Source organism: Bombina bombina, chromosome 2, assembly GCF_027579735.1.
Source record: "Bombina bombina isolate aBomBom1 chromosome 2, aBomBom1.pri, whole genome shotgun sequence".
NCBI classification, from domain to species: Eukaryota; Metazoa; Chordata; class Amphibia; order Anura; family Bombinatoridae; genus Bombina; species Bombina bombina.
The window spans coordinates 447,868,363-448,012,541 of NC_069500.1; the positions used below are offsets into that span (position 1 = coordinate 447,868,363).

At 36.6% G+C, this 144,179-nt stretch overlaps 1 protein-coding gene across 1 annotated transcript; it reads left to right on the forward strand.

The window, feature by feature from the left end:
- Positions 1-2,267: 2,267 nt before the first annotated feature.
- On the forward strand, positions 2,268-63,446 carry MN1 (MN1 proto-oncogene, transcriptional regulator). The gene is made up of 2 exons (XM_053699804.1): positions 2,268-6,748; positions 57,242-63,446. The coding sequence occupies exons 1-2, from the start codon at positions 3,298-3,300 to the stop codon at positions 57,418-57,420; spliced, it is 3,630 nt and encodes a 1,209-aa protein (XP_053555779.1). The 5' UTR covers positions 2,268-3,297; the 3' UTR covers positions 57,421-63,446.
- The last annotated feature ends 80,733 nt before the right edge of the window (positions 63,447-144,179 follow it).

The window sequence follows — 144,179 nt, forward strand, 5'->3', positions numbered from 1 at the left end:
GTAAATAGATCCAAGGTCCCGTTTCCCCTGTCACTTTGCTAAGTAATAATTTCTATGTCCAATTCCATTTCTTTTCTACTTCTGAAATCTCTAAGCCATCAGAAAGGAGGATAGTTCACATGAAAACTAATTACACAAAATCAATATTTAATCACAGCCCAGCATCCAGATCCTGCAGAAAAATCCTTTTAAAAACCTAGTGCAATATACAAATCGGTTGCCTCCTCCTTTCATTTACAGATGACATGTCTCAGCAGAAGATTATTTTTATTTAACATTTTTTTTTTTTAACCAATTACACTTTTTTTCTTGGATGACGTTCATCTGTTACATTCCCATATATTTTAAAATATCTTATTAAAAATACACAAATAGTACAAAATACATAGAGTATTAATATATTATTCAATAGTGTACTTGATCCCAAAATATTTTTTATTATCAATATACAACTGTTAAATGCTATTTCCTTTCATTTTTTAAAGTATTAACAGTTTTTAATATTTTACAAATATTTTAAACAAATACCTACATTTTAACAAGTATTTGAGGAATTGTGTCATTAATATTATTAATATTTCTTCATAGATATGTTTGGCCTCTTTTGTATCTGATTCTATTCTAATTAAAAATATTTTTTTGGAAAATATGTTAATTATGCCATAAATATTTAAAAAGGGGTCAGTACAGACATTAAATGTACTTATTTATGTTGTTTAATTGTAACAATTCCCCTTTCTGGTATCATCAAACTAACTGATCCTTGAGGTGACTCAATTGATTTGTTGTGAAACTGTGGACCTTAAAAGAAGCTTTTACAGGTTTTCAGATATATATATATTTTTTAAATATTTAATGGTCAAATATACACAGTCACAAAAAAGTAGGACAATAACCCATAAGAAAACACTTCTGAGTGATCAATGAAGAGTAGACTGGTAAAGGTAACACATTCAGTTCACATTTTCCAGCTTGAAAACTGGAATGTAATGGGAAATTACAAATCTTAGTACAGTTTCTATATCTTAGCCCAACTGTAGATCTATGCAGTTTCCGTGAGCAAGAATGTTGCTTTTCTTGCTAGAAAAAAATATATAGTGTGTGTATGTATAAATGTGCACACACACATCATGTATTTATTCAGATAGAAGTGTAAAAAGATTGCATGCTGCACTTGTGTCATAGAGTTGTCTTGCTTTTTTTCACTCATGTTTGTGTATAGATAGATAGATAGATAGATAGATAGATAGATAGATAGATAGATAGATTAGAATAAATAGATAGATGATAGATAGATAGATAGATAGATAGATAGATAGATAGATAGATAGATAGATAGATTAGATAGATTGAAATGAATAGATAGATAGATAGATAGATAGATAGATGATAGATAGATAGATGATAGATAGATTAGAATAGATGATAGATATATAGATATAGATAGATAAATAGATAGATATAGATGGATAGATTAGAATAAATATATAGATAGATGATAGATTAAAATGAATAGAGAGATAGATGATAGATTAGAATAGATGATAGCTAGATTAAAATGAATAGAGAGATAGATTAGAATAGATGGATAGGTGATATAGATAGATAGATAGATAGATAGATAGATAGATGATAGATAGATTAGAATAGATGATAGATATATAGATATAGATAGATAGATAAATAGATAGATATAGATGGATAGATAGATTAGAATAAATATATAGATAGATGATAGATTAAAATGAATAGAGAGATAGATAGATGATAGATTAGAATAGATGATAGCTAGATTAAAATGAATAGAGAGATAGATTAGAATAGATGGATAGGTGATATAGATAGATAGATAGATAGATAGATAGATAGATAGATAGATGATAGATAGATAGATAGACGCTAGATATAGATAATGATTATGAACATCACTACAGTAAATATTGTTCTACATATCAAGAGAATTATTTCATTACACAGCTGCAGCAAAAGTCAAACTTGCACAACTGCGTGAACACTTTAAATCCCATATACATCGCTGATCCATAACAAACAAACCTTCCTGTATGTCCCCCATAAGCACATTGTATTCTCTCTTTGTGCCAGTTCTCTAATTTGAATACCGTGCAAGGCAAGGGGGAGCAACTAACAAAAGGATACTGGTTCCTGGTGGTTAGAGCTGCTCTCCCAGCAAACAGATGCAGTTATAAGTAACAGGACATGGTCATCTAAGTAAAGACAGCGGTCGGTTTCAGCAAGCTATATTGTTATATGAAGGAAATAAATGCTAGCTCTTTATAGGGCTTTAATGGATGTAATACGGCAGGACCACCTTAAGTGTTAGCCTCGCCCCCTGCCTGCGCTGACATTGGCTGAGAGGGACTGCGAGGAATGGATTGCTGAAATGCAAAACTTGTTGCTGCTCTCTGGGGCTGTGTGATCGGCAAGGGGAGAGAGTGAGGGATCTCACACTGAATCCTCCTGCCGGAGGGACGGAGGCAAACACGGGAAGTGGTCACAGGGACAGCTCGGACATTGCCCGCTGGAACACGTTAGGTGCGCTGTGTCTAGGACAAAGGGGGCCGTCCTCTACTAAGCCCGTAGTGCCGGGGACAGCACCTAATCACCAGTGGACAGCAGCAGCAGCCAGCACCCCGGACCAGCAGGCAGTGTGCTCCCTGTATATGCTCAGTAGGGACTGACCCAGGACTTTCCAGCAGTCTATTAGCCAGATGGCTACTAGACACTCCGCAGCGCAGTTACAATGACAACAGTGGCAGAGCCCATGGGCACCAGGAACATTCATTTATCATATAAATAACAGCCAGCTGCTTGTTAACTTCAACAAAACAGCGGAGATTAAACTACATTGTCTGAACTATACTGCAAGTTTATTGTTTGCTCCGATCCAATTGGACTTTCCAAAACTTTTTTTTATTGTTAAATTTCCACACTGGGGACTGTTTTCTTATATTTTGGATCCTTATTTTGCTGTGCGTGGAAAGCAAAGCAAACCTGCAGTTTAAGCGTCCAGCTCTGCATGAGATCCCAAGAAAATGTTTACTTATGATCTCACAGCTCAGGCCCTCTCAGATTACAAAATGTGAGCTCATCTGCAGACAACATTGCTTCTCACACTTGTATTTCTGCTTCCAGAGATTGTGGGGATCTGCATGAGACCTTTTTTCCCCCTTCCCTCATTCTTGCAGAGCGGTTTTGCTTTTCTGGCATTGCAAGGACTGAGTGCAATAGCATTATCAGTGGAAAGAACTGTCATGCCTTATTGATCAGTTTGGAATTATGTTTGGGCTGGAGCAGTTTGAGCCACAGATCAATAGCAGAAGCGCTGGCCAAGGAGAGAGAAGCTTTACTCAGCCCGGGATGAACATGAGCTCTCATTTTAAAAGCTCTGCTTTCCACGCCGGAGGTGCACCCGCGTCTGTGGATCCTGCAATAGGGGCTATGAATGAGCCTTCTATGATGGGAATGAACCTCAACTTAAATGGAGAGCCCTATGGGTATCATGCTAGAGGACACTTAGATGCTCATGCTGGAGGAATGCAGCAGCAGCAGCCAGTGCACGGTTTCTTTAATAACCAGCAACACCACCACGGCCACCATAGCAGCCATCCTCACCAGCATCACCCACACTTCAGCAGCAACTTTGGTGGGCCAGATGCCACAGCTTCTTGCTTGCATGGTGGCAGGCTTATGGGCTATAACAATAATCTTGGAAACCAACAAGCATTTGGGGAGGGCTATGAACAAATGGCAGAGAACCAGTCAGGAGAGGGATTTGGACAGCAAAGGTCAGGTAATATTGCTGAATTTCAACACCCTAACACTAATTCTTCTAACCACGCTGTTCCTGCACCTTGCCTTCCTCTAGACCAGTCTCCAAACCGTGCTGCTTCTTTTCATGGGCTTCCATCCTCCTCCTCCACTGATACACATAACTTGGAACAAAGGAGGATACACAGTCAAGGAAGTGTTGACCCTCTGGAATACAATTATCCCACAGATGGCCCCTCAGGACATTTTGAAGTACCTGTGTTCTCTCCTTCAGACTCAGAGGGCCATTATGGTGCTGGAAGGCAGGCCCCTGGTGGCAGCTTTTCTGGCAGTTCTGTTTTACCCAGACCTCCTGGTATAGTGGGAATGACTAAAGTTCACCCCCAGCAGCAGCATGGTGTATTCTTTGAAAGGTTTGGAGGTGCCCGAAAGATGTCAGTGGGCATGGAGCCTGGAGTGAATTCCAGACATCCCTTAATGCCACAGCAGCAGCAGCAGACAGGTTTACTTGCCAGGCAAAATTCATGCCCGCCAGCAATTACTAGGCAACAACAAACAGAAGCCAATACCTCCAACGCAAATTTACAGGACAATGGACCAGTAATGCAGAACCAGCATACACAGTTTGAATATCCTATTCATAGACTAGAGAATAGGAATATGCATCCATATACAGAATCCATGTTCAATATGCAACAGGCACCTCCACAGCAACCTCCAAATCAAAGATTGCAACACTTTGATACTCCTTATATTAATGTAACAAAAAGGCCTAGGTTTGAATTTCCAAATAATCATGGTGTGGATAACTGTGCTGCATGGAGTAATAATAACATTCACAATGCTGGCATTGAAAGTCACCTGTCTCCCTCCACATACCCTGGTCTTCCAGGTGAATACACACCTCAAGTGCCAGAAGGTTTTCCACCTGGCCCAACTCTTCAACACCCTGGATCAGATCACCAATCACTACAACAGCGTCAGAATGCAGCAATGATGATTAAACAAATGGCTTCCAGGAACCAGCAGCAAAGAATGAGACAGACAAATTTACAGCAACTGGGGCATCATGGGGACGTTAATCAAAGTGGTATTGTTCATGGAGGTCAAGTAGGGAATATGTCTCAGCCTGCCTTTGATCGTGAAGGAGGGAGGATTGGTAATTTTGACCCCCAAAACCCACATGTGGCTCAGGAAAATGCTTGGTTTCCTGGCCCTCATCCACCAGGAGATATTCTACAAAGGAGGATGGGTGGGTCAAATCTTCCTTCTGAACCTACACCTCATGATATTAATTTGCCACAAAATGGGTCAAATATGCTGTTTAGGTCAGGTGTCAATAGAATGGGTATTCAAGATTCTTTGGGGTTACCAGGAGAAGGACATGTTCAGGCCTTACATTCTCCTGGCATACATTCTCAGTTTGGAAACAACATGGCTAACCTTTCCCAAATGCAATCACCAGGGGGAGGAGTGGGCATTACAAGTACTTCTTCAGACAGAAGGATTCCTCCAGAGTTTGCAGCACCCTCTATAGGAGGACAGGCAGGATTTCCATTTGTGGGATCAAATAGGCAGTCTACCCCACACAATCCCCCAGGTGTAAACTCATCACCAAGTTCTTACCCACCACAATCTGATTTTCAAGCTAGTCAGCGATCCACTGCAAGCAAGTTAGGAGCACTTTCCCTAGGGTCTTTTAGTAAGTCAAATGCAAAAGAAAATATTTTTGGACAAAGTTGCTTAGCTGCTCTCTCCACTGCCTGTCAGAACATGATTGCTAGCTTAGGTGCTCCAAACCTCAATGTAACTTTTAATAAGAAAAGCCAAGCTGAGGGAAAGAGAAAGTTGAGTCAGACTGAAACAGACCTAAATAGCACCAGTGGGAATAATGCAAATTCTGATTATTTCACAGGGGGGTCCTCCCAAAGCAGCCAGGTACCTGGTGTGTCCAATGCCAACAGTAAATCTACAGGGCAAAGTAGTACATCTCAGCCCCCTCAAGGTGACACTAGCCTCTCCCCAAACTATAATATTGAAGCTAATCCTGGCAATGATGGAAAACCAGTTACTAGTGGTGGGAGAGGGAGGGGCAGGAGAAAAAGAGACAGTGGGCATGTAAGCCCAGGTACCTACTTTGATAAGTATTCTGCAGATAGTGGGGGTGCAATTGTAAGTCCAGGGCAGCAGAGTCAGCCTGCAAGCTCAGGGGAATCTGGCGGGACTGCACATGACAAGCCTCTCACTTCTCCATCATGGGGAAAGGGGGGTGATCTGCTTCTCAGTGACCAACCTGACCTCATGTCATCTTTGGATAGTGGAATTCAAAGTGTGACTAAATCAGATAGCAGCTCACCTCATGTTGACTTCCCAGAAGATGTTAACACAACTTATGGCAATGAAGATGAAGTGTCCTCTAGTTCAGATAATAACATATCAAAACCCAATAGTTGTCCGTTGGTTACAGGGTCTCCAAAAATTCAGAGGGGGGAACATGGACTTCTAAATGGACAAAAACCCTTGGGACTAAATCTGCTAAATAACACTACCTCTCTCCCGGACAGTTATGGTTTGAGTAGTTCTGGCCACCCTGGCACTCCAGGGATGGAACAGGTTCGCACTCCAACTAGCACATCAACACAGGATGAAATCCACCCTCTAGAGATACTCCAAGCACAGATACAGCTTCAGAGACAACAGTTCAGCATTTCTGAAGATCAGCCCTTGGGAATCAAAAATAAAAAAAATGACTGTACTGCTCAAAATGTGGACAGTGAATTGAACAGTTGTTGCTCTGACAATGTTAAAAATTCTATGAGTACTATAGACCTTGACTCTTTGATGGCAGAACATAATTCTACCTGGTACATGCCTAATGAGAAATCATTGATGGAGGTAGAAGAGGACAAATCTATCACACCTTGGGAGAAATCAAAGAGCCAACAAACCAACAAAGAAGGTATATATATTTAATTATACACATTGAATATACTCAAATTTTTCCATCTTTTAAGCTGTTAAAAATATGACGTTGATATTTTCAGAATTTTTTTTTTATTTTTTGAAGACTGGCTAATATATATTTTTTGTTTTACTGAACTTCTGATCAGCATCAGGTTACCTGAAGATTAAAGGGATTATAATATAAAATTCACAGTGACTTATACTTTAAAAGCTAACCAGATGTGGCTTTACATAAGATAAACAATTTCAAATGCTAGGTAAAGTGTTTTTTGTTTTGTTTTGTTTTTTTGTGCAACTTCATAACAATTCAACTAGTATCCAAATTGACCGTACCAAAACAAAAGTAAATCAGTATTATAATGCAGATTGCAAAAACATTTACATATTTTCTATACTAGGTGAAATATATTAAAAAATATCATTATTTCCATTATTTGCCCCATATTATACCATAACAAAATAGAAACTAGTCTTCTCTATTATACTGATAAAGTACTATCAGTTAATTAATATGAGCTACCCACAGGGCAAAGATAGAAGTTAATCAATGTTTACAGTTCAATTTACAAAACTGGGATGTGAAATATAGCCTTTTACCTTATCATTAAAGGTACCTTGTAAAGAAGCAGCCAGTTCTGCTACAATACTATTCAGTGAAACAAATTATATAAAAATGTATGCATAAAACAAGCAAAATAGATTTATATTAAAATCACAAATGTTATTTTAATATACATATTTTATTTGTTGGAAAAATACTGTTTACATTGTTTTGAATTTAATTACAAAGGACATATTATTTTTTAATAATGAGTTCATTTTTTATTGAATATTTAAAAATGCAAATGTAGTTCAGGTTTCCTAAATTGTTAATAAAGTAGTATAGTAGTGAATGTAAATTGTACAGATTTTTCTGTTCTATATATTTGTTTTATATTTTTATATATAAATATATATCTATAAAGAGACAAGTATTAAAAGAAAAATGCAATTGCTGGTTGGAATGTTTTATTCAATGTTTTATTCATGTTGAATAGCTTCATTATTTTAAGGTTTTTTAAAAAAAAAAAACTTTGTTGTAATTTATTTTTGTTTCTGCTTCGGCATATTATGTATGTTGTTTGATTTTGAATGAATATAACTTTATTTTCACAAATTCAGTTTTTGTCTGATTTCTTGAAAAATGAACTATAAAAATATTAACAATTGATAACCCCTTTTCACTATTAATCATCTACTCATAAGGTATACAAACTAAGGATTTAAACACACACACACACACATACACACACACATACACACACACACACACATTAATGAATAGGAACATTTCTTTTTTTATTTTTGCTATAAAGGTTAGTGCTACTTTTGATTTTAAGTAGCCTAAAAGTGACCTGTACCACTACATAATGTTTAGTATTAATAGGAAGAGAATGTTATAGAGTTGAAGGACTTAAGATATCAGTGAGTAGGTTACATGTAAACTAGATAGAATTTCTATGGTTTTAAAAGTGAATCATTTAATGGCCATGGTTTGGTTGGCTTTTCAGCTTGGGGTTTTGAAGCGTGAATCGTAGCCCCCGCTGTTCGCCTCTTTGTCCCCGTTTAATGCTTAGCTCAGGAGGGCTCTTATTTGAAGAATGAGTCTTTAGCATGCAGAACAGGCTCAAGAAAGCGCATCAGCATTCTGCAAGCTTTGCCTTAGTAGAAACATAAATTGGTGTGTATGGGGCTCTGCATTTCTATATTAAATGGGGTTACTCTAGCATTGCTTTATAGTATTGTTTTGTTTTTTCTTCTTGTTGCAATTTGTTTGACTTTGAGTTTCAAGTCTTATTTTTTAATCAGGTTTTCAGAATGTAGATTTTTTTTTTGCCTTTCATTGAATGTGCTTTCCAGCAGTTTCTAAAATGATGTACCAATTTTTATTGTTAGCATATATCACGACAATTAGATTTAATAATATCAGCTGGCTCAGAAGCAATAAAAGATGCAGAAAAATTAGCAATAACATTTATTTGTTATATTAATATAATTAATATATTTATTACCATTTATAGTGTAGGAGATGCAGTGACATTAGACCATAAGACTGATTTTACTTATATAGAAAAAATATTTTTATGCTATTTTTTGTCATGGCATATGGACATACACTCTAGATCACAAATTCTTCAATTGGGTATTACAACAATTTTATTTCAAGAAAATATACTTTCCAAACAATCGTTCTGCACTTACACTTACAGAGTATTTAGTTTTTGTATATCTACAAGAGTGTCTGCAAACATTTTTTAATCTCTAATATTATCTATTTAAATTTAAAAATACATTCACACTTGTTTTATTTTTCATTCCATTTGAACAATAATAGGTGCTTTTCCATCTTTTATGGCTATATCCTTTATTCAACCATGAGGAACTATTCCTCTATACTGTTTCTTCAGATCAGTAGTTATCAAAATATTACAGGAAATTGTGTGTACTATGGAACAAAATTATTCAGTGATCTCAATTTAACATTGTTGTTTTTTTTTACAATGGGTTAACACATATTTATCAAGTAATCTCTGCTGCTTTTCAGATACATTTTCTGTTTATTAATTGTGGCTACAATCATTTAACCTTACTGGCTAACCTTTGCTCTTCAGTGACACGTTTTAACTCAATGCAAGATAATTCTTCCATATAAAGAAGAAAGGAAAATAAACTTAACTAAATACTGTTCTTTTCAGTAGGCCTTTAAATATATTCTGAAAATGGTATACATGGGAAAATTAGCTACAGAAAATAACAGATATGATTTTCTCGAGTTATATTTTGTGAAGTGAGTTTATGTCTAGAGCACATGTTGACATCTCATAACTAAACGTCATTGTAAAAGAGTTTAATTTTATTTCATACAGTAGTATGCAATGATTTGTCTACTACTCCAGGGCAATGTAGTTTTTATGTTTAGAAAAAAAAAAGCTTTGGGAGTTTAAGAGTTAAGTCTGTGATATGTTGTTTTTTCCCCCCTCAAAATTCCTAAGGTCTCTGCAAATGCCTTCATTTGACATTTACTCTACAGGAACATGTAACTTAAAACCACACAGGTGTTAATCGAGCGCAATGTAATGGATACAGTTGCCCTGAATGTGTATAACATCCTTGTTTTACCTCATAATTTTCACTAGAACCTATTTTACTGCTCTGCATTTCTCTCCTAAAACGATAACCTTCTCTAAACTGTAAACAATACGTATTATTAAAAAATAACAGTATCTTAATCATTAAATATGTTACTTTTATTTTTTTTAAGGCAAGCACCCACAAACTGATAGATTAACTAAAAAACAAAAAAAATATTAAATTATTATATATATATATATGTATATATATATATATATATATATATATATATATATGTACACACATATATATACATACATATACATATTATACATACATTTCTCTCTCTCTCTCTCTCTATATATATATATATATATATATATATATTTATATATATAGCCACATAAGTGGTAAAATACATTTTATTATATTTATTGCTAACAACTGGTTCACCTTTCCAAATGCAGAATTTTATGCAATCAATTTAACATATTTAATAAATGATTTTGATAGCTGATTGTAGTGATATAGAGCAAACACACAATTCTCTTAGTGCAGATTTCAAAGGACTTTAAGCATTTCTTTTTAATGTAATTTTATATGTTATATGCTAAACTTTTTTATTTTCATAATTAGCAATCTTACCCATGGGCAATTAAAGAATATCTAAATTTCAGTAGCGGCAGGGCATGCTCTGTGACAAATTATAGTCATTAGTAAAAATGCTGTTAAATGCAATTTAAATAGCTTTTTATTTATTGACTTTAAAAATGATATCAGCAGCACATTTTACATATTATTCCTTTAAAAATGCTATGCAAAAAAAAAACACCTGTCATTTTAAGATTCACTGATATATATTTTATAAATAAATTAATCATTGCAACTGAACTGCACAAAGATTTAAAAGATTATGTTCACATTTAAAAAGTAACAATGAAAATTATCAGCCTCTGTTTGTTAAAAAAGACCTATACAGATATTATTATAAGTATGTAGAAATACTGGTTTAGCTTTGTAACTGAATTGTGCATTTACTTGTGTTGCAGCGATTATTGGTACGTAAAATCTTACAGGTGTGCACTGAGAAACAATATGTAAGCCACAAAAGTTGTGGAGCTAAACTCTTCAATATATTGTTCCTATCAAAACTATGCATAAAATATGTACTTATACACACACCCACAGTGTGCGGCTAGATGTGTAGATAGATAGATAGACGTATAGAGAGAGATAGAAAGATAGATAGACATATAGACAGATAGATAGATGATAGATAGACAGACATATAGATAGACAGACATATAGACAGAGATAGCTAGATACATACATAGATAGATAGACATATAGCTTGGTGTGAACTGTATGGCTGATTAACCTTATATTTAATTTTAAAAGAGTTTTATGTAATGGATTGAATATATGAAGATTACAGTTTTATTAGATTCCTTTAAAATGTTTACCTAATGCAAGCACATATACATATATATATATATATGTATATATATATATATATATATATATATATATATATATATATATATATATATATATATATATATATATGGGTTAGATAGATAGGTAGATAGATAGTTGGATAGATAGCTTAATGTAAAGCCTTTTGTATTTTAAATATTCTATTAGAAGTAGATATACTTTTGAATGATATGAACATAGATTTCTGTGGTATACACTTATAGTCTTAGGCTCTGAATTAAAGCTTATTTTATCTGCTTGTAATGTCACAACTATATGAAGTGGATTTATCTTACTGCGAAACAGCAAAACCAAACTCTACTAGATAAGTAACAAACTATCCGGTGATTTATTCTCTATTTTCAACATGAATTTTAAATTTCATTTCTACCTGAAGAGGCTAATTTATGAAATTTAAACTAATATTTAGATGTACTGTTTATTTATTTATTAGTTATTTATTTTAAGTAAGAGGCTTGTAAATATGAAATTGAAAGTAATTGTAGTGGTATTATATACATGAATTATTGAAGGCTCTTTTTAATTATTTTTACATTATTTTAGTTTTAAATGAACTATAAATAGTAAACTTGCTTTTAAAGAACACTAATGCATGATATTTTAGATAGAAAGGAGCAGCTGAGATTATATAGAAGGATGCAAGTCTTTTGTGCAAAACTACTTTGCTGTCTTGTTTAGTTTAGATGAGTATACATACCATGTGCGACTGCAGAAATTATTTCTTTTTTAGGGTGGGGGAGGGGTTGAAATTCTTCCTCTTGCCCCTCTTGAACCATGATACATACTTTCCAGAATATAAGTAGTATGAGTAGGTGCTCCAAGAATATAAGTGGAATGTGGTAGATAACAAATTGATTACAAATAGCATTATACATTAAAATAATTTTATTATTATTACTATTTTTATGTGGAGCCAATGATCCTTGTATATTTCTGCTATTTTTATGATGTTTAAATCTATTTATTAATTCGTAAGTTGTGGGGTTTCTTATTGCAATTAAATAAATTGTAAAAAATAATAAAAAATAAATAAAAATACCACTCTATAGAGGGATGTCTTGATTTTCTTTATATCATGGATTTTTAAAATGATGTCGATGGTAGTGGGCGAAATTCCTTTTACACTTTTCTCCACCCACTTCCACCCATCCTAGAGTGAGCTGCAGTGTCTGACATGGAAAGGGTTAACATAACATTGAAAAGGGGGTGAGGTCAAGGATCAATATTTGTGCTCCTATGCAGGCTAGAGAATGAATAGAGAATGAAATTGAGAAAATACCGACAATGCTCTCACAATATGCCTGCAAATTTACTGGTGTGTGTGGACAATGGCAATAGAGGAAAATGACTGAAAAACTATAAACAAAGGCATACATAAATATATAATGCAGCAACTAACACAATAAAAAATGGTTACACAATAATGAAGAAGTTGATCAAACAATTCTTATTGGTATATTCCGTATTTATTCTCCCTGACTCTAATAAAATAAAGAACACATTGTTTACACACTGGAACATATAGAAATAAACCGTTTCACATCATATCAAGTAAGTGGTTAATCATCTAGTTTTCCAAAACTGATATCTGTTTTCTATAATTTCTTCTATATATAGAATAAATCGAAACCAGTTAGTCTTCTTCATGCTGCAGAGCAGTATAACCTCAGAAAAGTTAAAAAAATGAGCATGTGCAAGACTTATTTTTAATTCCAGTAGTAGCAGTATAAACTTGCTTTTAAATAAAATATGTCCTTTTGGTTAACTAACTGCTATTAAAACAAAACTTAAGTTGTTATGTGGTGTTTTTGTTAAATATAAACCAGATGAACTTCATCAGCAGATGTAAAACACAGGACACACAAGCTACATTGTTATTGACTTCATATAAAATGGACATTATAACTGAGGTTGGTGGTAAATCATTTTTAACAACATATACAAAATGTAGCCATTTGCTAGGCAAATCTATATTTTTTAAAAGCACTCACCTATAGGTGATGTAATTCATGCTTGATTTTAATCTATTATGTTTAAATATAGTTTGGGTGTACACAAGGAAGGGGCAAGAAGATACAGATATTGTAATTATATATTGATTTATTGATAATAGCAATACTTTGGGACACGCATTGGGGTTGCATGGCATGTCACTCATCAACTGCCTCTCAATGTCGTAATTCTTTCTGTACGTTCAAGACCTGGTTTTCCTAGCTGCAGGCCACCATGGACCCATTGGGTTGTTGAATTGCCTGGTATGAAGAAAAGTTGGATTTCTTGCTAGTATTTTATACACATCTAAAAATATAATTTGATATTCTACTCAGCTATGCCCACTCAAATAGTTTCCCTTAACCAATTGCAAATCTTCTTTGCACCAGCTTATATATGATACAGCATTCCCTTTAAAGATCATTGATTACTTGGTGGGATATGTATAGCTGATGGAACTTATATTTCATTTTTAAAAACTTTTATATAATGGTATGAAGCTATAAAAATGACAGATTCCTTTAATATGTTTACCTCATTTACACTTTTATTGTAGATATAGACATATATAAATAGGGATAAATAGATAGGGGTTATGGAGATAGATAGAGCGATAGATAGACAGATAGATACAAATTGAAGAAATATATTTGAATAAAGAAATATGACTATTTGAAGCAAGCATATATTTCATTCACATCTTTTTTTAATCTTCTGCCATGTTCCTTTTCCTCTTTCTACAAATTCCTGAGAGAGGAGAGGTATAGCAGAAAAGAGATTACAAGAAAAAATGTGACCTTCAGGTTCTGTGAGTATCATTTCTTTTTTGTATCATCAATTTTCCTCCTTTTCTTAAATTCTATGTTGGTTCCCTTTAGTGTACCAAAGGCTACAATGCACAATACTCTATTTCAGATCAATAGTGTAAATAGCCTCAGAGAGTGTTTGTATGAAGAGGTAATTAGTCTATCATGTTAAATTACATTTTCTTTTTACAAAATGTGAGAAAGTTGAACGGCTATTTTTTATGTCTTTGTAGCTTGGAACAAAACACTATATTATAGTTTTAACCCATTCTGTGAAGAATCTAGCTTTCTATGGTTCAATTCTACTATGAATAGATTTTATTGTAGAATTTGTGTGTGTGTAAATTCACAATACGGACTGCAAATGGGAAGCTAGAAATTGTATTCAACTTTGATACAAGCCCTAACTACTCTGTGAGTCTATTGTGTGTCACTATAAAAACTGCATATATCAAATAATGCGGATTGGATTTGTAGAGCTGCTAAACATACAGTACTTAAAATACTATATATGATGCCACATGCTTGAGTGCTTTTATTGTAAAGTTAATTTCATTTAGGCTTTTAAGAGAAACTAATGCTATAAGGTCACCTCATTAAATAGCACTTGTAGTTTTATTGGTCTAAGAAAGAGTATGTCAACTTTGAAGGTTACTGTGCCTTTTAATTAACTAACGGAGGATGGACACATTTGAGTAGAAAAAAACAAAATTAGGAAAGATATTTTAGAAGTAAGAGTTTTTACAATGGTAGATAGATATACATACATACATACATACATACATACACCTTACTTATATATTGGGTTATCTTATTAACCCTATATCCATACAGGCTGAAATAGGCTTTCAAGTCTGCAGAAAATGAACCTTTGTTTTATATGGGAATGTGTGTGTGTGTGTGTGGCTTGGTAGAAACTAGCAAACAATAATAATGTGCAAGAGTAATAATAATAATATATTAGCTGAAACTGTATATTTTGTAGTTGGTCCTTAAATTATGAAACACAACACAGATTAAAGAAATTGTATGGTGAGAAGTAAATATTTTATTTATTATTTTGTGAATTAGGTAATATTTTTTATTCCTTCCCTATCTATAGATTGAAGTCAGTTTACTAGTAGGAAAACATATATGATGCATATATTGCAGGTATAAGATTATTTAAAGTGCTAGAAACATAAAAAGAAATCTGCCCTGAATATAATAAAGGGTTTAATGTTACTGTATTTTTGTGTTTATACATATATTCTTAGTACGTCAGGTAACACTGAGTTATACATATATAACGCTTTATATATATATATATATATATATATATATATATATATATATATATATATATATATATAGTAAACAATTGTGACTTTTTCAAATAAATTATTCATATTTATTACATTTTATAAACTGTCATGCTGTTAAGAGATAAAATAATATTTAATCTATATAAAAATGAAAAATATTTATAGTTTAGTCCAGAGAATAATTCAGTCATAGTTTTTTGTTTTAATGTCATTTTAACGATATAAGGTTCTCCATTTGTGAAATATAGCCTGTTTTGTCCAGTTGAGCTATTTCTTTGAGACAGTGTAATTCATTTACAGCTTGTGGCTATCTTGTAAATAAATAAGTTTTATTTCAGTAAAATAATATGTCTCTAATACTTTTTGTGGAAAATAATGATCTATCTCACACATTCACAAACACAAACTAACATATCAAGCTAGCTAATGATTTAGTTTGATCACTTGTATAATATAATAGTCAAATTAATAGTTTGCAGATTTCTATTGTATAGATGCATAGTATTGTCTACTGATTTTTCTTTTTTTCTTTATAAAGATAGTATCAGTGGGGATTAACCATAGCAGTGATGGACTATTAGTCTCACCAGTGGGACGTATATGAAGCTCTTGAATTCTCAAAAAGGACATATAGTACTTGGTCCAATAGCAAACATGTTTTAAAGGACCAGAATTGCATAAGTAACAAATGGATAATAAAAAGGCAATGCATTTCAAATGAGTCCTCTATTTCTTCTGACAAATGATGTTTTCCACGCCCCTTGTATCACATGATAGCCATTAGCCAATCACCAAACTCATATACATATAAACTATGAACTCTTACACATGAGCAGTAGGGGCTAGTGCCTCAGTAAGTGTGCATGTAAACAGATTTTGCACATTTTGATATGGGAATCAAAACATTGTGTGCTCCAACTGAATCAAGAAGTTTAATTTTGTCTTTAGTGTCCCTTTAACCTACTTTGTGTAAGATTATGGTTGAATAAGAGTGTTGGTGTTTCGTGGGATAAAATAGAGGAAAGTTTAGGAGCTAAGGGCCGGCATGTTGAATTTCACTTTACACAATGGGTACATTGTCCATTGAGGGGTTATAGCCACCCAATTGAGAATACAGCTCAGCACATGCTCCTTGATGTCACCGGAATCCCTTGATATACAAGTTTTTTTGCTGTGCTTGGATTAACCTATCCACAATCCCATAAATCTTTTTCTAACTGCATTTTATGCAGTGTACAATTACAAATATACTAAAGCATTGGTTTTGCTTTCATTTCCGGATTAATGTTTGCATGTGGAAAATGGGTTTGTGGCTCAGATAGAATAGTTTATTTGGCTGACCAACAGTCCAATAAATCTTTTAATCATACAACGTATTCAGTTGCCTAGCTTCTTTTTAGCATTAGATAAAATATGTTTTTGATATTTATATCATAATAATAAAAATAAATAACATTAACATCTAAGATTTATTGCCTCTTATTGAGTTTAAAACAGACATTGTATTATGTGGTGCTAATCATATTGTGGTCAGTTTATCAGTTTTGAGTATGTATTAGAAAGTGTCAATATGTGGAGTAAACCAATCGTATCAGTATGAAATATTATGTACAGGGCTATTGTATGGCCTCTTGAGACAAAAATATAATCTAGAAATCACAAGTAAATATGTATAACCTGACTAATAAATTATAGCAATTTAAACTCAAAAGCAATGTTTAGTTACACTTTCTATTGCTTTATAAATAAGGATATATATACAGTTAAATTATATTAAAGTAAAAAAAATAAAAATAAAAAAAAGCTGTAGCAATGGTTATATGAACCATAAAAAATTAAAGCTTCCAATCAAAGCAACCTGATTCTGGGGCTCAATGGGCATTAATTACATCAGTGGGAAGCACAGTAGTTTATTTTCTTTATTTTTTTAAATTGAATTTGGGGCAGAATCAAATTTGTAAATCTCTATAAAAAAAATGGAAATTCTCATGTTAGTAAAAACTTTTTTTAAAAAAGGCAAAATGTGAAGGATTATCATTGCATCCAATAACAATTACAGATGCACAATTAAATAAATAAATTCAGAAAAAAATCTAATTTGCATGCTGTTTTCACGTCAAGTGTTCTGTTTGGATTTGATAGAAAATAATCTCCATATTCTATTTATAGTCTGTATTTCTCTTGCATTACAACCATTCCTATCAGTTTATTTAATAAATTTGTGTTAAGATGTATTGAAATTAAAATTATATATGCAAAAATATTCAGCTAATCTATGCACATAAAAACTAGTAATATATACAGTACATATATAATTATTATTTAATTATGTCTCACCATGATTTGAAATGGTTGACACTGTCTCAGCTCAATTGAATAACTAATTACTTGAATAATTTGGTGAGATTTTCTAATTTTCATAAAGACTGTGAATAATGCAGAAAATATTAATTGGCACACAAATGGCAGTTGAAGTTGCAATGATATATTTTTTGGCCATTATTCCAAGCTCAGGTGTGTTTTTTTGCATAACTAAAAATATATGTATATATGTGTACATATCTTTTTAAATACACACACAAAATATACTTACATCAATAAACTACATAATGACTATTTTTCTTAGAGGACTTTTATATAGCCCAGCTACACATTTTTCCATTAAAAAGCTGGAGCAAAGGATTTTGGGTAAGGATATGCAAATGAACACCAGAATGCTCCCTTTTACTTAAAATATTTATCAAGCACAGTTTTCCTTCTTGCTAGTGCACTGCTCTAGGCATATTTTAAGCAGAGTAGAAATTGAAGAGAACAACAAGAATAATCACATGTGGACAACTGTTTTAGCCTTTTTAGACCTCACCAACACATGACAGGTTTCTGCTTTCTGTGTAGTGAAGCTGGTATATGGATTCCAAACCAGCCTCAGTATAAATTATGGTGAATAAGAAAGATGAGGAAAAAAACTGTTCCTCTGTTAGTATAGTGACACACAATAGATCTTTGTATAGCCCATCTGCACATTTTCCACTGGTGCAAAGGTTTCTGGGCAATGATATGCAAATGAGCTGCACAGTGCCTCACCTTTTTGCTTTTGTGTTTAAAACTGATATAAGAAAAGAAAAAAAAAAGATGCATTATGGATTTCATTTGCATATCCTTGCACAGAATCCTCAGATCCAGTGGAAGCACTGATAGTTTTTTTGTAATAAATGTGTAGATGAATTATACAATGATCTATTGCGTATCAGTTTATTCACAGTGCAGGAGGTTTTTTTTCTCATCTTTTTTGCTCTCCGTAACTTACACTGAGACTGATTTATATTGGAAAACAAAATGTACAAGTTTGTCAGAAAATCTGTTATAGTAAAAGTTCAGTTTTAAGGACCGAGGCTAAACTACTGTATATATTTATTTAGAACAGTGGAGAAACTGCTAGAGGAGTAGCTTCTAGTAGAATAGAAGAGAGTAAACACAGGAACGTTATTTTAGAATATCTCTGATGTGCATCCTGTGTGTTAGTGAAGTATAGGTTATATATAAACTTTATAAAGGAATATGCAGTCTAATGTAACCTCTTGTTCTCAACTAATGTCAAAACTCTTTATCTCCTTTATGTTCAATTTTGAATTGATTCATTTGTAATTAATTTCTTCCTAGGATCACATGCTCAAATGCTAGTATAACAAATAGGATGTACGTGACATCTTGAATCTCAAACCATCGGAATATTTTTAAATATTACTTATGCAAAGATTCTATATTGCAAGAGGTATCTAAAGAGGCCAAAGAAAAGGACATTGATTTTGTGTGCATGACATTTCTTCACATGGTCTGTGCAAGGGTTAAAGAAGAAACAAAGAAACACAGTATATCTGTTCATTTTGAATCACTATTAGGAAACTGTATGGTTTACTAATGACATAGTGAAAGAAAATAAGTGACCATTTAAAGGAATAGTCTAGTCAAAATTAAACTTTCATGATTCAGATAAGCAACTTTTTAATTTACTCCTATTATCAATTTTTCTTCATTCTCTTGGTTTGTTTATTTGAAAAAGCAAGAATGTAAGCTTAGGAGCCAGACCATTTTTGGTTCAGAACCTGAGTAGCACTTTCTGATTGGTGTCTAAATGTAGCCACCAATCAGCAAGCACTACCCAGGTACTGAACCAAAAATGGGCCGGCTCCTAAGCTTACATTCAAATAAAGATACCAAGAGAACGAAGGAAAAATAGATTATAGGAGTAAATTAGAAAGTTGCTTAAAATTTCATACTCTAAATCATGAAAGTTTAATTTTGACTAGATTATTCATTTAATACACACATACGTCCCATTAAATGTTAGCAAGGCAGGCTGGTAACTCCCATTGAAGTCACTAAGAGTTACAGCCAAAAAAAGTTAATTTGTAATCTTGTTTGATGAATTACTGTAGTGACTCATACCTTGTATGGATCTACACAGTATTCACTGTTAGTTACTATGCACTTTTTATCTTTTAATGTTATTTTATAGTGACTACATTTCTTACACAAACTGTGATGCTTCCACTGGGGAAAATAACATAATAGCTAACAGCACTCAAAAATAAAATAACACTTTTACCCCAGTTTACTTCTATTATCTATTTAGCTTGGTTCCTTTTGTATCCTTTGTTGAAAAACATTCCTAGATAGACTCAGTTGCAGCAATACACTACTGGGAGCTAGCTGCTGATTAGTGGCTACACATATATGCCTCTTTTCATTGGCTCACCCAGTATGTTCAGCTAGCTCACAGTTGTTCATTGTGGCTCCTATAATAAAGGATACCAAGAGAATACAACAAATGTGGTAGTAGAAGAAAATTAGGAAGTTGTTTAAAGTTGTATGTTCTATTTGGATCATGAAAAAAGTTGGGTTCCGTGTCCTTTAAAAAAAAAAAAAAAAAAAAAAAAAAACACAACAAAAACATTGATATGTTCTAATACCCAGGTGACTGTTTATTTCCAGTAATAAATAATACAGCATTACATTCAAAAACTATACTCTTGATTAAGCCGAACTATAACTAAAAGGTCATTTAAAAAGAAAGTTAACTGTATCAGTATTTTATCATTTTAATTCAGTAATTTATGTTTGATGTTTTTTTTTTTTTTTTTTAAAAACTTTATATATAACATTTTGTTTTTCGTAAGAAAATTTGTTCAATGCTAAAAAAGATGGCAAAATAATGTATACTAGAAGCTTAAAAATGAGAATATTCTTTAGTTATTAGTAAATAGATTCATAAGTTTAGTTGCATGAGATAGTTACAAGGATATAAAGTTATCTAAATCCTGTTGTAATAGTTGTGTGTTCTTTGTGTGCATGAATCTGTTGTTTATCTGTCAAATATTTGTTCTGTTCCAGTGTGATCCAACCTGAATTCTGCTTCTGATTTTAGAAGGAAATTGCAACTAGACGTTTCTTAGCTTTATGTTTAAAGAGACATTTTAAAATAATAATTTAATAATATCATTTCTTAGTCCAATGTATTATTACATACAGAGATGTATTCAAAGCAAAGATTAGCCTTAGAGTAACATGTAGATATATTTTTATAATTAGTTGTTTTAATAATGAAAATATATAGTATATGTTTATAAAGGTTTAGTTTCTACAAGGTACTTTAGTTTCTATAAAATAATAGGCAGTGCCATATTTGAACCAGTTTTCTTTTAATCTCTGTTTTGACAGTGGGGCCCATTTATCAAGCTCCGAATGGAGCTTGTGGGGCCGTGTTTCTGGCGAGTCTTCAGACTCGCCAGAAACAGCAGTTATGAAGCAGCGGTCACAAAGACCGCTGCTCCATAACCCTGTACGCCTGCTCTGATGAGGCGGACAGCTTGGCCGCGAGTCTGCAGGGGGCGGCGTTGCAGCAGCAGCTCTTGTGAGCTGCTGGTGCAATGCTGAATACGGAGAGCATATTGCTCTCCGCATTCAGCGAGGTCTTGCGGACCTGATCCACACTGTCGGATCAGGTCCGCAAGACCTTTGATAAATAGGCCCCAGTGTCTTTTATTGCATGTTTATATATGTCCCTAATTGTCCACAGCAGAAAGGATAAATAAGGGGGGAATTAAGTAAAAATATGGTGATGCCCATTACTTTATAGAAAATCAGTAGGCTTTAGAAAACTAACAATTTAAGTTCACAAAATAAGTAATGAAAGTATGTTGCAAAGTTTAACCACAAAAAATAAAACATTTTTATATTTCAATCTTGTACTGCTTAATATCCCTTTAAAGTATATAGTTATACTTACTCTGGAGCTGAAAACATCAGGTAAGCCAATCAGGATTGCCATACATAGGTAGTGGCATATGACCCGCACAGAGCACTGGCTGTTCTCAAGTCTGCATGTCCGTCCTGGGGGTTAAATGCATAGTTTGCAACAAATAGTTGTTTAATAACAAACTGTGTTATCTCATCAGAATGTCTCTTTAAAGGGATATTGTAGTGCAAAAAGTAGATGCTCTAATTTGTTAGAACATTTCATTTTAGCACTACTGACCCTGCAGGTCTAACCCCTGCTAAGTTAAAGGGATATGAAACCCAAGTTTCTTCTTTCATGATTCAGACAGAGCATGCAATTTTAAGCAACTTTCTAATTTACTCCTATTATCAATTTTTCTTCATTCTCTTTGTATCTTTATTTGAAAAAGCAGGAACGTAGGCTTAGGAGCCGGTACATTTTTGGTTCAATACCCTGGATAGCGCTTGCTGATTGGTGGCTACATTTAGTCACCAATCAGTCAGCGCTACCAAAGTTTTGAGCCGGTTCCTAATCTTAGATTCCTACTTTTCAAATAAAGATACCAAGAGAAGAAAGAAAAATTGATAATACGGGTAAATTATATCGTTGCTTAAGATTGCATGTTCGGTCTGTATGATAAAAGAAAAATGTGGGTTTCATATCCCTTTAAGGTTCTGCTTGTGAGCTGCAGAAAAAAGGCTGGTGGCCCGATCAGCAGTGACAGGCACCTAACCCCACTAATCACCATCCGTGCCTGCTTGGGATCAGAGGTTGTCTGTGGCTCCTGAGAGGCACTTTAACTGTATTTAACCCCTTTTCTGGGGATAAAAAGATAGACAGTGTGGTCAGTAGTGCTAATGTAATTTTGACACTATAATGTCCTTTTAAATTAAGTGCTAAGATATATTTTTCAATTTAAGAACTGAGTGGTTAGTTGTTTAATTGTATACAGGCATTAATGTTGTCTATTTTCTTGTGCAGTATATATATAAACATGTATATTATTTCTTCCTTAGTTAAATATTTGCTTCACATGAGCAGAAGTAATAATTCACTTGTTTTCATTTCCTTTTCATTTGTCTGTCAAAAGATCTGTGTTATACCTTGTTGAATTTGAAAGCTACAACAACATAAAAATAAAGAAGCATATAATCCATTCTACTAGTGAAATGATACTTGTCTGTATTGCTGAGGATCGTCACAGTTTGATGAAGATCACTTTACTGTAGTGTCTGTAAAAAAGCTTACATACTTAATATATATATAGCTGAATTTGGCAAATGGATTTTTCTGAAGTACTCTAAAGCCAGTTTTAGAAAGTCTAAGCATTAAATTGTCAGTGTGTACAATATAATTATTTCAGCACAATGTTGATTTTTTTTGGTAACACAATTTCTAGAACTGTAGGTACCACTGTCATACATGAATCTATAGGCTCATATGGTCTGCCCTTATATCTAATAAGCATATGTAATCCTCTGACTAGCCTTATGCATACTTCAGACATTCTTGACTTTAACTGTATGCATCTTTACTATCCTTAAAGGGACAGTGTACACTAATATTTTCTTCATTTTAATGTCTTCCCAATTATCTAATTATCTATTTTACCTATTGGTGTGTTAAATTCTTCACCTTTTTTTCTATTTGAAATAGCTGGTTTTGACAACTGTTTCCAGACCTATACTGAACAGTTCTGGTTAAAAAAAAAAGCATATAAAGAAGAATGTTTAGATAAAATAATGCTCACAGTGCGGGACAAGAGGAACTAAAATGTAATGTAAATAGTAATAAAGATAAGGGGGCTTTGTGTAAATAATTAGACAGATAACATAATGGAGTATTCTCTCCCTACAAGATCAGCCTACTGTATAGGGTTGTGGTTTCAGTTAGCAGAAACAGCTATTTCATATACACAAATATACCCAAAGGAACAATTCATCATCCATTTTAAGCTCTGTAGCTGGTATAACTAGTATTTGGTAACACATTAAAAAGAACCTAATTTTACAGTACACTATCCCTTTAAAGGGGCTGTAAATACGTAATTAGAAGACATTTCTGTAGTCTTGCTATAGAATAGCATAGCTAACAAAATAGCATCTTGTATACTGCAATTGTTTTTCAGTAGCCAAACTCGACTCACCAATTACCTTATTTGCGATTCATTTAGAATAAAGTGAATTTTTTGCAGTTGTTATCTGTTAAAGACAATTAGGGGAAGATATGTAGCAGGTTTAGTCTTGAAAAGCCACTAGAGTGCCTTTCCAGCACTTTTAGAGCTTAATTACATTAAAAGTGGGCAAAATAAACAATTAAAGTATGTTTGAAAGTTGTTTATAACAATAAATATTTTGTATTTAAATTTCAAGGTGTTTACTGTCCCTTTAATGTAAAGTATTGTTCTGACGTGGCATAAGGATCTTTTCATCTTCTACAGGAGGGCCTGGTGGGCCCCTCTGTGTACCCACCCTTGAAAAATAGGGCTCAGTGTAAGGAAAGTGTGTGGATTTGCCTTTAAAAAAAAGGTGGAAAGGATTTCAAGATGGCCGTCACAGTTTGGCCGTACAGGAAATCCTGCTATCATATTTGAACTGTGCATGGGAAGAACGAGTTACAATCATAGAGAAGTAGCATCTCTTGCTCTTGTGAGGCCACTGGCTCAGCTTCTGCTGATTTCAAGCAGCAATAAAGGGTGCTGTTTTAATGGGGGCAACATCACAGCCTATACCCTGGGGCCCATTGAGGTTTAGTTACGCCCCTGCTACAAGCTGAACAAGTTAAGGCAGTGAAGTCATTTTCAGACTATGCACAATTATGTTTCCACTGTTCTAGGCATGATGTGACTAGTAATCTATGATATAACATTATCTTCTCTTCTGCTGCTACAACCTTTTCTCTTATGCAGTCACATCTTCTTATAATGCTTCCACTGTTTTGTTGTGCTGCTTACCTACTGTCTGTCATCTGAAATAATAATGTCCAATCCCTTAACTCTGATATTAGTGTCAACAAAATATTTAATACATTGTGTTCTAGATGCTTTTGTGGCATGCTTGCATTTAAAGGGCCAAAGGGACATGAGACCCTTATTTTTCCTCAATAATTCAGATAAAGCATGCATTTTTAAACAACTTTCCAAGTTACTTGTATTATGTCATTTGCTTTGTTCTTTTGATACCCTTTGTTGAAAGTATACATAGGAAGGCTCAAGTAGTGTATTGCTGCTTTTTTAATATAGGATGTCAAGAGAATTAAGCAAAAATGATCATATAAGTAAATTGGAAAGTTGTTCAAACATAAATGCTCTGTCTTATTCATGAAAGATAAAAATGGGTTTCATGTCTCTTTAATTTTTATGCTTCCTCACTCTTGACTGTTACTCTTTTCTAGTTTATAATCTATTTCACTGTATTTATACATCTGCTAACAGGGACATAAACCAAATTATATTACCAATGTTCCTAAAGGGACATAAACACCTTGTAATTACAATCAATACATTTATATTTTGTTGCTATAGAATAACATACCAGCCAAGTCTTAACATTTTTAAAATAAATTAACATCCTTTTTTTCTAGAATTATTTTTTCAATAGCAAAACTCTGCCCACCCTTTGCCTTAATTGGAGGAGCCAATCTGTGCTTAGTTAGCAGAAAACAAGGCTAGCCACTGTCATATAGTGAGTATTAAAGGGACAGTCTACACCAGGATTTTTATTGTTTTAAAAGATAGATAATCCCTTTATTACGCATTCCCCAGTTTTGCATAACCAACACAGTTATATTAATACACTTTTTACCTCTGTGATTATCTTGTATCTAAGCCTCTGCAAACTGCCTAAGAAACTGTCTAAGAAATTAGCATATGAACCTCCTAGGTTAAGCTTTCAGCTAAGAATACCAAGAGAACAATGCAAAATTGGTGATAAAAGTAAATTGGAAAATTGTTTAAAATTGCATGCTCTATCTGAATCATAAAAGTTTATTTTGGACTAGACTGTCCCTTTAAATGCATTTATTTCCCCTTGTTATCAGTTAAAGCCAATTAGGGACAGATATCAAGCAGAGTTACCTTGTAAAGTTAGCATGGTGCATTTCAAGTTCTGAGTTTTAGAAATTGCTCAATTTTCAATTACATGAATAGGGTCAAAATAAATAATGAAATAGTAGTTTCCTTATGCATAGCTAAACATTTTATTTAAAAATCGCATGATGTTTATTTTCCCTTTAAGGGTTTAAAGTCCAGTCATCCTGATATTTTAATTTTAATAGCCTCCTGGTTCATGAAGACGAAGTAATGGTTAGTAATGATCCACAGCAAAACTACACTAGTTGTTCTCTATTATACATCCTTTATAGCTTTATCTGAGGGCAATACATTATACATTCCTACATTCAATTTAAAAGGATTAGGATGGGGAAATGGATCAGAAGGGCCCATGCAACGTGTCTGGACAGCATGGAGGCTGAGGATTCCAGAAGCAGGACTGGGCACACTGGTTGGACCTCTGGTGTGGTTGGTTTTCCTGAGGGGATGTCATAGATAGAGTTTTGTAAACATGTCTAGGCGATATGTGTGTGACTGGCCAATGCCAGATCAGCCAGTGGTTGTGGATAAAGAGACAGTTTACTCAAAAATTTTCTCCCCTTTAATTTGTTCCAAATGATTCACTTTACCTGCTGGAGTCTATTACATTTTTTTACAAGTATTTCCATTACCCTTATATTGGCATTTGAATTAATTTATTAAGCCTGTGGTATCCCCACCCATCCTGAATGCTTTTGACCTCAAGGCCAAGCTGTGATATTACACTCCCAGTGGCTCATAGAAGAGATAAGGTAATAAAATGCCCCTATTTCAGACAGTGAAACCTGGATGAGGCAGGATGTAGTGCAGGATTGGGCTCCCAAACAGTAACAATCCTGCAAAATACAGGGAAATTGGAAGCTCTGTTACTAGATTAAAAAAAAGACATTTGAAAAACCTATTTTAAGGTGTAAAACTGAAATATTTGTGTTGTTAACGAATTAAAGTGTTTTGTGTTAACTCTTTGTTTTTCTTTCTTTTTGTTTCATAAATCCAAATCCAAGGACACTGCCATGTAGTGGAAATACTATAGATCTCAAAGCATTGTTTAGTTTATGGAAATATAAAATGTTTTTAATTAAAGAAAGCTTGTACCTGGGTAGACGTTGTCATGTACTCTTTTAATATAATATGTATAGATACAGAATTAATCATTTTATCAACTCTCTTTTCTTTTTGGATATTAGGGATTATTGTTATTGAGATTCCCATTACACTGGAAATAAAAAATGTTTTCTGCGCCCTTTGTAATAAATGGGACACAATTATATATCATATTATAGGAAGGAAATAAAACTACAGAGAGTGGTTGGGAGGTACTATATTTTCTTGGAGGTACTAATTTATTATAGTTAGTGAGTATTATTGGAGGCTGGATCAAGAATGGAATTTGGAAACAACCAAGTATAGAGGACTGCATCATCCAATGAGAGATACAGTCACTAAGAGGAACAGCCAGTCACCTTTTCCGGCTAATCTGTGCAATGCATGGTCTGTGTTATATAAATATATTTTTGCTGAGCTAAAGTTATGTTTTTCAATAATTTAATGTATTGTTGATGTCAGTACACATATTCTTTCGGTTCTATTTGTTAATGTATTACCTGCTCATATGCATATTATAGGCTGGGTATTTCCATATTATTCCATCAATTTCCTTATTTGCAATATGTTTCCTTATTTGCGGAGTTTTTCATGTATTTGTTTTGTAGGGGTCATCATGTACACACAAGGCTCTATATCTATATATTTATCTATCTATCTATCTATATAGAGAAAGAGAGAACAAGAGAGAGCAAATAAGTAGCTAGAGGGCACTCACTTGTTCTTTAAAATCAACTTTTATTCAGGTTTTGTGAAGTCTTGAAAAAGTCTTGAGGAAAAAGCCAAAACGTCAACCTGTTTAATGTAAATATTTTTTATACAACATGTATAAAAGTTGATTTTAAAGAACCTGTGAGTGCCCTCAAGCTACCTATTTGCTCTACATATCTGGATTTGGAGGAAGCACCGGCCATTTAAGTTTATGCAGAAAGTGAGTGCATGGCTATGGGATGTATATATATATATTTTATTTATTTATTTTTTCCACAGAGGAACTTTTAAGTTGCCTTATGTTACCCAGCATTTGTAAGTTTCAAGCTAATGCTATGGGTTAGTTCCTAAAAAATAATACCTATAGATGTGGCCTGAAACCATATTATTATATAGAAAAATAGAAAAAATCATATGTGCGTTTGCATGTGTGTGGTGAGTGAGTGTAGATTTTATTTTAGCTTTACTTAAAGATGCACACACATACACACACATGCATAGATACAAGACACACACACATATTGGCATATTTGTAAAGTAAAGTGGGATGCATGAGTGTGGGTGATGCATTCTATAGGTAACTGGATGTACAAAAAGAAAAGTGAGGTATTGCTAGAGTTATGGTTAGGTCAAAGACAGAGAAAGATGTTGGGCTGCAGGCATATATTTGGGGTCTGGCAGGATATAGAAACCAATCTGGAAAAGAGATCAGGAGGTGTTTATAGTAGCATCTAATGCTTTGTTGACCCTTTAAATCATAAACTCTTCATTTTTAGACAGCAAACATTGGAGAGTCATTATTTCTGTATAATAAGGCAGCTGTTAAATAATTTATTGTCTATATAGGTTTATACTGTTATTTTTTAGATACTGTAATTTATTTTATGTTTTATTGTATGTTTATAAGTAGTTAGATATTTATAAGTTTATATGTACGGGACCACGTGTTTAAAGTGTTATATTTGTACCAAAGTTTAAGTTTTCTGTGTGTGTGTATGTGTGTGCATGTGTGTGTGTGTGTGTTTATGTGTGCGTGTATGTGTGTTTGTGTGTGTATGTGCGTGTGTCTGTATATGTATGTGTGCGTGTGTGTATGTGTATATGTATGTATTTGTGCGTGTGTATGTGTGTGTGCGTGTGTGTATGTGTGTGCGTGTGTGTGTATCTATGTGCGTGTGTATATGTATGTGTGTGTATGTGTTTAAGTGTGTGTATATGTGTGTGTGTGTGTTTGTGTGTGTATGTGCGTGTGTCTGTATATGTATGTGTGCGTATGTATGTATTTGTGCGTGTGTGTATATGTGTGTGTGTGTGTGCATGTATGTGCGTGTGTGTATGTGTGTGTGTGTGTTTGTATGTGTGTGTGTATATGTATGTGTGTGTATGTATGTGTGTGTGCGTGTGTATGTATGTGTGCGTATGTGTGTTTGTGCGTGTGTGTGTATGTATGTGTGTGCATTTATGTGTGTTTGTGTGTGCGTATATGTATGTGTGTGTGCGTGTATGTATGTGTGTGTGTGCACACATTATTCAAGGAAATAAAATAATACACGGTACCACATGGAATCTAATAAGTATAATCATGAATGTTTTGCCTTATTAATTGCCTCTATGGGTGACCTATATGACTGCTATCTACCAGTAGTGCTCTTTATAAAGTTACTGTAGGATTCCCTTGTAAAACAGTTATCAAGTTTCAGCTCTAATGTTGCCTTTGGAAACTATCTGTTTTGTGAAAGCGATAAATATAACCCCTCGGCAATATAATATAAAAGCAGCTTAAGCTTTGCCTTCCTTGTATCCTACAAACTGTTAAGTACTTTGATGCTAAAGTTACATACTAAGCAATTTTTTTACTATGTGTCACATTATCAAAAATAATTTGTTGATTTTAATTCTCAATCTTATTATAAAATGTAAAAGCTTTTATATATTTTGTAGAAGTTCTATTCTACCCAAGGTATTTTTTCACCTTTATTAATAATATGTGATCTTACATGCCGAAAAATTCTAATTTCGGAAAGAAATGGTTATATATTATTTGGTTATATATTTAATAGCTTATATTTTAAAACGTATTCCAGACTGTGCAGCAGAAACAGGAAAAATATTCTGTTTAGTCGGCACAATATATTTTTATTTTCTTAATAAGGTGTATATAGCACCCTTACATATTAATTAATAAAGCAATAATAATAATATTATCTAAAAAGCTAATAAAAAAATAGCAATGTTAACAATAACAGATAATACATTTCCAACAGTGTGATATAACTATGTATTTAGTAAAATGCAAATACAGAGACTGGAAAATACATATGCTTATATTCAGGGACACATAAAACCATTCACCTCCTAAATAAGATACAGTTAGTACCATGACCACACCTTACAAAAATAACCAAAGTTTTTTTTCCATCTGTGACCTTTTTATCTATGGAAAAATAGTATATATATATATATATATATATATATATATATATATTATATATATATATATATATATATATATATATATATATATATATATATATATATATAGTGACAATAACAAGTATACACACCCCTGTTAAAATGTCAGGTTTATGTGATGTAAAAAAATTAGACAAAGATAAATCATTTCAGAACTTTTTCCACCTTTAATGTGACCTATAAACTGTACAACTTGATTGAAAAACAAACTGAAACTTCTAGGTGGAGGGAAGTAAAAATAAAAAAATAAAATAATATGGTTGCATAAGTAGCTGTGTTTAGAATTGAGCAATTACATTCAAAATCATGTTAAATAGGAGTCAGTACACACCTGCCATCATTTAAAGTGCCTCTGATTAACCCCAAATAAAGCAGCTGTTCTAGTAGGTCTTTCCTGACATTTTCTTAGTCACAACCTACAGCAAAAGCCATGGTTCGCAGAGAGCTTCCAAAGCATCAGAGGGATCTCATTGTTAAAAGGTATCAGTCAGGAGAACGGTACAAAAGAATTTCCAAGGCATTAGATATACCATGGAACACAGTGAAGACAGTCATCATCAAGTGGAGAAAATATGGCACAACAGTGACTTTAACAAGAACTGGACGTCCATCCAAAATTGATGAAAAGATGAGAAAAAACTGGTCTGGGAGGCTGCCAAGAGGCCTACAGCACCATTAAAGGAATATCTGGCAAGTACTGGCTGTGTGGTGCATGTGACAACAATCGCCTGTATTCTTCATATGTCTGGGCTATGGGGTAGAGTGGTAAGGGGGAAGCCTTTTCTTACAAAAAAAACCCATCCAAGCCCAGCTAAATTTTGCAAAAACACATCTGAAGTCTCCCAAAAGCATGTCGCAAAAGGTGTTCTGGTTTGATGAAACCAAGATTAAACTTTTTGGCCATAATTCCAAAAGATATGTTCGGCGCAAAAACAACACTGCATATAACCAAAAGAACACCATACCAACAGTGAAGATTTTTGGTGGCAGCATCATGCTTTGGGTCTGTTTTTCTTCAGCTGGAACTGGGGCCTTAGTCAAGGTAGAGGGAATTATGAACAGTTCCAAATACCAGATAATATTGGCACAAAACCTTCAGGCTTCTGCTAGAAAGCTGAACATGAAGAGGAACTTCATCTTTATGCATGACAACGCCCCAAAGCATACATCCAAATCAACAAAGGAATGGCTTCACCAGAAGAAGATTAAAGTTTCGGAATGGCCCAGTCAGAGCCCAGACCTGAATTCAATCGAAAATCTGTGGGGTGATCTTAAGTGGGCTGTGCACAAGAGATACCCGCACAATCTGACAGATTTGGAGTGTTTTTGCAAAGAAGAGTAGGCAAATCTTGCCAAGTCAAGATGTGCCATGCTGAAAAACTCATACCCAAAAAGACTGAGTGCTGTAATAAAATCAAAGGGTGCTTCAACAAAGTATTAGTTTAAGGGTGTGCACACTTATGCAACCATATTATTTTAGTTTTTTCTACTTCGCTCTACCTAAAAGATTTTAGTTTGTTTTGCAATTGAGTTGTACAGTTTATTGGTCACATTCAAGGTGGAAAAAGTTCTGAAATGATTTATCTTTGTTTCATTTTTTTACGTGTGTGTGTGTGTCTGTGTATATATATATATAGAAAAAATATCTCATTGTATAGTTTATTTGCAAATCTAGACAGACCCAGAGGCTTGTTTACCCACAAAAAACCTCTGAATTACATTGTTTCCAATGCAGCAAAGGATTCTGGGTAAGATGTGCAAATTAAGTACACAATGACACACCTTTTTACTTCAGTCTGCTTTTCAGCAGGTTCCCTTTACACCAAAGTATCGCTGTTCACACAGCTTATAAACTTAGCTAGGGTTAGTGCAGTGATTCATAACCATCCCAGGACAGCTGTTTCATGAATTTGCCACTCATCAGTTGGGAGTAGGTTAGAATCACTGTTGGGTGAAGTTGATTCCGGGCAGAAAACAACAACATTTTAAATTAGGGGGAGATAAAAGGTGAGTTTAAAATCCTCCACTACGCACAAAATATAGAAAAAATAACTCATTGTGTAGTTCATTAACAAATCTAGACAGGCCCAGAGGCTTGTTTACCCACAGAAAACCTCTGAATTACATTGTTTCCAATGCAGCAAAGGATTATGGGTAAGATATGCAAATTAAGTACACAATGACACACCTTTTTACTTCAGTCTGCTTTTCAGCAGGTTCCCTTTACGCCAAAGTATCGCTGTTCACACAGCTTATAAACTTAGCTAGGGTTAGTCCAGTGATTCATAACCATCCCAGGACAGCTGTTTCATGGTTTTGCTAACCCTAGCTAAGTTTTTAAGCTGTGTGAACAGCGATACTTTGGCGTAAAGGGAACCTGCTGAAAAGCAGACTGAAGTAAAAAGGTGTGTCATTGTGTACTTAATTTGCATATTGTACCCAGAATCCTTTGCTGCATTGGAAACAATGTAATTCAGAGGTTTTCTGTGGGTAAACAAGCCTCTGGGCCTGTCTAGATTTGTTAATGAACTACACAATGAGTTATTTTTTCTATATTTTGTGCGTAGTGGAGGATTTTAAACTCACCTTTTATCTCCCCCTAATTTAAAATGTTGTTGTTTTCTGCCCGGAATCAACTTCACCCAGCAGTGATTCTAACCTACTCCCAGCTGATGAGTGGCAAAACCATGAAACAGCTGTCCTGGGATGGTTATGAATCACTGCACTAACCTTAGCTAAGTTTATAAGCTGTGTGAACAGCGATACTTTGGCGTAAAGGGAACCTGCTGAAAAGCAGACTGAAGTAAAAAGGTGTGTTTTGTACTTAATTTGCATATCTTACCCAGAATCATTTACTGCATTGGAAACAATGTAATTCAGAGGTTTTCTGTGGGTAAACAAGCCTCTGGGCCTGTCTAGATTTGTTAATGAACTACACAATGAGTTATTTTTTCTATATTTTGTGTGTAGTGGAGGATTTTAAACTCACCTTTTATCTCCCCCTAATTTAAAATGTTGTTTTATATATATATATAAACAGCGTTATAAACCTAATAAAATAATCACACAACACAGAATATATAATTAAACTAAGTTAAATAAACAAAAACAATTGCTAAACAGCATTATAAACCTAATAAAATAATCACTTAACACAGACTTCACTTGCATTTTTCTGCAAACAGTTCTTTCTATGCATTCCAATCTGGACTGATTTATAGAAAGGAAGGTCTTGTTCCTTTGAAATCTGATCGATAGCTCAGGTCTGGTTAAACTGATTAATTTCAGCTTGCTTGGCTTTGCTGCAACACAAGCGGACAGCTCCACCTACTGGCTATTTTAATAAATGCACTGCTTCTCAATGCTTTTCAATAGCAGTCACATGACTGGAAAAAAAGGTTGTTATTCTGAAACGGTGTAAATTGAACCGTTGTAAAACGAGGGCCACCTGTATATATATATATATATACACATACACACACACACACACACACACACAGTATATTAGATTCCATTGTAATTACTATTACAGTTTATTATAGCTATACCAGTTTTTTACGTTAGGATTTATTAAAGAGAACACTGGTCTGTTGGTGTAAACTACTCTTCCATAAAGTTTATTGGATTGTGATACTCTGCCAATAGCTTCTGAATATAACTTCATTGCAAAGATGATGATATTATTTAAGATATCTTGATTAGTATAATGTGGTTCTTCTTTCATTTGGAACTGGGAATCTACGGATAACATAACTGCTGAGATGTAAATGGAAGATGATGACATAATGTTGCTGTATTTCTTCCATCTATCCAAGGCTAGTGCAATAAATCAATGTTAATATCCTACTTGTGGATTACTGAATCATTTCTTTGCTCCATATTGTCTTGGACTGGTAAATTCTCTAAGGGTTCAGGGGACAAATTGTGCTTATTCATTCAAAAGAAAATGCTTTAAAGGGTCAGTAAACATGTTGAAAAATGATCATGCATAAAAAGGTGACATTAGAACTGTTTATTTTGATTTGAAACTCACAGGAAGTACATGTGTTTGTTGTAGTGGCCCTTATCAGCCAATGAGCAATAGGCTCATTGGCTGATAGTGACTTTTTTTTTTTACTAGCACAAGAACATATGTTTTTCAAAACTGTGATATGTTTCAAAATGCTTTAAAGGGATATGAAACCCAAACATGTTCTTTTGTGGTTTTGAAAGAGCATACAATTTAAAAATGAAATTAAATATGGCTTCTATTAGGACATTTGCATAGTTCCCATGATATTCTTTATTGAAGAGATACCTAGGCATCTGAAGCCCTACATGGCAGGAAATAGTGCTGCCCTCTAGTGCTCTTGCACATGGATAACATTCTTGCAAAACTGCTGCTATATAGTGCTCCAGAAATAGGCAGGCTCCTAAGCTTATGTCCCTGCTTTTCAACAAAAGATACAAACAGAACAAAGACAATTGATAATAGAAGTAAATTAGAAAGTTGTTTAAAATCGCATGATCTAAACCATGAAAGAACATTTTTGGGTTTCATGTCCCTTTAAAGGGATAGAAAGGTTGAAAATTAAATGTGCATTTCAATTTGAAATATAAACATTTTTGCAATATAATTTCATTAGCAAAAAATGCTTTTAGTAAATGTTATTACTGTATTTCAGTGGCATACACACATATCCTGTGATGGCCCGTGCACCAGCATTCAAACACCGCACCTTCTTAGAGAGTCAGCAGTGACTTATTTGACACTAATTAAGTCTACAGAAGCAATACACTACCCCCAGCTCTATGAGCAGGCATGGTGTTGGAATTCTGGTGCACCGCCCCTCACAGAATATCTGTGTATGCCGCAAAAAAACAGTAATAACTCTACTAGAAGCATTTTGCTGATGAAAGTGTGTTGCAAAAATGCTTATATTTCAAATTAAATGCACCCATTCAAATTTAATTTGTGACCTTTCTATCCAGGGCCGGCTCAACCATGGGGCCAAGTGGGTCCAATGGACCCAGGCAGCACTTGACAAGTGGCAGAACTTCAGTGACTGAGAGCTCGATGATATATTTGTCGCAAGCTCAAACCTTCTTTTTCTTGCTGACACTCGCAGGGCTGCCCCAGTGAAATGATCGTAAAAAAGGGGCAGTCCCTGCTAGTTGCGAGATGGCTCCTATCAAAAGTAATGAAGCTCGCTGGATAGCGAAACTTCGCTCCTTAGTGCGAAGTTAGCAGGGAGCAGGGGGAGCACTTTAAAATTAAAATCACGCAGCCAATATAACTCACATTACGCTGCTTTCTGCTTATAGCATCTTACATTCGCCTATATTTTAGTATGCATTTGTTTTTCTATTGGGGTTATACGTGTTTGTATTGTTTTTAGAAAAGCTTGCCACCTTTTAGTTGGTGAGAAAAAACTGTGATATCTGCAGTGCGAAAATCTTATATATAATATAGAATTACGCTGGGATTAGAGAGACATTTTCATATACGCCCAAGTTCAGCCCATTTTACAAAAAAACCCCAACAATTACGCTTTGCATTTTGTATTTATAAGTTCAAATTTCTGTGTGATCTTTGCACATCCAGTGTACTACAATTACGATTTACGCTGTGCATATTTAATTTGATTTATTCCTGTGTAAATTACATACTAATTTTACTTTTTTGTTAACATACGATTTTTAGTGAAGAATTTTGTTACGATTTTTGATGCACCTTAACAATTTTCCCTGCTTATTTTTGTGTGAATGTTTCAAATATTTGTTTTGTATAATGTTTAAAATACGAATTTTGTTGTGCACATTTCATAATAAAAATGCAGTATACGCCCCTTAGCGAGACACCCTGTTTTAAGGGTAAAAAATGGCTTTAGATCATTCCACCAGAGAAATAGAAGGACTGGCGAGCATTCATTCATAATCTCTCCAGCCCAGAGAGCTTTCAATCATTGAGCCTTGATTCAGTCACTGTCAGACCCAGAACACTTCTGTGCCACCCTGGGGGAAGTCGCATGCTCCCAGCAGCATAACCTCCTCATGTACAAAGACACAGAACCAGTCAGGGGTGACATTCAATATGGGACAAGTGTATCTCTTCCCTAACTACCTTCCCACTTATTGCGCAATTGTGCATAAGCATTGGTTGCGCGGGAAGTCATTTCATTCTCGGACCCAGGCAGCACAATATCTTGAGCTGGCCCTGTTTGTATCCCTTTAACAAAGAAAATTTAGATCGTCTATTAAACATTTAAATGCAAAATTGTTTATTATGAATTTGTTTTGTTATTTTTTTCATCAAAGAGATGCTGATTTTGGTGCTTACAGTGTTTAATTTAACTTTCTGCAGACGTCCTCTCCTCTTGTTTTATTGGGATTATAATGGAAAATCTGTGCAATTGTTTTCACTAAATGAAAAGTATAAAAATTAAGAGCATTCTGTGACCCCCCCCATATTGGGGGTAGTCAGGTGGGTTTGGTGGGGAGCTGGATGGATGAAAACCTTTTGCTTTTGTAGTACATGGAAGTCAAAATTAAAGTTACATGGTTCAGACAGAGACTTTTCAATTAAGTTCTGTTATCAAATGTACTAATTCTCTTTATTTAATCTTTTGTTGAAAAGCATACTTAGGTAGGCTCAGGAACAGAAATGCACTACTAGTAGCTGGCTGCTGATTGGTGTCTACAAACATAGACTTCTTGTTATTGGCTCACAAGATGTATCTATCTAGGTCCCAATAGTTCATGCATTGCTGCTATGGAGCTGCCTTTAACCATTTCAGGGGTTGAACACATAGTTATAGGCAAGCAATGGTACATTAGTAAAATCATCTGCCACATAAGAACATTTTTATTTTGCACTATTATGTCCCTTTAACATGAAGCTGTCTAATTAGCACTTCATGTTCTAGATTTCTGTTAAAATGCATTTTGTTAATAGATCAATAGGCAAGTAAAAAAATACTAATCAGCTTTTAGCAAAATAAGAGTTTGTGCTTTTGTTGTACGAGGAACACTCTTGTTACTGAACTGGAAGTAATTGTGAATAAATGTAAATTTTTAGAGTACAATTGTTAACATAAATTTATTTAAAGGGATATTAAACAGTCCTCCTTTAGTAAAAAAAAAATAAAGTAAATGGAAAAAAAAAAGATTGTGAAAAAAAAACAACAACAGAAAACAGAAAACATGCTGACATGTTGGCAACTTAGGTTGCATTCTGCCTCTTCTGAACATGGGTAATTCTGACTCCCTGTTTTATGACATCAAGCTACTTCCTGTAGAGACCCCAGCCTCCTTGTAGGGCTGTGGCATGAAGTAATGGACACTGCACAAATGACGTTTAAAAAAAAGAAAGAAAGAAAAGGTAAAATCAATTTAAAATGACGAATAATATATATTGCAATGGCTTCTATTAAGTTTAAGCCACTGCTTAGTGCTCTTTTATTACTAGATTGAAACAGATATTCCTTTAAAGTAATTGAGACACCTAAAGCAAAACATTTTTCCTTTGCTACTATACAAACTTTGTTGAAGACTTGACAGGTGGTCAAAGAGTGTCGTGAACTGCTTATATTGATTTATGTTAGCAATAACATCAATCTGTTACATGTGTAGAATTATCACACCGTGTTTCCATGTGTTTTCGTGTATGGTCTAGTGAATACATTGTGTAATTGTCCATTATAGAGTATTGTTATAACACCTTAAAGTGTTAAAAGTGTATTGAGTAAGATGTTACTATTGCTTTTTCTTATTTTGATTCAAATTTCTGATCTAACTTACCATAGTATTAACATATACTGTATACAAATGCACACATATATACAATAATAGTTAGAGACATTAAAAAGTGAATGAACTGCAATATTAAAAAGATAACACAAAGCCAAAACATATCTAGGAAATTATTTTACTTAGAAGTTCCCCCTTTATAAGATATTGTAAAATTCTTGCACCCCGAGCAGCAACATACTTCTGGGTATGACAATCATTTCTAAGCGATGTGCTCAGCCTCAAGCATATAGTTATATGAAGGCAGATAGGCTGCTGTGCATACAGTAGTATGGTTGTAGTATGCTCTAAGAGTAGGTGGGGTGAAGCTAAGTCTATTATACACGTTAATGGATTAACTCTTTATTAGTGATATTTGGTTCAAATGTTTATCTCCATATTATCTCTGTACTGTCCAACGTTCTTCCATAAATGCTATGTACAGAGTCAATTTTTGCGATATTTGTGTGTGTAACAATCTTAGCTCCGAAGTGGGTATCCTTAAAGTGCGCTCTCTCCACCGCTTGACCATTTTTTTAAAGAAAGAAGTTCCTGTATATATATATATATATATATATATATATATATATATATATATATATATATATATATATATATATATATATATATATATGTTTTATACTTATGAGGGGTGTCACTGTTAACCAGTAAAGCAGTGGGTAATCTTCTTATCAGCCAGTGAGCAATCAAGGCCCACTTGTACACAGACATGTCTGTGTACAAGTGGGCCTTGATTGCTCACTGGCTGATAAGAAGATTACCCACTGCTTTACTGGTTAACAGTGACACCCCTCATAAGTATAAAACATATATATATATATATATATATATATATATATATACAGGAACTTCTTTCTTTAAAAAAATGGTCAAGCGGTGGAGAGAGCGCACTTTAAGGATACCCACTTCGGAGCTAAGATTGTCATAAAATAAATCAATAGCATAACTTTTTCATGCAAAATAAAATATTTTAAGTGTTTAAATAACGCTCTTTGATATACATGATAAAATGTATTAACCCTTTAAGGGACTAACCACCTTTTTTACTTCTTAGGTTAAGAAAACAAAAAAACTAAAGTAATACAAAGATACATTTTTATTTAAAAAATAAAAAAATAAAAAGCTTCTCACACTAATGTAACTATACAGATCTTATTCTTAACTTCTCCTGCAGGCCAAAGGTGTGTTGGCCTTTTTTTTTTTACATTGATCCCTGGTATTATAGCCAGCCCCAGAGAAATGCTTTTTGTTCAACAGACTTTTCTTCCTTCCTCTTGTCTGTAAAAGCTATGGATGTCTGCTAGTGAGAAGCAGAGTGGAAATGTCAAGGGTCAGGCAGGAGGCGGGAGTAGTAGGTCAGAGGGAACTACAACCCTAGTGTGAGAAATCCGAAACCCACTCTGGATCTTAACTGTTTACACTCCAGCTGGATAGGTTAGAGCACTAAAAAGCAATAGATCATTTACACAAGCCGGATAATATGCAGACTTAAATGTTCTCCTTCTGCATAATATTACCAATTGGTTTTACAAGCAGAAGCTATTTTCCTTTTAACAACAAATATAATATCACATTATGGTTCTTTCAAGCTGTTATTAATATTCAAAAGTAATAAAATGAATGCGATAAAACCAAATGCCTGTGACCTCCTTGCAGTTATGAGAGGAATAGCTAAACAGCTCATCTCCCAAGAATAGATACTAAATGATACCGGGAGCATCTTTTTACAGCGTTAAGACAGTTGTGAATATCTTAAATTGGATGAATATTCCATAAAGTATTCAGAAGTAATGTCTGTTTATCTTTTTACAAGGTTCCTTTCCCTGCTCATGCACCCAGTGTTTGATGTTAAAAAACAAAATATTGCATTATGGCTGGTTTTGCAGAATAATTATGGGGAAGAGAATAGAGCTAAATTCACACATAGGACTCATTTTAAATCTTAGGCTAGTCACAGAAATAGCAGCTGAAGGATAATATTAGGCATACAGCAGTAATAGAAATACAGCTGTATTTAGAATTAGAAACATTAGTGATGCAAGGTACCACTGGATCATGTATTAGCATGTATTCTTCTACATATACTCTAAATTCAATCAACCTTAAACTCAAAATGTAACCCACCATAAACAATTCAATTGTGTGACGTATAAACTGTTTTTTAATGTACTTTTACTGTTTGTTTTGCGATACTGAAGGGCATTTTATGGGATTCATAAAGCTGACTTTGCTACACTCTTCCCAGTGATTGTTTGATCCGTGCATAAAATAAACAATAATTGAGGGTTTGACCCTGTACTGGAAAACATGCAAAAACATTTTTTTTTATTATTATTATTTTTTTTTTTCCTCAGATGCTCGTCAGTACCACCTGAGGATTGCACTAACATTCCCTATATTAATCAAAACTTGAAAGGGACATATTTTAACATGGCATTTTATTTTTAAACAAATGCCCTTCACTATGTGTTTAACCCCTGTGCCATTCCTGAGTAGGAGGTGGGTAGTTATTAGTGGATTTATAGATATGCCACTTCTGATTGGTCCACTGGCTGTATACTTCGTAAAGTGACTGCATTGTGCTTAATTAACTGTAGTTGTTAAACACATATTGAATAAAGGGAATATAGCATTTCTATAGGGTCATTTTGCAGTAGTTACTTAAGTCCATAACAAATCTCAGTGAAAGTTATATCAGTACAAATTTGCCATAGTTGTCTATTGTGTACAGATAATTTAATATTTGCAGACTGTCTGCACAATATTAATTCTAACATTGTGATACTACATCTGTTTACTCACAGTGCATATGACATGCCGAGTTGTATTTGTTAAGATTGTCACATGGTTTTACATTTTGTTGTTATTTTAGTTATGCAGGTAGCTGTGTGGTTTATTTTAGTGAGGGTTTGCCCTCTGTGCTGGCTTAGGGCCAGATAAGACTTTGAGTGCAAATATGCCAGAGTTATGGTGCATTAAAATCACTTGTGTGTTAAATAACGTGAATTCTCAAAGCTGCTCTAACGTAAAACTTTCACATACACATTCATCTTTCTTTCCCACCTCCCCTTATCATATACCTTATTCTCCATAACTTTTCCTAAATTCTGAAACCTTTTTTTTGTCTTATTGACCCTTTTTTCACATTTATTAAGTCTTAAAGGGGCATACAACCCAACTTTTTCTTTCATAATTCAGATTGAGCATACAATTTTAAGCAACATTCGAATGTACTAATATTACCAAATTTGCTTCATTGTCTTGATATTCTTTGTTGAAGGAGCAGCATTACACTACTAGGAGCTTGCTGAACGCATTGGGCGAGCCATGACAAGAGGGATATATGAGCAGCCACCAATCAGAAGCTAGCTCCCAGTAGTGCATTGCTTCTCCTGAGCCTACCTAGGTATGTTTTTCAACAAAGGATACCAATATAATAATGCAAATTAGATAATAGAAGTAGAGTGGAAAGTTGTTAAAAATGACTCACCCTGTATGAATCATGAACGTTTAATTTTGACTTTACTCCCTCTTTAATCCATCCTCTATTTATTTCTATAGCATTTCAGGTGTATTTGCACAATAGCAAGTAATAATAGTTAATATCAGTATTTCATAAGTGTTATGAGAAACTGGTATTTTGGGCTGCACACAAGCACTACATTTAACTGTTAACTTGTAATATGTGTGCTCACTACTACCGCTTTCCATTTAAAGCATAGGGTGCACTATATGTGTTAAGCTTTGATTAAACAATTTAAGCAATAAGTGGAATTCTTCTTAGTTATTAATGGCATCATCAGTTTATCTCAGTTTACATCTGACAATATGGTACAAATAAGCAGTTTATTTATCAAAAAGGGCTAATAAATCAACAACACAACCCTACTGTGCAAAAATAGTTTTATTTGTTGTGATTAATTAGCAAATAAGGGAAATGTTAACAGACATTTTTAAATGGACAGTCTACTCTATATTTTTTTTTTTAAGGAGATAGATAATCCCTTTATTACCCATTCCGCAGTTTTACATAACCAACAAAGTTATATTAATTCACTTTTTACCTCTGTGATTACCTTGTATCTAAGCTTCAGCAGACTGCCCCCTTATTTCAGATCTTTTGTTAAACTTGCATTTTAGCCAATCAGTGCTGACTCATAAATAACTCCATATGTTATCTATATGGCACACAAATGTGCCTACCTAGGTTTAGCTTTCAACAAAGAATACCAAGAGTACAAAGCAGATTTGACGATAAAAGTAAATTAGAAAGTTGTTTAAAATTGGATGCCCTATCTAAATCATGAAAGTTTCATTTTGACCAGACTGTCCCTTTAAGAGAAAAACTTACTTGTGGGATAATGGCATCCTACCTTCTTTTTAAAGCCCCAGAGGCGCTGCTGCTTCTATGCACGCACCTCTGTATTATGCCCATATCTGCTCTAGACAGGACGTGAGCCTCTACTAATTTAATTGGTGAGAACTATAAAATCTATTCCTCTAAAAAATAATGCCCCAGAAATGATGTCTCTAAAAAATAGCAATGTTAGAAGAAAAATACTACTGAAAATTCTGGAAAAAAAACAGCATTTTTAATAGGAATGCAAAAAAAAAAAATCTCAATATCTGATTTTTAAAAGCAAATATCTCCAGAATTAAAGGCACTTTTTTAGACACTTAATCAAAATGTGTTTAAAATATTGCAACATCTGTATCTGTATTTTATTTTTAATTAGGGAAGAAATATAATCCATGATACATATACAAGCTTGAGTTTAAGTACAGTGTTATATATTTTTGCTGCTACACTGACTGATAAAATTGATTGAACTCCTTTTAATTTTAGGGAAGAAAATTTGCTAGGTTCTGTATAGCTGCTAGCTGGAGAGTTTGATACTTCTGGGAATACAAATTACAAGGATGCCCTAAAGAGGATTGAGAAATATTTCAAGGTAACATAATGCAAATAGGACTTAAGAGCTGTAGATATTATATGAATCTTAATATAACTCTTCTTAGTGAATATCTTGTGAACTGGGCTATGTGAAGTGATTTTCTCTTTTATGCAGACAGTTCTTTTTTAAAAACTAATAACGTATTTCTCAAACATAATTCAAAGTGATTAGATCATAATGATGCTTTACAATACATATGTATTTTATATAACCTCAAACAGGCAATCATAACCAGTTGTGCAGTCTCACAATACCATCCTTGGGTGTAATTTAGTCACCAAGAAAGTTGTTTTAAAATCATGTTTTTTAAATATGTTTTACACCTGTTGGAATAACCTTATGGTATCAGAATTCTTTGTTTGAAAATGATATAAAGCCACACCTCTCAGCTTTTGAAACTCTTAGCTCTAGAGGCGGGAGTGGAGTTATTTGTGGTCTAGGATGGGACCAAAGGATCCCAGACGAGGTCTGGAGATGAATCCATACAATCCATTGTGTTGTGCGAGCATGGTTGGGTATTGCTGGGTAGAGTGATCTTAGATTTAATTGTGTGAAACCTGGATATTAATAGGGAAAAAAGGGACAGGGCTCCGAAATATGGACACCCTGCAAAGTTGGAACAGTTGGGAATTATGTTGGGCCGTGGCTATTTGCAGAGGAATATGTTCCTTAAGAAATGTAAGGCTACAACAATATTTATTCATTTATTCTGCATAGTTGATTCACCAGTAGGTATAGAAGATTTGCAGAATAACAACACTAGAAGATATTTTGAACCTTTAATCAATAAAGGTCAGTGACCTGTTTATCAGAGTCCTTCTTGTTTTACTTTCCCACTTTGTATTCACCTTTCTTTCCCACAATCTCTCTTAGTGTATGTTATTCCCACTATTTTAAGGTGTTCGCTGCTGCTGTGGAATTCTGTGGATGCCATCGTCTCAATGGGCAGTTTCTTTAATCTGTCTAGGTCTTGCCCACTTACACATGCATTGAGAGAAAGTTGCCATTTGTTACACATGCATTGAGAGAAAGTTGCCATCTGTTCTGGATGACCTTGCTTTGGTAATGTTTGAATAAATGTGTTGTCCTCCATATAAAAATTGCTGGCAAACCATAATGTAATCAATTAAGAATGCAGCTGTAAAACATGCTTTGTATGGACACAATAGAACAGTATAGGCTATATAGGTTTTATCTTGTGGCCAATTAGTAAGGACATTCTGAGCTTTTGAAATAAACCAGTTTTCATACATAGAAACTGTATCAGAGGTCATAGGTATTTGTGATAGTAACATAGTTTTGTCTCACTAGTGCAAAAGGACAAATAAATACAGTAGAAATGCATAATTAACAAGTGCATAATAAAAAAGCAATAATACTCTGAATTTCAAAAAATATTTTTTCTGCCAAACTTATTTTTCTTCTTTCCAACCCTGTGTATCATGTGACAGACATCAGCCAATCACACACTAGTTTACGTATAGCCTGTGAGCTTATGCACATGCTCAGTAGGAGCTGATGCTGTAGAAAGTATGTATATAACAAGATGCAACATTTGATGATGGAACTTAGTGTCCCTGTTCCTGGCATTTTAGAAGTGGAAGAGGTCTGGACAAACAGTTTACATATGCAAACTTATAAAAAATATTGCTGATTGCCTATCTTTCCTAGAAACATCTACAAGAGTGAAATCTAATACCAATTTTAAATGACATAGTTAAAAATTAAAAATGATTATTTAATGCTAAAACCTGGGTAGCCTAGCATTAAATGTAATGCATTTATTAATATAAATCTGCATAAAATATTTAATTAAACTCTTAATAGTAACTTCTATGAATATTTACTTTGCATGCCCTGCTTTTGTTAAGCACAATTTCTCTAATTATTTATATATTTGGATAATGATTCTGTTGAGATTTCTCATTAATGAATATTGATTAAAATTAAATCTTAAAAAATACATACTATAAATTGAAATCTGTTACACTCCTTAAAAAAAAAAAGGAATTCCTTTGAAAAGCTGGAAAATCTGATTTTTGATGTGTATAGACAGAAACATATCTGCCCTAACCAGTGTGTCATACTGTCATATTTAAGATTTGTCAAAAAAATAAAAAAATAATCACCTAGGGCAAAAGAGCACGTGTACTTGCATATGTTTGTATTGAGTATATTCCATACTAGATCTTTTGTTATTTGTACAGTTATTTACTTGACTGAAGAAAACAAAATAAAAAGAGACCAACAAGACTAATTGATATAAAATTGTGTCTTGGTTCCTGATCAGCTATTGTAGATATTTGATCCATACAAAGTGATGTTGTCTTAACAAGATCACTAGCAAACGCAGTGGTTTATGGTTCACTGCTTATTGGGGAATGGCTGCTGTACATGGGGCTCACGCTGTGTGAGGGTGCAGGCAGCCAAGTAGCAGTAGCTGATGATTTGTCAGAGCCTTTGAAGAAGTGTAAGGGATGAGCCCTGGGGCCAGCAGCCTTTCTAGGGATCCTCACCTCCTGTTTGTCACTTTAATCTTATGAGCAAGCTGAAAAAGTGGAGCTGATTCTTCCTCAGACCTTTAAAAAGCCGGACTCTTTTCATAGATGTATCTATTGACTCTGATTTGCAGTGACAAAAACAGTACACTAAGGCTAAAGCAATGTGTATGCAATGCCCAACATATTACATGCACCCTACAAAATAATAGTGGTTTTGTGATCATTATTTTCAGTGTGTGCCATTTATAAATAGCAAAATAAAAGCAAATATCTAGTGTTACTTTTCCTAGGATTTTTTTTTCCATTTTCCTCATTATATGTTAAATACAAAATAACATATTACATATATTTAATACTAAAATTTTTATATGAAAAAGCATTGTTTGCTTTATGGTAGCAATGTAGAAAAATATGGATCAAGAAAAAAAATCATTTGTGATGATACTTAATTGTATTTATTGAGTATTTTTTTTTTAAAGTAGTAATAGCATACTAACATTTGCTTTGGGAGATGCTCACTTCAGCCAACAGTAAATTAAAACAAAATATTAATTATGTGGTTCTAAATTAAACAATATGACTTTGTTTAGTGAGTATTAATTGAGTAACTAAGGAAACTTGACAATGAAAAAAACCTTTTACAACTAGATTTCACAGACATACTGGTATAGATATGAAATAAATATAGGGTGGATTCTATTCTAGATGAAAATTATATCAAATTTAACACCCATAGCCCTTTATGGAAACATTTTTAAAGGAATATTGATAAAATGATATGCTGGGGTTTCTCACTATATAACTACAAATATATATTTTGTCTTCTTGCAAATAATTATGAATTTGACTTTTTTGAAACCATATAATGTATTCAAGCAGAATAAATGTCATACAGCTAGATTATGAGTTTTGCGTTATGAGCGGCTCTGTGCTAACTTGCAAGTTATTGTCACCGCTCACCTCCCTATAGCGCTGCTATTACAGGTTTGCAAAAACCCGATGTTAGCAGGCAATATGTCAGCGTTGAGTAAAATTGAGCTCTATACCGCACTCAAATACCAACGCTACTTTGAGCTGGTTTTACGTGTTTGTGCACGATTTCCCCATAGACATCAATGGGGAGAGCCGGCTAAAAAAAAGCCTAACACCTGCAATAAAGGAGCGTAAAGCTCCGTAACGCAGCCCCATTGATTCCTATGGGGAAAGAAAATTTATGTTTACACCTAACACCCTAACATAAACCCAGAGTCTAAACACCCCTAATCTGCTGCCCCCCGACATTGCCGACACCTACATTACACTTATTAACCCCTAATATGCCGCCCCCAACACAGCCGTCACCTACCTACACTTATTAACCCTTAATCTGCCGCCCCCAATGTCGTCGCCGCCACCTACATTACAGTTATTAACCCCTAATATGCTTCCTCTGACACCGCCGACACCTACCTACACTTATTAAACCCTAATTTGCCGCCCCCAATGTCGCCGCCACCACCTACATTACAGTTATTAACCCTAATCTGCCGCCCCCGACATCGCCGCCACCTACCTACACTTATTAACCCCTAATCTTCCACCTCCAACGTCGCCGCCACTATACTAAAGCTATTAACCCCTAAACTTAACCCTAAGTCTAACCCTAACACCCACTAACTTTAACATAATTAAAATAAATCTAAATAAAAATTACAATTAATACCTAAATAATTCCTATTTAAACTAAATACTTACCTGTAAAATAAACCCTAAGATAACTACAATATAACTAATTGTTACATTGTAGCTATCTTAGGTTTTATTTTTATTTTACAGATAAGTTTGTATTTATTTTAACTAGGTAGAATAGTTAGTAAATAGTTATTAACTAATTACTAACTACCTAGTTAAAATAAATACAAAGTTACCTGTAAAATAAAACCTAACCTGAGTTACACTAAAACCTAACCTTACACTAAAATTAAATAAATTACATTAATTAAATACAATTAACTAAATTGCAAAAAATAAACACTAAATTACACAAAATAAAAAAAGAAATGATCAAATATTTAAACTAATTTCACCTAATCTAATAGCCCTATCAAAATAAAAAAGCCCCCCCCCACCAAATAAAAAAAACCCTAGCCTACACTAAACTGCTAATAGCCCTTAAAAGGGCCTTTTGCGGGGCATTGCCCCAAAGAAATCAGCTCTTATACCTGTAAAAAAAATACAAACAACCCCCCAACAGTAAAACCCACCACCCACACAACCAAACCCCCCAAATAAAATCCTATCTAAAAAAACCTAAGCTCCCCATTGCCCTGAAAAGGGCATTTGGATGGGCATTGCTCATAGTCTACCTAGTTAAAAGAAATACAAACTTAGCTGTGAAATAAAAATAAAACCTAAGCTAGCTACAATGTAACTATTATTTATATTGTAGCTAGCTTAGGGTTTATTTTACAGGTAAGTATTTAGTTTTAAATAGGAATTATTTAGGTATTAATTGTAATTTTTGTTTAAATGTATTTTAATTATGTTAAAGTTAGTGGCTGTTAGGGTTAGACTTAGCGTTAGGTTTAGGGGTTAATAACTTTAGAATAGTGGTGGCGATTTTTGGGGCAGCATACTAGGGTTTAATAACAGTAATGTAGGTTGTGGCGATGTTAGGGACAGCTGATTAGGGGTTAATAACATTTAACTAATGTTTGCGATGCGGGAGTGCGGCGGTTTAGGGGTTAATATGTTTATTATAGTGGTGGCGATGTCGGGAGCGGCAGATTAGGAGTTAATAATTTTATTATAGTGTTTGCGATGTGGGAGGGCCTCGGTTTAGGGGTTAATAGGTAGTTTATGGGTGTTAGTGTACTTTTTAGCACTTTAGTTATGAGTTTTATGTTACGGCTTTGTAGTGTAAAACCCATAACTACTGACTTTCAGTTTACGGTACGGATCTTGACAGTATTGGCTGTACCGCTCACTTTTTGGCCGGACAGGCAAACTCGTAATACCAGCACTATGGGAGTCCCATTGAAAAAGGACTTTTAGAAAGCTGCGGTAGTTATGTTGTGTTACGGCCAAAAAAAATTGTGCGGTACAGATATACCTGCAAGACTCGTAATAGCAGCGGTAGTGAAAAAGCAGCGTTATGCAGCTTTTTCACTCATAACGCAAAACTCGTAATCTAGCCTATAGTTTGCAATTGCTACTCTTATCTGATTTTGCAAAAAATGTCATTCAGTGCCTTTTTTATTTGTTATTCTTATGTTTCTAATTATTTTGCGAAGTTAAAACATTAATTACATTGTTAGAATTAAAACATTTCTTTATATGAAAATAAATGGTGACAAAATCTTTCTTAAAGGAACATTAAATACCTCTTGTTTTTGAAAAAAATATGTGCTTTGTGCCACGTTCCCTAGAGAAGAAAAAAAACAACTAAATCCTTAACCTAGTTTTTCAAAAGACTGCAAATTGCAAACCAGCTATTTGATTTGCAGCATTTGAAGGTTTCAGATTTTACTTTTTGGCCTCTCCAGGGAATGTGGGTCAAGCAAGGGGTGTTTAATGTCCTTTTAACCCTTTAGCTGCAACTCATTGCTACATGATTGGCTCCTTATGGAGCTTGATGCCCCTTGTCTAAAAACCGCTGCTCCATAACTTGTCCGCCTGCACTGAGGCCGCAGACACGATCTAATACGATCGTGTTGATTGACACCCCCTGCTAGCGGCTGATTGGCCTGTGAATCTGCTGGTGCAATGATAAATGCCTACAGAGTACGCTACTTCGTATTATGTCCGCTCGCACAATGATAAATATGCCATATGTGTGAAAGCCAAAGGATAAAGCTTACTCAACCACCTGAAACATGACTTTTAAAATAATAAAAATATATTTTTTTCATTTGTGACCAAACTGAGGTCTTTACAGTACAAGATTTTGTCCTGACTATTCAAAAGTTTTTATGCTAATTACTATCTTTAATTAAAGGGACACGAAACCACATTTCATAATTCAGTGTGTACAGTTTTAAACAACTTGCCATTTCACTTCAGTTATCAAGTTTGCTTCATTTTCTTGTTATGCTTTGTTGAAGGAGCAGAGATGCACTACTGAGAGCTAGCTGATCACATATGGTGACCTACTCCTGAACCTACCTAGGCATGCTTATCAGCAAAGGATACCAAGAGAAGGAAGCAAATTAAAAATATAAGACATTGTAAAGTTGTTTAAAATTGCTCTATCTGAATTATGAAAGAAAAATGCGGATTTATACTCCTTTTAACTGCAAAATTTCACACAAACTCATTCAATGCAGTAAGCATTTACATAAGTGCTAAAATTTATGAACATCTAGTAACATCAAATGTAATCACATTTTTTTTAAAAGTATCCAACTTATGCCTAGTTTCCATTGAGGTGGTAAAGTTTGGAAACTGGTGGTAACAAAAAATATTAATCTTAGACTTTAATAGAGATAAATAGTATTACTACCAGTTTATAAACTTTACCATAACAATGGAAACTAGGCCTTGGTGTTTAATCTGCAGACAAAAAGTTAAATTAATGCAATGTAACAGATGTATTGTTTTGTGGAAGAGCATTGCATTTTGAATGTTTTTTTTTTTAAATCTCTACTGCTGCAATGTATAGGCATGTGTGAGTGTAAAATGCATGCACATGCGGCGTACTGCCATAATTTAAGTGATGGTAAACATTACATGTTTTAAATTTCAGGTCCAGAATCTAATATTTTAGAGTTTTTAATCTAGCTGTGCCATTCTAATACCCTGCGCTCTGAGGTAATTTTTTTTTTTGAGCTACTGGTTTGAACAGTTCTCCAATCAGTGTTCTAGCCGTATGGCACTTTTTTTGTAGCTAGAGTGCTGATTGCAGAACAGTTCAAACTGTTTTGAAGTAGGCAGCTGCATCGCGGAGCATTAGAATGTCACGGCTAGATTAAAAAGTAAGTTAAAGCGCATCTTTATTAGACGTTATTAATTAAACTCCTTGTAAAATATCGCTTAGATTCCAGACCTGATTTTAAACATGTAAAGTTTACCATCACTTTAAATCGGTGATAAGTTTTAAAGGAAGCATTTTTACAAGTACAAGTACTGTATATTGTAAATTTGAAATGCACTGCAGTGCATGTTTATATTTACACTTTATGTCCCTTTAATCTTTCTAGTCACATGGTAGGTAATACAAAAATAAAAACATCTTTGTTTATTAGAGCATTTTATTTTTGTGTTAACTTTTGCTTGCTAACTGTAGTTAAAGTCCTGTTCAGGTGCCACAGCACAATGTTTTGCGTCTTTCAATTGAGATTATAGTTTTATGCTTAACCCCTTTTTGGAGGTTAATCACATAGCTTTTAACATTATTATTATCATCATTATTATTTGTAATCCGCAAACAGACTCCGCAGCGCTATACAAGACGTACAATAAATAAAGACAGTGACAGCAGACTGTGACTAGAGAATAAGGGGGCTCCCTAGAGAGTTCACAATCTAAGTGGTGCAAAAATAACAAATTCTAGCAATTTATTTTTGTATTACCACGTCACTTTAAGCTTGAATTATCACAATATTTTGCATTGTTTATACAAAGCTGAACTGTAAACTATTTTGATTTATATTGTGTGTATCGCAAAAACCAAATACAGTAATCTCAACTTTTATTTTATCCACAACTATTTGTGCATTTAAATACAAAAGTTACCATTTAAATCTTTTTGAAAGAAATCCCCCCCCTCATAGAAACTCTGTGTAGAGTTTTTTTTTTTTTATCTCCTCTATTTTTATTTGATGCTATAATCATCTAGGTTCATCTTGTTAAACAAAATATGACTGGAGTACACTTTGCAAGGTTTCTTTGGAATTGTTATTTCACTGAGTTCATTGGAGCAGAAAAGCAGAAGTACTTATGCTATCTCTCACTGTAAACCTGTTATCTCAGGCTTTCCTTCCCCTTTGCAGTTCCATGCTACGTTACATGCCATGCATATTTAAAAGATGCGGTAAAATGAATTTATCACTACTGGCTCAGAGATAACAAATGTTTTAAACCTTTGTGTGCCTTAAAGGGACAGTTTACTCAAAAATTTTCTCCCCTTTAATTTGTTCACAATGATCCACTTTACCTGCTGGAGTGTATTAAATTGTTTACAAGTAGCTCCTTTACCCTTATATTGGCATTTGAAATTGTTGATTTAGCTTGTGGTATCCCCACCTATTCTGAAAGTTTGTTGCCGTGCGTACCAGCTATAAATAAGCTTTGTAAACACAGCCAGCAGAAGAAATTACACTCCCAGTGGGTTATAGCAGAGATAAGGTAATAAAATGTTGATTTTCCATTGTTCTCTCAAAGTACTGGTGATTGTTTTAAGGACAGATATAAGATAAAGAAGAATATATATGTGCACAATGTGATACAGTAATGAGATCTGATTATACCTACAAGCTCAACCTATTTTATTAGGCTGTGGCTTCAAAACACAAAATCAGAGCTTTAATATACACAAATAAGCCTTAAAGGGACATTATACACTCATTTTTTCTTTGCATAAATGTTTTGTAGATAATCTATTTATATAGCCCATAAAGTTTTTTTTTTAATTAATGTATAGTTTTGCTTATTTTTAAATAACATTGCTCTGATTTTCAGACTCCTAACCAAGCCCCAAAGTTTTATGTGAATACCGTCAGCTACCTTCTCCAGCTTGCTCCTGTTGTGTAAAGGGTCTTTTCATATGCAAAAGAAGGGGGAGGGGGGGAGTGTCTTATTTGCCACTCGCAGTGGGCTTTCCAGCTACCTTTTCAACAGAGCCAAAGTGACAGCTTCTAAGTAAGTTTTTAAACAGTTTTATACTGGATTTTTATATCAGTATCTGTGCATATTATTCTTTATAGTAGTGTCTATTACATGCAGTTATATGAAAATGAGTGTATACTGTCCCTTTAAAAGCTCATTTTCATACATTTTTTACTCTGCAGTTGGTAAAAAAAGCAATTGTAAACACATTCAGGGAAAAACTATTTTACAGTATACTGTCCCTTTAACTATTTAATAGCTGAGTGCATAGCCTTGTTGTGCTTTGACTAAAGAGGCAGTCACACCTAAGATCCAGTACTGGAGAGCTGTTTATAAGGGTTGTGTCTGTATAAATGAAGATGGATAATATTGTGGGGGAGCTTATGTGTACAGCAGGATCAGAGACAGCACAATTCTTATGGGATGATACATTGTATATAGGGTGAGACATTGTATATGGGATGAGACATTGCATAGAAAATATAGAATGGTTACTTGATGCATATTTTGCAGTAACTTGTTTTTCTGCCCCCTTCATCTCATGAGGATCAAATAATTTAACACTAATGAGGGGGGGGGGTAGCTGATAACTCTTCAGCTTGGACATATGTGGAGTCTGATCCTGAGGAGGGATGCTCAAAAACATCCTGTATAATGTGAGCTCCCTTGTAATCTTCAAATGGGTGTCCCTCCCTCTGACAAGGCTGATGTATAAATGTCCTTTTTTAACTCATTAGAAATAAATATAGATAATAAAATGGGGAAGTGTAGAAGTGTTCCTATTTCTAGGAGAAATTAAATCTTCCGACTTAGGAGACCCCTCATTTAAAAGGTGAGCATCTGTTCTTTCACACAAAGGACCATGTGACTCCTTAGATTTCACATGCTCTGTGTAAAATGGTGATTTTCTGACATGACCTCTTTTTAGTAGAGAGAAACAGATTCTATTGAATCTGCTATAGTGGTATGGACACGTTTGCCTTCTCTCTCTTTTCTTCCCACTGAATACATTTCACAAGTACACAGGCTCATTAGGCTGCCAAACTAATGTTGGCTCATTTTATGACAAGGTTAATGAGGGGGAAATCAAAAAATGTAAGGGTGCTTTCAATACATTTAATAAAGAAATAGTATATACTGCATACAAAAACATGTGCATGTAACCTTCTAGACCTCATTTTATCTGTGACAGTGATTTTTCTAGTGTTACATTTCATATAAATGTAAACTATATTTTCTTAAAGGGACATGAAACCCAAAAGTTTTCTTTCATGAATCTGATAGTGCATGAAGTTCTAAACAACTTTTCCTATTACTTCAATAATTTACTTTGCCTAGCTCTCTTTTTATCCTTTTTTTTTAAAAAAAACATAGCTAGGAAGGCTCAGAAGCAGCAATGCACTAATGAGAACTAGCTGCTTATTGGTGGTTGCACATATATATATACCTCTTGTCATTAGCTCACTGTCTAGCTCGCTCCCAGTAGTGCATTACTGCTCCTTTAACAAAGGATACCAAAAAAAGAAGCACATTTGATAAGGAAAGTAATTCGGAGAGTTGTTTAAAATCATACACTCATACTCAATCTGAAGAATAAATAAAAACTCATTCAAAAGAGTTAAACATGTAGTCAACGTTGCACTGCTGGAATAACCCCCACCACCCTTCAGCTCCAGATGAGGATACAGCCAGTGATTGAAACATACACATGTATGCCTGCTTCTTATTTGCTCATCAGCTGCATATTCATCTAAAGTAACACTGAAGAACAAATTTTAAATACAAAATTGAAGATTCACTGGCAAAATATAACATTTTATTTTCTTACCCAAGAGTTTCCCTTTAACAAGTGTAAATAACAGATGCACAAGAAAACTGTGTGTAAAAGGTTTACCTGTAGTTAGATTATTAGTGACTACATGGTAATACTGTGTCTACTGTGTTTCTGCAAAGTAATGTTCCGTTGCTTGCAGCCTTCTAACACATGGTACAATAAATCTAATGTGCACAATACATTACCATGTCACTCCTATTTGCTGTGTATTGTTCAATACTCAGCCATCAGATGGTTAATGTTTGTTTTAATAGTTATACTCCCTTGTTTGCATCATTACAGTGATAATGACTTAATCCTGTGTGTTATAACTATATTTTAGTATGATTAACCAATTCTAGTTATCACTGCAGGCAAGACTCCCATGTAGACTACATTGTAATACAGTTTACAGTGCATATGCTCTCTCAGGCACAAAAGAGTTGAAAAAAAAAATAATAATAAAAAAAATCAAGTTTTCCATTGTTTTCTAAAAAGAGCCATAACTGGCTTATCAATGAAAAGATAACAGGCAGGAGTATTATGCCCAATGAAGCATATAACGGTGTTTAGATATATTGTATTCTACATTTATGTGATTCTAAAAGCGGGCTCGCTGCCATAATTTTTTTATGCTTTGCTAGATCTCTTCAAGGCAATTGGTATTGATTTATGGTAACAGGACGTTTTCCTGTAAAATTATATCTTTAATGTGCTTCCAATTAGCCATTTTACCTGTTGGAGTATAGCAAATGTTTGCAAACGGCTCTTTTACATTTGTTTTGTCATTTGAATTAGCTGTTTTTACCTCTACTGAAAGTTTCTGTACTGCAGTATTGGTGATACAAAGGCTAATCAAACAAGAGGCAACCGTAGAAAAATCAGTCTCCTAGTTTGGCGTGAGAAAGAGTTCCTGCAGGAGCTTTGAATACAATGAACTGACATCAGCTGCTTGCATAAAGACATTGTTCCTTTAATGTGCTCCTGCAGATATATATTAATCAGTTGTAGTTAATACTTTATAACATCAAGGGAATACAACATAATTATTAAATTGGGAAACTGTTTGTTTTTCTCTATATATTACATTTTGTTTTACGCATGTGCTTTTACTGCCATTGATGTAACCATGACAGCACTTCTGGGTGGTAATTAAAAATATTTTCTCTTCTTTTTATGTACTGCTGTGTTTTTGTACAGGCATTTTCATTGTTTAGCAGATGAGAGTCTTTGACAAATGATCCCCAGAGAAGGTACAGATAGAAAGAACGCTGCCTTGTCAAGCTCTGGTCATAGTACCAAAATAGATTACATTGAGATTGCATAAACCTCTCAAGAGCATGGCTGACAAGGCATTTAAAGTTGTGTAGGTGTTTTTTTTGTCTTTTTTTTTAGATAATTGCAACAAGGATAGATTCAAGGATACATCAATACCTAGCAATCAGAAAAAAATATTATTTTCCATTTTTAAGCTTAAAGGGACATTATAGTTTAAAAATAGAATTGTATTGTTTAAGAATCATTTTATATAGTAAACAAATTGCCTTTCCTTAGATAGTTAAAATCCTGTGCTACTCCAGATCTGGGTATGGCCGATGTGAATTTACATTTTTAATATATGTGGAGCCACTGTATTTCAGCTAAAGCAGCTACTTCAAATGACAAAATACAGGAAAAATAACTATTTGAAAACAATTTAATTCACTCCAGCAGGTAAAATGGGAACACTTTAAAGCACTTTTTCCAACTCCAGCCTAGGGTTGCCACTTCGGCCATGTTTTCCTGGACACTTATGAGTTATACATGCTGTAGGGTGTGCAGAGAGGAATATGAATAGTGCTCTCCAGTGTCACTATTTGTGTGCTGTCCAGGTTTGGAATTAATGTTCCCCTCTGCACACCCTGAAACATGTATAACTCATAAGTGTCAGGAAAACATGGCTAAGGGGGAAACCCTACTCCAGCCCTCAGGAACCTTAAAGGGACAGTATACTGTAAAATTGTTTTACCTTAATGTGTTTACAATTGCTTTTTTTTACCAACTGGAGAGTATAAAATGTATGAAAATTCACTTTTTAAGGTTTATTTGTGTATATTAAAGCTCTGAATTTGTGTTTTGAAGCCACAACCTAATAAAATGGGTTGAGGTTGTGGGTATAATCAGATCTCATTACTTTATCACATTGTGTTTATATACCTGCTTCTTTATCTTATATCTGTCCATAAACCAATCACCAATACTTGGAAAGAACAATGTAAAATGAACATTTTATTACCTTATCTCTGCTATATCCAACTGGGAGTGTAATTTCTTTTACAATGCTTATCTATAGCTTGGACCTGTGGCCACAAACCTTCAGCATAGGTGGGAGGCAAAATGGGGTGGAAGTGGGCATGGAGGGGGCAGGAGCGAGCCTGGGGGGTGGGAATGGGTGGAACTACTCAGAGCGGCAGGGAAGGGAAAGGAGGGAGGGAGAGGTGATACAAGTGGATAGGGATTTTGGCACGTGTACATGGGCTTTAGGACTAGTATAGCAATAAAAGAATATATATAAAAAAAAACCTCCATTTTAAATTCAGCTGATAAAAACATAAGCTTTAAAATATATAAAGTTTTTTTCTGTGTAAAATAGAATATGTCTATGGATATTGGAATTAGCTGTTATATTTATTTGATAACGGTTTATCTTCTATACTATGCATCTTGTTAATAGATTGTATAGATGCAGCATGTATTAGAGTGCATGTAAATACAATATGCTTAAAGCATGAGGGGCAAGGACTGAATTAACACTGCAATAGGTTCTTGGGAAAAGAAAGGAGGGGTTAAGGTCCTTTTGTCTTCTGTTAACCTGCCAGCTGGTGCAGTGATGTTTGCAATATAACAACAACAAAAACACACTTGCTGTCTTTAAAGAGTTTCAGATAAATACATGATTTGCGAGTGGTACATCAATACTAAAGGAGTAGTTTAAAAAGTGATAAACATGGGATAAAGTGTAAAAGAAAGGTTTCATATCACATAAATGACTTAACTCTTTGGCTCACGGAGAAGGTGGCAACAGATTCCATTGCAGTGTATTGCAGACTTCACTGAAAGCAAGGGGTTAAATTACTTTAAGGATGTAGTGATAGCCTGTGTCCTGTATTTCTAGCTAATACTATATATAGATACAATAGTTTTATTTAAAATTCATCATCTATAAAATGTATTTTGAATGTATTTTTAATTTCTATTTTACTATTTCTTTCTTTGTAGCCCATGATCTTCCCAGAACAAGACCTCAGCAGCGGCACAAAATGGAAGCCATTTACAATGCCTCTCAGTTCACTGCACAGATGACATTGGAGAGTCAAAGGGTAGGACTTCCGTTCCTACATGGCGATCCCTTCATTCTGACATCTCCAATAGATTTGGGACTTTTGTCGCAGCCCTAACTTGAAAATAGAAAAAAACAAACAAAAAAAACCTTTTTTTTTTCCTTTCATTCCCCCCACCCCCAACAGCCACTATTGATAGGTGGACATATTTTTTTTAGGTTGGTACCTTCTTAGTGGCATATGGAACAGTTAATTTAAAAGAAAACCTCATATTTTTAATCTTTTTTGCCACAGTATGTTACCAGTGTTAACATCTTCATCCAGAACTATTTGCCTTTTGTTGTACTCTAGTTAATCCCTGTTACACTATAAGCTTGGCATATTTTTTTTTTTTTTTTCTGGGTAGAGAAGGGATTGTGTGCGTATTTACTTTTATTGTTTTTTTTTTTATTTGCTTTTGTCACTGCTGTGATTTCTGCAAAGAATGTATGTTTTATCTTTTTATTTAGTCAATGTTCTTATGTTCTCAACTAGATGTCATAAGAAAAAAACATGGTTTTGCATTATGCATTTTTAAAATATATATGTATAAATATCTTCATAAACCAATTAACCCATACAAGACAGAGAAATCATTTTGCTTTTAGTGAATGTGAAACATCTATTTTGATTCCTGAAGTATTTTTGAACAAAGAATCAAGCTCTTAGATTAATATCGTCTTCAGCAATTTTGAACACATGACTTTATTTAGACAAGATATTTAAATGTTTATTGGAAATTAAAAAAGAAGTAGCAAATTAAATATATATTTTGTGCACATAAAGTTATAGTCTATATACAGTTCCAATTTAGGTTTCTACAATTTACAATTCTCCAAATTTGAATTGATGTAAATATCAGGGTTATTTGTAGAGTATTTAATTGAATTAGACCCATTGTCTCATATTAAGGTGAAGTTTCAGCTAGTATTGTTTTGTTTAAAATATAGTTTTCAATATAGTTTCCCTATATTCAAGTCTAAAGTGCAGGAAACAGAAAAATGTTTGGAATATTCATGTTTTTGGGTTAAACTAAATGGTTAAGTGCTTATTTTTTATTTATTTTTTTATTTTACTCCTACACAGATATATTATCAAATCTTGGCTCAGTTATACATTTGAAAATTGTATTGTCTAGCAACTGCTACATTGCCCACACAGAGGTATTTCACCAGTGTAATTAAACATATTTTGCTCATTAAAAAAACAAACCCCCCCCACAAGATTACAGTTAAGTCCTACAGCTTTTTTTGTCTAGATTTATTTTAGTCATATTCTATAATGTCTAATAAACTTCAAATTAATTGATTTTGTTAAAGAAAAATATCTGTAGTACTTTTGCAGATATTCTTAAATAGCCATTATACTGAACAAAATGACATGCTACCATTCATGAGACCATGTCATTGTATCACTATTGACCCTGCAATTTCTATGTGTTTAACCCCCTGCAGAGGGGTTAAACACATAAGTAAAGTATGAATTGGTAGCTGTTGCTGATTCAGTCCTAGTAGCACAACCCAGTTATTTGAAGCTTTATCTATGTTTTACCCCCTTTGCATGGTTAAACACATAGATTTGCAGGGTTGATAGTGACACAATTACAATGAAGAATAAAATCATTATATTTTTTCAGTATAATGGTCTTTAACATTTAATTGACTGCACCTTCTATTGCACACAACAGATTTTCTGGCTATAAACCTATAGTTTGTGAAAGTCTTATAAACTATTAGGATTATATAACTTTAACTTGAATGCATTGTTTTCTATATTTGTAAGCAGAGAAACTGAGCAATAAAGAAATAAACATTGAGTGTATATTTTAGTTATATTATACAAGAAATTTTAAACAAAACAACATGTTTATTATACAGTAAAGTACAGTGCTGTGTTGTTGGTCCAGGGGAAAAAGCAAATTGACTGAAGTCAAGCAGATAATAACTTTTAGATGATCAACTTACATAGTCTTTATAATTTTAATGCATTCACAATTAACCATTTTATCTGCTTGGGTGTATTCAACTATTTACGTATAGCTACTTTAACTGTTTTATTTGAAATGGCTGATTTAGCCTGTTGAAACCACCACACATTCTGAGAATTGTAATACTCTGGTATTGGCTATAGACATGCTTTGTAATTGAGAGGCAGCAGCACAAATTAATATGCCAGTGAGGTGGAAGCAAGAGAGAGACCAGCCCATTCAAATGCAATGATCTGTTATCAGCTACCTTTTCTGTATATTGTCTCTGTAAAGTGTAAATATTAAACCTCATTAAATAATAAGGGTTTTATCTCATTTTAGGACCTTTCTTGTCACCTGACCTAAGACTTTATAGTAGCTTTATCTCCAAACAATCCACAAGGGGTTAGAACTCCAAATATACAGTTGCTTTTGCATCATGTTGGATGCAAGGCAAATTGTATTTTTCATTCATAATATTCTTTTAATATGGATCAATAAATGCTTTCCTAGCCTCACTGTATTGGATGATAAATCAATCAGACACTGTGCATTGGTAAATTTAGCATAGTATATGATAAAACAAATACACCAATGTGTGATCACTGAACAGATTTGCTTTCATTTCTTTCGGTTATTGAGCTTATTAGCATATTAAAAAAATATTAGCTAATTTGAGCCATGTTAAAAATGACAAACGTTAATTGGCCTTAAAATACCTGTATTTGTAAAATATTTTATTAAATGAACATTTAACACTAAAAACATTGTATAACCTTGAATACATTGAGGTTATCCTCTGTCTCTCTCTAGTCATTGGTGGTGCCATTTTGAAATCTAGGTAACAAAATGACAGCACCCATACTTAGAGGAAGGTGCATTAAATGTATTTAGTGTCTCATGTCCCTTTAAATGATGGCCCTAAATATTTTATTTTGCAAATGCTACAGTATTTAAAAATCTTTAGTTTCTAATTGCATATTTACAGGTTTATATGTAAGGTCCAACTTATTTTGCAGTGAAAACAACCAGCATTAGGATTAGTTATGATATATTTTATTCTGCCTCCCTGTATATGCAGCAATTTGATAAAAAGTATCAGGTCAATGTAATAAATTACTGTGCACACCATATATCTATGTAAATCATTATTGACATAATTGTAAATTAATCATGTGTAGCCTTCAGCTGCTTGCATTACTGGATAACTAGACTGGACAATGTGTTTCCCTGCTTGCAAAGAATGTTTTGTTTTACTTTTTTAGATGCACAAAATGATATTTGTAATTTCATCTACTTTAAACCTAAATTAAAGTAAACTGCATAGTTAACGTATTACATCTCACAATAAATCACCTTATACATGTTATATTTTAGTAAGAACAGGGAGTGCTACTTTGGAACCAAAATCCCTTTAATTAGTATTGTTTATTTTGTCGTGTCTTGTGATGCCAAATTATTTGTGCTTTGCACAAAATATTAATTTGTAAATTGGCAACACATTGTGGGAAAACATCATCCTTTTATTTCTCAAGAATGGACTGGCAAACCAAGACCTATATTAATTGGACCACTCATCTGTTTAAACCTACAAAAGACTTCCATACCATTTAACTTTCACCTTAAACAAATTGAAGAACAGTCACCCATAACTACCAGCATTATTTTTGTTCTACCTGTGACCCTGAGTCAGGATGGGTTTATGTTGGTTTTTATGCCAGTAGCTAACATTGCTGGGTAATTCAGATGTTGATTTAATGATTACATAGCTTTACATATAAAACCACACATTTAATGGGCTGATATTTGCTCAATTCTTATTTATAGTTGACATAATTTTCTTACATTATACTTTCTTACTCCCTGTGTATTATATATCAATACGTTAGGTGTAGACAAGGCTATAATATTGCTAAGGAAACCAAAAAGTATCAATAGCAAACCATAAAATGATCTACTATTTCTATATAAAGTGTATTTTTTCTACAGACATTAGTTAACAGAGACAAGAGATAATGGCAGCATGCCAGGCCATATGTAAACTTATGCTGTTCAGTTTCGTAGCAGTGGAGAGGAACATTTGAGTTTACATTAAATGTGCTGCCCCACTTAGCAGTGTAAATTGGACATCCAACATTTAAAAATCACTCCACCATTGATTTTTGTTCAAGCATAACATAGGTTATATTTCATTACAGTGTAGGCCCCATTGCTAAGCAGTGATGAGCACAAATTTTATGGAGTACGCTTTTGGTATCCATATTTCAAAATTTTTAAAAAAAGACAGTAATGTATAGATTTAGTCCCCCCCCCCCCCCAGTGATCCATATGTTTACTGTTGTTTTAGGGAATTTTTTTTATTTATAAAATGTTTCTTGAGAATCTCACAATGATTTTTGTGATGACAATTTTTTTTTTATATATATGGTACACCAAAGTTTCTATATTCTGTTTTTGTGTTGTTTTCTCAAGTTGTACAGCCTTAAAATACATTATTATTTTTGTTTTTAACCCTTAAAGTTCTAAAACAGTATTCAATATTAAGTATACTGCAAGAATGAAAAATGGGTCCATAAGTGATTGTGCATTGATATGCAGCACTTGAACTATTTAATTAAAAAAATAAATACATAAATAAAAAAAAAATGAAAATGCCTTTTCACATGAATTGGTTTATAAACTAAAATAAGAAATGTTTATGTGACCTTTTTTTAATTTGGATACTTGGGGAGAATCTACAGTAATATTTTTTATTTTTATTACATTTTGTCATCTTTTGCTATATTTGTATTGCAAATATTTGCCTGTGAACTATCAGTGAAACTGTGTTAGATTACATCATTTTGTATGAAAATATCCTGACGTGGAAACTAAATTAATAACAGTCATTTTGTCATATCATTTTTTATATATTTTTTCCTCACACAACCAAAAAAAAAAAGTGTTTGCACCTCATAACGTGTACACAGGGTTTTAATGCAGCTGTAAAAAGATTGTATCTTTTCTACAGCCGCTTGTGCAACATAATCTAATGCATACATGGTTTACATACATATATGATTCTGTATATAATAGCTACAGAATTTGTGACAATACAAAAGGTTAATACGTACTTACAGCTGTGTTATATACATTTGTAATGGCATTCCATTTTAAACATATAATTTAATGTGCTTGGAAATTTCCAGACCTAAGTAAATATGCATATTGTTGCATTGGAATTTTTCATAGTAGTAGCTTAGTATTTTAATAAAAGCTATCTCTTAATTTTATTCAAGATGTCCCTTCTCTGATCTCTATACTGCCAAAGGGCGCTGCAGCGTTTTACATCCTAGGTTACTCAAAGTCACTTTTTTATGTGTATATATTTTTTTACATCAGATTGAAGTTCTGTATTAATCAAATGCATTACAGTTCCTTCTCAGAGAGAAGAAAGGATTGAATCACTCTACTGACAGATTTCAAAACTCAGATCTTTTTTTTTTTTTTACTGTATTAAAAAAAAATGTTGCGTGTCTGGACTTCTTGATTTATATGTTGAAAAAAATTGTACAGTTTGTCAGATTAATTCAAAATGTATCTAAAAATAAAAAGTACACAAGTATCAGTTTTAAACATATATATACATTAATTTGTAAAACAACTACACATTCATGTTTTAAAAGTGCAGACAGTTTTATGTTTTTTTATCATATATAAATGATCCAAGAACCAGTTTTTGTACATTTCACCAAAAGATTTAAATAAAATGATTGAAATATAGGCAAGTTCTGCTTCTTACAAATTTATACCTGTGAGAAAACTGATATTTCTCCTATAATTTGGTTTATAATCTAAAAAAATAAAACACTGGTAACATCTACTGCATAGCAAACTCTTCTTAAAATGTTATTGCACATGTAAAATATGGAAACTTTACTCTGCTGTGTGTTAAGCAATCTGTAATCTTTTATTGACTTGTTAAATTCATTTTTAAATGCTTGTTTGGAAGACTGTAACAATAGCTCATGAAACTGAGTGTTATTTTTCTTTTCTTTTTTTAAAAATATGTAAAGTGCAGTCTTCTGTATTCATGCATATTGTATATATCTGTACATGTTTTACTGAACAATTAAATAACAATAAATATGATGTTAATGGTGATCAGTGTGTATGTTTTTTTTATTACATGCTTATATGTCTATATTTTTACTCAGAAAGTTGTGGTTTGTACCTGTGTGTATTTTTTTTTAACTACAAATCATAAAGACATAATTTATGTCTGATAAATTAATTTAAAGGGACAGTCTACAATATTATTTTTATTGTTTTAAAAGATAGATAATCCCTTTATTACCCATTCTCCAGTTTTGCATAACCAACACAGTTATGTTAATATACTTTTTACCTCTGTGATTATCTTGTATCTAAGCATCTTCTGTCAGCCCCCTGATCACATGACTTTTTATTTATCATCTATTGACTTGCATTTAGTACTGTGTTGTGCTAAATCTTAAAGGGACACTCAGGTTTTATTAAATTTTCATGATTCAGATAGAGCATGTAATTTTAAACAACTTTCCAATTTACTTCCATTTAAAAAAATGTGCACAGTCTTTTATATTTACACACTTTTGAGTCACCAGCTCCTACTGAGCATGTGCAAGAAAGATGCATTTGTGATTGGCTGATTGCTATCACATGGTACGGGGGAGTGGAAATATGCTTAACTTTGAAATTTGTTATAAAAAAATATACTACTCATTTGAAATTAAGAGTAAATGCATTGTTATCTTGCATTTGATGATTATGTATTGTCTTGTTATCTTGCATTTGATGATTATGCAAATCTACTGTGTTTACTGGTCCTTTAAATAGCTGCTTGGGCGTGAACACATTAGTATCTTTATGGCCCACATGAACTATCAGCAAATACAAAAGCATGTGATTAAGAGGCTGTCTATAGAGCCTTTGAAACAGGCAGAAATTTAGAGGTTTAAATGTTATAAAGTATATTAATCTAACAATGTTGGTTGTGCAAAGCTAGGGAATGGATAGTGAAGGCATTATCTATCTTTTTAAACAATAACAATTTTAGTGTAGACTGTCCCTTTAATTCATGGTGGTGAGAGTCCATGATCCATTACTCCTGGGAATGACTCTTTCCCAAATCCCAAGTGCTCTATAAAACCCTCCCACCCCACTTTTAAACAAGTCTGATGTATAGCCAAGCACAAAAGGTAGGAAAAAGTAATAAGAGCAAAACAATTGAAGCAGGGAAAAAATAGGTTCGCAAAAATAAACCAACAACAAAAAAACATAACAAAACAGGGTGGGGTCTCATGGATTGTCACCACCATGAAATAAATTAATTTATCAGGTAATCATAAATTATGTTTTCTTTCATACAGGTGGTGAGAGTCCATGATCCATTACTCCTGGGAGCTAATACCCAAGCTGTAAAGTCCACGAGCAATTTGAAATAAGGGTGGGATAAAAAAAAAACAACATATTTTTTCACAAAGAGAACTAAATCCACAGCCCCAATAGAACCCAAAGGAAAAAAAAAACGGGTAAATATTTTCTTCTTTTTATTTCATTTTTTAATGCAATTAAAATGACCGACAAGCAAAATCAAAATTAACCTGAGACAACTGCCTGAAGGACTTTCCTACCAAAGGCTGCCTCAGAAGAAACAAAAACATCAAAATGGTAGAATTTAGTGAAAGTATGCAAAATAAGCCCCCTGCATATAAGATGATGGTTCAGCCACAAATACAGGGAATTACTTGTTCGCCAATCTAGACAGGTCTTTTGAGACAACTGAGTAGGATCCCTGCACCATTACTGAAGCTTACAAACTGAAGAGGCCTCATAAGAAAACAAGCAAATGGAATAGCATCCGAAGCAGCAATCATGAGACCTAATACCTCCATGCAAAGAGCGACTGAGGGAATAGAAAGTGACTGAATGTTTTGACAAGCTGACATCAGCTTCAGTCTTCTTTGATCTTTGAAAGAGAGACTCAAGGAAACGGAATGTATCTGAACTCCGGAGGACTCTATAGAAAATTACTTCCCCAACCATGTTGTTGAAGAAACAACAACACTCTGCATGTGTGAGATTCTGCTAAATGTAAAGATGGAGCTGGAACCAAGACACCATCCAGGTAAGGAAACACTGCAATGCCATGAGTAGAGCAACAAACTGAAAATGCTTCTCTAGAAAGGCAAACCTTAGAAACTGATAATGTTCCCTGTGAATTGGAATTTGAACATGAAGGTAAGCATCCTTTAAATCTATTGTGGACATAAGCAGACCGTGATGAACAAAAGACAGAATAGTCTGGATGGTTTCCATTTTGAAAGGAATTCTGAGAAATTTGTTTAGAGCTTTTAGATCCAAAAACTGGTCAGAAAATTCCTTCCTTCTTTGGCACAATGAAGAGATTTGGATAAAATCCCACCCCTGTTCACTACCATAGATTCTAGATCTGAAAATGACTGAAAAAAATACTTGAGCCTTTACCGGATTCTTTGGAACATTGGACACAAATAAACCTTTGTCTGGGAGGTCTTTTTCTATTCTGTAACCCTGAAAAACTATACTTAGAACCCAGGGATCCTGAACAGACTGAAATAAAGGTTCCTCAAAAATGTGCAGCCTGCCCCTACCAGAGCCTCTGGATTGGGGGGGGGGGGTGCGCACCTTCATGCAGTCTTGGAAGAGGGAGTAGATATTTTGGACTGCTTAAACTTGTTCCAGTTTGAACTGGGCTTCCATGCAGAACCAGAGGAACTTAGTTTCTGAGAGAAGGAATCTGATTTCTGTTCCCTGTTCTGACAAAAGGAGTGAAAATGATTAGAAGCTTTGAAATTACCTTTGGACTTTTTGTCTTGAGGAAGAAAAGCTCCTTTATCTCCAGTAACAGTAGATAATAGAATCCAAGCCAGAACCAAACAACATCTTTCCCTTAAAAGAGAGAGATATAAGCCTGAAACCATTTCAGCAGACCAATACTTTAACCATAAAGACATACTCTTAGAATTAATCTTAATGATGTCAAAAACAGCACTGCAAATTAAAGTATTAGCACTTTTAATCAATTCCAAAAGGTTAAAAAAATCTTCACTAGCAGAATCAGCAGAAAACAGTGCAGAAAGACTATTTAACCAAATGGAAGAAGCAGCAGCCACACCAGCAATAGAAACTGCTGGCATAAAAATATAACCTACTAAATTGGTTAAATTGGTTTTGGGAGAGACCTTGACGTTGTACCTGGTAACTAACTCTTCCAGTTTTGCTTTTAATCATTGCTGAGTACTTGCAAGTGAGTGCTAGACTTCCTCTGTGTGTTGTATTAAATTATTTTGTAATTTTCCCTACGGGCCTTGCATCCAGACTTGTCTGGGGTTAACTGCCTGAGACTCTGGGGATGGTACAGCTACCTGTGCGCTATTGAGCACCTGGGGCTGTGCATGTTGCAGGGTCATAGGATGTGTACCCAGTCCGAGAATGTAGTCCCCTTCTGTGTTTTGTATATGTCTAGGGGGATTACATAAGTCTTTAAACTCTTGTCTTGTACCCAGTTTGTTTGATTGAGAGCTTGCATATGGACCCAGGTTTTGGGAGAGACCTTGACGTGGTACCTGGGCTTGTCCCATTTGGACAGATGCAGTAACTCAGTGTTTTTCAACCAGTGTGCCGTGAGAGATCCTCAGGTGTGCCACGGCAGCCTGACAACAGTGTGACATATTTTTTCAACTTTGCTTGTTTTTTACTCCCAGTGCAGGGGTAGTTTGTAGGAGGCATGGCATAACAGCACAATACATACAGTATGTGTGTGTTTGTGTGTATGTGTATATATATGCTGTATTAGGCTACAATGTGTGATTTGGGATGGTGGTGTGCCACAGGATTTTTTAATGTAAAAAAGTGTGCCACAGCAAAAAAAAAGGTTAAAAATCACTTCAGTAACTAACTCTTCCAGTTTTGCTTTTAATCTTAGCTGAGTGCTTTGAAGTGAGTGCTGGACTTCCTTTGTGTGCTGTAATAATTTGTTTGTAATTTTCCCTTTGGGCCTTGCACCCAGACCTGTCTGGGGGTTAACTGCCTGGGGCTCTGGGGGAAAGTGCAGCTTCCTGAGAGTGCTTTTGACCACCCAGGGCTGTGCATGTTGCAGGGTCATGGGATGTATACCCAGTCCAGTCTGAGAGTGTAGTCCCTTCCGTGTTTTTGTATATGTTTTAGGTGATTACCATAAGTCTGTGAACCCTTGTCTTGTTCCCAGTTTGTTTGATTGAGAGCTTGCATTATATGACTGTATTAGGGACCCAGGTTTTGGGAGAGACCTTGACGTGGTACCTGGGCTTGTCCCATTTGGCCAGATGCGATAACTAACTCATCTAGTTTTGCTTTTTAATCTTAGCTGAGTACTTGCAAGTGAGTGCTATATATATATATATTATATATATATATATATATATATATATACACACAGTATCTCCCAAAAGTGAGTACACCCCTCACATTTTTGTAAATATTTTATTATATCTTTTCATGTGACAACACTGAAGAATTGACACTTTGCTACAATGTAAAGTAGTGAGTGTACAGCCTGTATAACAGTGTACATTTGCTGTTCCCTCAAAATAACTCAACACACAGCCATTAATGTCTAAACCATTGGCAACAAAAGTGAGTACACCCCTAAGTGGAGATGTCCAAATTGGACCCAAAGAGTCAATATTTTGTGTGTTCACCATTATTTTCCAGCACTGCCTTAACCCTCGTGGGCATGGAGTTTACCAGACCTTCCCAAGTTGCCACTGGAGTCCTCTTCCACTTCTCCATGACGACATCATATTGCTGGTGTTTGTTAGAGACCTTGCGCTCCCCCACCTTCCGTTTGATGATGCCCCACAGATGCTCAATAGGGTTTAGGTCTGGAGACATGCATGGCCAGTCCATCACCTCTACCCTCAGCTTCTTTAGCAAGGCAATGGTCGTCTTGGAGGTGTGTTTGGGGTCGCTATCATGTTGGAAAACTGCCCTGTGGCCCAGTCTCTGAAGGGAGGGGATCATGCTCTGCTTCAGTATGTCACAGTACATATTGGCATTCATGGTTCCCTCAATGAACTGTAGCTCCCCAGTACCGGCAGCACTCATGCAGGCCCAGACCATGACACTCCCACCACCATGCTTGACTGTGGGCAAGACACACTTGTCTTTCTACTCATTACCTGGTTGCCGCCACACATGCTTGACACCATCTGAACCAAATAAGTTTATCTTGGTCCACAGGAATCCATGTCTGCTTGTCATATAGCAAACTATTTGTGCATCATCTTTAGAAGAGGCTTCCTTCTGGGTCAACAGCAATGCAGACCAGTTTGATGCAGTCTGTGGCGTATGGTCTGAGAACATACAGGATGACGCCCCACCTCTTCAACCTCTGCAGCAATGCTGGCAGCACGCATACGTTTATTTCCCAAAGACAACCTCTGGATATGACGCTGAGCATGTGCACTCAACTTCTTTGTTTGACCATGGCCTGTTCTGAGTGGAACCTGTCCTGTGAAACTGATATATGGTCTTGCCCACCGTGCTGCAGCTCAGTTTCAGGGTCTTGGCAATCTTGTTATAGCCTAGGCCATCTTTATGTAAAGCAACAATTCTTTTTTTCAGATCCTCAGAGAGTTATTTGCCATGAGGGGCCATGTTGAACTTCCAGTGACCAGTATGAAAGAGTGTGAGAGCGATAGCAACAAATTTAACACACCTGCTCCTCACCTGAGAACTTGTAACACTAACGAGTCACATGACACTGGGGAGGGAAAATGGCTAATTGGGCCCAATTTGGACATTTCCACTTAGGGGTGTACTCACTTTTGTTGCCAATGGTTTGGACATTAATGGCTGTGTGTTGAGTTATTTTGAGGGGACAGCAAATTTACACTGTTATACAGGCTGTACACTCACTACTTTACATTGTAGCAAAGTGTCATTTCTTCACTGTTGTCACATGAAAAGATATAATACAATATTTACAAAAATGTGAGGGGTGTACTCACTTTTGTATATATATATCTATCTATCTATATATATATATATGTATATATATATATATATATATATATATATATATATATATAACCTATCTTGCTAATAGTTTGCACATATTAAATGAAAAACAGTACTTACCTATAGGCACTCATCTGCTGTAATAAACCAGCAGAAAGCATATCAGCAGAGGATATGGAATAGGAGTATATTGATGACCCAACAGGAGGAGGCAATGGACAAGTCCCTGCGACAGGCTTGTGACTAATTTCCATGAGCTAAACAATGTGTCACTACCCATACTCCCAATACAACCCTCCATCAAACACTGCACTCTAAGGTTAAATGGACCTCATCTCAATCTGAGAAGCCCTCTAACTGAAGAATAACATGCACATCTTTATTCTTCACCTTCCTCCAGCAGAGGCAAAGACAAGACTAGTTTACCAGTGAGGTGGGAGGGGATTTTAAAGAGCTCTTGGGGTTTGGGAATGTTTGCCTCCTGTATGAAAGAAATATAAGTGGGGATATATAAATTTTGTATCATATAAAAACTGAAGTGAACCATAAGCTTTTGGAATGCTAGGAAGATATGCTAAAGAATCAATAAAAAACAGGCTACAATATTTGTGAAACAATAAAACACATAAATACAGTATATATATATACAGTATATATATATACAGTATATATATATATATATATATATATATATATATATATTCATTAGGTTAGTAAATCAGGAATTATGATTGCACATCTTAGTTTAAAAGTACATTTAAGTAGGTGCTGCACTTTTCTTATGAAGTTGAGTTTACATTAATAAATACTCTGAAAGATAATGGTTTTAGTAATTTTTTGCCTTAGCATACACACTATTGTGGAGTTTCCGTCTGTATTTTCTGCAAGGCTTTATAAATGTTACCAGTGGTCTCGCTGAAAAATTACATGACAGCAGATTCCTCATAACAGTGTCCACTTTGCCAATCTTATCAACTGTACACTGCTATTAATTAGTGACAGTATGATAAATGCAGGTCGCTAAATAAGATGTTAGCTTCTTGTTGCTGGTTGCCTTTGCCAGCTACTAGGAGTATCTGAACCCAACCACAATAACACTGGTACCCATATTACATAGGTGCAAGTGTTATAGCCCTATAACCCTGTCTGTAACCCAGTCTTCAATGCCCTGTTTGCTTCAGTTAAACAATACTGATACAAGATAGAGCTAATATAATCCCCTACAACCTACTAAATTAAAAATAAATAAATGAATACGTAATACATACTTACATAAAATGTGTAAATTTAAAAATAGGCTCAATTTTGACTTAGATCATTCTCAATTTTGATTGGTTAATATAATTAACCAATTATATTTAAATTTGAGGCCCAAACCCAGAGACTGAAGAGGTGTGGCCTGTTGCTAATCACAGTTATTTTGTTTTGTTTATTATTTCATTTGGGGGGTTTAGAAGTTGAAGCAGTATTTGAAGTTGGGGTTTCAAGTTTCAAAAGGGGTTTATTTTAATGGGGCGTGTTTGTGGGGTGGTGATCGTGGAGAGGGGTGTTTGGGATAGGGGCAGGGGTGTATTTTGGCCTAGGCAAAAAGGCACTTTGTGGGGGCAGGGGGGAAGCAGCACTTTTTGAGTCTCTGTTGGGAGCAGCAAATGACTTATCTATCGATAGCGGTCTGATACAGATTAAGCAGTCATAGGGAAAAACCATGGGACATTTGGTAAGCAGGGTCAGCACTGACTCAAATCAAGAAACGAACACCTAGATTACGAGTTTTGCGGTAACAGGGGTGCGGTGCTAACGAGCAGTTTTCCCTCACCACTCACTTGCAGACAATGCTGGTATTGCAGGTTTTTACAAACCCGGTGTTAGCCGCAGAAAAGTAAGCGTAGAGAAAAATTTTGCTCCACCTCTCACCTCAATACCAGCGCTGCTTATGGTAGCGGTGAGCTGGCAAAACGTGCTTGTGCACAATTTCCCCATAGGAATCAATGGGGGAGAGCCGGCTGAAAAAAAACCTAACACCTGCAAAAAAGCAGCGTTCAGCTCTTAACGCAGCCCCATTTATTCCTATGGGGAAATACATTTTATGTCTACACCTAACACCCTAACATGAACCCTGAGTCTAAACACCCCTAATCTTACACTTATTAACCCCTAATCCGCTGCCCCCGACATCGCCGACACCTACATTATATTATTAACCCCTAATCTGTCACTCCGGACACCGCCGCCACCTACATTATACTTATTAACCCCTAATCTGCTGCCCCCAACATCGCTGACACCTACATTATATTTATTAACCCCTAATCTGCCGTCCCCAATGTCGCCGCCACTATATTAAAGTTATTAACCCCTAAACCTAAGTCTAACCCTAACCCTAACCCCTACTAACTTAAATATAATTTAAATAAATCTAAATAAAATAACTACAATTACTAAATAATTCCTATTTAAAACCTATTTAAATACTTACCTATAAAATTAACCCTAAAATAGCTACAATATAACTAATAGTTACATTGTAGCTAGATTAGGATTTATTTTTATTTTACAGGCAACTTTGTATTTATTTTAACTAGGTAGAATAGTTATTAAATAGTTATTAACGATTTAATAGCTACCTAGTTGAAATAAAGACAAATTTACCTGTAAAATAAAACCTAACCTAAGTTACAATTACACCTTACACTACACTATAATAAAATTAATTCCCTAAACTAAATACAATTAAATACAATTATCTAAAGTACGAAAAAAACAAATACTAAATTACAGAAAATAATAAAATAATTACAAGTTTTTTAAACTAATTACACCTAATCTAATCCCCCTAATAAAATAAAAAAGCCCCCCAAAATAATAAAAAGCCCTACCTTACACTAAATTACAAATAGCCCTTAAAAGGGCCTTTTGCGGGGCATTGCCCCAAAGTAATCAGCTCTTTTACCTGTAAAAAAAAGTACAATACCCCCCCAACATTAAAACCAACCAACCACCCACACACCCAACCCTACTCTAAAACCTACCCAATACCCCATTAATAAAACCTAACACTAACCCCTTGAAGATCACCCTACCTTGAGAAGTCTTCACCCAACCGGGCCGAAGTCCTCAGCAAAGAAGGGTGAAGTGGTCCTCCAGACGGGCAGAAGTCTTCCAAGCCGGGAAGAAGAGGTCCTCCAGACGGGCAGAAGACTTCATCCAGGCTGCATCTTCTATCTTCATCCATCCAGCGTGGAGCGGCTCCATCTTCAAGACATCCGACGTGGAGCATCCTCTTCAAACGACGTTAAACTGAAGAATTAAGGTTCCTTTAAATGACGTCATCCAAGATGGCATCCCTTCAATTCCGATTGGCTGATAGAATTCTATCAGCCAATCGGAATTAAGGTAGAAAAAATCCTATTGGCTGATGCAATCAGCCAATAGGATTGAGCTCGCATTCTATTGGCTGATCCAATCAGCCAATAGAATTGCCAGCTCAATCCTATTGGCTGATTGGATCAGCCAATAGGATGAACTTCAATCCTATTGACTGATTGCATCAGCCTTTAGGATTTTTTCTACCTTAATTCCGAATGGCTGAATTCTATTGCGATGCAGGAGTGCGGCGGTTAGGGGGTTAATATATTTATTATAGTGGGCGGCGATGTCCGGTTCCAGCAGATTAGGGGTTAAAAAAATTATTTTAGTGTTTGCAATGTGGGGGGGGGGGGCCCTCGGTTTAGTGGTTAATAGGTAGTTTATGGGTGTTAGTGTACTTTTTAGCACTTTAGTTAAGAGTTTTATGCTACGACATTGTAGTGTAAAACTCTTAACTACTGACTTTTAAATGCGGTATCAGTCTTGACAGGAGAGGGTCTACCGCTCACTTTTGGTTAGACTCGGAATACTGTCCGCTATGCAAGTCCCATTGAAAATATAGGATACGCAATTGACGTAAGTGGATTTGCGGTATTTCCGAGTCTGGCCAAAAAAGTGAGTGGTGAGCCTGTCATTTCAAGACTCGTAATACCAGCGGTCGTTAAAAAGCAGCGTTCGGACCTCTCAATGCTGCTTTTTAACCCTAACGCACAACTCGTAATCTAGCCGTGTGTAAGTAGTTCACTGAGTGCTCCCTCCCTCAAGGTCGGACCTGAACCTTTCTTTAATTTAGCTATTTCCTTTAGTTTTGTTTGATTTCAGAATGTAGTACTGTATTTGGGAAAGTATTGTTTCAAGAAATCTGTGTTTGTGCCTAACCAAAAAATATTATGGCCAAAAAAGGCCTAAAACCTTGGAGAGGGTGGGGGCCTGCAGAATTTTGAGTGCCTAGGACAGCACAAAACCTTAATACGCCACTGGATATAAGACACATGAGTGTTAAGGGTTAAGGGTTATTACAGTAAATACTTGGTGACATTTGTGTTCTTAGGATTGATTGATACAGGGTTATGGTTAATTAATAGTGATGTCGCAAACATAAAAAAATTGGTTCGCGAACGGCGAATGCGAACTTCCACAAAAGTTTGCGAATGGGCGAACAGGGCGAACCGCTATAGACTTCAATAGGCAGGAGAATTTTAAACTCACAGGGACTCTTCTTCTGGCCACAATAGTGATGGAAAAGTTGTTTCAAGGGGACTAACACCTGGACTGTGGCATGCTGGAGGGGGATCCATGGCAAAACTCCCATGGAAAATTACATAGTTGCAGAGTCTGGTTTTAATCTATAAAGGGCATAAATCACCTAACATTATAAAATATGAGGAAAAAATGGAAAAATAAAACACACCCCCAAAATCTGTTTACACATCTACAACCACCAAAAAACAACCATGCTAAATAGTTTCTAAATTTTGTCCTGAGTTTAGGAAATACCAATGTTAACAGGTTCTTTGCTTTTTTTGCAAGTTATAGGGAAATAAATACAAGAAGCACTTTGCTATTTCAAAAACCACTTTTTTTCAAAATGAGCGCTAGTTACCATTGGAACCCTGAATCTGTCAGGAATACCTGAATATCCCTTGACATGTATATATATTTTTTTTAGAAGACATCCCCAAAGTATTGATCTAGGCCCATTTTGGTATATTTCATGCCACCATTTCACCACCAAATGCGATCAAATAAAAAAAAAAAAGTTTACTTTTTCACAAAATTTAGGTTCTCACATAAATTATTTACAAACAACTTATGCAATTATGGTATAAAATGGTTGTAAATGCTTCTCTGGGATCCCCTTTGTTCAGAAATAGCAGACTTATATGGCTTTGGCGTTGCTTTTTGGTAATTAGAAGGCTGCTAAATGCCACTGCGCACCACACGTGTTTTATGCCCAGCAGTGAAGGCGTTAATTAGGGAGCATGTAGGGAGCTTGTAGAGTTAATTTTAGCTTAAGTGTAGTGTAGTAGACAACCCAAAGTATTGATGTAGGCCCATTTTGGTATATTTAATGCCACCATTTCACCGCCAAATGCGATCAAATTTAAAATTTTTTTTTTTTGCAATTTTAGGTTTCTCACTGAAATTATTTACAAACAGCTTGTGCAATTATGGCACAAATGGTTGTAAATGCTTCTCTGGGATCCCCTTTGTTCAGAAATAGCAGACATATATGACTTTGGCGTTGCTTTCTGGTAATTGGAAGGCCGCTAAATGCTGCTGCGCATCACACGTGTATTATGGTTAGCAGTGAAGGGTTAATTAGGTAGTTTGTAGGGAGCTTGCAGGGTTAATTTTAGCTTTAGTGTAGAGAACAGCCTCCCACCTGACACATCAGACCCCCTGATCGCTCCCAAACAGCTCCCTTCCCTCCCCCACCCCACAATTGTCCCCGCCATCTTAAGTACTGGCAGAAAGTCTGCCAGTACTAAAATTAAAGGTTTTTAAAAATATTTTTTTTTTTAGCATATTTACATATGCTGTGGTGTAGCATCCCCCCCTTACCCCCAACCTCCCTGATCCCCCCCCCCTACAGCAGCTGTCTAACCCTCCCCATCTGCCTTATTGGCGGCCATCTTGGGTACTCGGCAGCTGCCTGCTATTATTTCACAGTCAAAAAAGTGTTTTTTTTTTTTAAATGTACACTACTGTTACACCAGATATGAGTGGTGGCACTGAGGGCAAGTGGGCACAGTATACGCTGTGAGCCTGACACATACGCTGGCAGGCAGGCAAACTGCAATTAGATTACACAGGAAAAAAAAAAATAAAGCAGACTGATGGTCTAGCCCTAAAAAGGGCTTTTTGGGGTGCTGTTCTTACAGCAGAGATCAGAGTGAGTCCTTCAGAGCTGTATGGACACTGAATACACTAGGCCTAGCTATCGAATTTCCCTATTAAGATCAGCAGCAGCTACACTGTCCCTCCTCTCACTAAGAATGCAGCTTCCAAATGAATCTAAAATGGATGCTGTCCAGGAGGTGGGAGGGTCTGGGAGGGAGTGTCGCCTGATTGGCTGTAATGTGTCTGCTGACTGTGAGGTAAAGGGTCAAAGTTTACTCAATGATGACGAATAGGGGGCGGATCGAACATCGCATATGTTCGCCCACCGCGGCGAACGCGAACATGCTATGTTCGCTGCAAACTATTCGCCGGCAAACTATTCACGACATCACTACTGTTAACTAGATGACCAATCAGAGCAGGGGGTGTGCTATCTCAATTGTTGATATATGAGTGATTTGTACGACTATGCCATCAGGATTCACCACCAAATGCGATCAAATGAATCAAATGAAAAAAAATTGTTCACTTTTTCACAAACTTTAGGTTTCTCACAGAAATTATTTACAAACAACTTATGCAATTATGGCATAAATGGTTGTAAATGCTTCTCTGGGATCCTGTTTGCTCAGAAATAGCAGACTTATATGGCTTTGGCATTGCTTTTTGGTAATTAGAAGGCTGCTAAATGCCACTGCGCACCACACGTGTTTTATGCCCAGCAGTGAAGGCGTTAATTAGGGAGCATGTAGGGAGCTTGTAGAGTTAATTTTAGCTTAAGTGTAGTGTAGTAGACAACCCAAAGTATTGATGTAGGCCCATTTTGGTATATTTAATGCCACCATTTCACCGCCAAATGCGATCAAATTTAAAAAAAACTTACATTTTTTTGCAATTTTAGGTTTCTCACTGAAATTATTTACAAACAGCTAGTGCAATTATGGCACAAATGGTTGTAAATGCTTCTCTGGGATCCCCTTTGTTCAGAAATAGCAGACATATATGACTTTGGCGTTGCTTTCTGGTAATTAGAAGGCCGCTAAATGCTGCTCGCGCATCACACGTGTATTATGGCTAGCAGTGTGAAGGGGTTAATTAGGTAGTTTGTAGGGAGCTTGCAGGTTTACTTTTAGCTTTAGTGTAGAGATCAGCCTCCAACCTGACACATCAGACCCCCTGATCCCTCCCAAACAGCTCCCTTCCCTCCCCCACCCCACAATTGTCCCCGCCATCTTAAGTACCGGCAGAAAGTCTGCCAGTACTAAAATAAAAGGTTTTAATTTTTTTTAGCATATTTACATATGCTGTGGTGGTAGCTCCCCCCTTAGCCCCCAACCTCCCTGATCCCCCCTTAAACAGCTCTCTAACCCTCCCCATCTGCCTTATTGGCGGCCATCTTGGGTACTGGCAGCTGTCTGCTATTATTTCACAGTCAAAAAAGTGTTTGTTTTTTTTAAATGTACACTACTGTTACACCAGATATGAGTGGTGGCACTGGGCAAGTGGGCACAGTATACGCTGTGAGGCTGACACACACGCTGGCAGGCAGGCAACTGCAATTAGATTACACAGGAAAGAAAAAAAAAAGCAGACTGATGTTCTAGCCCTAAAAAGGGCTTTTTGGGGTGCTGTCCTTACAGCAGAGATCAGATGAGTCCTTCAGGACTGTAGTGGACACTGAATACACTAGCCTAGCTATCGATTTCCCTATTAAAATCAGCAGCAGCTACACTGTCCCTCCTCTCACTAAGAATGCAGCTTCCGAATGAATCTAAAATGGATGCTGTCCAGGAGGTGGGAGGGTCTGTGAGGGAGTGTCTGCTGCTGATTGGCTGGAATGTGCCTGCTGACTGTGAGGTACAGGGTCAAAGTTTACTCAATGATAACGAATAGGGGGGGCGGTCCGAACATCGCATATGTTTCACCGCCGCGCGCGAACACGAACATGCTATGTTCACCGGGAACTATTCGCTGGCGAACTATTCGCGACATCACTATTAATTAATTTATGATGAATGGAACAGAGTTACAGTTAAAAGGACAGTAAAGTCAAAATTAAACTTTCATGATTAATAAAGAGTATGCAATTTTTTTTTTTTTTTTTTTTTAACTTTTATTTATAATCCAAGTCATTGAACAAAACAAAATCAACCATAATGAAAGCATAACATAAAAGATACAATAGATTCGACAATATAGTACTATATTCAATTATGTATATAGTTAAGTTTAAATTAGTCATCATGTTGGTGAAAACATGAACATTTTAATTTCCAACAATGCTTGGGATTTTAATTTTCAAAACTCCCCCCCCCCCTTATTCCCGCCCCATGCGAAGAAAGAGGGTAATAAAAAAAAAAACAACTAATTATGATGAAAAAATAGTACCAGAAAAAAAAAAAAAAAAAAAAAGAAAAAAATCTTCCTTTTCCCTACCCTCTCCCTCCCTCTCTCCCCTCCCTCTTCCTCTGCCATCATCCTCCTCCAAAGACTTTACCAGTTTCCTAGTAAGACAATTTCTGTGTTTCTGAAGGGAAAGATTAAGTAATCTATTTCTGCAGCAGGGAAAATTTTTAAAAAAGCGGCCCATTTATCAAAGAACCTTTTAATGTCTTGTTCATTATTTATATCTGCATTTTTCTGATCCAAAATATATTGCTTTTTCATGCAGTTTTTTATTTCAGTAATTCTTGGCATTGCATGACTTTTCCACTTCTTGCAAATTAAATATCTAGTAGCAAGAATAGCGGAGATTATTATTTTTTCCTCGATTTGTTTACCAGGCTCTTCCTTAAGGCATAATATTATTTGATATATTGTCAAAGAGACATGATCTATCTTAAGGACCTTTTTTAACCAATATTCGACCCTAGCCCAGAGAATTCTAATCCTTGGGCAGTGCCAAAACATGTGCGTTAAGTCGGCTGCCTGATACGAACATTTAGGACATTTGTTAAACCCTACATTTGCACATTTAAAGCCTCTCTCGGGGGGTAAAAATATGCCCCATGGAGGATTTTACTTGACGGAAAAGGATTGTTTAATATTGAGGTTTTATTTTTCCTAAGCCATAACATCTCTGATTTTGCCATGTTTACTTTGTATCCAGAGAATGAGCCAAATTGCTCCAAGATCTGGAAAAGTTTTGGTAGATTTAGTTTAGTATTAGCCAGATAAAGCAGCAGATCATCAGCATAGAGACCAATTTTTATTTCACAGTTACGAATTTTTATACCATCAAGATGGTGACGAATTTTAATTGCCAGAGGTTCAATAGAGATATTAAATAAAAGAGGGGAGAGAGGACAACCCTGCCTTGTTCCTCTACCTAAAAAAATAGGAGGAGAAATATTGTTATTCACTATCAATCTTGTAGATGGTTGTTTATATAAATTCTTGATAAATTCAAGAAAATTACCTCCGATCCCAAATTGCCTTAACGATGTTTTGATATGTTCATAGAATATTGAATCGAAGGCTTTTTCAGCATCTAAAGAAATAATAGAAAGATCAGGTAAGTCCTCCCCCCCATTAGTTAAGCTAGATAAAACCTCAAAGTATTCTGTCACCATTAGGGCTTCCCTGATTTTTGAAGCTGAATTGCGGTTATTTAGAAAACCTGCTTGGTCGGTATGAATAATTTCTGAGAGCGGCCCCTGAAGTCTAGATGCAAGAATTGCAGTGAGAATTTTGTAATCTGAGTTTAGCAAAGCGATTGGTCTATAAGATTCCTTATATTCAGGATCTTTTCCGCCTTTTAATATTAAAGTTGTATAAGAATTAGTAAACGAAGAGGGAATCAATTTACCACCAATGAAAAAACTATTGAAGAGCGTACAGAGATGTGAGGTGGCTTCGCCGGTAAGAATTTTGTAAAATTCGTTAGGGAGGCCATCTGGGCCTGCTGCTTTATTTGGGGCAAGTTTAGATATTACTTTCTCTATTTCTTCTATAGAAATAGGAGCGTTGAGACTGTCAAGCATTTCTGATGTGACAGTAGGATATGTAATATCCCTCCAGAAGTCGTCAGATGCATGTATATTACTTGTTTTAAATGAATATAGTTCCTGATAATATTCATTAAATGCGGCCAATATGTCTTCGGGCTTTGGAGAGCTGAAGCTCTTTATTATACAATTTGTCTATGATTGATTGTTTTTTTCTCATTTTTTTATTAATTTGGCCAACATCTTACCTGATTTGTTACCATATTTATGTAGTTTAGTCTGCAATTTTAGTTCCTTTTGAGTTTCTTGCAGTAAAAACAAGTGTCCCTTTCATTTTTTGCTCTAACATATTTTGCCCAGTTTAAAGGGGTCTTATCGAGCAGATAATGATTATATGCGTTAGTTAAACATTGGCATGACTCCTTTTCTCTGGATCGAATTTTCTTATGCAGAGCTGCACTGTATGAAATTATCTCCCCTCTCATCACTGCTTTTGCAGTATCCCAAAATATTTCAGGGGCGATTTAAATAATCTCTATTAAAGTGTGCAAATTCCTTGTATCTATTTATGAGCCAATTCCTTGAATTTTAACTCAGTGATAAATAATAGGGGAAGAAAAAACGTGCTGGAGTAGAATGGGAACGTGCGAGCTGAAATTCGAGTACAATCGGTGCATGATCTGAGAGGAAGATTGGTCCTATATCTGAATTTACCCCTTGCAATACCATACGTTCATCAATTAAAAATATATCGATTCTAGAGAGTGTCTTATGCGCCTTGGAGAGACATGTAAAGTTTTGAATGGAAGGATTTTGCTGTCTCCAAATATCCCGCAGCGCTAAGTTCTGCATGATTTTTTTAAACATCTTACCCTCTAGGTTATCTTTTTTTTGTTTTAATTGTTTAACATTGTGCCTAAGCCTATCGGATCGGGCACTGTGGTGCATGTTATAGTCTCCTCCTACAATTAGGGAACCTTCCGCATAGGATAATAATTTAGTCTGCAGAGTGTTCCAGAATTTTGGATCAAACTCGTTAGGGCCATATGTATTGCAAAATGTATACATCTTCTGGGCAATCTTTATTTTCAATAAGACATATCTCCCCCCGATATCAGCCTCAAAATGTACAAGTTCTGTATTGAATTTCTTTCCTATTAAAAATTGCTACCCCCCCTTTTCCTCTTAACACTGGGTGCAAAGTAAATTTCTTTTACCCATGATGATTTAAGTTTTATAGATTCTTCAGCTGATAAGTGGGTTTCTTGAATGAACCCTATGTCAGTCTGAGCTTTCGTAAGTGATTAAGAATTGCCTTTCTCTTTATAGGGGTGGTTATACCACCCACATTCCACGATACTATTTTACAATTACTATTCCGCATAGGTCGATTATGTATTTAGGAGGAAGGAGGAGAGAAGAGGAGAGAGAGAGGAAAAAAAAAAAAAAGGGGGGAAGAATATTTTTTGAACAATTACATATTCTCCGCATAGGTGGGGGGTAGGACCCCTGAGACACGTGTCTAGAAGAGACACAGTCTTCCCCATAAGCAAAAACCTGTAGATTACACTCAGTCTAACAATTGATTATTTAATATTGTTATTATTAAACTAAGAGCCCAGTGTGTTAATGAAGCTCTCAGCCGATTGGGGTTCTTCAAAGAAATGTGTGACTTCTCCAACTTTAACCTTTAATTTGTAAGGATACATTATGGTTGCCTGATACCCTTTTTGTATCAATTTGGAGCAAATAGGAGCAAGCTCCCTTCTCCTTGCTGCAGTGTCAGCAGAGAAATCTTGAAACATGAGGATTGTAGCGTCACCAGCCTTAACAGGCTGTTGTTTGCGATAATACTGGAATAAAGTAAGTTTATCTTGAAAATTTAAAATTCTAGCGATAAACCGGCCTAGGCCTAGTTCTTTCTTTTGTTGCCTGATCGAGAGATACCAAGTCTGTGCGCTCTTCTCCACTTGGATGGGATATAAAGGTAGATGGCATTTTTTAAAATTGTAGGCAAGGTTTCTGATATAAACTTAACGAGGTTGTCATATTGCTGCTCTTCCGGGAGACCTATGATTCTTATATTATTTCTTCTAGAATGGTTTTCAAGGTCTTCTAATCTATTTTGAATTTTCTGCACGCTATTGTTTATACCTTCTAGATTGGAGCTGTGTACTATTGTTAAGTCTTCCAGGTCCGAAACTCTTTGTTCGGCTTCTTGTAACCTATTTGAAAATTGACGAACCTCTTGTGTAAGAGAGAGAAAATCTTGCTTAATTTCAGCTCTAAGAGCCTCAAATTTAGGAGAGAGCACATCTGATATATTGGCGACTAAACTGTGAATATTGGTTAATTCCTGTATGGCTGATAGATTAAGCATTGTTGATTGTGCTTCCGTGGTTGGTCTCTTGATTGCCCTTCAATTTTCTGTCTCTCTGTCTTGCTGCCATGACTGGAGAAGGGTTCCGGGGTGAAGTGTGAAGGGAATTTATCCATGTGCCAGTGAGAAGAAAAATAAATAAAAAAAAAATAAAGTGAAGCGAGTTATCTCAGTGAGGGTCAATACAAGGGGTGAATTATTCCGAATTAAGTTTGAGAGGTAAACCGTTCTCAGTTGGACAATTGAGGATGGGTATGTGCAGTGTGGTGGCTAAGTGAGGGAAAGGGGGGAAAAAAAAAAAAAAAAAAAAAAGGTGAATTAAATTGTGCTATTTAAGTCTAGTCCAAGGGTGCAATGATCAGGGACGTTATTACTATAGGCAATATTGTATCGAATTATGGACTGTAAAGAGAATAATATCTCTGAAAGCACCAATAGCAATTCCTCAGTTAACTTTGTAACCAAAGGAGTGTTATTCCAGCAATTGTATACAATGTATCTTGCAGATTGCGAGATATATGTGCAGTGACCTATTTATATCCAGGTTCCCTCTGTTACCCTTTGTGTTATATTTTCAGTGAAAATAGGATCCCTTTTTTTTTTTTTCCTTTGAAACTGGGTATTATGTAGATTAACTAAAAAATCTTTGTATTTCTATACCGGCTTTTCCCCCTACCAAATGGACAGAGAAAGTATTTTATTTTCAGGAAAAACAGGAGATTTATTCTTAATAAAGACTAATTAAATAGTGTAGTTAGGGATCTTTTATATATAACCTTATCCTTTTAGCAGTAATAAGAAATGATAAATCCTTGTAGTGATTATACAAAAACTCCTTTGATGTTAAAACATTAATTCCCCAGTTACACTTAATAACCTTGCATTCCCTTCCCTGAATAAACTTCGCTTCTTAGAGGAGAAAATACAATGAACTTTTACATGTTATACACAACTTACAATTTTCTGAGCTAACTCTTGGCCTTCCCCCCCCTCCTCTTCACCTTCCCCCTCTTCCCCCCTTCCACTTAGCCAAGATTTACTCAATACATTGATATGGCGATAATGTAGCAAAATATAAGAAATACATTTTTAACAAGCCAAGCCAATTAACAGGAAAAAAAGGGAGAGGAGAGAGAAAAAAAAAAAAAAAAGCAGAGGAGAGAAAAAGTTCCTTTGTATGATTTAAAGAAATACAGCCAGTCTCTTTATGTGTAGAGCTCTCCACCTTACCTGGAGTGTTCATGTATTAATATTCAACTAATGTCGAGGTAGGTAGGCGGAGAGAGCCTGCAAATTATGGTAGTACCGAATTGCAATACCTGTTTGAGGGGTTAGTTTAATGTCCAGCTATCAAATGCGTTTTTACCCAACAACAGCACAATGCTCCCAGGACAGGCAGATTCGGATAGTACCTCTGTAAAAGAAAAGAAAAAATGAAACAGAGAAAACCTGATCCAGGAATATTCGCCTCTTATTCTGACGTTTGGCCCCAACGTCTAAGGAGACCAGGATGAAGACACTTAAAGGCCCAAGCAGGGAAACTTCTTCAGCAGCCGTCCCAAAGACCGGTCACACTCAGTCCCGACCTCTCCCTCGCAGCCACCGGTGGGGGAGGGGGGGAAGTCTCCACAGACCTTCAGTTTAGTCACCAGACAGAACCGCCTCAAGTATCCAGCGACCCCTGCTTGAAGATGCGACTTCGCCACCACACTTCGGACCAGCTTCCGCAATTGCTCTCTATCTCCCTCACAACTTGTGGTGGGGGAGGGGAAGTATATGTGGGAGGTCCGGCCGACAACTGTAGGCACGGCGGAGCAGGAGTCAGGGGGAAAACAGCAGTCCGCAGTAGATCAGCAAGGCTGGAGATGTGTGGACGGCCCTAACCTCCCACGCAGACATCGGTGGGGGAGGGAAGGGTGGTGAGGAAAAGACTGCTGTTTATTGCTGTAGACAAGATTCAGGGCAGTTTTGCAGTGTAGCAAGAGAGATGAAAATGGAATATCAAACCTCGACCTCTCCCACGCAGCACTGGTGGGGGAGGGAGGGCATGCAAAGAGACCGCTGTTTATGTTGCAGGTAGGATTCAGGGCAGTTTGTCAATATAGCAAGAAAAGTGAATAAAGTCAGCCTCGACCTCCCACGCAGCACCGGTGGGGGAGGGGAGCACCAAGATCCTCCTTAAATTTAGATTGAAAGTTCTGCTTGTACATATAAAAAAAGAAAAATAAAAAGAGTCCAAGAGTATGCAATTTTAAACAACTTTCCATTTTACGTCTCCTATCTAATTTGCTTGTTCTCTTGGTATCCTTTGTTGAAAGCATACATAGGTATGCTCAGGAACAGTAATACACTACTGGGAGCTAACTGCTGATTGGTGGTTTCACATATAGACCTTCTTTCATTGGTTCCCCTGATGTGTTCAGCTAGCTCTCAGAAGTACATTATTGCTTGCTCATTCAACAAAGGATAGCAAGAGAATAAAGACAAATTGATAATAGAAGTAAATTGGAAATTGTTTTAAAATTGTATGCTGCTTATGAATCATGAAAGAATGTTGCACATACATTATCAGGTATTTCCGTCGCACATATTACAAAGTTAAAAATAAAAGCGATTGCGAGAGCGCAATCACATTTAACACTAGTTGGCACTTAAACTCTCACATAAAGGATAGTGCTTTAAAAAAAGTTGCATAAAACACAACATTAATACATTCAAATTTACAGTTACACTCATATAAACACTATTCAAATAAAAAAAGTTATGAGGGTTAAAAGGTATATGGTATATGAAAAGGTGTTTGACTGCAAAGGGCTATATTGTATATATACATACATATCATGTCTAAATTTGTGTATGTATATATATATATATGTATATATATATATATATATATATATATATATATATATATGTGTTCAGATATACAGAAGTATTTATGTGTTTTATTGTATATTTACTGTATATATTTCACATTCCAATGTTCTTCACTTACAGGATATCATTGTTATTGTAAATACATATTTCTATATATATCTATATATAAGCCTATACCTGGCATATATATTCATATAGATTTATAGGTATAGATATCTATTTTACATAAAAATCAGATATACTGTATATAGAATATATATTTAATAATTTTTCTATATGTTGAATTATAGTAATGTAAAATATGCACAACGCATCTGGGTTTGCGATTTAGGTCTTACCGCTGTGTCGGGTTAGTGCACATGGAAAATTGCTAACCTAAAATGCACATTATATAGAAAAATTACATGAAAATGAAATCAGCTCTCAACATACTACCAGTCTTCCCACCCACTCAAAGAGCCTCACAATCATCCAAAACCCACATAGCCAGAAATTTAGCTCTTTTTGTGTACAGAGGAAGAAGTTTCTGCTCTTATACTGTCCTCTCGTCTGGCTACCTGTCCCCCTCGACCGCATACCACCTCAACAGCTACTCCCCTTCCCTCCTCTTCTAGCCCTTACACCTATACTCACAGACACATCTTCAACCTCTCTCCTCTCAGCACTGGTAAGTATTTCCATCATCTCTCAAACATGCACTCTTCAAACCTATCCTCAAAAAACCTTCTCTCGATCCAACCTCCCCATCCAACAACTGACCTATTTCCCTACTTCCTCTTGCCTCAAAGCTTCTTGAAAACCTAGTATATGCACGTCTATCTCATTTCCTTACATTAAACTCCCTCCTTGACCCACTGCAATCTGGATTTTGCCCCTTCACTCCACAGAGACAGCAATTGTTAAGGTTACCAACGACCTACTTACAGCAAAAACCAAAGGCCACTTCTCTCTGCTTATCCTCCTTGATTTGTCTGCAGCCTTTGATACTGTTGACCACCCTCTTTTGCTCCAAACCATCCAATCCTTCGGCATCTGCAACACAGCTCTCTTGTGGTTCTCTTCCTATCTGTCTAACCGTACCTTTAGTGCAGCATCTGTGGCACATCCTCTTCCCCGTTACTTCTTTCTGTTTGGGCACCACAAAGATATGTCCTTTGTCCCCTTCTCTTCTCAATCTACATGTCATCATTAGGTTCCTTAAAAAAGTCCCATGGGTTTCAATATCATTTGTATGCCAACAACACCCAAATCTACCTCTCTGCACCAGATCTATCTCCTTCCTTGCTAGCCCATGTCACTAACTGTTTCTCTCATATCTCATCTTGGATGTCCTCTAACTAGCTCAAGCTAAATCTCTCCAAAATTGAACTCCTTATTTTCCCCCTTCTTCCAAAATCTCCACCCCCATTTCTCTATTACTGTTGATAACTCCCCATTATTACCCCTACCCCACATACAATGTCTTGGGGTCACACTTGACTCAGATCTTTATTTCACCTCTCACATTCAGTCCTTGGCTAAAGCCTGCTGCTTCAACCTTAAAAACATCTCTAAAACTAGACATTTCCTTATGCAAGACACAACTAAGATTTTAATTCACTCTCTCAGCCTTTCCCACCTCGACTACTGCAACTCCATCCTCTCTGGTCTCCCTAGCCTTGCTCCTTTACAATCCATAATGAATGCCTCTGCCAGGCTTATATTCATTACACGTCACTCTTCATCTGCTGCACCTCTCTGCCAATCCCTTCACTAGCTTTCTCTTGCCTCCAGGATTAAACACAAACTTCTCACTCTGACATACAAAGCCCACAACTGCACTGCTCCCCCCCTCTACATCTCAGACCTTGTCTCCAGATACAATCCCTCCAGTCCCCTTCGCTCCGCTCATGATCTCCTACTCTCCTCCACTCTTACTTCCTCACATTCCCATTTACAAGACTTCTCCAGACTGGCTCCCATCTTGTGGAACTCTCTGCCTCGCTCCACAAGACTCTCCCCTAGTTTTGAAAGCTTCAAGTGCTCCCTAAAGACTCTACTATTCAGGGATGCATACAGCCTACACTAACCTTCCTATCCCCACTGCTATCCCCTTGAACCCCTTAGCATGTAATCCTATGAGCCCAGCTGTTTGTAGTTCACCTTTATAGGAGCCGACTACAACAGCGCAACTCTCTGCAGGGCCCTCTACCCATTTGATCCCTGTAAATGTTATCTTGTATACCCTATGTTTATAGCGCTGCGGAATCTGTTGGCTCTTTACAAATACCTGATAATAATAATAATAATAATAATAATAATTACATATAATAGGTATTAGTTTTTTCTGCTGCACTCTCAATTCACTTCTATGGGCAGAATACATTAACATAGTTGCGATATTTGGTTAGAGCACGTCGGGTTTCACTCTTGCGCAAACTTTTTACTTTTAACTTGTAATACGTGCGCAACCCGATACTCGCAAAAAGCTTACTACTACCGAAGTTTACGCTTGAGCGAAAACGCTAAATTGCATGCCTCTTGTAATATGGCCCAAAATCGGTTATGTATATGAGGTATAGATTTTTTCTTTAATTTGTTTTCCTTTTGTGAGCAATTATCTTCTTTATCCAGCGTCTTTTAATTAGCTTACCTCTTCCCCATATAAACTTTTCTATATTCCCATAAAAACTTTGTTTTCTATGGAGTCGCAGTCTCAGTCTCTTGTCTGTTACAGCTCACCCAAGACAAACAGGATTACTTTAGAGACCATCCTAGGTCATTTGACTACTTTAGAAGTCATTTGCACATCATCAGACATCATCAGGCTTGTAAAGCTATCAGCTAAGATAAAAACTTCTGGGAGATGAATGATTAGCAGATTACCTTGCTTATTACTTCACAAGCATGAACAGCCATTGAATGACTCTAGAGTTATCTGATTTAAATATTTCGGCCTGTGAGCATACTTCAGGATGGCTTCTGATGACTAGTCTGAAGTCATTGATTACTTCAAAATGACTTCAGGAAGACCATCCTTTTTGACTAGGGCATGCACAAGAGTTCTAAGTGATGTCACCTGAAGTGTGAACATGTAGCAGAGTCTGTATTCACGTCTTCTTCTTACTTTTTTGTCTGGATCCCTTTGTCAGCTGTACTGGTACCTGTGATTGTTGTTGTGTTTGTCTGCTGCATCCACAGGATCCCTTACCATTTAGTTGTGAGTAATGGATTATAATCTGTTATTGTTGATATTTTTATAGAATTTATGTTTTAATAGTATATGTTTTTTGATGTTCTATATATTTATTTATTTTGTCAAGCATAAATGGACTTTAATTTATAGAATAATTTAGCATTTCAAAACAGTGGTGGCTAGGCCTTCTTTACATACTCCATTCAGATTGAGGGGGGGGGTGGGCATCCTACAATCTAGCTTGGGCTCTGCCTATTTCTTAGCGCGTCCCGACATTGACATTGCAATGAATAACCGCTCCAGAGGATTAATATAAGCCAAAAATAAAAATGAATGAATTCGTTATTATTTTATAGTTATATGCAAACTTTTTTTTTATGTATTCAAGATAAATTCACTAACATTCTATTTGTGAGTAAACTGGTCTTTTAACTGTAACTCTGTCCCAGCATCCTCAACTATAACCAGGACTTGAAAAATCACGTGTAGGTTCCCTTTACTCTGCTCGTGCAGAGCTAGGTTTGCACACACTGTGGCCTAAATCATATGCAAGCCACTACTGATAACAAACGAGTCACAGCATAGCTAAAACCAAGATTCTGCACTCTTGATAAAAATACCCACATAACACTGCCAATGTGAAAGATTCACAGCAAAACTCATCCTCTGCTTTGTCTACAAAGACCCAAATATATCAGGCTGAATAAACTGCACATTCAAATTATATAGCCCATCAAGCTTTATTTACTTTGGTTGGATTCACAGGATTTGTGCAAATAAGAGTGATTACTTATATAATGAAAGGGAAAAAAAAGGATTTGTTTATCTAGCGCTAATAAATGACTTCGCATCAACATTTTAATGGAAGTGAGAAATCGCTAGTTTTCGTCTGAGAGCGGTGTAAATATTCCCTGGCTGCCTTTTGCGTTAATACAAATTACTGGTATTTTTGAAAGCTCGCATTGTTATTTAACCCACTTACCAATAATGCTGTCACTTTTGTTGCTTTATTTTGTTTCTTAATTAGAACTACATCTTGCTTCCTTTTTCAAAATTACAAGTATATTCACTAGCATGAAACATAAAGTCTCAAGACAACCATGTGTATTGAAGAATTATTGTAGCATTTTTTTTTTTCATAAAGTAACTGAAATACCTGAGAAAGCTGTAGCTAATCATGAAAATAAAAATGAGTTTGTGATAGTTTGAGATTCGAATGCAGATGGAAAAATTGCCTTTATTGAGCATTAAAAACAAGATAATTTGTTAATTGCTCTATATTGTTTTATTTCATGAACTAAATGGACATTCTGATGCAAAAATTACATACTGTAATTTGTTAAATAACGTTATTTTTTTCATTAGTGATCGTAGTCTATGGGACACTATTTATTAATATTCAGGGTTAACAAAGGTTTCCCCGCATCTTTGCGTGTGCATATATCTTTGCCTGTAGCCCCACCCTGCTCTCTCTCAGCCAATTGCATCAGAGTAGGGTCTGTCAATCACCCTGTGCAGATCAATCCATGGTGATTGAAACCCCTAGTGATCCAATTTACCTGCTGGAGTTTATTTACTTGTTTACAAATAACAAACAACTATTTTATTTTGTCATTTGAAAATAGCTGCATTTGCCTATTGAAACCATCAGCTATACTGAAAAAGAAAACTGCAGTATTATCTATAGAAAAGCTATGAAAACAAGAAGACAGCAAGCAGAAGTAAACCTTCCAATAGGGGTGGGAGATATATGTTCTAATTTTTTTTATTTTCAATTGCTCTCTCCAAGGGTCAGATGATTAAAAACTCACCATCATAGAGAAAAATCACACAAAATGTTTGTGCCATTACACTCAATGTAGCTCGCTCCTGCTCTGTCTGACAGCGGGAGCGAGCTACATTGAGTGTAATGGCACGATCGGGCTGTGACTAGACAGCTCAGAAGGAAAACCAGACCCGCTCAGTAGAGCACAGAGGGAGGGTCTGAAAAACCTTCTTTTTTAATAAAAATTCACAGGCAATATTATGTTATATAAAGCTAGCACTAATATAATGTTAAATAATGCTGCACTATGTGCAGAATTATATAACATTATTTTCTAGGTTTACTGGCCCTTTAGGGGAAACCAATACAGTGTCCCTTTAAGGGCCCTGTAGGCTGAATCTGCAGCTTTCATAAATGGAGCCCTATATATTTAAGAATGCTATTCCCTGATTGTCTCACCAACCAGACTTTAGACCCTTTGAAATGAGTTAAACACATACGGCTAATTTAGAGTTTTGTCGGTAACGTCCCGCGTAGCTAACGCTGGCTTTTTTCTTTTCCCCCGCACCTTTTAAATACCACTGGTATTTAGAGTTCACAGAATGGCGTGCGGTTTTCAGTGCGTTAGCTCCAAAAAGGGAGCGTAGAGCATAATTGTAAACCGCCACTGCAACTCTCAATTACCAGCGGTGCTTACGGGAGCGCGGCCAGCTTCAAAAACGTGCTCGTGCACGATTCCCCCATAGAAAACAATGGGGCATTTTGAGCTGAAAAAAAACCTAACACCTGCAAAAAAGCAGCGTTAAGCTCTTAACGCAGCCCCATTGTTTCCTATGGGGAAACAGTTTCTATGTCTGCACCTAACACCCTAACATGTACCCCGAGTCTAAACACCCCTAACCTTACACTTATTAACCCCTAATCTGCCGTTCCCGCTATCGCTGACTCCTGCATATTATTATTAACCCCTAATCTGCCGCTCCATACACCGCCGCAACCTACGTTATCCCTATGTACCCCTAATCTGCTGCCCATAACACCACCGACCCCTATATTATATTTATTAACCCCTAATCTGCCCCCCACAACGTCGCCTCCACCTACCTACAATTATTAACCCCTAATCTGCTGACCGGACCTCACAGCTACTATAATAAATGTATTAACCCCTAATCCGCATCACTCCCGCCTCAATAACCCTATAATAAATAGTATTAACCCCTAATCTGCCCTCCCTAACATCGCCAACACCTAACTACAAGTATTAACCCCTAATCTGCCGACCGGACCTCACCGCTACGCTAATAAATGTATAAACCCTTAAAGCTAAGTCTAACCCTAACCCTAACACCCCCTAAATTAAATATAATTTAAATCTAACGAAATAAATTAACTCTTATTAAATAAATTATTCCTATTTAAAGCTAAATACTTACCTGTAAAATAAACCCTAATATAGCTACAATATAAATTATAATTATATTGTAGCTATTTTAGGATTAATATTTATTTTACAGGCAACTTTGTAATTATTTTAACCAGGTACAATATCTATTAAATAGTTAATAACTATTTAATGGCTACCTAGTTAAAATAATTACAAAATTACTTGTAAAATAAATCCTAACCTAAGTTACAATTAAACCTAACACTACACTATCAATAAATTAATGAAATAAAATACCTACAATTATCTACAATTAAACCTAACACTACACTATCAATACATTAATTAAATACAATACCTGCAAATAAATACAATGAAATAAACTAACTAAAGTACAAAAAATAAAAAAGAACTAAGTTACAAAAAATAAAAAAATATTTACAAACAGTAGAAAAATATTACAACAATTTTAAACTAATTACACCTACTCTAAGCCCTTATAAAATAACAAAGCCCCCCAAAATAAAAAAATGCCCTACCCTATTCTAAAATTAAAATAGAAAAGCTCTTTTACCTTACCAGCCCTTAAAAGGGCCCTTTGCGTGGCATGCCCCAAAGAATTCAGCTCTTTTGCCTGTAAAAAAAAAACATATAATACCCCCCCAACATTACAACCCACCACCCACATACCCCTAATCTAACCCAAACCTCCCTTAAATAAACCTAACACTAAGCCCCTGAAGATCTCCCTACCTTGTCTTCACCACACCGGGTCCCGATCGGTCCAGAAGAGCCTCCAAAGTGTTCATTCAAGCCCAAGCGGGGGCTGAAGAGTGACGTCCATCCTCCGGCTAAAGTCTTGATCCAAGCGGCGGCTAAAGAATTCCCATCTTCGAGCCTAAGTCGTTCATCCTAGCCGGGGCAGAAGAGTCGATCCGGACCGGCAAACATCTTCATACCAAGCCGCATCTTCTATGTTCTTCCATCCGATGACGAACGGGCTCCATCTTGAAGACCTCCGGGTGCGGGATCCGATCCTCTTCTTTCCGACGACTAGACAACGAATGAAGGTTCCTTAAGGGACTCATCCAAGATGGCATCCCTGCGAATTCCAATTGGCTGATAGGGATTCTATCAGCCAATCGGAATTAAGGTAGGAAAATTCTGATTGGCTGATGGAATCAGCCAATCAGATTCAAGGGTTCAATCCGATGTGGGCTGATCCAATCAGTCAATCAGATTGAGCTCGCATTCTATTGGCTGTTCCGATCAGCCATAGAATGCAAGCTCAATCTGATTGGCTGATCCAATCAGCCAATCGGATTGAACTTGAATCTGATTGGCTGATTCCATCAGGCCAATCAGAATTTTCCTACCTTAATTCCGATTGGCTGATAGAATCCTATCAGCCAATCGGAATTCGAGGGACGCCATCTTGGATGACGTCCCTTAAAGGAGCCTTCATTCGTCGGTAGTCCGTCGGGCCAGCAGGATGTTCCGCGTCGGAGGTCTGCAAGATGGATCATGAAGAAAGAAGATTGAAGACCCCGCTTGGAAGATGACATCGCCCAGATGGAAGACTTCTTCAGCGCCGCTTGGAGGATAACTTCATCGGATGAAAGACTTCTTCAGCGCCGCTTGGAGGATCACTTCATCGGATGGAAGATTTCTTCAGCGCCCCTTGGAGGATCACTTCTGCCGCTTCGGATCTCCTCTTCAGTTCCATCGGTGGTTCGGCTGAGTGAAGACGACTCAAGGTAGGATGATCTTCAGGGGGGTAGTGTTAGGTTTTTTTAAGGGGGGTTTGGGTTAGATTAGGGGTATGTGGGTGGTGGGTTTTAATGTTGGGGGGGTTGTATTTTTCTTTTACAGGCAAAAGAGCAGTTTTCTTTGGGGTATGTCCCACAAAAGGCCCTTTTAAGGGCTGGTAAGGTAAAAGAGGCTTTGAACTTTTTTTAATTTAGAATAGGGTAGGGAATTTTTTTATTTTGGGGGTCTTTGTTATTTTATTAGGGGGGCTTAGAGTAGGTGTAATTAGTTTTAAAATTGTTGTAATCATTTTCTGAATGTTTGTAAATATTTTTTTTATTTTTTGTAACTTAGTTCCTTTTTTATTTTTTTGTACTTAGTTAGTTTATTTAGCTTGTATTTATTTGTAGGTATTGGTATTTAATTAATGATTGATAGTGTAGTGTTAGGTTGAATTGGTAGATAATTGTAGGTATTTTAGTTAATTATTTATCGATAGTGTAGTGTTAGATTTAATTGTAGATAGATTGTAGGGGTATTTTATTTAATTAATTTAGTTGATAGTGGTAGTGGTTAGGGTTTAATTGGAACTTAGGTTAGGATTTATTTTACAGGTAATTTTGTAATTATTTTAACTAGGTAGCTATTAAATAGTTATTAACTATTTAATAGCTTGTACCTGGTTAAAATAAATACAAAGTTGCCTGTAAAAGATAAATATTAAAGCTTAAATAGCTATCTATTTAGTAAGTATTTTAGCTTTAAATAGGGAATAAGTTAGTATTTAATAAGATTAATTTATTTTGTTAGATTTAAATTATATTTAACTTAGGGGGGTGTTAGGTGTTAAGGTTAGGACTTAGCTTTAGGGGTTAATACATTTATTAGAGTAGCAGTGAGGTCCGGTCAGCCTACCCTAATTTAGAATAGGGTAGGGACCTTTATTATTTTGGGGGGGCTTTGTTATTTTATTAGGGGGCTTAGAGTAGGTGTAATTAGCTTAAAATTCTTGTAACCTTTTTTTATTTTTTGTAATTTAGTGGAGGGGGGGTTGTAATTTAATTTAGTTTATTGTAATTGTAGGTAATTGTAGGTACTTGTAGTTAATTGATTTAATTTATTTATGATAGTGTAAGTGGTTTAGGTTTAATTGTAACTTAGGTTAGGATTTATTCTTACAGGTAATTTTGTAATTATTTTAACTAGGTAGCTATTAAATAGTAAATAATCTATTTAATAGCTATTGTACCTAGTTAAAATAAATACAAAGTTGCCTGTAAAATAAATATAAATCCTATAATAGCTACAATATAAGTTATTCGTTATATTGTAGCTATATTAGGGTTTATTTGTACAGGTAAGTATTTAGATTAGAATAGGAGATACTTTAGTTAATAATATTTAATTTATTTCGTTAGATTAAAATTATATTTAATTTCGGGGGGGTGTTAGGGTTAGGGGTTAGACCTTAGCTTAGGGGTTAATACATTTATTATAGTAGCCGGCGGTCGGTCCGGTCGCAGATTAGGAGTTAATACTTGAATTAGGTGGTCGGCGATGTTAGGAGGGGCGATTAGGGTTTAATACTATTTATTATAGGGGTTAGTGAGGCGGGAGTGGAGGCGGATTAGGGGTTAATAACTTTATTAAGTAGCGGTGAGGTCCGGTCGGCAGATTAGGGGGGTTAATAATTATAGGTAGGTGGCGGCAGAAACGTTGGGGCGGCAGATTAGGGGGTTAATATATATTAATACAGGGGGTCGCGGTGTTAGGGGCAGCAGATTAGAGGGGTACATAGGGAATAACGTAGGTGGGCGGCGGTGTGCAGTCGGCAGGATTTAGGGGTTAAAATGTTTAAATAGGAGTGGCGGCGATGTGGGGGGGGGCCTCGTTTAGGGGGTACATAGGTAGTTTTATGGGTGTTAGGTTGTACTTTAGAGCACAGTAGTTAATAGCTTTATGAACCGGCGTTAGCCCAGAAAGGCTCTTAACTCCTGACGTTTTTTCTGCGCTGGGAGTTTTGTCGTTAGTATTTCTAACGCTCACTTCAGCCACGACTCTAAATACTGGGCCCGTTAGAAAGGAGTCCATTGAAAAGAGTAGGATACGCAAATATGGCTAGGGGGAATCTGCGGTATGGAAAAGTCGCGGCTGGAAAGTGAGCGTTAGACCCTTTCCTGACTGACTCTAAATACCAGCGGGCGGTAAAAACCAGCGTTAGGAGCCTCTAACGCTGGTTTTGACGGCTAACGCCAAACTCTAAATCTAGGCGATATTTAGCTAGGGTCAATAATGCGAAGATTAACAAATTTGAAAATAGTGCTCTTATACCTCCAAAAAATTCAAATCATCCAAAAAACCCAACTGTGTTCTTGCAGTAATATAGCCACACGTATGTACTTAAAAGAACATTAATGTCATATTTTCTATATAAATGCAAAATATACATATCATTTAAGTATTACTTTGAAAAATGTTTGTATACAAAATTTTTTTTACAAAGCATTTAATATTATACTTTTATATGCAAACATAAAATCAATTTTAGTATGTTGACCTTATCTCTGCTGTGGCCAGATTTAAATAATCTTTTGCACAGCTCAAGCAATCAATGAGGAGAATTATTGCAGGGTTGTTAATCCTGTGGGATACATTCTAACCTTACAGGTGACTTATTTCTACAATGAAAAGTTATATATATATATGACACCTTTAAACTTTTTTTTTTAAAATTCTATTTTATTTTATATTTTGTAAATGTTTCACAAATAACAACAATAATAGCATATAACACAGCATACATGATACAATGCACGCTAAAAATCAATTTCCTTTACTAACAATTGGCTAGATTACGAGTTGTGCGTTAGGCTTAAAAAGCAGCGTTGGCCGGTCCCAACGCTACTTTTTAATGCCCGCTGGTATTATGAGTCTTGAAATGACAGGCTCACCACTCACTTTTTTGGCCAGACTCGGAAATTCCGCAAATCCACTTATGTCAGTTGCGTATCCTATATTTTCAATGGGACTTGCATAGCGCCGGTATTACGAGTCTGACCAAAAGTGAGTGGTAGACCCTCTCCTGTCAAGCCTGGTACCGCATTTTAAAGTCAGTAGTTTAGAGTTTTACACTACAACGCCGTAGCATAAAACTGTTAACTAAAGTGCTAAAAAGTACATTAACACCCATAAACTACCTATTAACCCCTAAACTGAGGCCAACCCACATCGCAAACACGAAAATAAATATTTTAACCCCTAATCTTGCCCAAAGCCGGAACATTCGCTGCCACTATAGATAAATATATAACACTCTAAATCGCCGGGGGACAAGTTACATATTATTAACCCCTAATCTGCTGGCCCCTAACATCGCCGACAGCCTACCGTACACTTATTAACCCCTAATCTGCCGCCCACAACGTAGCCGCCACTATATAAATGTATTAACTCCTAAACCTAAGTCTATCCCTAACCCTACACTACCATCCTATAACTTAAAATATAATTACAAAAATCTAAATAAAATTACTACAATTACCTAAATAATTCCTATTTAAAACTAAATACCTATAAAATAAACCCTAAACTAGCTACAATATAAATAATAGTTACATTGTAGCTATCTTAGGGTTAATTTTTATTTTACAGGCAACTTTGTATTTATTTTAACTAGGTAGAATAGTTATTAAATAGTTATTAACTAGTTTAATAACTACCTAGTTAAAATAAAGACAAATTTACCTGTAAAATAAAACCTAACCTAAGTTAACACTAACACCATAACACTACACTATAATTAAATAAATTAACGAAATTAAATACGAGTAAATAATAAAATAATTACAAGATGTTTGTAAACTAATTACACCTAATCTAATCCCCCTAACTAAATAAAAAAGCCCCCCAAAAATAAGAGAAAAATCCCCTTACCCTACACTAAATTACAAATAGCCCTTAAAAGGGCCTTTTGCGGTGGCATTGTCCCAAAGTAAGTCAGCTCTTTTACCTGTAAAACAAAAGTACAAATACCCCCTCAACATTAAAACCCACCACCCACACAACTAACCCTACTCTAAAACCCAACCAATGCCCCCTTAAAAAAACCTTACACTAACCCCTTGAAGATTACCCTACCGTGAGACGTCTTGTGAGAAGTTGTCCTCCAGACGGGCAGAAGTCTTCATCCAAGCCAGGCAGAAGAGGTCCTCCAGACGGGCAGAAGTCTTCATCCAGATGGCATCTTCTATCTTCATCCATCTGGCGCGGAGCGGGTCCATCTTCAAGACATCCGACGTGGAGCATCCTCTTCATCCGGAGTCTTCTTACTAAATGACAGTACCTTTAAGTGACATCATCCAAGATGGCGTCCCTTCAATTTCGATTGGCTGATAAAATTCTATCAGCCAATCAGAATTAAGGTAGAAAAAATCCTAATGGCTGATGCAATCAGCCAATAGGATTGAGCTCACATTCTATTGACTGATTAGAACAGCCAATAGAATGCCAGCTCAATCCTATTGGCTGATTAGAATTCTATCAGCCAATCGGAATTGAATGGACGCCATCTTGGATGACGTCACTTAAAGGTACCGTCATTTAGTAAGAAGACTCTGGATGAAGAGGATGCTCCATGTCGAATGTCTTGAAGATGGACCCGCTCCGCGACAGATGGATGAAGATAGAAGATGCTGTCTGGATGAAGACTTCTGCCCGTTTGGAGGACCTCTTGTGCCCGGCTTGGATGAAGACTTCTGCCCGTCTGGAGGACAATTTCTGCCCGGTTGGGTGAAGACGTCTCACGGTAGGTGGATTCTTCAAGGGGTTAGTGTTAGGTTTTTTAAGGGGGGATTGGGTTGGGTTTTAGAGTAGTGGTTGGTTGTGTGGGTGGTGGGTTTTAAATGTTTGGGTGGGTATTTGTACTTTTGGTTTACAGGTAAAAGAGCTGATTACTTTGGAGGCAATGCCCTGCAAAAGGCCCCTTTTAAGGGCTATATGTAATTTAGGTGTAGGGTAGGGGCTTTTTTATTTTGGGGACTTTTTTATTTTGGTTAGGGGGGATTAGATTAGAGTAATTAGTTTATGTACTTTAGATAATTTTATTTAATTGTAATTAATTGTATTTAATTTAGTTAATTTATTTAATTATAGTGTAGTGTTAGGTGTTAGTGTAACTTAGGTTAGGTTTTATTTTACAGGTAAATTTGTCTTTATTTTAACTAGGTAGTTATTTAATAGTTAATAACTATTTAATAACTATTCTACCTAGTTAAAATAAATACAAAGTTGCCTGTAAAATAAAAATAAACCCTAAAATAGCTACAATTTAACTATTAGTTATATTGTAGCTAGTTTATGTTTTTTTTTAGGTAAGTATTTAGTTTTAAATAGGAATTATTTAGGTAATTGTAGTAATTTTATTTAGATTTATTGTAATTATATTTAAGTTAGGGGGGTTAGGCTTAGACAGGTTTAGGGGTTAATAACTGTATTATAGTGGTGGCTACGTTGTGGGCGGCAGATTAGGGGTTAATAAATGTAGTTAGGTTGTGGCGACATTGGGGGTGGCAGATTAGGAGTTAATAAATATAATGTAGGGTTCAGCGATGTTGGGGGCAGCAGATTAGGGGTTCATAACTATAATGTAGGTGGCGGCGGTGTCCGGAGCGGCAGATTAGCGGTTAATAATATAATGCAGGTGTCGGCGATGTCTGGGGCGGCAGATTAGGGGTTAATAAGTGTAATATGAGGGGTGTTTAGACTCAGGGTTCATGTTAGGGTGTTAGGTGTAGACATAAAAAGTATTTCCCCATAGGAATCAATGGGGCTGCGTTAGGAGCTTTACGCTGCTTTTTTGCAGGTGTTAGTTTTTTTTTCAGCCAGCTCTCCCCCATTGATTCCTATGGGGAAATTGTGCACGAGCACGTTTTACCAGCTCACAGCTAATGTAAGCAGCGCTGGTATTGAGGTGAGATGGGAGCTAAATTTTGCTCTTCGCTCACTTTTTTGCAGTTAATGCCGGGTCTCTAAAAACCCGTAATACCAGCGCTGACTGTAAGTGAGCGGTGAGCATAAACTGCTCGTTAGCATCGCACCCCTCCTAACGCAAAACTCGTAATCTAGGTGAATGTTATCTTACATAACATGAAAAAAACAATCAAATAAGAATGACTTATTGAACATGTAAAACAAGAACAATGGCATGACCCACCTAAAACTATCTTGCTAGGTTTAAACATTTTATTGTGAATGTAATTTTGATTTTTAAGGCATATGAAACCCAATTGTTTTCTTTCATGATTCAGATAAAGCAGCAATTCTAAGCAAATTTCTAATTTAGTCCTATTAACAATTTTTCTATGGTATCTTTATTTGAAAAAGCAGTAATGAAAGCTTAGGAGCCGGCTCATTTTTGGTTCAGCACCTGGGTAGCACTTGCTGATTGGTGTCTAAATGTAGCCACCAATAAGCAAGCTATACCCAGTGTTCTGAACCAAAAATGAGCCAGTTCGGAAGCTATGAAAGTTTAATTTTGACTTTCTTGTCCCTTTAAATTACAGGAAAATAAGACTAAATGAAATGGAAAAAGAATAAAGGTATATATATATATATACGTATATATATATATACTGCTCTCCCACCGACTGTAGCAACTGCCCGGGTGCTTTGAAGGTATTTGTAAAAGTTCATAAATGAAGCACTCACTGATCCATCAACATCTGTGGCAAAAAAACTTTAATGTCTGTGACGTTTCGGGACAGAACAAGTCCCTTCCTCTGACAAGTAAAAGTGTACAAAATCAGCCTTTAAATAGGCCCCAAACAACACTCCCCTCAAGAACAGCCAATCAGGGCTGAGTAAGTATCACACCCCTTCAGTAACCAATTGCAATGTTTGAAAGATTCTCAAAAAATGTATAATTGAAATAATAAATAATAATAATAATGATATAAAGCCCAAAACCAAACTCTCCAGGGAGTGATTATGTCCACATACTTAAGGTCAATAAAGAAAATAATATCGAAAGTCCTAATACCTATAACAGCATAAATCTTGGTAAAAACCTGTCAACCGAAAAATTGTATGTTCTGGGAGGCACCTGGTGGAGGAGGAGCAAGGTTCTGATTGCTGAGCTCTCCCCTCCAGTCTCACAGCACCTGGCGGTAGGAAATTCGCGCCTCCCCACTACCTGGGGCTGCTACCTGGACAGTTTGTAACAACTTCTCCGGTGCCGTGCAGTGGAAATTCAACCCACTGCTTTGTTGCAGAAACAGACCCATAATCTGTCCTCAGCTATATTAACAAACTACTAACATTACTACAAGTAATTATCCCCCCCTTCGTGGCTACTTTGTAAAAAAGAAACATAAGGGGAAAAAGAAAGACAAAAACGGACGCCTGAATCTCCCCCTGTTCCAGTCTACGCTATATTGTGCTACTACAACTTGTTGGAATCAAGGGCTCCCCCTCCCTCCGCACCCGCTTCGTGTTCAAAATTGCATCAGGTGTACTCACCTGAACTTCGTGAAGGAAGGAAAGACCGGCAAAGGCACCCCTGCTCTTACGGGACTAATTCTGCCTGTGTTGCCCCCTCCCCCACTGAGGATGCGTGGGAGGAGGCATTGAGAATCTCGTTGGACGCCAAGAGCAGTGTGAGGTGAGAGACTAGCCACAGAGGGTCTCCTGTCTTTGCCTCTCCCCCCCCCTCTCCCACCGGTGCTGCGTGAGAGGGGGTGAGGGATACGTCCGCTGCGCAAAGAACTCTCAACACCGGGTTGTCTAGAAGAAGATTTCCTGAGTGCCCGCTCCCTGCCGATACTGCCGCATCCATTCTGGCTCACCAGTCATTACCAGAGGAAGGACCGGGTAGCGGAGGAAAGGGTAAGTCCCAATGTACAGCTGATTGTAGACGGGGAAAATATTACCTTAACTGAAAAGAGAACACTGGGGACGGATAGTCAGGCTTAAGTATAAGAACACCTCCCCCCCAATACGAAAATAAGTACATTTACAAGTCACACAAGAAGGGGGAAACAGAGGAGGAACAATATAATTACTTACCAGCTTGCAAAATTTCGGACTGAGACACTTAGAAGCAAGGGAGAAGTGAACATATAGGAAGGTGTATTAAAGCAGCAGCATATCATTTAACCCATTTTTCAAGGGACATACTGTAGAAAATTGGGACACTGGATAAAATAATGCCCTCCTCTTATCCTTGAAATATCAGAGGACCAATACTAGAAAGACACTGGTCCAGAGAATTTCTCTCTCCCCTATAAGTGTGGAGGCTGAGGGAAAATCCTTCTCTTATAAGGAAAGGGGAAGGAGAAGGAAGGAGAGAAGAAAAAGAAGAAAAAAAGCTAAATTCTCAATTGCAACTAAATTATAATAGGCCTTATGAGCTTGCTTTTTCTTTGCTTAGCATTTTATATATCTCTAATTGCTGAGTCAGCAAGTAAGGTTGCTGAATCGATTTACACCTGTAATAATAACCATCAAAATCAGTGGTAAAATTGTAAACTGCATTGGTTCCCCAGTATTGTTACCAAAATTTATATAAGAACGATTACTGTAAAGAGGGTTCACTTGGGTGCCAACGCTCTTGGCACCTAGGTTTATTTCTCTATCTAATACAACAGAGTCTTTATTATTGCATTAATGATTGTACTTACTCTAGGAGGGAAAAAAAAGGAAAGAGGGAACCTTATACACATGTTTAATGATAGTATCCTAAATTTTTGGCTACTTTCCCCCCTTAATCAATAATTGGGTGGCCTAGATATAAAAATCAGACAATTAGTCAACCGCAGTAGAGGACTAGTTCTAACATAAGTTAAATTTGGGAAGAAGTCTAATTGGGACTCAGAGGAGTTGGGAGGAATATTTCTCTGTTGCCGCAATAAACCCACTTTATCACTTTTCAAAATAAATTTTCACTTCCTCACATAAATTATTTAAATAATTAATTTCCCCTTCAATCACTACACATCACACCAACCCTGAATTTTTGCAACGCTTGGGCTCTTGTAGCCCCCTCACACCAGGCCTTCACCTTCTTTCACTGGCACACCCTCACCTTCCCTCTATTTCCAATGCATCACTATATACCACACACTAATTCCCCCCCCCCTTTTTTTTTTCTTTTTTTTTCCCCCCGGGCACTTTTTTATAACTCACAATCACGCGGTACATGGATAAATATCTTTCAAACTCCCCAAAAAAACCCTCCCCAAACATGACAGGAAGGCACAGAGACAGGAAAATTAAGAATCCAGTAGAACCAGTTGCTGAACAAACTAGTCTTTTTAATGCAGCAACAATGCCTGAAAATCTTAATATGCAGACACTAGTGACCAGTATTGCAGAGGCACTTGCCCCTAAATTTGAAATACTCAAAACTGAAATTAAGCAAGATATTTCCTCTTTAACTCAAGAGGTGCGGCAGTTCTCGCATAGAATGCAAGAAGTAGAACAGAGGGTATCGGATCTGGAAGACCAAGCAATTACACATAGTTCTAAGATTGAGATCTCAGCCAAAAGGCTACAAAAAATCATGGACAGACTAGAGGACCTCGAAACCGTTCAAGACGGAATAATCTCAGAATAATTGGCCTTCCTGAAAGTAAACAATTTGAAAACCTTGACACTTTCATATCCGATACTCTTACTAAAGCTTTAAAAATCCCTTCTACACATCCTCCGATTATAGTTGAGCGAGCCCACAGGATAGGCCCCCCATGGCTAGAGGGTAAAAATAGCAGTAGAAATCGACCGGTAATAGCTAGGCTACTTAACTACAAGAATAAAGATCTATTGCTACAGTACTCTCGAAAGAACCAACCGATCATGATAGAGGGTAATAGAATCATGATTTTTCAGGACTTTTCGGCAGATACTGCCTTAAAGAGACGTGAATTAGCCCCGATTTGCTCAAAATTTATACAACAAGGGTATAGGGCGGTTCTGATCTACCCCTCAAAATTGAAAGTGGTATTAAATGGAATAACACATATTACTGAGGATGTCCAAATGGCTGAAAATCTCTATAAATCTCTAGATATATAAATATAGGCGACAACTTATGTCTAATGGCCTTTTTTATGTGGATCTATTTTGTATTTTTGTTTTTCCTTTTTTGCATTAATTGTGAAAGCAAGTATATGATGATGGCAGTTATGGGGGAAAATGGAACCCCCTCCTTTCCCCCCCTTCCCCCTGTTTTTCGAATTTCCTTTTTTATTAATTTCTAATTTTATTTATTTATTTATTTATTTATTTTTTCCGTCCTTTTATTCCTTCCCCGCCTTATTTTCCGACAATTCCCCTGCTCCCACCTCTCCCTATGTCTTTTATTCTTTTTATCTTCCCTTTACATTTTAGAACATGACACATAATACGGAAAATTTTAAAATTGTATCATGGAATGTAGGGGGAATTTCTTCCCCTATTAAACGTAAAGCAATTTTGTCACACTTACGGAAAGCCCAGACGGACATTGGTTTAATACAGGAAACCCACTTAAATCTAGAGGAATCATTAAAACTAAAGTCATCTTGGGTAAAAGAAGTTCTTGTAGCTCCGAGTGTAGGGAAGAAGAGGGGAGTAGCAATACTCATAGGTAAAAGACTTCAAGTGGAGATTCTGGGCTCTGAGGCTGATCCCGGGGGGAGGTATGTCCTGGTTAAGATGAAAATAGGTCAGGCAAAATATACAATCTGCAACGTCTATGGTCCAAATAAAACTGATCCTGAATTCTGGGAAGCATTACAAGCAAAGCTCCTTCTAAGTACTGAAGGACATTTAATCTTGGGGGGGGGATTTTAATATGGCCCCCCAATGTCCCATAGATAGACTCAGAGAAAATACTAAGAGTCCGAAACAGAAAAAAGATAATCTTGATTTTAAGGTAATTAATAATATTAAACAGATCCTCTCTCTGTGTGACATTTGGAGATATCAGAACCCTGACACTCAGGACTTCACTTGTCTATCTAAGGCTCACAAAACATTATCCAGGATTGACCTGTTTTTAATCGGGGACCATTTAAGCCCTACAATGGTTAAATCTGAGATAATGCCTATTTTTCTGTCGGATCATGGGCCTATCACTCTTGAATTTAACTTTATTCAATACAGATCAAAGAATCTGCGATTCTTTTTTCCCTATTATCTTTATACGGATTTTAAGTTCAAAGAGTGGCTCAGGAACAAATTCAATGAATATGCTCAATTTAACAATAACTATGTGGACCGTACAGACATCTTCTGGGAAACTGCTAAAGCAGTCCTCAGAGGGGAAATTATGGCATACTCTGCCATCCAAAATAAGAGAAGAATGGCAAGAGAGAAGGAAGTCTCTAACTCATTGATTAATTCCTATAATCTTTACCTACTGGAAAGAACGCCTTTAAATTGGGCAAGATACATACGAGCTAAGTCTGCGAGAGATACCTTTTATTTAACGCAGGAAACATATAGTGAGCTCAGGCTGCAAGCCAAACTACATAAATTTGGTAATAAGTCTGGTAAAATGCTAACTAAACTAATTAAGAACGAGAATAAAAAACTTAATATTGATAAAATTCAGTATAATGGGAAGCTTTTAACTAAATCGGAAGAAATTTCTAGGGTATTTCACCAATATTTCCAACAACTATACACTAGTAAAGAGTTTGATATAGATAAAGCGACTGAATTTTGTAGTAAAATCAATCTCCCAATGGTCACCCCTGAGGAGATCGCTGGACTCAATGCACCCATTACACTAGAAGAAATTGGAACAATAATTACCAAACTCCCTTTAAGTAAAGCAGCTGGCCCGGATGGTCTTCCCAATGAGCTCTACAAAATTTTATCATCAGAGATAGCTCCATATCTGGGCAATCTTTACAATGATATTTTTATTAAACATAAACAGGTCTCGTCCTCCTTTGCGTCCTCACTTACTACTCTGATCTTAAAAGAAGGGAAAGATCCCACATGTAAAGAGTCTTATAGACCTATTGCATTGTTAAACTCAGACTATAAAATCCTCTCCTCTATTTTAGCAAAAAGGCTCCAGTTTATCTTAACCACAGTAATCCACTCAGATCAAGCCGGCTTTATTAATAATCGTAATTCTTCGGCAAAAATTAGAGAATTACTAGTTACTATGGAATATATCCAAAGAACATCTCCCCAGGGGGCGGGGAGGGAGGATCCCCCTGATCTGGCCATCTTGTCAATAGATGCGGAAAAAGCCTTTGATTTAGTAATCCACAAACACTTAATTTTCTCTTTAACAAAGTTTGGGATTGGGGGCAATTTTCCTAAGTTTGTGGAGAACCTATACAATCATTCTTTTACAAGTCTGATTATTAATAACGATATCTCTTCTTCAATTGCATTGGAGAGGGGCACTCGTCAGGGCTGTCCTCTCTCCCCGCTCCTATTCGACCTAGCCATAGAACCGTTAGCAATTAAGATTAGGTGCTCGCTGGAAGGTATAAAAATTCGTAGTCATGAAATAAAAATTGGATTATATGCGGATGATCTACTTATATATCTTTCTAACACAGCAAAAAACATACCAAAACTTTTGCAGATCACTGATCATTTTGGGACATTTTCAGGGTACAAAGTAAATGCTACAAAATCTGAATTAATTTGGCTTAGGAAAAACAGGACCAGTATTGCAGACATACCTTTTAGAGTAGTAACGGAATCTATGAAATATTTAGGAATTAAAATACCAATTAATCTAAAAGATCTTTACAAGGTAAATATAACCCCAATGATAGCATATATTAAAGAAAGGCTTAAAACCTGGCAAAGCTTACCTCTTTCAATTTCTGGCTGTACAGCTCTATTTAAAATGGTTCTTCTTCCAAAGCTGCTTTACATTTTACAGAATGTCCCTTTAATGTTGTTTGAGAAAGATATACGATCGCTAAATTCATCAATTGGACAATTTATTTGGCAGGGGAAAAGATCTAAGATAGCCCTCTCTAAACTAACAGCGCCAAGAGAGATGGGAGGCTTAGCACTCCCAAATTTAAGATTTTACAATCTCTGTTTTTTAGTCCGCATAGTAGCAGATTGGTTTTCCAGCAAGAACTATGTTTTAAATAATGATCTGGAGTCCAATATATGTGAACCATATTCACCAGTAGCCTTGGCACACTTGGAACTAGAGATCTCCCAATAAGTATTAAGGAACTTAAATTTATTTTGAACCCGCTCAAAGCATGGTCTAGACCAGTGATTTTTAACCTTTTTTTTGCCGTGGCACACTTTTTTACATTAAAAAATCCTGTGGCACACCACCATCCCAAAATTTAAAAAAAATCACACATTGTAGCCTAATACACATTTATATATATACACATACACACAAACACACACATACTGTATGTATTGTGCTGTTATGCCATGCTCCTACAAACTACCCCTGCACTGGGAGTAAAAAACAAGCAAAGTTTAAAAAATATGTCACACTGTTGTCAGTCTGCCGTGGCACACCTGAGGATCTCTCACGGCACACTAGTGTGCCACGGCACACTGGTTGAAAAACACTGGTCTAGACTAACTAAACTTCTTTCAATATGCTCTAAGGCATCAAAATACCTTCCCTTAATCAGAAACCCAAATTTTCAACCTGGTTTAGACTCAGCTGTTTTCAACAGATGGCATAATAATGGATTGGATAGAGTTATCTATCTAGTTGATCGGGATAGAAAATGTGTCAAATCTTTTGCAGAATTGAGGGATGAATTCAATTTGCTAAACAAAGATTTTTTCGCATACCTACAGATAAGACATTATATTATAGATCTCACACATAGGGTTGACTGGAACTGGACTTTGGGCAATTTAGAAACCTGGCTAATAATAACTAAAGATTCTTCTATGTCCATTTCTCCATGTTACTATATGCTGAGCCTCAGTAAGGCTGCCCCGCTAGTGGAGAACTTGGCCTTGACCTTGAATAATTTAATTCCATACAGTAATATAGAACCTAAAATCATCCAACTTTCATTAAATAAGGTAATAAAAACAACGTTTTCCTCCAACTGGCGAGATGCTCATTTGAAACTTTTGCATAGGGCATACTTCACCCCGGAGAGAGGCCTCAGAGTCCGAAACCTTGAATTTAATAAATGTCCTAGATGTTCTTACGTAGCTGCTGATTTAATACACATGTTTTGGTCCTGTCCTAGAATGAGAAATCTATGGAGTAAGCTGGAATATTGGCTTAAAAATATACTTAAAATTGAGCTGATAGCCCTCTCCTTGTTTCAGATTGTATTTTGTCTGAGGCCTGGAGAGGAACGTCAGCCTAATGAAAAGCTGGTCAACTTATCTATCTTAGCTACCAGATATCTGTTATGTAAGAAATGGAAGATTGAGGGCGATACCAACTATTTCAGAAATTAGGGAATCACCTTAAGAAACAATGTGTCCTTAGAACAGAAAAAACACCAATATAGATAACGAACGTGACGTAAAGAAATTTTTTCATAAATGGGCGCCATTTATTAAGATTTTCCCCTGAAAGAGGAAATCGATTATTTGATTTCCTCCATTTAAGAACTCAGAGTTAGTATTACTAGGTATTTGGTGAGCTGATGTGGGGTTAGATATAATTCGAAAATTTCTCCTTGCCCCCCCCCCTTTTTTTTTTTTTTTTTTTTTTTTGTTCCTTGGTTTTAACGGGGTGGAAGAGGAGGGGGAAAAAAAAGAAAAAATTCCAACATTGAGTTATTAAAGAAAGACAGACGGGTTAGTCAGCCAATTAGGTATATGATATGTAATATACATTTTTTCTTTTTGGACTGTTACTATCTTCTTTTCTTTGTTATTTTTTCTTTTACTTTTTGTCTTCTTGTACCGGTGAAATGTAATATTTTGTGGCTTTCTTATTATGGAATCTGTACTCACTGTTGGACAAAAATAAAATATTAAAATTTTTTTTTGTATGTTCTACCTAAATCATAAAAGATTTTTTTGGGGTTTCATGTCCCTTTAATGAGAGAGGAAATAGCTTGCCATATAGGTTATAGGTTACTACACAAATACACTGAAATCTGATAGTTATATTTATTCTGTTTAAAATACAGACCGTAGCATGTTGATACAGCATCACAGGTTCCCCTAGTTCCAGGGGCATTAAAAAATACAAAACAAATGTATATTTTGTTGTCTAACCAGAAAGGCAATCATTCCTCCTCTCAGAACATTAAAAAAGCAGTGCCGTTCTCTGCCACGCCCTAAGGGGACAGCATATGTTATCCTTAAAGGAACATGAAACCCAATATTTTTTCCTTCATGATTCAGATAGAACATACAATTTTATTTTTTTTCCAATTTAAAAAAAAAAAAAAACCTATCAACCAATCATCATCAAGATTACATATGTCAATGGAGCGTCATGCATGACAACCAAAGCGTAACCAAGCACAGTTGTTAAGGACGCCCTGATCACAAATCATCCAGAACAGACATCATCGCACCTCCGCAATGTAATACAAATATATTGGGCAAAATGTAATAAAAGCACTTAATCAAAGGCACAATAGAAACCGAAACAAAAAAATGTAGAACGTTAGACATTTGTCTATCATCCATAACAAACAAATGTAAACAACTATGACAACGAGCCCCTTTTAGCTAATTGGTCACATACTCCTCCAGTGGGCGTGTATTATCTGTGTTGCCCTGTGACACATAAACACCTAGCATATAAATATTACTCACACACAATCCTACAAAAAGCAAGGACATCTATAGCATTATCCTGTCACAATGTTAAAGTATGGACAAACCGGCTATCTGTTAACCGTAATCCTGATGGCATAATTGTCCAGATCATTCATATGTACACAATTGAGACTGCACACCCCTGCTCTAATTGGTCATCTAGTACACAGATATATATTAAATACGAACTGTCATATTGTATGTAAGGACACAATCATCCATAACAAACAAATGTAAACAACTAAGACAACAAGTCCCTTTTATCTGATTGGTCACATACTGCTCCAATGGGCGTGTATTGTTTGTGTTGCCCGGTGACACGTAAACACCTAGCAAATAAATATTACTCACACACAATCCTGTAAGAAGCAAGGACATCTACAGCATCATCCTGTAGCAATGTTAAAGTATGGACAAACCGGCTATCTATTAACCGTAATCCTGATGGCATAGTCATACAAATCACTCATATATCAACAATTGAAATAGCACACCCCCTGCTCTGATTGGTCATCTAGTTAACAGTAGTGATGTCGCGAATAGTTCGCCGGCGAATAGTTCGCAGCGAACATAGCATGTTCGCGTTCGCCCGCGGTGGGGCGAACACTATGCGATGTTCGACTCCGCCCCCCTATTCGTCATTATTGAGTAAACTTTGACCCTTTACCTCACAGTCAGCAGACTCATTACAGCCAATCAGTGGCAGGACACTCCCTCCCAGACCCTCCCACCTCCTGGACAGATCCATTTTAGATTAATTTTGGAAGCTGCATTCTTAGTGAGGAGGAGGGACAGTGTAAGCTGCTGATGATTTATAGGGAGGAATCGAATAGCTAGGCTAGGTGTTTTCAGTGCCCCTACTACAGTCCTGAAGGACTCATCTGATCTCTGCTGTAAGGACAGCACCCCAAAAAGCCCTTTTTAGGGCTAGAACATCAGTCTGCTTTTTTTTTTTTTTTTTCCTGTGTATCTAATTGCAGTTGCCTGCCTGCCAGCGTGCAATGTCAGGCTCACAGCGTATACTGTGCCCACTTTCCCAGTGCCACCACTCATTATCTGGTGTAACAGTAGTGTACATTTAAAAAAAAATCAACACTTTTTTGGACTGTGAAATAATAGCAGACCAGCTGCCAGTACCCAAGGATGGCAGGCCAATAAGGGCAGATGGGGAGGGTTAGAGAGCTGTTTTGGGGGGGATCAGGGAGGTTGGGGGCTAAGGGGGGGGATTCTACACCACAGCATATGTAAATATGCCTAAAAAAAATTAAATATTTTTTAAAAAACCTTTTATTTTAGTACTGGGCAGACTTTCTGCCAGTACTTAAGATGGCGGGGGACAATTGTTGGGGATGGGGGAGGGAAGGGTGCTGTGTTGGAGGGATCAGGGGGTCTGATGTGTCAGGTGGGAGGCTGTTCTCTACACCTAAAGCTAAAATTAACCCTGCAAGCTCCCTACAAACTAACCTAATATAACCCCTTCACTGCTAACCATAATACACGAGTGATGCACAGCAGCATTTAGCGGCCTTCTAAATTACCAGAAAGCAACGCCAAAAGTCATATATGTCTGCTATTCTGAACAAAGGGGATCCCAGAGAAGCATTTACAACCATTTATGCCATAATTGCATAAGCTGTTTGTAAATGATTTCAGTGAGAAACCTAAAATTGTGAAAAATTTAACGTTTTTATTTAATTTGATCGCATTTGGCGGTGAAATGGTGGCATGAAAAATACCAAAATGGGCCTAGATCAATACTTTGGGTTGTCTACTACACTACACTTAAGCTAAAATTAACTCTACAAGCTCCCTACATGCTCCCTAATTAACCCCTTCACTGCTGGGCATAAACCACGTGTGGTGCGCATTGGCATTTAGCAGCCTTCTAATTACATAAAAGCAAACGCCAAAGCCATATAAGTCTGCTATTTCTGAACAAAGGGGATCCCAGAGAAGCATTACAACCATGTATGCCATAATTGGCATAAGTTGTTTGTAAAATAAATTCTGTGGAGAAACCTAAAGTTTTGTGAAAAAGTGAACATTTTTTTTTTATTTGATCGCATTTGGCGGTGAAATGGTGGCATGAAATATACCAAAAAGGGCCTAGATCAATACTTTGGGATGTCTTCTAAAAAATAATAAATACATGTCAATGGATATTCAGGTATTCCTGACAGATATCAGGGTTCCAATGTAACTAGCGCTCATTTTGAAAAAAAGTGGTTTTGAAATAGCAAAGTGCTTCTTGTATTTATTTCCCTATAACTTGCAAAAAAAGCAAAGAACATGTTAACATTGGGTATTTCTAAACTCAGGACAAAATTTAGAAACTATTTAGCATGGTTGTTTTTTGGTGGTTGTAGATGTGTAACGATTTTGGGGGTCAAAGTTAGAAAAAGTGTGTTTTTTTCTATTTTTTCCTCATATTTTATAATATTTTTAATAATAAATTATAAGATATGATGAAAATAATGGTATCTTTAGAAAGACCATTTAGTGGCGAGAAAAACGGTATATAATATGTGTGGGTACAGTAAATGAGTAAAAGGAAAATTACAGCTAAACACAAACACAGCAGAAATGTAAAAATAGCCCTGGTCCTTAAGGGAAAGAAATTGAAAAATGGTCTTGGTCCTTAAGGGGTTAAAAAAAAACCTAGAAATTTGACTGTGAAATAATAGCAGTCAGTGGAGGGGGGCGGGATCATGGGCGGGGATGTCCGGGGGCGCGCATGGACGCGCGCGCGTGCACGGGAGGGCGGGGGTGGGCGCGTGCACGGGGAGGGAGCGGGTGGGAACCGCTACACTACAGAAAAAGTTGTTGTAAAATTTAAAAAAAAAGGAAAAAAAAAAAAAAAAAAAGATCAGGCAGGTGGTGGGGGTTGGTCTGTGGGGGGGGGGGGAAGCTACACTACAGAAAAAAACCCCAAAAAAACAGAAAAAACTACTTTTTTTTGCAAACTGGTACTGGCAGACAGCTGCCAGTACCCAAGATTGCTGCCAATAAGGCAGATGGGGAAGGTTAGAGAGCTGTTTTGGCGGGGATCAGGGAGGTTGGGGGCTAAGGGGGCATGCTACACGACAGCATATGTAAATATGCTAAAAAAATAAAATAAAAAAATGTTAAAAACCTTTTATTTTAGTACTAGGCAGACTTTCTGCCAGTACTTAAGATGGCGGGGACAATTGTGGGGTGGGGGAGGGGAGAGGGAGCTGTTTGGGAGGGATCAGGTGGGTCTGATGTGTCAGGTGGGAGGCTGATCTCTACACTAAAGCTAAAATTGACCCCTGCAAGCTCCCTACAAACTACCTAATTAACCCCTTCACTGCTAGCCATAATACACGTGTGATGCGCAGCAGCATTTATCCGCCTTCTAATTACCAGAAAGCAACGCCAAAGTCATATATGTCTGCTATTTCTGAACAAAGGGGATCCCAGAGAAGCATTTACAACCATTTATGCCATAATTGCATAAGTTGTTTGTAAATAATTTCTGTGAGAAACCTAAAGTTTGTGAAAAAGTGAACAATTTTTTTTTATTTGATCGCATTTGGCGGTGAAATGGTGGCATGAAATGAACCAAAATGGACCTAGATCAATACTTTGGGATGTCTTCTAAAAAAATATATATACATGTCAAGGGATATTCAGGTATTCCTGACAGATATCAGGGTTCCAATGTAATTAGCGCTCATTTTGAAAAAAAGTGGTTTTGAAATAGCAAAGTGCTTCTTGTATTTATTTCCCTATAACTTGCAAAAAAAGCAAAGAACATGTTAACATTGGGTATTTCTAAACTCAGGACAAAATTTAGAAACTATTTAGCATGGTTGTTTTTTGGTGGTTGTAGATGTGTAGCAGATTTTTCAGGGCCTGCCAGGGCGTAGTGTCACACCAGTGCAACTCATATCTGGTGTAACAGTAGTGTACATTAAAAAAAAAATACAATTTTGACTGTTATAGATTGAATAGCAGTTAGTTGTGTGTGTCAGGCCTACAGCGTCTACTCTGCCAACTTCTGCCAGTGCACAGTGCCACTCATATCTGTTGTCACAGTAGCTTGCACGCATAGTACCACTAATTGGAAAAAAAATGACAGGTAGAGGCAGGCCACCCCGCAGGGGCCGTCGTGGTCGTGGTGCTGTGATTCCCTTTGACCCTAGAATAATGCCCAGTGTTCAGAGGCCACGTACCCTGAACTCGAAAAGTTCTGAGGACATAGTTGACTGGCTAACACAGGACACCCAATCTTCTACAGCTTCCGCTCGGAACCTTGACGCACCATCCTCCTCCAGCTTAGCTTCGGGCACCTCTTAAGTTACCACTCGCCCGCCTGCCGCCACCACCAACACTAGCACCACAGCCGCTTCACTTGATCTGTCAGAGGAGTTATTTACACATCAGTTGGAAGAAATGAGTGATGCACAACCATTATTGCCAGAGGATGTAGATAACAGGGATATGTCTCAGTCAGGCAGCATTACACATATGGACGTACGATGTGATGATGATGTTGTACCCGCTGCGGGAGTTTGGTCTGTCACTGTGAAGCGGGTGTAACCCTTACACTACCTGACCGATACAACATCATACCTGATGTTTTAAAGCATGTTATTCCAAACAATTTAGGAATGTTAGGTGATTTATGCCCTTTATGGATTAAAACCAGACTCTGCATCAACTATGTAATTTTCCATGGGAGTTTTGCCATGGATCCCCCTCCGGCACGCCACAGTCCAGGTGTTAGTCCCATTGAAACAACTTTTCCATCACTATTGTGGCCAGAAAGAGTCCCTGTGGGTTTTAAAATTCGTCTGCCCATTGAAGTCTATGGCGGTTCGCCAGGTTCGCCGGTTCGCGAACTTTTGCGGAAGTTCATATTCGCCGTTCGCGAACCCAAATTTTTATGTTCGCGACATCACTAGTTAACAGATATATATTGAATATGAGCTGTCACATTGTGTATAAGGACACAATGTCCTGCATGATGCAAGAATGTCGGTAATAGCATCAAAAACCCAATGTGACTGATGCCAAAAAAATGGGCTGCTATATTGACTATAACCAAAAAATAACGCTATCAACCTGAGTAATATCATAATACTATATATGCTATATAATATGCATAAATCCACTGCATACTAGCGTCAAAAACACTACTATTATGTGCAAATCAAACCTGTTTCCAATCCCTATGGATAAATCCCTAACACCAAAAAATAACATCATGGAGTGGATATAATGCTCACACAAGCATTACATCAATGCATATGTATATATGTAATAATTCAAACCTCTAAATGGGTGACATATGTCCATCCATATACCGCCAAGACATGGTTAAAAAATGTATCAATTTCCGGAATATAGGACCAAAACAAAAAATTGAACCCCAAGGGGGAAATAAAACACTCCCGGAGAGAAAGTGATAGGTGACAAGTGAAGAAAGGTGCAATATGATCAGAAAAAATGATCAAGATTAAAATTAAAAATTAGGTTAAAAACAAATGAACACAGTGAGGATGGACAGAGAACGAGTCTAGATCTACTGTATAATTCATACACATATATCATCTAATCAATGTAAGGTAATAAACTAGAAATGGAGATAGAAATGCCTGACAATTTGACTAATTTGACTAATTTGACTGATTACTACATGGGCCATATAGGGCCCCCTATTCCTACAAGGGGTTACATATATATATATATATATATATATATATATATATATATACTGTATATATATATATATATTTATTTATATATATATATATATATATATATATATATATATATACATATATATAAACATTTTAAATTACAATCTCAAGGTGTTTAATGTCCCTCTAATCTTTCAAGCTATGTTGTTCTCTGCTTACTTTTTGGCCAAATAAGGATTACCCCTTTAACCTCAGACCATTGCAAATTTTGCTGCACAATATATTTTCTCCTTTATCCAATTTACCAAATGCTTTGATTTGTAATCTAATAACCTTCATTTGAAACATTTAAAATGAATAGAAAATTATCATCTTTTTCCTCCTGATTTCTAGTGAGGGGTTAGGTCATTGTAGCTTCCAGTTGTTCTTACTCTGGAAGGTCCTTGCTTGTCTTAGTGAAATAACAAAACACTCCAATGTGTTTGGGTTAGTCAGCAGGGGTTTAATGAAATGTCCAGCCCCATTGGACTCCCGCCTTATCTGAAATCATGAATTTATTGAAGAATGTGTTAATGTGGTTGATTTTATTCATCCGAGGTCAAGGCTTTTCAAATTCTTTCTCTGTCTCCTCCCTCCTCCTTTTTCCTTTCACAGCGAACTTACAATGATGTTTAAACAAAGGTCTCCTAACACAAAGAACAAATTTACACAGTAAAGTTTTTTTTTTTTTTTTCTTCGCAAACTCAAAGCTCTGTCTGGAAGCTTTCCAGATTTATAAGGAGGAATGAGAGAGGGATTGTATTTTACACAGAGCAGAAAAAAAAAGATTCCCACCTTCTGCTGAGCAAAGATCAGAATATTCCTTCTCAGTTTCATGAATGAGACATGGGAGTTTTCAATATATATTTTTTTCTTCTCAGTAACGATTTGTATGTTAAAGTATATAAGTAATAAGGTTTTCCTTGATTTTGTAGTATGTGTATATCTGAGCAACTGAGTTTACGGGTGTAAATATTATTTCGACTAAACATTTTCTAATGTTGCTTGATTGACAGACACTTCATAAAAATTTCTTTCTACAAACAATAATAAAATAAGATTTTTTAAACACTGATTAATTTGCAGTAAATTAGAGTTAGCAAAATTAAATCTGCTGTCCAATTAATACGTTTGATAGTATCTACAAAAATGATTATAGAAGGAATACCATTGTATTCAATTTGGGTTGTAACTTGTATGGATGTTTTACAAAATGTGTATTTAATTTAGTAAATGCAAAAATGAATATGTCCCAGATGAATTCAAGAACATATGGAGTATGTCCTTTTATTCTTCTTGAGAAACAGTGGATATATTTTATGTCAAATATATCCTTATTTTCTGCAGTATATTTCACCTAAAATAATAATGAGGCTTTAAAAGAATTTTTTTTTTTTTTTACATTTTTTTCTATAATAATATGTCGTTGCCATAACCTTGTTTCTACATTGTAATGATGATAGCTGCTAGAAATTACGTATTACTTATTATTACTTAACAAAGAAGTAAAAGAAATTGACTAACACGTCACATTAACATTTCAGGCTTCAACTCACCAGCCTATTCATTTTCATTTCTATATAATTTACTACAGGGTGGTGAGATGAGTGAGCTTTAGTGAACTAGCTATGTAGAACAACATATAGATTACGAGTGGAGTTCTAATTAACGCTCCCACTCAAGCATTAATTGCACTATAAGTAAGTTTTTTGAGCGAGTCAGGTTGCGCTCTTATTATGAGTTGAAAGTGAACTGTTTTCGTTCCCGTGCTAACCCGACGAGTGCAAAAAGCCGAAGATAGAATATCAAGTGCATGTTCACAGATTTTCCCCCTAGAAGTAACTTGAGAAAAAAGTGGGAAAAAAACCCTCTCAACTCTCCAGCAAATCTGATTGCATATTCTCATGTGCACTAACCTGACATGAAAATACGAATATTTCACATTCCAATGTTCTTCACATAGAAGTATATGTTCTATTTATTCATAAATTATTATTATATTTTATTTGTTTAGCGCCTCAAAATTCCATAGCGCTATTTCTATATATATTTTATGTTTTTTTTGTTTAATATATATCTATACCTATATACTGTATTTAGATGATTATATATAGGTTATTATTATTATTATTATTATCAGGTATTTGTAGAGCGCCAACAGATTCTGCAGCGCTATAAACAAAGGCGGTATACAAGAAAACATTTATAGGGACCAAATAGAGGGCCCTGCTTAGAGTTGCACTGTTGCAGTCAGCTCTTAACAAACAGCTGGGTTCATAGGCTTACATGCTAAGGGGTTTCAAGGGGATAGCAATGGAGTTAGGAAAAGTTAGTGTAGGTTGTATGCATCCCTGAACAGTAGAGTCATTAGGGAGTGCTTAAAGCTTTGAAAACTAGGGGAGAGTCTTGTGGAGCGAGGCAAAGAGTTCCACAAGATGACAGCCAGTCTGGAGAAGTCCTGTAAACAGGAATTGAGAGGAGGAGAGTAGGAGGTCATGAACAGAGCGATGGGGACGGGAGGGAGAGTATCTGGAGACAAGGTCTGAGATATAGAGGGGATCAGTGCAGTTTAGGACTTTGTATGTCAGAGTCAGAATTTTTTTTTATAGTTGTAGATATAAAGGAATATCTATTTAGAAGTACATAGAACATATTCTGCTATGTGCAGAACATTAGAATATAAAATATTTGCAGTAAATGCACAGTATAAATATGTTTTTACATGTTTTTATCTATTTAAATTCAAAGGGAACTAATGCACTTATTTATGTCTATATATGTATATGTGGCATATATATTAAAAAGGTATTAAACTCATTGCACCCCAAAAGAATATAGTATGCAGAATTGAGTATTAAGCAATTTTATTAATCTTTTTGTTTGTTTGTTATTATTGACAAATTCATTACTGCATTGTCCATAGTTCTTGTGCTGCTATTTTAACCTCCTACCAGCAGGTGGCGATCGCTATGTTCTCAGCCGCAACTAATTGTTACCATGGAAACACCTCAGTGGTTCAGTAATTCTGAAGCAAGCACTGAATGCAGTTAAGAAACATAGCACCAGAGTAAAGCAGGGTTATTTATCTGTTTCAGATGAAAATCACAAAATAAAGGTGTTGCACCAGAACAAGCTCCGCCTCTTTATTCTAAATTTGCAACATATTTTGGCAAACCAGTCAGGAGGAGAAAATTAAAGCAAGAAAAGACTACTCCTTTTACCAGAGACGATTCTAGAACAACGCTACTGCAGCTAGAGAAAGCTTGTCTTGTTGAAGTTTGCCAATTTCTAACCCTTATCAAGAAGGTAGAGAAAGCTTTGGATGAGATTGAAGGCAGTCAAGAGGAAGATGAGGTTTGCCAGTACTTAAAAGACCTCCTATTGTTTATTACAGAAAGTAAACAGGGTGTGGCAGATGCAGAACCAATGGTAATGGAGCTCACTCATTTGAGAGATCTAAGAAATAAATACCTACAACTATCTCATTAGGGAGCTCGCAAAGCGTTAGAAGAGGAGATGAGAAAACTAGAAAATAGAATCAGTGTGAGCAGCGGAAGTGTGAGAAAAGTGGGGGAAGTGACAGTACCGTTGCCAGCCACTGTGCCAGAAGTAACCATCCAGAGGGAATTCAGAATCTGTGGACAGATTGGAGAAGGGGGAAAGAAAGACAAACTGTTCTACACAAGCCTGACCCACCAGATTGAAGCAGGAATCCAGAAGGGACATTCTGAAGTGGAGCTTATTGAGGCAGTGATACAGGCAGTCAGCCCTGGACTTCATCTCAGAGATATGTTGGAGATTAAGAGTGGACTTACTCTCAGCATGTTGAAGACTATCCTGAAGGGACACTTTAAGGAAGATAGCTCCTCTGATATGTTCCATAAGTTGATGAATATCTCTCAAGAACCCAAAGAGTCAGCTCAGAACTTCTTATTCACAGCAATTGAGTTGAAAGAAAAGCTACGGTGGAAGTCAAGTGACAAAGAAACTGAAGACCAGTACAGTACAGACCTTATTCAATGGAAGTTTCTTTGTTCTATTGAAACTGGACTCCTGAGTGATGTCATAAAGTTTCAGGTAAAACCTTACCTTAATGATATCACTGTCACAGATGAAGTACTGATTGAAAGAGTGAACGAAGCAGCTAATTTAGAAATGGAAAGACAACAGAAGTTAAAGAAAACTTCATATGGAAAAGGTCCACGACTAAATTAACTTCACACAGAAGTACACTCCCATGACAACAAATCCTTGTGCAAAGCAGCCAACAAAGAAGCAACAAGAGGAAAAGTATACTATGATAGAAGAATCCATGGGGATGATTTACAAGCTGGTGGTAGAGTACTTGTTTGCAACTTAACTGAAAGAGGAGGGCCTGGGAAAATTTGATCCTACTGGGAAGAGAAAGTTCACATAGTTGTGCAAAGGAAAAGCAAAGAAAGCCCTGTCTATGAAATCAGATCAGAAAGTGGAGAAAGTAGAAATAGAGTAATTCACAGAAATTTGTTAATGCCATGTGACCACTTACCACTGGAAAAACCTGAAAAGGCAGAAGACCAGCCAAAACCATAGAAGAAAAGGAAAGTAAAACAAAAGACACAGTCTCAATGTAACCTGGATAGTGACTCAGAGGAAGATTACCAACTAGTATACAGATTCAAGCCTCTCGTATAAAAGAATTCTAGAAATAGAGACTCAATCCTAAACCAGAAAGCTAGAATTTTACAACCCCAAGTCACCCAACAGTCAAATGAATATTTACCACCAGATGATGTAAAAGTATTGATACAGTTTGATGAAGATTTACAAGATGATCGACACAGTGAATGCGAAGATCAAGTTTCTCAGATAGCACTTGGAAGTAAATCTTCTGATGAAGAACAAGAAATCCCTGTACAATCACCTCGATTACATCCACAGAGAAAGAGACGCCAACCAAGAATGCTGACTTATGAAACCTTAGGGCAACCTTCTGTGATACAAAGAGAAGTTCTGGTGAAGGACATTCTCACAACACATTGTAGTTCAAGCTTCTAGAGACCATGGAATACAATGGACTTACAGATGGCTTATTAAAGTGATATCTAGAGTTAAAGTTAAAATACTACTGTTATAGACATTAGAGCATACTGACCAGTAACATTGTTGTGAAAGCTTAATAATTATTTTGTGAAATTATTTAAGATGTATTATGTCAAATGTTTAGAAGATATATTATGGTTGTATCAGACTAAGAGTAATTGTAGGCCATAAAATTGAGTCTCATTACAGTAAAGTGTAATGAAAAGAAACTGGCTTAAGTGAACAATTGTTCTTCAATTCTCTACTAGGAACTGAACATTGCAATAGCAAAAGTATTATGGTCCAGACCTATAGTGCACCATGAGCGTTATCTCTGACCCTTAGTAGACAGTAGGAAGTGTAACTACCATGTTTATGATTTATTCCTGTGTGTATATATATATATATATATATATATATATATATATATACAGTGGGGCAAAAAAGTATTTAGTCAGCCACCAATTGTGCAAGCTCTCCCACTTAAGAAGATGAGAGAGGCCTGTAATTTTCATCATAGGTATACCTCAACTATGAGAGACAAAATGTGGAAACAAATCCAGACATTCACATTGTCTGATTTGGAAAGAATTTATTTGCATATTATGGTGGAAAATAAGTATTTGGTCACCTACAAACAAGCAAGATTTCTGGCTCTCACAGACCTGTATCTTCTTCTTTAAGAGGCTCCTCTGTCCTCAACTCATTACCTGTATTAATGGCACCTGTTTGAACTTGTTATCAGTATAAAAGACACCTGTCCACAGCCTCAAACAGTCACACTCCAAACTCCACTATGGTGAAGACCAAAGAGCTGTCGAAGGACACCAGAAACAAAATTGTAGACCTGAACCAGGCTTGGAAGACTGAATCTGCAATAGGCAAGCAGCTTGGTGTGAAGAAATCAACTGTGGGAACAATAATTAGAAAATGGAAGACATACAAGACCACTGATAATCTCCCTCAATCTCGGGCTCCACGCAAGATCTCACCCCGTGGGGTCAAAATGATCACAAGAACGGTGAGCAAACATCCCAGAACCACACGGGGGGACCTAATGAATGACCTGCAGAGAGCTGGGACCAACGTAACAAAGGCTACCATCAGTAAAACACTACGCCGCCAGGGACTCAGATCCTGCAGTGCCAGACGTGTCCCCCTGCTTAAGCCAGTACATGTCCGGACCTGTCTGAAGTATGCTAGAGAGCATTTGGATGATCAAGAAGCGGATTGGGAGAATGTCATATGGTCAGATGAAACCAAAGTAGAACTGTTTGGTAGAAACACAACTTGTCGTGTTTGGAGGAGAGAGAATGCTGAATTGCAACCAAAGAACACCATAAATACTGTGAAGCATGGGAGTGACAACATCATGCTTTGGGGCTGTTTCTCTGCAAAGGGAATAGGATGACTGATCCGTGTACATGAAATAATGAATGGGGCCATGTATCGTGAGATTTTGAGTGCAAACCTCCTTCCATCAGCAAGGGCATTGAAGATGAAACATGGCTGGGTCTTTCAGCATGACAATGGTCCCAAACACACCGTCCGGGCAATGAATGAGTGGCTTCATAAGAAGCATTTCAAGGTCCTGGAGTGGCCTAGTCAGTCTCCAGATCTCAACCCCATAGAAAACCTTTGGAGGGAGTTGAAAGTCCGTGTTGTGATTGTCTGGATTTGTTTCCACATTTTGTCTCTCATAGTTGAGGTATACCTATGATGAAAATTACAGGCCTCTCTCATCTTCTTAAGTGGGAGAACTTGCACAATTGGTGGCTGACTAAATACTTTTTTGCCCCACTGTAGTATATATATTATATATATATATATATATATATATATATATATATATATATATATATAGGTGTTTTATTAAAGAACATAACTTCTAAACAGCCAGTTCTTATAATACACAGATCTAATCTGTAAGTCTTCAAAAAGAGGAAATGTCTCTTGACATTTAATTTTGTGGGGGAGAGTGTGGCACTCTGTGTGCATTGTACCCCAAAAGAATACAGAATGCAGAATTGAATATTAAGCAGTTTTATTAAACTTTTTGTTTGTTTGTTATTATTGACAAATTAATTACTGCATTGTCCATAGTTCTTGTGCTGTTATTATAACCTCCTACCAGTAGGTGGTGATTGCTATGTTCTCAGCCACAGTTACCATGGAAATGCCTCAGTGGTTCAGTAATCCTGAAGCAAGTACGGAATGCAGTTAAGAAGCATAACACCAGAGTAAAGCAGAGTTATTTATCTGTTTCAGATGAAAATCACAAAATAAATGTGTTGAACTAGAACAAGCTCCACCTCTTTATTCTAAAATTGCAACATGTACATAAGTATTTATGTGTGTATATGTGTATATATGTCTGTAAATACTTATATGAAAGTAACAAAATATCCTTACAGGTAAAGAGTTAAATGCAGTCCTTAATAGTAGAGGATATACACTATGCACAAGCCTTAATAAAACAATTGAAAATGTATTCGATATGCATTAAAAGTTCTAGACAAACTCACAAAAGACAAGGAGGAGATATGTCATCTGATGCGTTTCACGCCCCACTGAAGCTTTCTCAAAGATCTCTGAGAAAGCGCCAGTGGGGTGTGAAATGCGTCAGATGTATCTCCTCCTTGTCTTTTGTGAGTTTGTCTAGAACTTTTAATGCATATTGAATACATTTTCAGTTATTTTATTAAGGCTTGTGCATAGTGTCTATCCTCTACTATTAAGGACTGCATCTAACTCTTTACCTGTAAGGAGATTTTGTTACTTTTTCTATTGTATGCGGACACACACCCCTGTGGATCTTACCTGCAATTCCGGATCCCCGAGTGCTTAGTCTTCTCCATGCTGAAGGATGACATCGTTCTCTCCACCATTTGCACAGGTGACCAGTATTGTACCCTTATCCCCCTTTTTCTTCTCTGTAAATACATATATACACATATATATATATATATATATATAAATATATATACATACAGTCTGTATACATATATAGACATATATACTTACATACATATCCATCTTTAGACATGTATATCTCAATGCTAAAGCCATTTGCCTGACTTTTTTATCTTTGAGTCCTTATCATTTTTGTGTGCAATACAAAATGTAATGTAATTTTGATGTGTTTTGTGCTACTTTTTAGTTTCATGAAACAGTTAACCTGAGCTCTGAAGTTGCGGTAATCATTCTAGTGTAAATCGCGATTATGCTCAAGCGACAGTGTTTATTTTCAACTTGTAATACCAGCAGTAAGCCCAATGAGCACAAAACCCGGCGATAAACCCCTTATTGCTCTTGCGCGCAAAGGTTTGTGCTCCATTCATAATCTAGCCCATAATCTAGTAAATATAATGAAGCCATCCAGAGACCTCTTAGTGAATTTTCGATACCTCTTGATCTCTTTGCACACAAAGCGGCACCTCCAAAATCACAAGTTAAAGGGAAATAAGCTTTAGCCTTTAAGTTATTCACTGTGCTCAAATGGCTTGTTGCATTGGCATTCTGTTAGTGTGCATGCTATTTTATTATGCTTATTTAATTCTAGTAATTGCATACAACAATCCTTTTCAGGCTGCCCTCAGCCGAAGCCTAGATTATTTTAACATTTTTGTCAATGTGCATGTAACCTGCTTTATAGCTTTACTAACCTGTAAACAGTTCTAGAGGTTGTTGGTGTGGAACAAACAACTGAAAAGACCTCTCCCTACTGCCTTTTCATGCATGTATAGTTATCAAATTGCCCCCATGCTAAGGCAAATAAGTTACATGACCAGTTTGTATTTGCAATTTAATCTGACGCACCAATTGTCAAAACAAAAACAAAAAAATATTCAGGTTACCATAGCAAAATCAATAACTCTAATTGTATCACCAAGAATCAATTATAGTGTGTAATGGTCTTTCTGTTTATTATACTGTCCAACCAAAGTACAAGGTCCAAAAATAAACACACAAATAAATAAATATTCATATCATTAATACATATTTAAAAATTGAATACTCATAATAATCTTTTTTTTTTTTTTAAAGGGGGCGGGGGTTAGGGAGGATTTGCACTCCTATTGGGCAATATATTTCTCTCCATTTTGGCAAGTTTTTGGTCTTCAGGCCCTAACAAAGTAAATATAAAAAGAAAAAGATTGTGTAAAAAACAGCAAATAACTTTCTTAGGCCTAGATTTGGAGTTTTGTCGGTAACGACCCGAAAAACTAACGCCGGCTTTTTTCTGGCCGCACCATAAAAATAACTCTGGTATCGAGAGTTCACATAAAGGCTGCGTTAGGCTCCAAAAAAGGAGCGTAGAGCATTTTTAACGCAGCTTCAACTCTCGATACCAGAGTTGCTTATGGACGTGGCCAGCCTCAAAAACGTGCTTGTGCACGATTCCCCCATAGGAAACAATGGGGCTGTTTGAGCTGAAAAAAAACCCAAACACCTGCAAAAAAGCCGCGTTCAGCTCCTAACGCAGCCCCATTGTTTGCTATGCGGTAACCCTTCCTACGTCTGCACTTAACACTCTAACATGTCCCCCGAGTCTAAACACCCCTAACCTTACACTTATTAGCCCCTAATCTGCCGCCCCCCGCTATCGCTGACCCCTGCATATTATTATTAACCCCTAATCTGCCGCTCCGTAAACCGCCGCTACTTACATTATCCCTATGTACCCCTAATCTGCTGCCCTAACACCGCCGACCCCTATATTATATTTATTAACCCCTAATCTGCCCCCCACAACGTCGCCTCCACCTGCCTACACTTATTAACCCCTAATCTGCCGACCGGACCTGAGCGCTACTATAATAAAGTTATTAACCCCTAATCCGCCTCACTAACCCTATCATAAATAGTATTAACCCCTAATCTGCCCTCCCTAACATCGCCGACACCTAACTTCAATTATTAACCCCTAATCTGCCGACCGAATCTCGCCGCTATTCTAATAAATGTATTAACCCCTAAAGCTAAGTCTAACCCTAATACTAACACCCCCCTAAGTTAAATATAATTTAAATCTAACGAAATTAATTAACTCTTATTAAATAAATTATTCCAATTTAAAGCTAAATACTTACCTGTAAAATAAATCCTAATATAGCTACAATATAAATTATAATTATATTATAGCTATTTTAGGATTTATATTTATTTTACAGGTAACTTTGTATTTATTTTAACCAGGTACAATAGCTATTAAATAGTTAAGAACTATTTAATAGCTAAAATAGTTAAAATAATTACAAATTTACCTGTAAAAGAAATCCTAACCTAAGTTACAAATAAACCTAACACTAGACTATCAATAAATTAATTAAATAAACTACCTACAATTACCTACAATTAACCTAACACTACACTATCAATAAATTAATTAAATACAATTGCTACAAATAAATACAATTAAATAAACTAGCTAAAGTACAAAAAATAAAAAAGAACTAAGTTACAAAAAATAAAAAAATATTTACAAACATAAGAAAAATATTACAACAATTTTAAACTAATTACACCTACTCTAAGCCCCCTAATAAAATAACAAAGCCCCCCAAAATAAAAAAATGCCCTACCCTATTCTAAATTACTAAAGTTTAAAGCTCTTTTACCTTACCAGCCCTGAACAGGGCCCTTTGCGGGGCATGCCCCAAGAAATACAGCTCTTTTGCCTGTAAAAAAAAACATACAATACCCAAGCCCCCCAACATTACAACCCACCACCCACATACCCCTAATCTAACCCAAACCCCCCTTAAATAAACCTAACACTACGCCCCTGAAGATCATCCTACCTTGTCTTCACCATACCAGGTTCACTGATCGGTCCAGAAGAGCTCCTCCGATGTCCTGATCCAAGCCCAAGCGGGGGGCTGAAGAGGTCCATGATCCGGCTGAAGTCTTCATCCAAGCGGGCCAGAAGAGGTCTTCCATCCGATTGAAGTCTTCATCCAAGCGGCATCCATCCGGAGCGAAGCGGCAGCATCCTGAAGTCCTCCACCGCGGAACATCCATCCTGGCCGACAAATGACGGTTCCTTTAAATGATGTCATCCAAGATGGCGTCCCTCAAATTCCGATTGGCTGATAGGATTCTATCAGCCAATCGGAATTAAGGTAGGAATATTCTGATTGGCTGATGGAATCAGCCAATCAGAATCAAGTTCAATCCGATTGGCTGATCCAATCAGCCAATCAGATTGAGCTTGCATTCTATTGGCTGATCGGAACAGCCAATAGAATGCGAGCTCAATCTGATTGGCTGATCGGATCAGCCAATCGGATTGAACTTTATTCTGATTGGCTGATTCCATCAGCCAATCAGAATATTCCTACCTTAATTCCGATTGGCTGATAAAATCCTATCAGCCAATCGGAATTCGAGGGACGCCATCTTGGATGACGTCATTTAAAGGAACCGTCATTCGTCGTTCAGTCGTCGGCCAGGATGGATGTTCCGCGGTGGAGGTCTTCAGGATGCTGCCGCTTCGCTCCGGATGGATGCCGCTTGGATGAAGACTTCAATCGGATGGAAGACCTCTTCTGGCCCGCTTGGATGAAGACTTCAGCCGGATCATGGACCTCTTCCGCCCCCCGCTTGGGCTTGGATCAGGACATCGGAGGAGCTCTTCTGGACCGATCGGTGAACCTGGTATGGGGAAGACAAGGTAGGATGATCTTCAGGGGCTTAGTGTTAGGTTTATTTAAGGGGGGTTTGGGTTAGATTAGGGGTATGTGGGTGGTGGGTTGTAATGTTGGGGGGCTTGGGTATTGTATGTTTTTTTTACAGGCAAAAGAGCTGTATTTCTTGGGGCATGCCCCGCAAAGGGCCCTGTTCAGGGCTGGTAAGGTAAAAGAGCTTTAAACTTTAGTAATTTAGAATAGGGTAGGGCATTTTTTTATTTTGGGGGGCTTTGTTATTTTATTAGGGGGCTTAGAGTAGGTGTAATTAGTTTAAAATTGTTGTAATATTTTTCTTATGTTTGTAAATATTTTTTTATTTTTTGTAACTTAGTTCTGTTTTATTTTTTGTACTTTAGCTAGTTTATTTAATTGTATTTATTTGTAGCAATTGTATTTAATTAATTTATTGATAGTGTAGTGTTAGGTTAATTGTAGGTAATTGTAGGTAGTTTATTTAATTAATTTATTGATAGTCTAGTGTTAGGTTTATTTGTAACTTAGGTTAGGATTTCTTTTACAGGTAAATTTGTAATTATTTTAACTATTTTAGCTATTAAATAGTTCTTAACTATTTAATAGCTATTGTACCTGGTTAAAATAAATACAAAGTTACCTGTAAAATAAATATAAATCCTAAAATAGCTATAATATAATTATAATTTATATTGTAGCTATATTAGGATTTATTTTACAGGTAAGTATTTAGCTTTAAATTGGAATAATTTATTTAATAAGAGTTAATTAATTTCGTTAGATTTAAATTATATTTAACTTAGGGGGGTGTTAGTATTAGGGTTAGACTTAGCTTTAGGGGTTAATACATTTATTAGAATAGCGGCGAGATTCGGTCGACAGATTAGGGGTTAATAATTGAAGTTAGGTTTCGGCGATGTTAGGGAGGGCAGATTAGGGGTTAATACTATTTATGATTGGGTTAGTGAGGCGGATTAGGGGTTAATAACTTTATTATAGTAGCGCTCAGGTCCGGTCGGCAGATTAGGGGTTAATTATTGTAGGTAGCTGGCTGCAACGTTGTGGGGGGCAGATTAGGGGTTAATATATATAATATAGGGGTCGGCGGTGTTAGGGGCAGCAGATTAGGGGTACATAAGGATAACGTAGGTGGCGGTCGGCAGATTAGGGGTTAAAATTTTTTTTGCGAGTGTCGCGATGTGGGGGGACCTCGGTTTAGGGGTACATAGGTAGTTTTTGGGTGTTAGTGTACTTTAGAGTACAGTAGTTAAGAGCTTTATAAACCGGCGTTAGCCCAGAAAGCTCTTAACTACTGACTTTTTTCCTGCGGCTGTAGTTTTGTCGTTAGATGTCTAACGCTCACTTCAGACACGACTCTAAATACCGGAGTTATAAAAATCCCATTGAAAAGATAGGATACGCAATTTATGTAAGGGGATCTGCGGTATGGAAAAGTCGCGGCTGGAAAGTGAGCGTTAGACCCTATTTTGAGTGACTCCAAATATCGGCGGTAGCCTAAAACCACATTTGATGATGGACCACAGGTTCTCAATGGGGTTCAGATCAGGTGAACAAGGAGGCCATGTCATTAGATTTTCTTCTTTTATACCCTTTCTTGCCAGCCACACTGTGGAGTACTTGGACGCATGTGATGGAGCATTGTCCTGCATGAAAATCATGTTTTTCTTGAAGGATGCAGACTTCTTCCTGTACCACTGCTTGAAGAAGGTGTCTTCCAGAAACTGGCAGTAGGACTGGGAGTTGAGCTTGACTCCATCCTCAACCCGAAAAGGCCCCACAAGCTCATCTTTGATGATACCAGCCCAAACCAGTACTCCACCTCCACCTTGCTGGCGTCTGAGTCGGACTGGAGCTCTCTGCCCTTTACCAATCCAGCCACGGGCCCATCCATCTGGCCCATCAAGACTCACTCTCATTTCATCAGTCCATAAAACCTTAGAAAAATCAGTCTTGAGATATTTCTTGGCCCAGTCTTGATGTTTCAGCTTGTGTGTCTTGTTCAGTGATGGTCGTCTTTCAGCCTTTCTTACCTTGGCCATGTCTCTGAGTATTGCACACCTTGTGCTTTTGGGCACTCCAGTGATGTTGCAGCTCTGAAATATGGCCAAACTGGTGGCAAGTGGCATCTTGGCAGCTGCACGCTTGACTTTTCTCAGTTCATGGGCAGTTATTTTGCGCCTTGGTTTTTCCACGCGCTTCTTGCAACCCTGTTGACTATTTTGAATGAAACGCTTGATTGTTCGATGATCACGCTTCAGAAGCTTTGCAATTTTAAGAGTGCTGCATCCCTCTGCAAGATATCTCACTATTTTTGACTTTTCTGAGCCTGTCAAGTCCTTCTTTTGACCCATTTTGCCAAAGGAAAGGAAGTTGCCTAATAATTATGCACACCTGATATAGGGTGTTGATGTCATTAGACCACACCCCTTCTCATTACAGAGATGCACATCACCTAATATGCTTAATTGGTAGTAGGCTTTCGAGCCTATACAGCTTGGAGTAAGATAACATGCATAAAGAGGATGATGTGGTCAAAATACTCATTTGCCTAATAATTCTGCACTCCCTGTAATGATAGCAAGAGAACAAAGAAAAATTGTTAATAGGAGTAAATTAGAAAGTTGCTTAAAATTGCATGTTCTTTCTGAATTACAAAAGAAAAAAATTTGGGTTCAGTGTCCCTTTAACCCCTTAACGACCAACGACGTATGGGGTACGTCCTGCAAAAAAATGCAGTTAATGACCAAGGACGTACCCCGTACGTCGTTGGTCTTTGAAAGCAGTGGAAGCGATCCTGATCACTTCCAACTGCTTTCATGTTATAGCAGTGATGCCTCGATATTGAGGCATCCTGCTATAACATTTTTTAGCCCACCGATGAAGAGAGAGCCACCCTGTGGCCCTCTCTGCATCGGCCATCAATGGCCATGTTCGTTGGTGGGTGGGAGCTGATCCAGGGAGGCGGGTGGACGGCCATCGGTGGGGAAGGGGGCGAGATCGAGTGCGCGCGCGTGTGTGCGGGTGCGCGCGCGTGCACGTGAGTGGGTGCGCGCGCGCGCGGGTGGGAACCCTACACTATGGAACAAAAGTTAAGTGTTACACGGTGGGAGAGAGGGTGGGAACAGAAATTAAGTTGTTATTTAACGATCTGGGAGGGTGGGAGGTTGGGGGTTGAGGGGGGGGCAGCTACACTACAGAAAATATATTTTTTAAAATAATAAAATATAATAAAAAATACATTTGATTTCAAACTGGGTACTGGCAGAGATAATAAGGCAGAGAGGGGGGTTAGAGAGCTGTTTGGGGGGGGATCAGGGAGGTTGGGGGCTAAGGGGGGATCCTACAGAGCAGAATTATCTTTTTTTTTTTTTTTTAAATCCCTCAAAAAATCTTATTTTAGTACTGGCAGACTTACTGCCAGTACTTAAGATGGCGGGGACAATTGTGGGGTGGGGGAGGGAAGAGAGCTGTTTGGGAGGGATCAGGGGGTGTGATGTGTCATGTGGGAGGTTGATACCTACACTAAAGCTAAAATTAACCCTGCAAGCTCCCTACAAGCTCCCTAATTAACCCCTTCAATGCTGGGCATTATACACGTGTGGTGCGCAACGGCATTTAGCTGCCTTCTAATTACCAAAAAGCAAAGCCAAAGCCATATATGTCTGCTATTTCTGAACAAAGGGGATCCCAGAGAAGCTTTTACAACCATTTATGCCATAATTGCACAAGCTGTTTGTAAATAATTTCAGTGAGAAACCTAAAATTGTGAAAAATTTAACGCTTTATTTTTATTTGTTAGCATTTGGCGGTGAAATGGTGGCATGAAATATACCAAAATGGGCCTAGATCAATACTTTGGGTTGTCTACTACATTATACTAAAGCTAAAATTAACCCTAAAAGCTCCCTACAAGCTTCCTAATTAACCCCTTCAATGCTGGGCATAATACATGTGTGGTGCGCAGTGGCATTTTGCGGCCTTCTAAATACCAAAAAGCAATGCCAAAGCCATATATGTCTGGAATTTCTGAACAAAGGGGATCCCAGAGAAGCATTTACAACCATTTGTGCCATAATTGCACAAGTTGTTTGTAAATAATTTCAGTGAGAAACCTAAAGTTTGTGAAACAATTTGTGAAAAAGTGAACAATTTTTTTTATTTGATCGCATTTGGTAGTGAAATGGTGGCATGAAATATACCAAAATTGGCCTAGATCAATACTTTGGGATGTCTTCTAAAAAAAAATATAAGCATGTCAAGGGATATTCAGGGATTCCTGAAAGATATCAGTGTCCCAATGTAACTAGCGCTAATTTTGAAAAAAAGTGGTTTGGAAATAGCAAAGTGCTACTTGTATTTATGGCCCTATAACTTACAAAAAAAGCAAAGCACATGTAAATATTGGGTATTTCTAAACTCAGGACAAAATTTAGAAACTATTTAGCATAGGTGTTTTTTGGTGGTTGTAGATATGTAACAGATTTTGGGGGTCAAAGTTAGAAAAAGTGTGTTTTTTTCCATTTTTTCCTCATATTTTATAATTTTTTTTATAGTAAATTATAAGATATGATGAAAATAATGGTATCTTTAGAAAGTCCATTTAGTGGCGAGAAAAACGGTATATAATATGTGTGGGTACAGTAAATGAGTAAGAGGAAAATTACAGCTAAACACAAACACTGCAGAAATGTAAAAATAGCCTTGGTCCCAAACAGACAGAAAATGGAAAAGTGCTGTGGTCCTTAAAGGGTTAACATCCCTTTACATTTTCTTTTTTGGAAATGGAAATTTTGATGGGTATAATTTAGGGTGAATATGTGACTTAAAGTGATTGTAAAGTTTAATGAATAAGTGCCCAGTATCTAAAACTAATCTTAATATCAGGGGCACTTTCTTTCATTAAACTTTACAATGAAGCTTCCTTTTTTTTTTTTTTTTTTTAATATTTTTATTGAGGTTAAAAACCTTAATTAACACGTTTGAAAAACCAAAAGGAGATACATTAAATGCTCAGTACATGTCAGATCAAAGAAATAATAAAAGTCCTCATTTTTTCATCTTTTCCTTCCCCTTCTGTCAATATGTAAGGCCACTTTTGGACCTATGTAACCAAATATATCAAAGTCCACAGGGGTTGTGATTTAAACATAGAAGAAAAGGTGTATCTAAACAAATATCATTGTTGAGTTTGCTAGGCAATCTGGTAATCTCGACACACCTGCCTGACCCAGGCAATTTTTATAGTGCTCAAGGCGGAGTTATTTAAGAGGCAACAGCACAAACAACTTAAGGTTAACATGAGAAATGCATTAAGAAGGGAAACATTTGAATATCTTTTGAAAACTATAGGGGTATTCTGATCATATCACATAGGCTTACTCTAGGCAATTTAAACTTGTATGGACTATATCAAAACAGTCATGTAATCTATAATCCTGTAGTCTAGTAACAAGCATGGGCCTCTGGTTTAGCTGTTAGAACCCGATTCTCCATCATGGCCCCGGCCGCAGGCCATGACTGCGAATCCCATCCAAGACACATAGTTCCAGTGGTCCCCATCCATTATAATTTTCCATATATTATAAGGCCCACATCTTTATGGCATTACACTAGATGATTGGTTTGCCTGGTTTTTCATGCCAGTAAGCATTAGACATTAATGTTCATTCAGTTCCAAAGTGCTGTATATACCCAAATAATTTATAGTTTACATTAGTTTTAATACTGTATATATTGATAAACACATATACTTATTAGCTTAGCTACCACTATCTACAAACATTGCGGGGGTGAGCCTGTAAGCAAAAGAAAACACATAACACACACTGAGCTAACAAAAACAAGAGTAGCCTGGCTGGAGACTTAATTGCATAAGGAATATGCTATATATTAGCCCACACCAATTATAGGAACAATAAAAGCACTAGGTTTTGAGTGGGGCTGCCCAGAGATCCAGTGCCCTCTTACATATGTATGAGAAAGAGAATTTGTTGGAACCGGGGCAAGTATTTGTGTGTGCTGCTGTATTTCTGGGCTCGGAGACATGATGACCTTATTTCCCAAGTGTTTATCATGGGCTCGGCTCTCAGTGATCACAGGAAAGTCCACACAAGGCTTATGGGGAGCATCAGGACCTGCCCAGGATGCTCCGGTAAGCAAGGCGTGAATAATGCTGGTGGGTGCACAATAACGGGAGTCCCCCGCAAGCTCCCGTAAGGACACAGTACCTGTAGAGTTCCCAGCGGTCGTCAGGGTCCCAATGTCCGCAGAAGACCGCACAAGCAACGATGCAGCCGCATATAGATCCATGGCAGGTGCATGTGGTCTCATGTTTCTATTAGTATTCTGTTGGTTCGGTGATACGCGATCGCCGTCCTGGAGAGTAGCGGCTGTAAAAGTGTCTATTCTCCTCCGAGGTGTCTCCTCCCGATGTAGGTATGTTAGATCCACTAGTAGGATTTTTCTTTGCAGTGGTTCTCTCCAGCAGAGAGGTTCGGCGGGAGCGCTCATGGCCGCCGCCTCCCCACTTCCAGAGACCTGAGCCGGGTTCACAGTGTCTGCCCTCTTATGATGCAGAGAGTGTAGATTTACCATATAGTCCCAGGGTGCTCTGTTTAGGAGGTTCAGTAAGCAATCCTCAAGTCGTGCCAAGTAACGGTCGATGCGATCCAGAGGGCCTTCTGTTTGCTTGGGCGCCATCTTTAACATGTTGCTACGCAGTAGTAAATTGCATTTACCCCGTTTTGGTCAGCAGCTTTTCCCCTCTGCGTATGTTACTAAGTTCTGCTATAGTATATTAAAGTGTTATTGCCGTTGTACCTGGGTCAGGCAATTTACCTCGGTTTCCCGAGGGGGGTAACGTCACCTGTTGTGAGCCACCTCTCCAGGCCCTAATCGTCCGATCCTATTACCCCAGCTTCACAAATACAGCAAATAAGTTGATGGGTATATTGCTTCTGTGTATCTTTATGATACAAGGCAATTATGGCAAATTGTAGCAGTAAGATGTCTCCGATATTGGCGGAATATTGGGTACTCAGCTGGAGCTCTAAGAGAGTGCGACCACTCAGGATCGCTGCACGGACACGCCCCCCCTTTTTTTAAATACTTACCTTTGTTTATGGAAAACAGACCGCCGATCCTCCGCCCACATCTCCTGCTGTAGTTAGCACATCAATGACGAATCCGGCTTCCTCCAATCATTACATGGCCCCACGAGCTGAACGTCAAAGGTGGCATGCAATGATTGGAGGAAGCTGGATTCATTATCCCTGGGCTAACTACAGCAGGAGATGCGGGCAGATGATTGCCGGTCTGTTTTCCATAAAAAAAGGTATTTTAAAAAGAAGCTTTATTTTAAAGTTTAATGAATGAAAGTGCCCTTGTTTTTAAGATTAGTTTTAGTTACTGGGCACTTACTCATTAGACTGTAATAACTAGTCCTTTACTCATTATTTGTTTTTATAATAACTATATAACTAATACATCATATATAAAAAATATTTTATAGAAGAAAAATAGCATTCTGAAATGTATTATTAGATATGTAAAATAACACCCTTTGCCCAGCATTTACTAATGTTAAATTATTTTACAAGTCATTAATATATTTTAATTGTTTGTAAAGTCATTTTCACTAACTTATAGGTTAGATAGGTAGTTGGTGCATACAAAAAGAAAAGAAAAAAAGATATATTTATAATTAAACCGTCAGTTTACCCTGCTCTGTAGATCAAATGCTACATGCTGGGGCACACTGCCCATAAGAGTTTACAATCTAATTTTAGTCCAGGCACAAAAAAAATTAAATGACTTGCCGAATATCACAAGGAGGGATGACAGTGTAATTTAAGCCAGCTGAATCCTTTCCAAAGGCAGTGACTTAAACAGTGAGTCATTTTCAGTATAATTTATATTTAGCTTTCTGCATATACTTCAAATTGCAACCATAGGGAAGATATGTAGCTTTTGAAAAAGTTATTGGGAAAATATGATTGGTTTATTTCTTTTTCATTAAGTGGTTAAACAAGCGATGATTTGTATCTTCTATCTCCAAGTAGAAGACAATCACTTCTATAAATATATATTTAGTTTGTTATCCTAAAGTTAAATGTTGTCGAACAATTTTATGGGTCAACTCATAATTTCCTTAGGGCCTTTGGCATTGTAGACATGGAGGACATGACTGAACAATTGATAGGTATTCTAGTTTGTAATTATTGTCTGTTTAAAAAGAAATAATAAAACAAATTTAGAAAATCATTTTGAAAATTTGGTCATTAAACAAAAACTTTGGGATGTTCTTTGATGGGAAAACTGCAGAATTCTGGCAAAATGTTTTTTTGTTTAGTTTTTTTGTTAAATTTAGATCTGCTCTAGTTGGCCTTCCTTGTCTTGCTTTACTTTATGGAAACTAAAACTTGACATTTACAGGATTTTATCTCACAGGAAAATCTGGATAAACATGCAAAAAAAAATCAACCCAAAAAACAAACAAAAACAAAACAACCCACATTTCATAGGACTTTTTAGGAGCCTTATGTCAGGGATTGTGCATCTGAAGTAAAGTAAGACATGATGGCAGAATAATTCAATATTAGTAAAGGCCTAAATTGAATAAAACTGTGAAACTAATATTTTCCTGAAAAAAAAAATTGCCACAACATTGCAAATTTAAAATGATGGAATTCAAAGAGGATTGTAACCACCGCTTATTACAGCTGCAAGTTGCGAGATCAGCTTCATTATAATCAAAGTCACTGCATCTATCTTGCAGCCATTCACTTCTCACTGCATAGCATAAATTCCGCTGTAAAGAATTTGTGAGTCACAAGAACACCTTTAAAACCTTATTAAACAAAGAGATTAAAAAAAAAAAACCCAGAAAAATTAAGAGAAATAAAAAAACAAATAAAAAGCCAACCTCTTCCAATTTGAAACAGCAAGACTCAAGGATGAGACAAAATACTTCACAAGGGCCCATTTTTATGAATTCTGCATGCTTGATCAAGGTTTAGGTGAAAAAACCCTATGCCTTTACAACACCCAGGAACGTCCACAGACAATGGGGAGAATTAATAAGCAGCGGATGCTGCTTTCTCTGCCCGAAGTTTCCGGCTTGCCGGAAACACAAGTTAAGAAGCAGTGCCTGGCATTTGATAAATTGACCCCATAGACTGCCTTTATTAACCCCTTAATGACCACAGCACTTTTACATTTTCTGTCCTTTTGGGATCAAGGCTATTTTTACATTTTTGCGGTGTTTGTGTTTAGCTGTAATTTTCCTCTTACTCATTTACTGTACCCACACATATTATATACCATTTTTCTCGCCATTAAATGGACTTTCAAAAGATACCATTATTTTCATCATCCTATATAATAAATGGCCAAGTATGTTTGTCAGATGCAGTCATGCGCAGTAGATACTGCACGTGACAAACATACCTGGCCGTTTGGATCCTGACACTCAGCACTCAGCACAGAGCAAGGCTGAAGCGGAGTGTCAGGGAGCGTGGCCAACGGGAGCGTCGCGATGGGGGCGTGAACCAGCGTCGCGAGGAGCGTGGCCGGGCGCGGCGAGGGGCGTGGCCGCATGGGTGTCACCGTGATGGGGCGTGGTCGGGTGGGGTGCCGCGATGGGGGCATGGCCAGAGAGGCAAAGGCTTTCAATTAAGACAGAGCCAGAGAGGGAGCAGGAGAGGGGGGGCGAGAGCCAAAGAGGGGGGGGGAGAGAGCCAAAGAGGGGGAGTGAGAGAGCCAAAGAGGGGGGGGAGAGAGAGAGCCAAAGAGGGGGGGGGAGAGAGCCAAAGAGGGGGGGGAGAGCCAAAGGGGGGGGAGAGAGAGCCAAAGAGGGGGGGGGGAGAGAGAGCCAAAGGGGGGGGGAGAGAGAGAGCCAAAGAGGGGGGGGGGAGAGAGCCAAAGAGGGGGGGAAGAGAGAGAGCCAAAGAGGGGGGGGAGAGAGAGCCAAAAGGGGGGGGAGAGAGCCAAAGAGGGGGGGAGAGAGCCAAAGGGGGGGGGGGAGAGAGAGAGCCAAAGAGAGCCAAAGAGGGGGGGGAGAGAGAGCCAAAGAGGGGGGGGAGAGAGCCAAAGAGGGGGGGGGGGAGAGAGCCAAAGGGGGTGGGAGAGAGAGCCAAAGAGGGGGAGAGCCAAAGAGAGGGGGAGAGAGAGAGCCAAAGAGGGGGGGAGAGAGAGCCAAAGGGGGGGGGGGAGAGCCAAAGAGGGGGGGAGAGAGAGCCAAAGGGGGGGGGGGAGAGAGAGCCAAAGAGGAAAGAGAGCCAAAGAGGAGAGAGAGCCAAAGAGGAGAGAGAGCAAAAGAGGGGAGAGAGCCAAAGAGGGGGGAGAGAGCCAAAGAGGGGGGAGAGAGAGCCAAAGAGGGGGGAGAGAGAGCCAAAGAGGGGGGGGAGAGAGCCAAAGAGGGGAGGAGAGTGAGCCAAAGAGGGGGGGAGAGAGCCAAAGAGGGGGGAGAGAACAAAAGAGGGGGGAGAGAACAAAAGAGGGGGGAGAGAGAGCAAAAGAAAGGGGGGGAGAGAACAAAAGAGGGGGGAGAGAGAGCAAAAAAAGGGGGGAGAGAGCCAAAGAGGGGAGAGAGAGAGCAAAAGAGGGGAGAGAGAGAGCAAAGGAGAGGGGGGAGAGAAAGCAAAAGAGAGGGGGGAGAGAAAGCAAAAGAGAGGGGGGAAGAGAGAGTAAAAGAGAGGGGGGAGAGAGCAAGGGGTGGGACCGCTGTACTGCAAAAAAAGGCCCGTGTACACGGGCTTTAGTACTAGTATCATAATTTGCTATAAAAAAATATAAAATATGAGGAAAAAATGGAAAAAAACACACTTCTTCTAACTTTGACCCCCAAAATCTGTACAACCACCAAAAAACCAGCCATGCTAAATAGTTTCTAAATTTTGTCCTGAGTTTAGAAATACCCAATGTTTACATGTTCTTTGCTTTTTTGCAAGTTATAGGGCAATAAATACAAGTAGCACTTTGCTATTTCCAAACCACTTTTTTCAAAATTTGCGCTAGTTACATTGGGACACTGATATCTTTCAGGAATCCCTGAATATCCATTGACATGTATATATTTTTTTTTAGAAGACAACCCAAAGTATTGATCAAGGCCCATTATGGTATATTTCATGCCACCAATTCACCGCCAAATGCGATCAAATAAAAAAAATTGTTCACTTTTTCACAATTTTTTTCACAAACTTTGGTTTCTCACCGAAATTATTTACAAACAACTTGTGCAATTATGGCATAAATGGTTGTAAATGCTTCTCTGGGATACCCTTTGTTCAGAAATAGCAGACATATATGGCTTTGGCATTGCTTTTTGGTAGTTAGAAGGCCGCTAAATGCCACTGCGCATCACATGTGTATTATGCCCAGCAGTGAAGGGGTTAATTAGGGAGCATGTAGGGAGTGTCTAGGGTTAATTTTAGCTTTAGTGTAGTGTAGTACACAACCCCAAGTATTGATCTAGGCCCATCTTGGTATATTTCATGCCACCATTTCACCTCCAAATGCGATCAAATAAAAAAAAATAATAAATTTTTTCACAATTTTAGGGTTCTCACTGAAATTATTTACAAACAACTTGTGCAATTATTGCATAAATGGTTGTAAATGCTTCTCTGGGATCCCCTTTGTTCAAAAATAGCAGACATATATGGCTTTGGTGTTGCTTTTTGGTAATTAGAAGGCTGGTAAATGCCGCTGCGCATCACACGTGTATTATGGCTAGCAGTGAAGGGGTTAATTAGGTAGTTTGTATGGAGCTTGCAAGGTTAATTTTAGCTTTAGTGTAGAGATCAGCCTCCCACCTGACACATCACACCCCCTGATCCCTCCCAAACAGCTTATTTCCCTCCCCCACCCCACAATTGTCCCCGCCATCTTAAGTACTGGCAGAAAGTCTGCCAGTACTAAAATAAAAGGTATCTTTTTTTTTAAAGCATATTTACATATGCTGCTGTGTAGAATCCCCCCTTAGCCCCCAACCTCCCTGATCCCCTCCCCCAAACAGCTCTCTAACCCCCCCCCCCTCTGCCTTATTGGGGGCAATCTTGGGTCTGCCAGTATCCAGTTTGCAGAAAATAAATGTTTTTTTATTATTTTTTACCCTTTTTTTCTGTAGTGTAGCTCCCCCCCCCACAGAGCAACCCAACACCCCCTGATTTATCATTTTATTTTTATTTTTAACTCCCCCCCCTTTTTCCCCACTATTCATTTCCAATTTTCTGTAGTGTAGCGGATACCACCCACTCCCTCCCCATGCACGCGCCCGCCCCCGCCTCCCTGTGCACGTGTGTGCGTCCGTGCATGCCCCCGGCTATCCCCGCCAATGATCCCGCCCCCTCCACATCACAAGGCCCATTGATGGCCGCCACCCGCCTGCCACACCGGCTCCCACCCACCAACGATACCGGCCATCTATATCCGGTGCAGAGAGGGCCACAGAGTGGCTCTCTCTGCATCAGATGGCCAAGGAAGGTTATTGCAGGATGCCTCGATATCGAGGCATCACTGCAATAACCGGAAAGCAGCTGGAAGTGAGCAGGATCGCTTCCAGCTGCTTTCCAAACTGGGGACGTGCAGGGTACGTCCTCTGTCGTTAACTTTATTTGTTTTTGAGGACGTACTCTGCACATCCTCGGCCGTTAAGGGGTTAATAACGTTTTTTCATTGAATTAATATAAATGAATTTCCTGCCTACCTAAGTTTCTCTTCAAAACAGAATATCATGGTAACGAAGCAAATTTGAAGTAAATGGGAAACTTTTTTTAAATTATATGCTCTGTCTGAATTACAAAATAATTTTTTGGGGATTTCATATCTCTTTAAGTTATATGTGTTGAATGTGATATTAATGGAAGGCATTTCACATGGGTAATACTTTTTGGAACAAAGGCTTGTGTATAAGAACTAATAAAATAAAAGTAATTTAATTCAGTGTGTATATAGGAGTAAGTGGATTAGGGAAAACTCACTGGGTGACAGTGCATGTGTTTTATTGGTTAAAATAATGCAAAAGCTCTAGATGAGTTTTATGGGAAAAATACCCAAGGGTATATGCTACTAGATATTACGCATTTCACAAAAAAAGAATGAACTATTTTCATGTTTACTCCGTTGAAACCTATTTATTAAAAAGTATAAAATCTGAGGCTTACAGATAGACATTTTTTCAAAGTTTAGACTGAAATAGATTTAAGTTTGTTGCAATCCAATAAATAATATATTAATAACGTAGAAGTTAGTATCTAAAATGTCAGAATTCTTTTTTATATCTCTATGAGTGCCAATGTTTTCTAAGGGCTCTATTCACAAAGAGATGAAATGCAGGTAAATTATAGGTGATTTGAAATCTGTCACTAACTATGCATTATGAATGGCTAAACCCATTAAGTATTTCCTGCAAGAAGAGCCCAGTTAGCCCTGCACAATGCATAGTTAATGCTGCATACAATTCACCTGCAATTCTCCTATTTTAGGTTAATTATACACATCATTACCAATGCAATGTACAGGGCAAACTCAGCTATTTGTGAATTAGTTATTTACTGGGTTTGGCACTTCATATTGCATAGTTAATGGTGGGAATTTGTAATGTTTCAATTTACTTGCCATTCACCTCTTAATGAATAGACCCTAAGAATTGTTTTGTATATGCACATACAATTTGAGAAATACCTCACTAACAAGTTATTAAACAATTCTGCAAAACTACTATTTAGTAATATTTATATATTTATTTAAATGATGTGATTCACTCTCATGAAAGTAAAGTATCCTTTTGTATCTCTGCATAACATGTTCTTTATGTAATTAAATGATAATAATATTGTTCTTATTGTTGTTGTTATTACTATCATTATTATGCACCAGTATTCAAGCTCAGAGAGATGGTGGTGGTGTGTCTTGTGTCTTTGACTATCTGAGAAGGTGCAGTGTATAAATATTGATGCACAGGACCTCACACAGCATATGTGCATATGCCACTGGAAAACAGCAATAACTTTTACTATAAACCTTTTTTCTTCTATTGGGAGTATATTGCAAAAATGCTTCTATTTCAAATTGAAATGCACCCATGCACATTTAATTTATGACCTTATGAATGTGAGTGTATTTCTGCTGCACCTCTCTGCGAGTCCTTTTATTGGCTCCCCATTCACAGCAGAATTAAATTCAAAATCCTCACCCTTACATACAAAGATCTCACCAACACCGCTTCTCTCTACCTATCCTCTCTAATAAACAAGTAAACTCCAGCCCGCCCACTAAGATCCAACAATGACCTGCTCCTTGCATCTGCGACTATCACCTCTTCTCATGCTAGACTGCAGGACTTCTGTCGAGAAGCTCCTACCCTCTGGATCACTCTCCCTCATGCTGTCAGGCTTTGCCCTAATCTTTCTTCCTTTAAATGCTCCCTGAAGACTTCTTTGTTCAGGGAAGCCTACCACCCAACTCAATAATAAATGAATTTCACTTACCTAACATTTCCCTCATCTAACTCTGCAGTAACATCTTTCCCAATCTTGCAGTCCTCACCTCATGTTTCTCAACCTCCCTACTCTTCTAGATTGTAAGTTCCCATGGGAGTAGGGCCCTCAATTCCTCCTGTATGTGTTTGTAAAATTTTGTCTTGTCTCTTACATGTTTGATATCATTGTTTTATTTACATGAATTGTACCCATGGACAGTGCTGCCGAATATGTTGACGCTTCATAAATAAAGTATAATAATAATAATAATAATAATAATAATTTTCTAAAAGTGTTTCATATTTGGTATTGCTAACTGAAAAGGGCATTCTGACTATTTATACCAAATAAAGGAAGCAGAAACCACAAGTCAAATTATCAGTAACAATGTAGACTGAGTGCAAATTACCATTGTGTGTCACTATCATAATTTGGTGAAAAAATGAAAATGCAGTAGCTTTGTAAACTGATGGATAATGTTTTACAGCAATTGTTTTAGGGGCCAACTAAAAATGACTAACACCTCCAATACAAACTCAACCTTTGTGTTTTGTCTCTGCTTGAAGGTAGCAAGCAGGACATGGCTGATTAGCCAATCAACAGCTTGAGTTGCATGACCCGCAAGTCATGTTCTGCTTTGGATCTACAATGCTCCCTTGTGATCCCTTTAGCACTGATTATACAAAAAGCAAAAAAACATTTGACTGATAGTTCACATGATAATTCAGCAGTCTGTCTGACATAATATTTGTCTAATTTGTATTGAAATATACTTATTAATGTTTGTCATATTAAAAACTGCATTCATTTTCATTATGCTGTTTATTAAACAGAAGAAGCAGCAATTTAATTCCAGATTGACTTTCTATTAGTCTCTAGGGTACTTGCAGGCCCAGTATTGAAGAATAGAAACTGCTCAGTGCATCTTTAATTTGTAATGTATTAATCAATGCATAACTTAATAACACACAAGGACCGGCAAGGCTACTATTTGTGTCACAGAATTTTTTTCTTTTTTTGTCAATTCATTAAATAAGAAAAAATTACAATTTTGTACCATGTTTACTGGAGCTGTTTTATAATAGTGATTAATATTTGATGAAAATACACTGCAATCAATATCTCAAGGAATGTGCAGCCCAATAACCCAGTGACAAAATCAAACGACAACTGTGTCCTGCTAAACAGAGGACAGATATAGGTGTCAGGCAGAATCATCAGGTCAAGGAAAGCCTCACTACTTATGCATTAGTAATATTGGAAATATTGTTGCAAATACTGTTGCCGTATAGTGCTGAGTCAAGATACATGAAAATAGAAGTAAAGTGGAAAGATTCCTTTTTGCTTTAATTGCATTTATTGACTTAAAGGGACATTTAACACTTTGAGATAGTAATATAAAAAGATAAAGTGTATATATATATATATATATATATATATATATATATATATATATATAAAACAACTGCAATATACTTTCATTATTTATTTTGGACACTTTTCCTGTAATTCCATTCTGAAATTGTGAGCTTTTCAGTTCCTGTTAGAAATGGAAGTGCAGAACACTGTTATATTCCACACAGCCATTGGCTGCACACTGTAGTGACCTATTTATAACTGCCTCTAATTGGCCACAGCAGAGATGGTAACCTAAGTTACAATATGGCAGCTCCCATTGTTTTATAAACACTAAAACTTTTCACTTATTTTGTCAATATTTAAACAACTAATGAAACGTTAAAAAATACATCTACATGTTATTATCAGACTAATCTTTTCTGTGAATGCATCATTCTACCTAGCATTTATTTAGGCCTAGATTTAGAGTTTGGCGTTAGCCGTGAAAACCAGCGTTAGAGGCTCCTAACGCTGGTTTTAGGCTACCTCCGGTATTTGGAGTTATTAAAAAAAGGGTCTAACGCTCACTTTTCAGCCGCGACTTTTCCATACCGCAGATCCCCTTACATCAATTGCGTATCCTATCTTTTCAATGGGATCTTTCTAACTCCGGTATTTAGAGTCGTGTCTGAAGTGAGCGTTAGACATCTAACGACAAAACTCCAGCCGCAGGAAAAAAGTCAGTAGTTAAGAGCTTTCTGGGCTAACGCCGGTTCATAAAGCTCTTAACTACTGTACTCTAAAGTACACTAACACCCATAAACTACCTATGTACCCCTAAACCGAGGTCCCCCCACATCACGCCACTCGAATAAATTTTTTAACCCCTAATCTGCCGACCGCCACCTACGTTATACTTATGTACCCCTAATCTGTTGCCCCTAACACCACCGACTCCTATATTATATTTATTAACCCCTAACCTGCCCCCCACAACGTCGCAGCCAGCTACCTACAATAATTAACCCCTAATCTGCCGACCGCAAAGCGCCGCCACCTATGTTATACTTATGTACCCCTAATCTGCTGCCCCTAACACCGCCGACCCCTATATTATATTTATTAACCCCTAATCTGCCCCCCTCAACGTCGCCTCCACCTGCCTACACTTATTAACCCCTAATCTGCCGAGCGGACCGCACCGCTATTATTATAACCCTATAATAAATAGTATTAACCCCTAATCTGCCCTCCCTAACATCGCCGACACCTAACTTCAATTATTAACCCCTAATCTGCCGACTGGAGCTCACCGCTATTCTAATAAATGTATTAACCCCTAAAGCTAAGTCTAACCCTAACACTAACACCCCCCTAAATTAAATATAATTTTAATCTAACGAAATTAATTAACTCTCATTAAATAAATTATTCCTATTTAAAGCTAAATACTTACCTGTAAAATAAATCCTAATATAGCTACAATATAAATTATAATTATATTATAGCTATTTTAGGATTAATATTTATTTTACAGGTAACTTTGTATTTATTTTAACCAGGTACAATAGCTATTAAATAGTTAAGAACTATTTAATAGCTAAAATAGTTAAAATAATTACAAAATTACCTGTAAAATAAATCCTAACCTAAGTTACAATTAAACCTAACCCTACACTATCAATAAATTAATTAAATAAAATACCTATAATTATCTACAATTAAACCTAACACTACACTATCAATAAATAAATTAAATACAATACCTACAAATAACTACAATGAAATAAACTATCTAAAGTACAAAAAATAAAAAAGAACTAAGTTACAAAAAATAAAAAAATATTTACAAACATAAGAAAAATATTACAACAATTTTAAACTAATTACACCTACTCTAAGCCCCCTAATAAAATAACAAAGCTCCCCAAAATAAAAAAATTCCCTACCCTATTCTAAATTACTAAAGTTCAAAGCTCTTTTACCTTACCAGCCCTGAACAGGGCCCTTTGCGGGGCATGCCCCAAGAAGTTCAGCTCTTTTGCCTGTAAAAAAAAACATACAATACCCCCCTCAACATTACAACCCACCACCCACATACCCCTAATCTAACCCAAACCCCCCTTAAATAAACCTAACACTAAGCCCCTGAAGATCTTCCTACCTTATCTTCACCATACCAGGTTCACCGATCGATCCAGAAGAGCTCCTCCGATGTCCTGATCCAAGCCCAAGCGGGGGGCTGAAGAGGTCCATGATCCGGCTGAAGTCTTCATCCAAGCGGGGCAGAAGAGGTCTTCCATCCGATTG

Excerpts from the sequence above, each read along its gene's own strand:
- MN1 (XM_053699804.1), top strand. The coding sequence starts at position 3,298 with ATGTTTGGGCTGGAGCAGTTTGAGCCACAGATCAATAGCAGAAGCGCT. Across the intron at positions 6,749-57,241 it reads CCAACAAACCAACAAAGAAG|GATCTTCCCAGAACAAGACC; the intron begins GTATATATATTT and ends TTTGTAGCCCAT.